Below are 121,071 nucleotides of genomic sequence, written 5' to 3' on the forward strand. Positions count from 1 at the left end.
TAGTGAGAGACTTTAACACCTCACTGTCAATATTAGACAGATCAATGAGACAGAAAATTAACAAGGATATTCAGAACTTGAACTCAGCTCTGGACCAAGCAGACCTAATAGACATCTACAGAACTCTCCACCCCAAATCAACAGAATATATATTCTTCTCAGCACCACATCACACTTATTCTAAAGTTGACCACATAATTGGAAGTAAAACACTCCTCAGCAAACGCAAAAGAATGGAAATCATAACAAACAGTCTCTCAGACCACAGTGCAATCAAATTAGAACTCAGGATTAAGAAACTCGCCCAAGACCACACAACTACCTGGAAATTGAAGAACCTCCTTCTGAATGACTACTGGGTAAATAATGAAATTAAGGCAGAAATAAATAAGTTCTTTGAAACTAATGAGAACAAAGACATAACATACCAGAATCTCTGGGACACAGCTAAAGCAGTGTTTAGAGGGAAATTTATAGCACTAAATGCCCCCAGGATGAATCAGGAAACATCTAAAATCAACACACTAACATCACAATTAAAAGAACTAGAGAAGCAAGAGCAAACAAATTCAAAAGCTGGCAGAAGACAAGAAATAACTAAGATCAGAGCAGAACTGAAGGAGATAGAGACAGGAAAAACCCTTCAAAAAATCAATGAATCCAGGAGCTGGTTTTTTGAAAAGATTAACAAAATAGACCGCTAGTCAGATTAATAAAGAAAAAAAGAGAGAATAATCAAATAGTCACAATAAGAAATGATAAAAGGGATATCACCACTGATCCCACAGAAATACAAACTACCATCAGAAAATCCTACAAACACCTCTACGTAAATAAACTAGAAAATCTAGAAGAAATGGATAAATTCCTAGACACATACACCCTCCCAAGACTAAACCAGGAATAAGTTGAATCCCTGAATAGATCAACAACAAGTTCTGAAATTGAGGCAGTAATTAATAGCCTACCAACCAAAAAAAGCCAAGGACCAGACGGATTCACAGCCGAAGTCTACCAGAGTTACAAAGAGGAGCTGGTACCATTCCTTCTGAAACTATTCCAAACAATAGAAAAAGAGGGACTCCTTCCTAACTCATTTTATGAGGCCAGCATCTTCCTGATACCAAAACCTGGCAGAGACACAACAAAAAAAGAAAATTTCAGGCCAGTATCCCTGATGAACATCGATGTGAAAATCCTCAATAAAATACTGGCAGACCGAATTCAGCAGGACATCAAAAAGCTTATCCACCACTATCAAGTTGGCTTCATCCCTGGGATGCAGGGCTGCTTCAAAATATGCAAATCAATAAACGTAATCCATCACATAAACAGAACCAGTGACAAAAACCATATGATTTTCTCAATAGATGCAGAAAAGGCCTTCGATAAAATTCAACACTCCTTCATGCTAAAAATTCTCAATAAACTAGGTATTGATGGAATGTATCTCAAAATAGTAAGAGCTATTTATGACAAATCCACAGTCAATATCAAACTGAATGGGCAAAAGCTGGAAGCATTCCCTTTGAAAACCAGCAAAAGACAAGGATGCCCTCTCTCACCACTCCTATTCAACATAGTATTGGAAGTTCTGGCTAGGGCAATCAGGCAAGAAAAAGAAATAAAGGTATTCAAATAGGAAGAGAGGAAGTAAAATTGTCTATGTTTTCAGATAACATGATTGTATATTTAGAAAACCCCATCGTCTCAGCCCCAAATCTCCTTAAGCTGATAAACAACTTCAGCAAAGTCTCAGGATACAAAATCAACATACAAAAATCACAAGCATTCCTATACACCAATAATAAACAGAGAGCCAAATCATGAGTGAACTCCCATTCACAATTGCTACAAAGAGAATAAAACACTGGAATATAACCTACAAGGGATGTGAAGGACCTCTTCAAGGAGAACTACAAACCACTGCTCAAGGAAATAAGAGAGGACACAAACAAAAGGAAAAACATTTCATGCTCATGGATAGGAAGAATCAATATCGTGAAAATGGCCATACTGCCCAAATTAATGTATAGATTCAATGCTATCCCCATCAAGCTACCAGTGGCTTTCTTCACAGAATTTTTTAAAAAAAAACTACTTTAAATTTCATATGGAACCAAAAGGAGCTCATATAGCCAAGACAATCCTAAGTAAAAAGTACAAAGCTGGAAGCATCACGCTACCTGACTTCATAATATAGTACAAGGCTACAGTACCCAAAACAGCATGGTACTGCTACCAAAACAGATATATAAACCAATGGAACAGAACAGAGGCCTCAGAAATAATGCCACATATCTACAACCATCTGATCTTTGACAAACCTGACAACAGGCAATGGGGAAAGAATTCCCTGTTTAATAAATGGTGATGGGAAAACTGGCTAGCCATATGCAGAAAACAAACTGGAACCCTTCCTTACACCTTATACAAAAATTAACTCAAAATGGATTAAAGACTTAAATGTAACTAAAACCATAAAAACCCTAGAAGAAAACCTAGGCAATACCGTTCAAGACATAGGCATGGGGAAAGACTTCATAACTAAAATACCAAAAGCAATTGCAACAAAAGCCAAAATTGACAAGTGGGATCTAATTAAACTGAAGAGTTTCTGCACAGCAAAAGAAACTATCATCAGAGTGAAAAGGCAACCTAGAGAATGGATAAAATGTTTGCAATCTATCCATCTGATGAAGGGCTAATATCCAGAATCTACAAGGAACTTAAACAAATTTACAAGAAAAACAACCAACCACAGAAAAAGGCGGCAGGGGGGGTGGGGAGTGGAGATATGCACAGACACTTCTCAAAAGAAGACACTTATGCAGCCAACAAACATGTGAATAAAAAGCTCATCATCACTGGTCGTTAGAGAAAATGCAAATCAAAACCACAATGAGATACCATCTCATGCTAGTTAGAACAGTGATCATTAAAAAGTCAAGAAACAACAGATGCTGGAGAGGATGTGGAGAAATAGGAACACTTTTACACTGTTGGTGGGAGTGTAAATTAGTTCAACCATTGTGGAAGACAGTGTGGTGATTCCTGAAGGATCTAGAACCAGAAATACCATTTCACCCAGCCATTCCATTATTGGGTATATATCCAAAGGATTACAAATCATTCTACTATAAAGACACATGCACACATATGTTTATTGCAGCACTATTCACAATAGCAAAGACTTGGAACCAATCCAAATGCCCATCAATGGTAGACTGGATTAAGAAAATGTGGCACATATACACCATGGAATATTATGCAGCCATAAAAAAGGATGAGTTCCTGTTCTTTGCAGGGACATGGATGAAGCTGGAAACCATCATTCTCAGCAAACTAACACAGGAACAGAAAACCAAACACCGCATGTTTTCACTCACAAGTGGGAGTTGAACAATGAGAACACATGGACACAGGGAGGGGAACATCACATACCCAGGCCTGTCGGGGGGTGGGGGGTTAGGGGAGGGATAGCATTAGGAGAAATACCTAATGTAGATGACGGGTTGATAGGTGAAGCATAGATAAATGGCACATGTATACCTATGTAACAAATCTGCATGTTCTGCACATGTATCCCAGAACCTAAAGTATAATAAAGAAAAGAATAAAAAAAAAAATAACACAAATAAAATAAAATAAAGATACAAAGAGAAAAACATGACTTCCAGAAATTCCAAGGTACAGCTGAGAATGAAAACCACTGCCTTCCATCATCGCACCCGCCTGCCCTTTTCTTGTCTCCCATCCATTACTGTTTCTTACATTCCTGTTGAATTTGACCAGAATTGTTTCTTAAGTACAAACATTGTCTTAAGTGGCACTTTCTCTTTCCAGCAGCTCAGAGAACCCAGTGTTTGTGTGCTGACTCCTGAGATCCTGACTTGATTAGGTTTCCAAGGTTTTGTGTACATTGAGGGCACACACAATGAAACTGCCTAAAGACCAGAATTAAGTGCTCAGCAGTGACCCATGCGGACAGATGGATGTTCTGACCCAGCGATATCCACTTGGAAAGGGTTTGCAGCATGGCAGACCAGTTGTGGGGAAACTTCCATCACCCAAATTCAGAGGGCCTTTTATTTCCCCTAGTTACCTCTAACTCTCTCAGAACTTTTTCTACAAACAAAAGATACAGGAGGGAAAAAAGTCAAGAATTTTAGTTCATGCTTCTGCCTTTACAGATATTTTTTATGCCCAGGAACAGTGGCAACTAATGTTCCAGGGTATAAATATGTAAAATATTTTAAGATAGACACTGTTCTAAGATTCATGACAACACGATGGTCTGGTCAAAATAGTGTCCCATTTTACACATGGAGAAACTGAAGCTCGGTGTGGTGGCTCTCACCTGTAATCCCAGCACTTTGGGAGGCTGAGGTGGGAGGATCACTTGAGGCCAGGAGTTCGAGACCAGCCTGGGCAACATAGTGAGACCCCAGGTGTGGTGGTACGCACTCATGGTCCCACCTACACAGGAGGCTGAGGCTGCGGTGAGTCATATTCACCCCACTGTTACTCTAGCTTGGACAACACAGGGAGACCCTGTCTCAAAAAAAAAAGAAAAGAGATAAAAGAAATTGAGGCACACAGAGGCTAAGTTGCCTGGAACAAATAGCTGGCCAGTGATAGTGAGCATTTGAATCCAAGCCACTTGACTCCAGACAGAGCCTCTGCTCTTAGCCACTGTGATCTAGTGCCACTTACAGGAACTGTAGTGGGGAATGAATTGGCTTAGAGGAGGGGTCCCCATTCCCTGGGCCACAGACCAATACCAGTCCCTGGCCTGTTGGGAACTGGGCCGCACAGCAGGAGGTGAGTGGCAAGTGAGCAAGCCAAGCTTCATTTGTATTTGTAGCTGCTCCCCATCAACCATATTACCCCCTGTCAGATCCCCAGTGGCACTAGATTCTCACAGGAGCGGGAACTCTATTGTGAACTGCCCGTGCGAGGGATCTAGGTTGCACACTCCTTATGAGAATCTAATGCCTGATGACCTGTCACATTCTCTCATCACCCCCAGATGGGACTGTCTAGTTTCAGGAAAACAAGCTCAGGGCTCCCATTGATTCTACATTATGGTGAGCTGTATAATTATTTCATTATATATTGCAACGTAGTAACAATAGAAATGCACAATAATAGAAGTGCACAATAAACGTAACGCACTTGAATCATCCTGAAACCATCTCCCTCATGTCCTGTGTGTGGTTTCTTCCATGAAACCGATCCCTGGTGCCAAAAATGTTGGGGACCACTAGTCTAGAGTAAAAATATTGGAAGAGCATATAGTTACCGGATGTTCTTAAACGTTGGAAGAGGAAGTGCAATGCAACACAGTGCACATGCGGGTGCTGGATGGATGAATGTGTAAATGTTATGGAGTGTACTGAAGACGATGAATGCTTTCCTGCAAGAAGGAATACCGCTAACGTCCAAAGGGGCCGACCTTGAGCCACTGCCTCCCAGGGAGGAAAGCTCTTTATGTATCACAAAGAGACTATCTGGAGGACTTAGGCAATGCTAAGTATAGCTGAGGAAGATTTGGCTGATATGGAAATAGAACCCCCTTCCCCCTGCTGAATGCTGCCATATTAACACCTACTATTTGGCCTCATGGTTGTCACCTTGCTGTGCCAGCCTGAGGGGGTAAAGCGACCTCAACGTCCCCTCTTGCCAGCCCCTGCTGCTTCCCTCCAGGGGATTTACAGGGTGCAGAGGGCATGACCAGTAATGCCATCTTCAAGATGGCAATGGCATGGGTGATAGTGTGCCTCCTCTAAAGGCCTGCCATCATCAGCTGGGACTACGTAGCCAGAAGAAGCATTCTGCCCTGAGGGGAAGAATGGTACAACTGGTGCTTCCTGATGACAGCCTCCAGCATTGAATCCTTCACCCTCTCATCAGTGTCATTTACTTCAACTTGAGCATCCACGTAAGATTCAGAAGCGCACCTCCCTGAGGAATGACAACATTGCCTCCAGCCAAGACTGCGCAGAGATGAACTTCAGGGGAGAAAAAAGAAACACATGTCACATTTTTTCTTAAACCGGGAGAGAGGAGGAGCAGGAGAAGAGACCAGAGCCCCTCTCCCAGGCACCGGGGCTTTCCTTGGATGTCCTGAGACTCAAGATTTCTCACCTCTGCAGGTGGACCTGATAATCCCACGCAGAAGAACCGCTACATGGCAGCGAGAACGCCTGCAATGGCAGCAGACAGCCGGGCCTCCCCAGCACGGCATCTCCCGGGACAAACGAGCGTCCGCGTCGCTGGACATCATGGTGTGTGCATTTGTCCTGTGCTGAGCTCCCTACACTGCTCGTGATCATCCAAGCTGCCTGCCACGGGTCACATGTCCAGCACTTTCTCTATGAGACACGCTGCTGGCTCCACTGGCTGAATTCGGCTATCAGCCCTCTTCCCTACTCATTCTGCCACGAGTTTCAGAAAAGCATTCCATCAAACCGCTGTGTCCTGGAAAGGCCGAGCGAGATCCACCCACTCCCATATGTACATGTGACAGAAACTACTCTTGTACTCTTAATGGTGGAGGCTGTCCAGGTTCTTAGCGTCTTGGACAAAGAATTGGACAAAACGCACAAACAAAGCAAGGAAGGAATGAAGCAATTTATTGAAAATGAAAGTACACTACACAGCGTGGGAGCGGGCCTGAGCATAGGGGCTCAAAGGCCCTGTTACAGAGTTTTTGTGAGTTTCAATACCCTTTACTTGGGGTACGCCCTATGTAAATGAAGAGTCTGAAGTAAAGTTACAAAGTCATTTACGGAGGACGGCCTATGGACATCATAGCTGAAGTGTGAATTGGCCTTATGTTCCCTGCCTCCATACCCTATTTTCCTGCCTCAGTACCAGATCACCTAAACCCTCATAAAGGAAAATTTTAAAAATCTCAGGACCCTCAAACTCCCTATGCCAAATGTAAAGTTAAGCCTCAGGCTGAGTCGTGCAACACCCTCTTCCAAATGAACAGCTGTTACCAGCATTACACATCAGCCAGATCCCCAGGGAAAGGTCGAAGGCCTCAGGCATCTCCAGATGCTTCCACAGATCATTCTTCAATAAATTTGTAACCGCCCAATGGGTTCACCTTGCCCGCTGTCTACACAGAGCTGGTTTATCAAGACAGGGGAATTGCAGTCGAGAAAGAGTAATTCACATGGAGCCAGCTGCGCGGGAGACTGGAGTTTTGTTTGTTTGGTTTTGTTTTGAGACGGAGTTTTGCTCTTGTCACCCAGGCTGGAGTGCAGTGGCACGATCTCAGGTCACTGCAACCTCCACCTCCCGGGTTCACGTGATTCTCCTGCCTCAGCCTCCTGAGTAGCTGGAATTACAGGCACCCACCACCACGCTTAGCTAATTTTTTGTATTTTTAGTAGAGACAGGGTTTCACTATGTTGACCAGGCTGGTCTTGAACTCCTGACCTCAGACATCCACCCGCCTTGGCCTCCCAAAGTGCTGGGATTACAGGCATGAGCCACTGTGCCCAGCCTGGAGTTTTATTATTACTCAAATCAGTCTCCCCGAGCATTTGGGGATCAGAGTTTTTAAAGATAATTTGGCAGGTAGGGGCTTGGAAAGTGGGGAGTGCTGATGGTTCAGGTTGGAGATGGAATCACAGGGGGTCAAAGTGAGGTTTTCTTGCTGTCTTCTGTTCCTGGGTGGGATGGCAGAACTGGGTGAGCCAGATTACGGGTCTGGGTGGTGCCAGCTGATCCATCGAGTGCAGGGTCTACAAAATATCTCAAACACTGATCTTAGGTTTTACAATAGTGATGTTATCCCCCAGGAGCCCTTTGGGGAGGTTCAGACTCTTGGAGTCAGAGGCTGCATGACCCCTAAACTGCAATGTCTAATCTTGTAGCTAATTGGTTAATCCTGCAAAAGCAGACTGGCCCCCAGGCAAGAAGGGGGTCTTTTTGGGAAAGGGCTGTTATCAATTTTGTTTCAGAGTCAAACCATGAACCGAATTCCTTCCCAAAGTTAGTTTGGCCTATGCCCAGGAATGAACAAGGACAGCTTATAGTTTAGAAGCAAGATGGAGTCAGTTAGGTCTGATCTCTTTCACTGTCATAATTTCCTCAGTTATAATTTTTGGAAATTCTTTACTAGCCTCCCATAAACAAGGACAAGTCAATCGTAACTTCAGGTCTGCAACCAAGTCTAGCTCCTAAAACTAAAGTCCGTTGGATTGCACACTGATTTTTAATTTCCATTACGAGTATATCTCCCCAGATGCAGAACAAAGATAAGATCAGCCATTCCTCCACCTACCCAGAGACATCTGCGTCATTGATTCTTCCTTTACTTCTCTTTTTCCTTCAAACACTCACCTTATCTATGTAAAATACAGAATTACTGGACACTAAAATCTCCCAGGACTGTAACCATTCGCTTTATTGCCTACCTGCCCTTCTTCCTACATGCCGTCCCTGTCCTCCTTTGAAGAAAATGTATAAATAAAAAACCTCCTGAAAACATCTTTGGAAAAACGGCCACAGATAGGCCTGTGGCTCAGTTTTCCCAGACACGCCCCAAAGCTGGCTGAATAACCCTCAATTGATTGAGCCCCTGGCCTCGGTCACTCATTTCAGCTGTCACTCGCTATGATCCACGGAGGAAAGGGTCACAAACACTTCCCTAGGCCCTGCCACCAACTTCATTTTAGTCTTTGCCACAAGGAAACATGGAACCCATATAAGAAACGGGTCCCTACAAGCTCCTTTAAAATGTGGTATATGCAATTGCCCTACAGGGCTTTGTACTCAGAACAGTCAACAGCATGGAGTTTACCCGGTGGCTTATTAGAAATGCGGGCTCTCTGACCTCACTCCAGACTTGAATTCCAGAATCTGCATTTTAACAAGATTCCCAGGTGATTTGTATGTTTAAAAAAGTTTAAAAAGCGGTGGGGCCGGGCAGGGTGGCTCACACCTGTAATCCCAGCACTTCAGGAGCCCGAGGTGGGTGGATTGTTTGAGGCCAGTTTGAGACCAGCCTGGGCAACATAGCAACCCCCCGCGACCCCGCACCCCTAAAAAGAAAAAGAAAAAGAAGCATTGGTCCCAGGGATCCATAGGAAGATAAAATGGCTGAGAAAAATCATTCTGTACTACCCCCATCTCCTGTGGAGACATCCTATTGAAGGCTTAAAATCACTGCAGCTCAAGTTTATGTTATTTTGCCAAATTTCCACACAATATCCTAATCAATCCATTTTATTCCTTGATAAGCCTCGCTGTTTAAATATATTCAACCCTTTTGTTTGTACTGTTGTGGGGTTTTTGTTTTGTTTGTTTGTTTTTGAGACAGAGTCTTGCTCTATTGCCCAGGCTGTAATGCAGTGGGGAGATCTCAGCTCACTGCAACCTCAGCCTCCTAGGCTCAAGCAATTCTTGTGCCTCAGCCTCTGGAGTAGCTGGGATTCAGGCCTGTGCCACCACACTCAGCTAATTTTTTGTATTTTTAGTAGAGATGGGGTTTCAAGTAGAGATGGGGTTTCACCATGTTGACCAGGCTAGTCTCAAACTCCTGGTTTCAAGTTGATCCACCTGCCTCGGCCTCCCAAAGTGCTGGGATTACAGGTGTGAGCCACCATGCCTGGCCTGTTTGTACTGTTAATGGGGGAAAAAAAAAAACTGTAAAATATTTGTTAAAGGTTTATTCTGAGCCAATATGAGTGACCATGGCCTGGGAAACAGTCTCAAGAGGCCCTGAGAAAGTGCGCCTGGGGCAGTTGAGTTACAATTTTTCTTGTTTTTTGTTTTGAGACAGGTTCTCACTCTGTAGCTCAGGCTGGAGTGCAGTGTCACAACACGGCTCACCGCAGCCTCGACTTCCCAGGCTCAGGTGATCCTCCCATCTCAGCCTCTCAAGTAGCTGGGACTGTAGGTGTGCACCACCATGCCCGGCTAGCTTTTGTATTTTTGTAGAGATGCAATTTCACCATGTTGCCCAGGCTGGTCTTGAACTCCTGGGCTCAAGTGATCCGCCCACCTTGGCCTCCCAAAGTGCTGGGATGAGCCACCATGCCTGGCCCACAGTTTGGTTTTTATATGTTTTAGGGAGGCAAGAATTGCAGATAAAATCACATCAATACATGGAAGGTGTACATTGGTTTGGCCTGAAAAGGCGGGACGTTTCAGAGCTGCGGCTTACAAGTCATAGGTGGGTTTTAGGGATGCTTTAGTTGGTAGTTGGTTGAAAGAGTTAAGCTTCGTCTAAAGACTTGAAGTCAGTAGAAAAGAATGCTTAAGTTCTGATAAGGTGGGAGGTAGTCTGCTGTCAGTCATGCGATGCCTTATGAAAGTCAGGTTGGAAAGTAAGCCACATTATCCCGAGTCAATAAAAAACCCATTTAAATGAAGATTTCATGGTTTGTAAGGTGTGACTTAACCCCTACCTTGCAATGGACTTAGGCCTTGTTTATAATTTAGTATCTTACTGCCACAGTGTTTTGTCAGTCTTTTATTTTTTTCTTTCCTTTCCCCCCAAATTCAAACAAGTGTCAGTAATGACTTTTTTTTTTAGATGGAGTCTCGCTGTTACCCAGGCTGGAGTACAGTGGCACAATCTCAGCTGAAATGACTGTCCTGCCTCAGCCTCCCGAGCTCAAACAATTGTCCTGTCTCCGCCTCATGAGTAGCTGGGATTACAGGCGTGCACCACCATGTCTGGCTAATTTTTGTATTTTTAGTAGAGACAGGGTTTCACCATGTTGGCCAGCCTGGTCTTGAACTCCTGGCTCAAGTGATCCACTTGCCTCGGCCTCCCAAAGCGCTGGGATTACAGGCATGAGCCACCACACCCGGCCAATGATCTGTATTTTAACCTTAATACTGGTCAGTTGTGCCTAAACTCCAAAAGCAAGGCGGTACAATAGGATGAGTCCAATCTCCCTTCTCATCATGGCCGAGAACTTGGTTTTTCAGGTTTCACTGGGGTCTCCTTGGCCAAAAGGGAGTCCATTCAGTCAGCTGGGGGGCTTAAGGTTTTATTTTTAATTGACGATACTAGTATATGAAAGTATTCCATCACCTTTGTGTATACAATTAAAGACAAGGCTTGAAAAAACAATGATAGAACCTGATTTCTAAAAATATATCAGGATGATTTCACATTTTACTTTTTTTCTTACCCTCCCTCTTTTATTTTTTTCTTTCTCCCTTCCTGTGAGTGTGCATAGATTTTACATTTTACATTTGCAAAACCATACCAGAAGAATCGGCTCCTTTCCAATGCAACGTCTCTGGGTAGGTGGAGGAATGTCTGATCTCCTCTTGTCTTTGCTCTGCACATGGGGAGATAAACTCGTAATGAACATTATCAATCAGTATGCAATTCAATGGACTTTAGTTTTGGGAGCTAGACTTGAATTGCAGAACTGAAGTTACAATTGGCACATCCTTGTTTACGGGAGGTCAGCAAAGCATTTGAAACCACCTTTACAAAAATTGTAATTGAGGAAATTATGACAGTGAAAGAGATCAGACCCAAATGACTCCATCTTGCTTCTAACCTTTAAGCTGTCCTTGTTCATTCCTGGGCATAGGTGGAACTAACCTTGGGAAGTAATTTATAGTTTGACTATGAAACACAATTGATAATAGCCCTTTCCCAATAGTTATGAAGCGTCCAAAGGTTTCCTTGTGTTTCTATTTCGCTAAGTGAAAATGGATTTAAGTCACAGCCTAAGATTTTACTTATTTGAAGACACTACTGACGCAAGGCTGAACACAGCAATGAGTGGTACAATATACAATCTGGCTGGGCAAGGTGGCTCATGCCTGTAATTCCAGCACTTTGGGAGGCTGAGCCAGGTGGATCACAAGGTCAGAAGTTTGTAACCAGCCTGGCCAACATGGTGAAACCTCCATCTCTACTAAAAACACAAAAATTAGCCAGGGATGGTGGTGCACGCCCGTAATCCCAGCTACTCGGGAGGCTGAGGCAGGAGAATTGCTTGAACCGGGGAGGCGGAGGTTGCAGTGAGCCAAGATCGCTCCACTGCACTCCTGCTTGGGTGACAGAGCAAGACTCCGTCTCAAAAAAATAAAATATATAGTCTATCTCCAGAGATTTTGGAAGCATGAACCATTTTGTTGGACAATGCAGGGTGCCCTACTGGAGTATTCAGCAATACAAGACCACAAGCCAGGAAACATTTGTCTTTAATCAAACCTAAGGCAAGTCACTACTCTTGGGAATTCAAGTGTACAGCAAATGTGTAGATACTGGCACCTGAATCAGTGTCTGTTGTCCATGTCTACAGCATCCCCATAGGACCAACCCCAGCAAACAGGAAGGTCTCCTGCACAGATTTCTCTACCTTTCATTTACAATATGCAGTCTGGAATTCCCATTGTCAAAGACAATTCTGTTGGGAAATCCTTTCTGCTTGAACTTATTACCTTGAGGTCTCTGAATCAGACAGCAAATGTTAACAGAAGACCCCTCTGGAACCTAGACTTTGTATTTAAATCCCCTCAGTGCCTCTGGTGGTGCATTTATTCCTTGAGGTCTGTCACATTTCTCAGTGGCTCTGAGAGTTGCACATGAACTGTACACTACAAGTGCTCATCATTCTCCTTCTAGGTGCTCTGGTGCCTGATCAACTCAAACGCCTCTCTCTTTGAGCTGTGTGTATCAGCAGGGGCTGTTTTCGCAGTTCATTAACCTGATGACCACCAATTTCAGGCTTGAGGATCAGTCAGAAACATGAATTTCTAGGCAAAGAAGGGATCATCTGGACTCTAAGAATCACTGGTTTCCTGGGTGGAGACAGGAAAGGGAGGGTAGGAAAGTCTAACATGGCAGGCATCTCTCATCCAGTCACAGCATCTTCCTAGATGTGTCCTCCTGAGCTATCCCCTAGTCTTGGAATTTAATGTCATTCAGCACCAAGCCTGCTCTGGTTCAGCGTTTCCATCCACCTGCAAGGGATTCCCCACCACACCCCAATTAAGGACAGGTACTTTTTTGTAAGATACAATAAAAATTACTAAAAAAGAACAGGGAATAGCAGACACACAAAACACAAAGCCAAATGTTTATTACATCCAATAGACATAAAATTACTCTGTCAGATTGCTATAAAAGGTTTTAAATGCTAAGTCAATTTCTAAATATCTACTTCACTACAGACAGCCAAGAGTATAACTTGCTTCAGCCCATGGGTCTATCTGAGTAGCCTGGGACTGCAGGCCAAAGCACTGGCCTCAGAAGGCTAAATAAACTATTGGACTTGACGTTCTGTGAGAATTCATACAACCCTCTACAGAACTTCCCCATCTCCAATCCCTCAAAGCTCTTCTTCACTGCTCTCCTGCGCATACCTTTACCATCTTCTGTAACTACGGGTCTGTCTTCACAGCAGACTAACGTTCTTGAAGCTATAGACTATGATCTTCTTCACCTTTAGATTCAGTGCCTAACTATATCTGGTACCCAGTTTTTGTTCAACAAAAAAAATCTGTAAGTTAAGGATACTAGCAGTGCTTTTGTTTCACTTTTATTTACTTTTGTTGGTTTATTATTTTTAAAATTGGGTTTACCTCAACCCAGAAAATAAGAGATAATTTACACACTGTACTGACATTACTTTACTTGCAAACCAACCTCTCCAATTCAAGTATTCTTGACTCATGTCTTTTCTACTATTCCAGTTGTATTTCACAAAACATGTAAATAATATGGACATGTCAAGCCATAATCAGGTTTATACGGGGTAAACTAACACCTGCAAAGAACAGAAAGGGTTTGCTGGACTATCACATACCACAGAATGGCTTAACATTTGATACATTTTAGTGGTACTAATTTTATAACTTTGGGAAACATCTGTTCATGCAAAGCCCAGCAAGGGCTAGTCATCAAGTGCTAGCAATGGGAGGGCAGATGGTGAGGGGTTAAGTGATGTAGTCTTTAGAAAATGTCTATAAATTCTCCCTTCAAGAGGTGGAGCTTAATTCTCCTTACCCTTGAATATAGGCTAGACTTAGTGACTCCCCACTTACAGAATAAGGCAAAAATGAGCATGTCACTTCCATGGGGAGGCCACTGAAAGGCACTGTGGTTTCCTTCTTGCTTTCATACTCAGGGGAAAGCCAGCCACCATGCTGTGAGTACACTCTACGGAAGGGCCATCAAGGAGAGGAACTGGGGCCTCTGCCCTCAAGGAAAGGAACTGAGGCCTCTGCCCTCAAGGAGAGGAACTGGGGCCTCTGCCCTCAAGGAGAGGAACTGGGGCCTCTGCCCTCAAGGAGAGGAACTGGGGCCTCTGCCTAACAGCCAGGTGAGTGAGCAGAAAAGTCAGCCCCAGTCAAAGCATCAGACGACTGCAGCCCCAACCAGTATCTTGCTTGCAACCTTATACCACACTCTTCGCCAGAACCACCAGCTAAGCTGCTCCCAAATTCCTGATCCAGAGACCTGTGAGATAAATGTTTGCTGTTTTAAGACACTAAGTTTTGGGATGGTTATATAATACTATATAAGTATTATATAGTAGGTAACTAGTATCGGTGGTGAGCCTTTGGGGGGTTTATGTGAATTCATCATGCCTTGGGAAAAGCAGGGTAAAGTTGAGGAAAGAAAAGGGGTATAAATGACTAAAAGAGTAGATGCTGCCTTGTTCAACAAGTGCTTAAAACTAGAGTTAAGTGAGCTCTGTGAATATATGAGAATGACTATTAAACTCTATAGCCATTCTACTAGTTCTTTTTATCAATTAAAGATAGTATGAAAGGGGAAAAAAAAAGCTCCAAAATTGTTAATAGCATCTTTATTGTTTCACTGGTGCAAAAAAAAAAAAAAAAAAATCATAATTGTGATGCATTTCCTGCTAAATTTACAATGAAGGTGATACATAAATTATATAGATCACAAATTTTCTTTTATACTATTTAAAACCCAATTATCTTGATAAATATGTCCAGAGGACAACATAGGTTCTTAATGGATGGCTGAGTCCAAATATGCAAAATATAGCTTCTGGTTTTGACCATGGTGCTTTAAAATTCTCAAACATGCATTAATATATTCTAGTTTTAGGGAAAATCTTACACATGGCCTTATCTTGCAATTTAGGGAAAAGCCCAAGATGAATTTCACATACAGTATTCCTTTTTTCTAAATTAATCTCAAATTGGACTAGAAAACAAAAGAGACAGACACTTTTGGGTTAGTACTCCCCAGGAATGAAGAAAATACACAATCAACAATGAAGCAAACAAACAAACAAACAAACAAAAGAAGGAGAGCTTCATTAGTAGCCAAGATAAGTGCTTGTGGGTTTTTTGTGGGTTTTTTTTTTTTTTTTTTTTTTTTTTTTTTTTACAGATCACACGAATTTTAAATAGCAGATCAGTCATGCTACTTGGGGTGATCAGAAAGACTTGAACACTTACCAAGTGAATAATTTTATTAAGGTCCTGAAGGTGAGTGTCCGGAGGTGCTGGGTAAAACACATCACAGGTAAGAAACGGGAAACCTACCTCAGCATTTCTGAAAGGCACAATCTATGGAAGGGAAACCTAGCGTAATAAAACCCTCACTGGATGTACATGGAAAGGAGTATGGTGAGCTGTTTCCTTTTTAAAGGATGAGACCTTCATAAATTGGCCCCTCGGATTCTGGTGATTCCCGCCGCAAGCGCAAATGCTCCAGTGTGTTATGAAAATGTTTGTTAATCTGCTCTGTTTCTTCACTGGATTCAAGATTTGGGAGGTCTTCTCGAATCTTTTGGATAAGCTGGTTTAAAACCTGAATTGTTACCTACAAAAGAATATGTACAAATTCATGATCAAGCACGTACCACAAAAAATGAAAGGCAATTTAATAAAACTGTTTTGAGAAGCTTGTTACACTCATCAATTACCTGAGTAATTATGAAAAAAGAAAGATGGGGATACAATTCATAGTTTGAACAACTACTATCAAAAAAAAACAACAACAACAACAACCCTTTAAAACAAGCAAAATTGGCCCAGCGCAGTGGCTCATCCCTGTACTCCCAGCACTTTGGGAGGCTGAGGCGGGCAGATCACTTGAAGTCAGGAGTTTTGAGACCAGCCTGGCCAACATGGTGGAAACCCATTTCTACTAAAAATACAAAAATTAGCTGGGCGTGGTGCCAGGCGCCTATAACACCAGCTATTCAGAAGGCTGAGGCATGACAATTGCTTGAACCTGGAAGGCAGAGGCAGCAATGAGCTGAGATTGCGCCACTGCACTCCAGCCTGGGTGACAGAGCCAGACTGTCAAAAAAAGAAAAACAAGCAAAATTTTATTTAACTTACAAATGTTGACCAAAACTGTATTGCTAAAAGGATACTGCGGTTAGGAATTATTATTATTATTATTTTTGAGACAGAGTTTCACTCTTGTTGCCCAGGCAGGAGTGCAATGGCACAGTCTTGGCTCACTGCAGCCTCCACCTCCTAGGTTCAAGCGATTCTCCTGCCTTAGGCTTCCAAGTAGCTGGGATTACAGGCGCCTGCCACCACGCCTGGCTAATTTTTGTATTTTTAGTAGAGATGGGGTTTCACAATGTTGGCCAGGCTGGTTTCAAACTCCTGACCTCAGGTGATCTGCCTGCCTCAGCCTCCCAAAGTGCTGGGATTACCGGCATGAGCCACCACGCCCAGCCTAGGAATTATCTTAAACTAGAACATTATGACAAATTAGCCTATTATTTGACATCTGTAAATTATTTTATATTTTTCAAATGAACAGTGATTAAAGTATCAGAATGATAAACTTTTGTACATATCAAATCTCCTAAGAGTAGGAAGGGAAAATATTAGTTTATTAACAACACTTTACTAATTCACTTACCGCATCATTTTCCTTTTCATAAAAATAGATATATCTGTTCAGAATTTCTATAAAAAGCTGCACTTGTAAAGAGGGGTCCATGCACTGATTTGCTATTTTTAGAGCTTTCTTTAGGCACTCCATTACCCTCTTGCCTCCGTGAAGCTAAAATGAAAGGGCAGGGGGACAGTGAAGAGATTAATGAAACATCCCGTTTTCATACAAAGAAACACAACACTACCGTGCTCTTTCGTGTTTTAAAGGGACACAACAAATTTAAATCCTTTTCATTCTCCTTCTTCTTGTTTTGAAGTACACAGCTGTATTTTTTTAAAAACAGGTAGTGGTTTGAACTTGCTATGTTACAATATCTCAAAGCAGAGGCTTCACTACAGGATGAGACTCTCTTTTTTAACAAAACAAAGCAATTTTGTTCATCAGATTTCCAAGCACCCCAAATGTTTCACCTCCAGAACACAAGGCCATGGCAACTGATCCCTGTTATGGATCCTGTCTGCTATCATGCAGTCAGGAATGACCTTACCTCCTCCCCATGTTTGTCTGTGTTTCTGCCAGACCAGAAGAGATGTGCACAGGTGCTCACAGCTCGGCCCTGATCAGGTTTCTTTAGAAGTTTGGATGCAGCAAGGGCACACTGAGTCCTCAGAGGTTCGTGATTCTCTTCACTGAAGCACTTCATCCTTTCAAAAGTGCCAATGATCAAGGTGATGGCAGCTAGCTGTGCTTTGGAGTCACTGATTTCATCTTCATACAGAGAAAATGCCTAGTGAACACAAAGCAGAAAGGACTTTCAAGGACCAACCATCCTCTAGTTGAGCATTTTCCAAAGTACTTGTCACCAAACCTCCATCCTGTGAGACTTCTGCAGCCTTCATATCAGAACATGCTGCACCCTCTCTTGAGAGCCACGGGACACAGGTGAGATGGTAAAAATGCTAACAAGTTGCAATAAAGAAACTTCTTTCAACTTTGTTTAACCCAGGGTTCCCAAACTGAATTTTGGGAATTGAGTGCATTTCCCAAATTTCATGTTCCATGAAACACTTTTACCATGACCCACTTGGAAATCTTAGATTTCATCAGCAAATGATCAACATCAGTCAATTATGACAATAATATTAACAGGTTCCATGATGGTGGGAAGGTGGTAGTTACATATTCAGTAAAAGAAGAGTAAATTCATGTGCATTACCACCATGCCGGCAAACAAGAAACTGAACCCAGCAGAGCTGACATGACAACGCAGAAAAAACAGAGCATCACCTGGGACATGAATTCATATGCGACTGTTTCATGATTTTCAAAACCAATTTCCCCAGCAGCTAGTGCTCCTTGAAGAAATAGTCTTAAGGGCAATTCTGCCAGCTCTGCTTTGATCAAAGCACTGATAGTCTGGTGGGCAAATGAAAAAATCTTCTGGCACTTCTTTTCCCATTTGTCATCCTAAAACAAGAAAAAACATTTTAAGTTACCTTAAGTTCAAAATTAACTTGTTCCAGGATATCCATTTTAATAGAACAAAATAGTGAACGCGGTAAGTTGAGTGCAGTTTTCCTGTCATTTTCCTTCTCTGTTTCAGTTATAGGGCAAACAAGTAAATCAAGCAGGATGTCTTCTCAAAACATCATTTGAGGTTAAATTGCCTTTGCAATGTTAATGTATTTGGTATTTGTTTTTTCTTTTTGAGACAGAGTTTTGCTCTTGTTGCCCAGACTGGAGTGCAGTGGTGCAATCTTGGCTCACTGCAACCTCCATCTCCTGGATTCAAGTGATTCTCCTGCCTCAGCCTCCCGAGTAGCTGGGATTACAGGTGCCCACCACCACACCCAGCTAATTTTGTATTTTTAGTAGGGGCGGGGTTTCACCAAGTTGGCCAGGCTGGTAACTCCTGACCTCAAGTGATCCGCCCGCCTCAGCCTCCCAAAGTGCTGGGATCACAGGCGTGAGCCACCACACCCAACCTGTTTTTCTTTCCTTTTTTTTTCTTTTAAAAAGCTCTGTTACCCAGCTGGAGTGCAGTGGTGTGATCACAGCTCATTGCAGCCTTAACTCCTGGGTTCAAGTGATGCTCCCACCTCAGACTCCCAAATAGCTAGGACTACAGGCTCGCATCACCACACCTGGCAAATTTTTATTTTTTATTTTTTGTAGAGATAGGGTCTCATTCTGTTGCCCAGGCTGATCTTGAACTACTGGCCCCGAGCAAACCTCCCACCTCAGCCTCCCAAAGTGTTGGGATTACAGGCATGAGCCATCACACCTGGCTGACAATTGTTTTTTCTGATTTGTAAGTTACATTCCCAAATTGGAGAAAATTAGAAAAATACACAAAATCATCCACACATCAACCCTAAATCTACCACCCAGGGATAATCATTGGTAACATTCAGATGCTAAATGTCTTCCTTTCTTTTTTTCTATGTAAATGTAATGTAACTGGCATTTTTGTGTTTGGTTTTCTTTTTTCTCTTTGGCGCGATCTCGGCTCACTGCCACCTCTGCCTCTTGGGTTCAAGCCATTCTTCTGCCTCAGCCTCCTGAGTAGCTGGGATTACAAGCGCGCCACCACACCCTGCTAATTTTTGTATCTTTAGTAGAGAAGGGGTTTCACCTTATCGGCCAGGCTAGTCTTGAACTGCTAACCTCAAGTGATCCACCCATCTCAGCCTTCCAAAGTGCTAGGATTACTGGCGTGAGCCACTGCATCTAGCCCTTATTTTCTTGAGAGTTAAACAAAATCAATTCACACTTCAAGTAATTTGTATCTAATTTTTCTTTTCTTTTTTTTTTTGAGAAGAAGTTTCCCTCTTGTTGCCCAGGCTGGAGTGCAATGGCATGATCTCAGCTTGCCACAACCTCCGCCTCCCAGGTTCAAGTGATTCTCCTGCCTCAGCCTACCGAATAGCTGGGATTACAGGCATGCGCCACCACACCCAGCTAATTTTGTATTTTTAGTAGAGATGGGGTTTCTCCATATTGGTCAGGCTGGTCTCAAACTCCCGACCTCAGGTGATCTGCCTGCCTCAGCCTCCCAAAGTGCTAGGATTACAGGCATGAGCCACTGCGCCCAGCTCTAATTTTTCTTTCACTTATTTTGTCCTAACAATTTTCCCGATACTAATTCGAAATCATTTTAATGACTAGAAAATATTATGGAGACTGACTATGGCATAATTTATTTAACTATTCCCTTTTAGAAATAATCTCTAATATTACAATGAATGTTCTATATACACTAAGCTTTATTGAGACCCTAATTATTCCCTTAGTATAAATTCCTGGAATTCCACTTGGAAGTAAAATTATTGGATATTTTAACACCCTACTTACATACTGCCAACTTCCTAGAAGTATTATATTAATTCACACTGCCAACATTAGATGAGAATGAATTTTCATCACACCATCGCCATTGCTGAACCTTATTTTTCATTTCTCTTTGCCAATTTGATTTCTTAAAAGGTTCGCTGTTGTAATTACAAGCAAGGTTAAATATTTTATCATGACTGACTATCCAAATTTCTTCTTGTTAAAGCAATCAGTTCTTTTCATTTTTAAAAGATGGCGACAGGCTGGGCACGGTGGCTCATGCCTGTAATCCCAACACTTAGGGAGGCTAAGGAGGCAGGAGGATCGCTTGAGCCCAAGAGTTTCAGACCAGCCTAGGCAACATGGTGAGACTCTCTCTCTACAAAAAATAAAAAATTAGCCAGTGTGGTGGCACATGCTTGTAGTCCCAGCTACTCAGGAGGCTAAAATGGAAGGATCGCTTGAGCCTAAGAGTTGGAAGCTGCAGTGAGCTGTAATCATACCACTGTATCCCAGTCTGGGCGACAAAGACCTTGACTCAAAAAAAAAAAAAAAAAGTGACAGTGGCAGTCATAGACCTTGGCACAGTGCATGACAACACAGTAAGAAATGCTAGTAAATAAGTAAAGCCTAGTTACTTTTATTTATTTGCCCTAAATCGTTTTGATCCCCAGAATTTTTTTATCTTATAACTGAAAGTTTGTATTCTTTGGCAACTACCGTTCTAGTCTTTGCTTACACAAGTTCAACCATTTTTTAGTGACTGGGTCTCCCTCTGTCACCCAGGCTGGAGAGCAAATGCATAATCATAACTCACTGCAGCCTCCAACTCCTGGGCTCAAGCTGTCCTCCTGCCCTAGCCTCTTTTTTTTGAGACAGAGTCTCGCTTTGTCACCCAGGCTGGAGTGCAGTGGCGTGATCTCGGCTTACTGCAACCTCTGCCTCCCGGGTTCAAGTGATTCTCCTGCCTCACCTTCCCGGGTAGCTGGGATTACAGGCATGTGCCCTCACACCTGGCTAATTTTTGTATTTTTAGTAGAGACAGGGTTTCACCATGTTGGCCAGGCTGGTCACAAACTCCTGATCTCAGATGATCCACCCACCTTGGCCTCCCACAGTGCTAGGATCACAGGTGTGAGCCACCACACCCGGCCCGGCCCTAGCCTCTTGAGTAGGTAGGACTATAGGCATGTACCACCAAGCCTGGCTAATTTTTTAATTTTTTTTTTTTTTTTTTTTTTAGACGGAGTTTCACTCTTGTTGCCCAGGCTGAAGCTCAATGGCGCAATCTAGGCTCACCGCAACCTCTGCATCCCGGGTTCAAGTGATTCTCCTGCCTCAGCCTCCCGAGTAGCTGGGACTACAGGCATGCGCCACCATGCCCAGCCAATTTTGTATTTTCAGTAGAGACGGGGTTTCTCCATGTTGGTCAGGCTGTTCTCGAACACCCGACCTCAGGTGATCTGCCTGCCTCAGCCTCCCAAAGTGCTGGGATTACAGGTGTGAGCCACCACACCTGGCCTTTTTATTTTTTGATAGAGATTGGGTCTTGCTATGTTACCCAGGCTGGATGAATTCAACTTAAAAAACAATTCTACATATAAATGAAGTCATACAGTACTTGCCTTTCTGTGTTTGGCTTATTTCATTTAGAATAATGTCCTCCAGATTAATCCCTGTTGTCATAAATGGCAAGATTTTCTTCATTTCTATAGCTGAGTATTATTCCACTATGTAGAGAATATGTGTGTACATACGTATATATACACACATATATACATATATACACACACATATATACACAACACAATTTCTTTACTCATCTATCGATGGACACTAAGGTTGTTCCCATATCTCAGCCATTGTGAATAATGCTGCAATAAACATGGGAGTGCAGATATCTCTTTGAGATACTGATTTCCTTTCCTTTGAATAGATAACTAGATGTGGGACTGCAGGGTCACATGGTAGTTCTAGTTTCAGTTTTTTGAGGAACCTCCATACTGTTTTCCATAATGGCTATACTAATTTATATTCCCACCAATAATAAACAGGGTTCCCATTTCTCTACATCCTTGCCAACACTTGATTTTCTGTTTTTTTGATAACAGTTATTCTGACAGATGTGAGGTGACATCTCATAGTGGTTTTGATTTACATTTTCCTGATAAATGATGTTGAACATCTGTTCACATACCAGTTGGCCACCTGTATGTCTTCTTTGGAAAAATGTCTATTCAGATCCTTTGCTCATTTTTAAATCAAGTTATTCATTTGCTTGCTATTGAGTTGCATTCCATATATATTTTAGATATTGACCACTTTTCAGATGTATAGTTTGCAAATATTCTCCCCCATTCCATTGCCTGTCTCTTCACTCTGCTGATTGTTTCCTTTGTTGTACAGAAGCTTTTTAGTTTATTAAACTTATTTTTGCTTACTTTTTGCTTATTTTAAGCTTATTTTAAACTTATTTTTTGCTTATTTTTAAACTTATTTTTGCTTTGGTTGTGTAGGTTTTTGGTTTCATATCCAAAAAATCATTGACCAATGACAAGGAGGTTTTTCCCTATGTTTTCTTCTAGGAGCTTTATGGTTTCAGGTCTTTAATCCATTTTGAGTTCATTATTATATATGGCATAAGATGAGAGTCCAATTCCATTCTTTTGCATGTGGATATCCAACTTTCCCAATACTATTTATTGAAGAGACCATTCTTTTCCCCTTTGTGTATTCTTGGTGTCCTTATCAAAGTTTAGTTTATTGCATATGTGTGGGTTTATTTCTAGACTCTCTATTCTGTTCCATTGGTCTATGTGTCTGTTTTTACACCAGTACCATATTACCACACTGTTTTAATTACTATGGCTTTGTAATGTAGGCTGGTTGCTATTTTTATTGTTATATTCACAAATTCCTATCCATAAATGCTGGTGAAGAGTGAATGATAAGCTGGCCTGATAAAAATTGGCCAAAAGCTGCTGTTTCATGCTGGTAGGTCTACTGCATACATCTTTTTTCTCTATTATGAGAAAATCAAGTCCATACTGAGGCCAGGTGCAGCGGTTCACACCTACAATCCTAGCACTTTGAGAGGCTGAGGCAGGAGGATCACTTGAGGCCACAAGTTCGAGACCAACTGGTCAACATGGCAAGACCCTGTCTCTACTAAAAATACAAAAATTAGCTGGGCATGGTGGTGCACACCTGTAATCCCAGCTACTTAGGAGGCTGACACACAAGAATCACTTGAACCCAGGAGTTGGAGGTTGCAGTGAGCCAAGACTGAGCCACTCTACTCCAGCCTGGGCGACAGAATGAGACCTTATCTCAAAACAAACAAACAAACAAAATTAAGTTACTGAGGTCGTTCCTTAACATTAACCTGAATGTCCAACTTTCAGGTACGTGAGCTTGCTTGAGGTATTTTCTTCAAAACTACACTGTGAAGACTCAAGCCATGGTTCCATTTTGAGGAAGAAAAAAGCTCATAAAAAGTTGCCCACAACTCATATTATTCAATGATATGCCTTTAGAGAGAAATGACTGCAATGCTAGGCCCTCTCCTTAGGTTTTAAAGCTAACCTGAATTAGAACTTAGGAAAGAGTTTCAGCATAAATTCACGCTGCTTTAATCTTGCATTTCTAAGTGCTTTTTATGTGATCCCTCAGTTAGTATGTGTCCACCAACATCACCGTTAGGAACACTTAGCACAGGATAAGTAACAGAGAGTTGGCGAAAATGGGATTTTATTATACCAGTCTATTTTTGTATGTTTGAAATTTTTTATAATATAAAACAAACACACACACACTCAGAGTGATGAAAGAGGAAAAAAACGTACCTAAATACTTAAAAGTAAACTCACCACTTTAGAATTATCTTTATATCGAAAAGCCAGCTGGTAAGCTGCAAATACCAAAGGTGGCAGTGTGAAGCGAATCCGCTGATTTCCACCAGCTCCAAAATGTTTTCGTGCTGTGTTCAAAATCTGACCCAAAAGCATTAAAGAAAAAAAAATTTCCAAACTCTGATTAATCATTTGTGAAATAAATGTGGGCTCTAATCATCATTGCTAATATTTTGTGAATATATACAATGTACCATACTTTATGGTAGGCAATTTACATATTTCTTATCTCCTCAAGTTGTCACAACAACCCAGAGACAGATACAGTTCCATTTCACAAATGGGGAAGCCTGAGTTTCAGAGAGGTTGTATAACCTGCCCAAGGTAGCGAGTTAGAAGCAAAGATATATTTAAATATATTTTCATACACACATGTGCAAAGTATGCTGCACTGATAGAGAATGTAGGCTCTGGCCAGGTGTGGTGACTCATGTCTGTAATCCCAGCACTTTGGGAGGCCGAAGGTGGACAGATCAGTTGAGGTCAGGAGTTCGAGACCAGCCTGGCCAACACAGGGAAACCCTGTCTCTACTAAAAATACAAAAATTAGCTGGGCGTGGTGGCACACACCTGTAATCTCAGCTACTGAGGAGGCTGAGGCAGGAGAATTGCTCGAACCCAGGAGATGGAGGTTGCAGTAAGCTGGGATCATGCCACTGCACTCCAGCCTGGGTGACAGAGCAAGATTCCATCTCAAAAAAAAAGAAAAAAGAAAAGAGAAAAAAAGAAGGCTGTGAAGATACTCAACAGACTCACATTTAAAAGCAGATGCTAATACTTATTACATGTGTGGCCTTGGGCAAATTATTTACCTTCTCTTAGCCACAAGTTTCTATAAACTCCTAGGGTTGTTGGGAAGATCAAGTGACACATGTGAAGTCTCACCACTACTTAGCACAAGGCATACGCTCAGTAATATTAACTATTACTATGATACAGAACAACTATATGCATATTTCTGGTACATCATACCTCCTCATTCAAAAAAATATTAAGACCATTTAAGTCAAGGAAAATGCTAATATACTTTAAAAGAGCTACTTGTGAAATATTCCATGAATTCTGTGTTGTTCTTGGATTTTTTTTTCTGAAATGGCACAACATATAGCGAATTCAGAAAAATTACAAGAAAAACACAGAGTTGATAAAATATTTTTAGTATATGTGACACAATGGCATTCAGGTTTTGTGAAATTCCTGATATGGTAGATGAATAAGAGAATGCATTTCCCCTAGGGGCAGTCAGAGCTAATGACCCTATCATTAAAGATCTCCATACATGGGAATAACCAATCAGCCACATGCAGAAGGCATACTGTTTTTTGAGACGAAGTTTCACTCTTGTTGCCCAGGCTGGAGTGCAATGGCGTGATATCCACTCACTGCAACCTCCACCTCCCAGGTTCAAGTGATTCTCCTGCCTCAGTCTCCCAAGCAGCTGGGATTACAGGCGCCCACCACCATGCCCAGCTAATTTTTTGCATTTTTAGTAGAGATGGGGTTTCACCGTGTTGGCCATGCCGGTCCTGAACTCCTGACCTCAGGTGATCCATCCACCTCAGCCTCTCAAAGTGCCGGGATTATAGGTGCGAGCCACCATGCCCCGCCGGAAGGCATAGTTTCTAACTACTATATTTGGTAGGCAACAGAAAATGAACACAGATACAAACAATCTCACACAGAAACATAAGGCAATCAGTTAAAATACTCAGACAGTCACTCTGTACAGATCACATAGCTCACAGAGCACAATACCATAGTCCTGGAATGTTTGTCACTAAACCAAGACAAAGACCATCACACTATCAACAGAAGTCAGCCTCTTATTTCACACTGATTATGAAGAAGTACAGGAGTGTCAACTACAATGAAGAAAGTCAACAGAAAGAGATGAGACAGTCAGGACATCCTCAAGCAAATGTCTTTTTCATCATAGCAGCCTAACAGCCTTATGCATCCAAGAATGGTTAAACTACTTTGCCCAAACAATAATTAAGCAGCCAACTGTGCTAACCCTTCACTAAAATAAACTATCTATCTAGTATCAGTCACTGATACCCCTACTCAGGCAACATGTTTTATCCATTTCACAAAGATTCCCTGTGGACTAATAATAAAGAGAGAACCTCATGTGATTGTTCTTTATCAGAAAAAAAAAAAGTTAAGAAAAAGGCAAAACGAATTTTTAAATCTTTCATCAAAAAACAAAAACTCACATTTTCAATATGACAAATATAATTTATACTTGCAAATTTGGAAAAGTAAAATTAAACATAAGAATTGTATTTCTTATAAAGTTTATTATAAGCTACACATAGTTCAGAAAAAAATGAACATGGAATAATTATGGGCACTCAAGTAAAAGAAGACAGACTTTTTTGTAATTCTCAGATAGTCTTCAAAAGAAATCAGAGCAACTGAATTGTTACTCACATGCTCCAGAAGTTTACAAACAATTATGTGTTTATACATAAAGTAAAAGCCCATGGATGCCATGAATCTTTTTTTTTTTTTTTTTGAGATGGAGTCTCGCTGTGTTGCCCAGGCTGGAGTGCAGTGGCACAATCTCGGCTCACCGCAACCTCCGCCTCCCAGGTTCAAGTGAATCTCTAATTCAGTTGTAATTCCTTCAAAACCATCTAAGACCAGAAAGTGAATTAAACCATTTTAAGCACTTGAACATGTGATTTCACTAGGAGCTGATACAAGGATATACTAAAGGTAAACTCATACCAAGTACTGCTGGTCAGGGTCCTCAGAGTGCAGCAGATGAATGAAGCGGCCCACAAGGCTCTGCTCATCAGCAAAATCTTCTGGATCAGGGTCTTCTACAGGTTGATCTGGCTGATCTTGAATCAATGTGGATACCAAATTCATTATGGAATCCACCTGTAACATGCGAGGCACAAGAAACCCACTGATATGAAACCACTGGCATATAAAGCCATTATCAAAAGTGTTTCCAGTTATAAAATTACAATACAGTATCAACAAGATATTCCTTTTTTTGGTGAGAAAGTCGATATACATGTATGTCATACACACATATACAGACAAAAGTCTGGAAAGATATTCACCAAATGTTAATTAACAGTGGTTATTCTCTATCTGGTGGAATTATAAATGTTTTATAATTCTTCATACATCTCCAATTTTTAATTTATATAATGAAAAAGTTACTTGTAAATTTTATTTAGTATTGAATTACCCTCCCCTCCCATCTCAGGTATCTAGGTCCAAAGTCTAAAATTGTAACACAGTTTCCCTAAAATAGCACGTAGGTATTATCTTACCTGGTCTTGAGAGACAATTTCTGTGTTATAATCCAGAACATTACTAAGCACATAACAACTCATGCTCTTTCTGGACTCGTAGTCAAAGTACTCAAAGAGTGGGTGAAAGTGTTTTAATTTCAAGACTGTTAAAATATTGTTGTAAGTGTCAACTGGTATTTTCAAAAGTCTGGTGAGTTCCTTTGAAACTGCACTACTGGTAGCAATACTACAAAAAGAAAAACAGAAGTCTTAATGAATAAAATTAACCTTCTATATACACAAATAGCACTTGTTCCATAAGAATTTGAAACTTTTCATTACACATTAAAGGAAATGGGTCAAGTGAATCATACCACCACAGAAGACTATAACAACCTCCTTTCAAGAGGATAAAAATGCTTATCTAAACACAAATATATATTCATCTATTATTTTTCTGTTGATACAAAACTAGATACAGTTTCCAACTCATGAACAGATGGTAGAGCTGGAGTTAAGATGACTGTCTAGAATTCGATGACATTTCTAAGGGAAGTATTTTAAGTGGTAGTTTGGTTCCCAGGGGGAACCATATTTCATCATATTCATGATGAAAATAAGTAGGAAAAAAACTCCATGCAAAACCAGCAATTTGACACAATAGAAAAATATATAAACTATTTCTTCTGCATCAGATGTTGGTGATTAAGGAAAAGCAGGCTGACTGACTTTTAGGTAGTCGTTAGTAAAATCATTCTGTAGATATTGAGGCATATTGGGGCATTTATTACAACCTCTTTAGAGGTTGTTATTTCTAATTATTTTGTCTATTTTTACTTTAAAATTCACTTGGGGAGAAAGACATAGATACATCATTTAGTTTTTTTAATTTAAATTTTTTTATTTTTAATTGTATTTTTTATTAGAGACAGGGTCTCGCTATGTTGCCCAGGCTGTTCTCAAACTCATGGACTCAAGTGATTCTCCCAACTCAGCCTCCTGAATAGCTGGGATTACAGGTGCAAGCCACCACACGTGGTACATCATTTAATTTTCTCTCACACTTATCATTCCATATCTGGACTTGTTTTCAGTTCACACACACACAAAACCAAAAATGACCAAAAGAAAAAGGGTAACACAAAGGGAGGAAAAAAAGAAGAAATTTTCTTGATGCAGGTAAACCACCGGAAGGGAGATAGAAAGGAGGAAGATTACATGAGGTAAAATTCTGAAGAATATGTTGGGGGGAGGCAGGCCTGGCTTGACCCAAACCCAGAGCAGTGGGGAATGGGGCAGGAAGGGAACTGCTGGGGAAGGTAACAGGATCAGAGCTGCCCATAGTGGCCACTAGAGGACGCCATAAGTCTAGGACAGAACAGCTGAGGAGGCTTCAAGTTGGAAATAGTACTGTTGATATTTCCTTTAAGGTATCAAAATCAAAGCTCAAAATAGAAAAGATATTTAAACCAATTTAATTCTGCACCTTAAATATACATAGCCCCTCATTTTTCACCACGTGCTCATTCGTAGGAAAACACCACTTATGGAAATAAATACTGCCTGACAAAGTTTCCTTACCAGTTTAAGAACAAACTCATTCACATGCAAGCTTGTCCAACCCGAAGCCCACAGGCCACATGCAGCCTAGGATGGCTTTGAATGCGGCCCAACACAAATTCGTAAACTTTCTTAAAACATTATGAGTTTTTTGGGATTTTTTTTTTAAAGCTCATCAGCTATAGTTAGTGTTAGTGTATTTTATGTGTGGCCCAAAGAAATGCTTCTTCCAATGCAGCCCAGGGAAGCCAAAAGATTGGATGCCCCTGACACACAGAAAGGGATCCAAATTGGAGACACTGGTCCCTGAAGACTGCCCATGGTCCGTAGGTACCACAATTTCATTAATATAAAAAAAACCAAGTAATTGGTCACTACTTTCTGCCCCTGGCAGTGCTAAGCATGACAATCTTAATGCATGATTAAAACAAGACTAATGCCAGCAGTTCAAAAAACAATTGAGAAAGATAAGCCAATGTAGGACAAAAATATCTTTGAGGATTTTTACAAAAATGTAACTGACTTACTGTTCAAGGTTGAGCTTATTGAATATCTCCACTGTTGTTTCTAGAACTTTATCAACATAGTCCACACGATCAGGGTAACATTTCATGGCAAGATTAATGAGAGAGACTTGTAAAGATACAACATCCTCTGAAGGCATGTCTTGTCTAGACTGGAATGTTTAGAAAACCACACAATTTATTTTAAACAATTGTAAAAGAAGGCAGAGAAGGTTCAAAGTTTTGAGAACTTAGGAGAAATGCTACACAAACCTGTATCACTGTAGCCACCTGCTGTGAAAATATATCAAAAAGTTTAATATCCGCTGGGATTCCAGGTCCATCTTCACGGTGAGCAAATAAAGCTAATCTTAAAAAAATAAAAAATAAAAAATAACCCTTTATTTTAAAAGATACAGGGTTTGGGTAGTGAGATCATGGATGACATCTTATTCTTTATTGCTTTTCTATATTTTGTATGAGCCCAAAAGGTTTTTGTTTGGTTTTTTTTGTTTTGTTTTGAGACAGAGTCTCGCTCTGTCGCCCGGGCTGGAGTGCAGTCACGCACTCTCCACTCAATGAAACCTCCACCTGCTGGACTCAGGCTATCCTCCTTCTACCTCAGCCTCCTGAGTAGCTGGGGCTAACAGCATGTGCCACCATACCCAGCTAATTTTTGTGTTTTCTGTAGTGATGGAGTTTCACCATGTTGCCCAGGGTGGTACTGACCTAGACTCAAGCAAGCCTCCCTCCTTGGCCTCCCAAAGTGCTGGGAATACAGATGTGAGCCACTGCACCCGGCCTCCTCAATTCATTTTTAACTAAACAGTTTTGCCAATGAAACCTTTTTCATCAGCATTCTTATTTCATACCATATTAAGTGGATTTTCAACAAGATAATTCTCTCAAACTGTTTGAAGCATAATTAAGTAGATATGGACAGAAATGCATTAAAGTGACAAATGTATTCAACAACCATGATTTAAATACATAACCTTTAAAAAATAAAAGTAGATAGACTATTTTAAGATACTGCATTTTTACTAAAGCTTGAAATACAAGTCTAAAATTCATAAAATTAACTTTTATTTCCCACATCTTAAATTACTCAAAATAATATGTTTCATTATCATTATCTGTTTGTCAGAGTCACAACTACATCCACATTTTGCTATGCCCAGAAGCATCACTACTGACAGAGATGTGTAAGTGACATTACAGGCAACTCAGGAAAATCCAGTTACTAGCTTCCTTTAAGAGTGGGCCCAATAAGTATGGAATTTTTGCTGCCCAGGATTGAGCTGATAATTTGGAAAAATTTGTTATCTAAATTCTCAGACTTTAAAGCTAATAACTTAGTTTTTTAAAAGACATACAAAAGGTATCTGCAGAAATTAATCTTCTCTTAGGTTTCTGGTTTCATGACAATGCTTACAAGTGTAGGACAGACATCATATACTACTACACAACATGGCTGCAAAAAAGTCACCCATTGGCCAAGCGCGGTGGCTCATGTCTGTAATCCCAGCACTTTGGGAAGCTGAGGCAGGCAGATCATTTGAGCTCAGGAGTTTGAGACCAGCCTAGCCAACCTGGCAAAACCCTGTCTCTACTAAAAATACAAAAATTAGCTGGGCATGTTGGTGCATGTCTGTAATCCCAGCTACTCCGGAGGCTGAGACGCTAGAATCACTTGAACCTAGGAGTCGGAGGTTGCAGTGAGCCGAGATAGCGCCACTGCACTCTAGCTTGGGTGACAAGAGTGAGGCTCTGTCTCAAAAAAAAAAAAATCTAAGAAAATAAAAAAGTGGATGTACTAAACATATTTGATACTTAAAATTTTTTCTTTAAGAAAATGTGATGATAGAGTGATTACTTGAACATTTTCAATCATCTGTATCTTACGGCTACTCTAAATCAAATGAGTTCCCACTGCAAGATACTTACATCATGGTAAAAAACAAATTTTGTTCTTCAATATGATCTTTGGATTTGTACGATTTAAAAAATAAGTCTGTACAACCTCTTTAAATGTCAATTAAGCACACAGAATAAAGATATTCATTATCTTCATGTCTCCTGCACATTTAAGTTAAGCCTCTTTCATGTCTAACCTAGGTAAGTACCTAGTACTCATACTCACAAAGCTAAATTATTTATAGTGTAATTAAATTAAGATCATTGGTATGATAAAGATGTAACAGAAACAAATAATTCAAAAAAATGTTTAAAATTCATTATTCCCAAGTGAGAGCATCTATCCTCCAGTGTTGGAAGGTCTTACCTATCAATTAAAGCAATGATTATGTTTTTCACGTTTACATTCTGGTGTAACTCAGCACAGGCCCGAAGAAAAGGATTCAAAGTCTGGAGGTGAAATTCATCAGGGAAAACCTGAAAATCAAATGATCAATACAAATAAAAGTATTTCACATAATATTCTGGACTCACATATGGTAAAGTTCACATGTGTGGGGGAAAAACACTCTATTCTTATACAACTAAATTCAAACACATTACTTTTGAACCTCTCTACTAAACATAAGCTCAGACAGAAATATTCCAATAAACAAAGTGCACCTACAATTAAACTAAAGCTACAGAGACCTAGAAAACTCAGATTACTCATTCCTACATTTTGGAGGAAAACAAACCACATTGATACAAAGACCAAGGTATAAGTTAGAAACAGAAAATTCCTATTTTAAAATTATTTTTAGAAGAAGCAAGATTACATGAAAAAAAAAAGAAACACTAAAAAAATTTTTTTAATTTTTTATAGAAATGGCATCTTGCTACGTTGTCCAGGCTGGTTTTGAACTCCTGGCCTCAAGAGATCCTCCCACCTTGAACTCCCAAACTGCTGAGATTACAGGTGTGAGTCACCACACCCCGCAAGGAAAATTCTTTATTCAGGAAAGCTTATTTCCTATTCCATTAAAATTTTTTCAAAACAATTAAATTTAATGAAAGATAAAATAGGTCATTTAAAAAAAATGAAATAAATGTTCCCACCTACCTGAATAATACACTCCATGAGATATTCTTGAGCCAAAGCATCCCTACAGTTTACAACTTGCTCCAATATGCCAGTCAAAACGATCTAAAACAGAAAAAAACACACATAAGGGTTAAAATCTGTTTTCAAAATCTTAAGCTATTCCTCTAGTAACACATTTGAACTACTAACTTGAAAATCGTATTTGAGATTTTTCTCACCAAGACTTCACTTCTAAACTTTAAAAGCTTTTTTCTTTTTGAGACAAGGTCTTGTTCGGTTGCCCAGGCTGGAGTGCAGTGGCACAATCTCCACTCAATGCAACATCCACCTCCTAGGCTCAAGTCATCCTCCCACCTCAAGCCTCCTGAGTGCTGGGACTACAGGTACGTTCCACCATGCCCAGCTAATTTGGGTAATTTTTGTAGAGATGGGGTCTCCCTATGTTGCCCAGGCCTGTCTCAAACTCCTGGACTCAAGTGATCCATCTGCCTTGGTCTCTCAAGAGTGAGCTTTTTTCTTCATGGCTTGTGCTTGTATATCCTCAGAAATCTTTGTCTAATCCTAGGTCATAAAGATTTCCTCTGTGTTTTCTTCTAACAGTTTTAGGTTCTATATTTAGGTCTCTGATTGATTTTTGTGTTTTTTCTATATGGTATGAGGGATGAGTCAAGGTTCAGGGTCTTTTGTTTGCATATAAACATCCAATTGTTCCAGAATCACTTGCTGAAAAGGTTGCCTTTGTACTTTTATCAAAAATAACTGATCATAAATATCTGGGTCTATTATGGATTGTCTAGTCAGAGACTGGTAAACTGAGCTGCTGCTTGTTTTTACAAATAAAGTTTTACTGGAACAGCCATGCCCATTCACTTCCATATTGTCTGTGGCTGCTTTTGCACCATATCTGCACTGTTATTAGCTGTAGACCAGGGTGTCCAATCTTTTGGCTTGAAGAAGAATTAGAATTGTCTTGGGCCAAACATAAAATACACTAATAATAGCTGATGAGCTTTAAAAAAAAAAAAAAAAGCAAAAAATCTCATGTTTTAAAGTTTACAAACTTATGGGCCACATTCAAGGCTGTCCTGGGCCGCAGGTTGGACAAGCTTGTTGTACAGCATATGCCTTACAAGGCCAAAAACCATTTATTATCTGGTCCCTCACAGGTAAAGTTTGCCATTCCCTGTTTTATTCCCCTCCATTGATTTGTGTGTCTATCCTTTTCACCAATACCACACAGGATCTCACTGTAGCTTTAGAGTAAATCATGAATTCAGGTTGTTTGGGTCTTTCAACTTGTTCTTCCTTTTCAAATTTGTTGTAGCTGTTCCAGGTTCTTTGTTTCTTCATATAAACTTTAGAATCAGCTTCTTAATTTCTACAAAAGTCTGCTGGGATTTTGACTGAGATTACATTGGATCTATAAATCAATTTTTTTAAAATGCTATTTTGACAATATTAAGTCTTCCAATCCACAAACACTGCATATATATCTTTCCATTTAAGTCTTCTTCAATAACAGCCATTTTAAGATGTTTTTCAATGTACTATTGTGTAACAAAAATATTCTGATTTTAAAAATCGGATTTCAGTTTATCTCAGAACATAAGAAGAGGTAACAAAAAGATATAAACCTGTTTGTAACGTTCCACATTTACACCTTCCAACTGACTGAGGCGCACCAAATTTGTTCCCACTAAAATTCTCAGTTCTTGTCTTTCTCGTTCTCTTTTTTCTCTGTCTCGGCTATGTCCCTGATGCTGCATTCGCACCCAGAGCTTGTTCATTTCTGCAAAGTTGAGCAGTACAAAATCCATGGAATCACTGATGTCACCAGTTGTTTCTTCACTGCAAAGAAACAGAAAAGTCTTTACACAGTATTTACAGGACCAACTTACTACTATCCTTCTCCTTTGTCTATTTCCTACTTATCTCTATAGTACACCAATGCTTTATAAAAAATCACTTTCAACTTCATTGGCTTAGTGTTGAATTTCAAAGGGAACAGACTCTAGGGTAAAAAGTACCATGGAGAGGACAGTATAAATTTAAAGGGCAAATTACTTTCCCCAACTCCTTAACCTGGGCCAACTGGACTTGCTCTTATGGCAACTTCCTTAATTCAAAAAGGCTAGAAGGATGGGCATGGTGGCTCATGTCTGTAATCCAGTGCTTTGGGAGGCCAAGGCAGGAAGATCGCTTTAGGCCAGGAGTTTAAAACTGGCCTGGGCAACATAATGAGACCCCATCCCTACAAACCAAAAACAAAAACAAAAGGCTAAAAAATGTAACACTTATGGTGTACTGCTAACTACATCATTTTACTGTTGAATATTTTGTTTTTAATTGGAATGTAAACTTTGTGAGGGAAGAGACCATGGATTTCCTGCTTTTTCTATGTCTCCTAGGAGGAGACCTCAGTACCTTTCAAAAATTGTTATTGATTGCCTAATTAAATGCTCAAAATGGACAGTCAAAACATAATAAAGCAAGTAACTTCATCGATTTCTCTACATTGTTAAATGTTTTATCTTTTCTGTACTGTTTTAAAAGAAATTGATGCAGATATATTAAAAAACATTAGAAATAAATGATATATTAAAAACCTTAGAAATAAATGAAAATATTAAAAAGAAAAAAACAAAATCTGTTGGGGCAAACTGAAAAAAGATTAAAAATTAAAAAAAGAAAGAAAATAAATGAATAAACTTTTTAAAACAGGAATGAAGTTCTTTAATCTGGGGACCTGTCATGTGAACAGCTCACCCCACTGAAGACCACAGTTGGCTGACCATCTGCCCCTGCTGTGGGATAAAAGTACAGTAGACTTTGATGCTAGAATACTGATAACACAAGAGACAGGAGTGTCTCTGAATGGCTTTTATTTTTCCTTCTCTGGAGTTAACAGCTAACTCGGAACAGATAATTCAAATCACTTATATTCCAAGGTAACTAGCAGTCTATAAATTATAAAAACTGGTAGACACTAAAGGAACAATTATGAAATCCAGCTGGCTCACACTTTATTATTTCATTACGAATTCAATTTCCAAATATAACTCTCTTAAAAAAGTTTTATTTTCAAAGAAGATTTAATGTAGTGGAAAAAATTACATTAAATGAAAAAAGCAGGTCCTAATAATCCAAAGATAAAATTTGCATAAGAGTACATTTTAGATCATACTACATATACTGAGGAGTTCTATATTACAAAGGAAATCTATATACAAATGCTACCTAAATGGCTGACTGGGTGGAAGAATTATTCATACTTACTTTGTTTCTGTACATATTTCCACACTTTTATACATTCTACAATGAAAGAAATATTGCAACAAAATCAAGAAAGAAAATCACTTACTCTGTTGGCTCTCCTTCATCAGGTAAGATATTTCTGGTACACTGAAGAAGGTAATTTCGAAGAAACAGACCCCTCAAGGGATGCTGCACACCACGGCACATTTCTACCAAATCTTTCAAAATGTCCTTCCTGGACTGAGGAAATGACTTGACATATACAACTCCAACTGTGATCAAAAGGTAACTAGGAGAATTATGAAGAAATGCTGATCAGAAATAAAATATTCAAATCAAGAATTTATTTCCAAACACATTGAACAAAACATTAAATAAACAAGACAGGAACCATGTTGTTTTCTCCCGCATGACAAGGAAAATATCTCATTTAAAATATAACCACTGACTGACCTCTAAAAAACTACACACACACACACACACACACACACACACACACACACACACACAGTATATGTACAACATAGATATTACCTTTAAACATATTAGGAAGAGAACAATTATATTAATTTTTCTAATAGTCAAGACATTAAACAAAATAGCAAGTATGTCCATTTTTTCTATTTCCAAAATTCCTCAAATATCTACATAAAACGTAAATCTAGTTATTCTAAAACAATTGAGAGTATCTACCAAAACGTTAATCTCAATTTGTTAAGAAATTACCCTTAAAACTTTTTCTTAAGCTGATAATCATAAAGGACATAACATAAAGTGGGAAATATAGACACAAAAGTTATCGGATTTGTAATTACTTACAGCCTTGGGATAATGTTTCCAGCATACTGTACAAGTTCATAGAGATCTGCCACTTTCCTTCCTTTAGCAAACTCATCTGTCAGGTAGACCTCCAAGTAGTGCAGTTCATCAGAAATGGCCATATCTTTTAATTATGATTAAGGACTAAAAATAAAAATAAGCCAACCTACACAAAACTTTGAAACTTGTTGGAGTCATTATTAACTACTGGGCAGATACCTTAAGTTTTAGTCCTTTAAGAAAGTGTTCAAGGGAAGGAAGAATTTTAGCTGGACTTTTCTTACTTTAAAAAAGGGTTTTAAAGCATGTGTGGTGGGGCAAAGCAGTAAATACAATGGTTACCTGTCAGACTGCTAATGGGTTTTGAAATGGCAAATGATTAAATTCCTGTCCATTTGAGACTGCTGCATAACAAAATCTAAGTATTAAAGAACCAACTGTGTCATAGCCTAAATATCCTCATGAAGGGTCTGAAAATTGAGATGCACCGACAACACATTTATGGACGTTTAAGCATAGGAAAGGAGTACTCTCAAAGTGTTTTTCTCACTTAGCACATCTGCATGGAGAAGGAGTGCCATGTGACTCAGATAACGAAGAATAAGATAACTCCAGAAAAACTTCATAAAGAACAAACAAAATTGGCCTTATCAAGAAGGTCTGGTCCAAATGTTTAGTCTTCAACATTCAAAAGATACAAAGTTCATAGTAGCTCTTTGGTGATAACATAGAAGTCCGGAGTTCACCAAGCATATTAGAAGCATGTTTTAGAGCATCCATAAGCTTGTTTTTGTCCTACAGAAATACCAAGAGAATAGATGAGAATGCTTAATTTAAATAAACATTTATCTTGATTGTTGTACAAAGTCTTTACATCAAGGACTTGTTACATAGTTTTAAAAGAATACCACACTTAAATGATTTTAACCACATAAAAAAATCAACTTAGATCGGTTCACCTTGCCGTCTCTACTGAAAAAGAAAAAGATACATGATTCTTAGTAAGACTTAACATAGCTAAGACTACAAGCTTCCTGACAGAATGCTAATCTTTTCGATCTATAGAGACTAGGAAACTAGCTCTATTCATCACATTTTACCTGCAATCAAGAGAACTGGCATACTGATTCAGGTGAAGCAAGATACTATCCTGACATGGCTTTATCATGGGTTAAAGACTCTTCAGAGCTGTCTGAAATGACTATCCATGTAAGTTTGCTTTCCCCTTGCATTCTTCAAGCCCTCACAATGCCCATATGTTCCACTTAACTCAGAAATGCAAGCAATTCCTTGAGATAGAGGAAACACTATCCATACGCAGGAAGAGAAAGAAGCAAGCAATAGCAAACCCATCTTCTCCATTCCAAGACATTTATTTTTCATTCCCAATTTGTTAGGAATGAAACCAATAAAAGACACAAGAGCATATTACTATGCTTTACAAAGCACAGTAAGACATTTTACAAAGGTAAAATAGCATCATCTTCATCATGGTAATTTACAGTTTAAAGTACTAACCAATTTGGCTCAATTCCTTACATTTTAATCCAGAGAATCAACAGTATCTACACAGATTATCTCTTACTTTATGTTTTAGAATATAAAAATACATAAATAAGTGTTAAGTATAATTTTTAAGCTAGCTTCTACAATAAATTATCTATTCAGCAAAGAAATTAAAGTTTTCAAGGTATTTAGAAAAAAAAGCTGAATAATTCAAATGCAAAGCATTTAAATCCATTCATTCAACAAATATTTACTGAGTACCTATTATATGTTAAGTGTTCCTCAGGTCTGAGGTATAGAACCAAGGAGGCTAGTAATTCTAGTCAGACACTGGTGTGGTAATAATACAGTAATATGTAAATAAAAGGAATGGTCTCTTATTCTTATGAGCTTGTATTCTAGTAGGGAAGACAGACAATCCCAAACCATAAATATACATGTGAGTAAACACGGCTCTTTGTTGAAATTGCTCCACAAAGTGCTTGAGGGAGATGAGATTGAAGATAGATGCTGGTAGACGGTGAAGATTAGATTTACCAGAAACACCTGACTCTAGAAGACACTGCACATGCTTCTTTAGGAACACACGAACTGCAACTGTGCCTCCCACATCTCCATTCTTACCAGGCATCTCTTCATTTGGAATGACTGGACCTTCACAGCCTGTATGGCTTCATCCAAGAGCTTTTCCTGCTCATCCTGAGGGGACTGCTGTGTTGTAGGCTGAAAAATAAAAAATTCCACTGATGTCTCAAGCACCTTCTTCTAGCAAGTATGTTATTTCTATAGTTCTAGCCATAGTCCTTCTCCAACAATGTCCAGCTCTATACCTCAAACCCATTTACCAAATTTTTTTTTTTTTGAGACGGAGTCTAGCTCTGTCGCCCAGGCTGGAGTGCAGTGGTGCCATCTCGGCTCACGGCAAGCTCCGCCTCCCGGGTTCAAGCCATTCTCCTGCCTCGGCCTCCTAAGTAGCTGGGACTACAGGCGCCCATCACCACGCCCAGCTGATTTTTTTTGTATTTTTAGTAGAGACGGGGTTTCACCGTGTTAGCCAGGATGGTCTCCATCTCCTGACCTCGTGATCCGCCTGCCTCGACCTCCCAAAGTGTTTGGATTATAGGCGTGAGCCACCGCACCCGGCCCATTTACCAATTATTAACAGCTGCTGCACACAGAGTCATGCCCCATCGCTGAAGTTAACAGAATAAGACTGACAAAGGAGAACAGTATGTGTACAAACAATTGCCTCTCTCTCAGAAAGTAGGCTGGCCTCAAAGAAACTTGCAGTGGTAGTTCATGGCTGTGTTCTGCTAACACACTCTGAATCCAACCCAGACATAGCCATCTGACCAATCGAAATCTTGTGATAGGTGTAGCCAAAACCAATCTCTAAAGCCTCTCTTTTCCTCTAGACTACTTATCATCTGCATTTCAGTCCATTCTTAGACAGACTAAGGAACTAGTTTACAAAAACAGTGACCAGCCCCTCCTTGGCAATATTTAACAAAAGACTAAACAGCCTAGAAATAAAACAGCCAAAATTGTTAGTGACTTACAGTAGAAAACAATAAAGAGCACTGTCCTCAAATAGCTTACACCATTTCAGATATACTGATCTACAGCTACAGTGGACAAAATATATCTAGACACTCTTCTCTTTGCCATCAACAAAAATCTGCTTGCAAAATGAATTCAATCTCTATGCCAAAAAGAATTAACCACTTCTTCAAGTCATATAAACACTGCTTAAATCTCCAACACAGCATGCATCACATTATTATTATAAATGATGGTCATTTTTACAACCTTGGGATCCAACACACTGCTTGATATATATTGTGCTCCACAAATGTTCACTGCATAAATGAATACACTGGTTTTAGAATGTTTAGATATTTAACAAAAAAAGACTGAATAATTAATGGATGAATAAACAAATTGTGGTTATATACATACAATTACAGAATACTATTCAACCATGAAAAGGAATGAAGTATTGCTACATAAACAAACCTAGAAAACATCATGCTAAATGAAAGAAGCTAGATATAAAAAGCCACATATTGTATGATTCCTCTAATATGAAATATTCTGTATAGGAACAGAAAGTAGACTGATGATTACCAGGAGGGAGGCTGAGGGGAATAATCACTTAATGGGCACTGGCTTTCTTTTAGGGGTAGGGAAAATGTTTTGAAACCAAAGGTGGTGATTGTACAGTATTGTGAGCATACTAAATGCCACTAAATTGTTCACTTTAAAATGGTTAACTTTTTGTTATGTCATTTCACTTTTATTTTTTAAAACAATGACTAAAGACAAAATGCCTCTCACACAATGAGTTGAAGAGGTGGAAGGCAAAGACTTACACATCAACCTGCAAGTAAAATCTGGTCTCTTTCATTATCTAAGAAAAGCAAAACAACATTTCATTTTGAGATTAACAAAGAAACCTGAATAACATAAAACCCACTTCTGAACTAGCATAGCTTATAAAAATTGAAAACTTTTTCTTGTTCTAACTTTGGAAAGAGAAAAATATTAACTGAATAATGAACAATGCCATGCACCTCCCTTTTTTTCCCCATGAAAAACTCTAGCAAACTGAGCTCTGCTGCAAGCACTCTTCCTCAGAAGCACAAACAAATTTCAAAGAAAAAGTTAGGTATCTTTTAAACTTCACTTAAAGGGAACATGAATTTATCCCAGTGGAACTATTACCATAAAATGCTGGTTTCAGAGGCAAGGATGACACCAGCATTTAAAGATTCTGACTTAATGAAATTTACTATTCATCATGGGCTAGTCTTCTCTGAACTTTAGTGAAACCAGGCCATCATTTGGAATTTTTTGGCTCCTTACCTCTGGACGCAATAGATTTAATAATAATTTGAATCAATAGATTTCATGAAGTTCAATTGATCCATTTAGAGATAAACAGTGATACATCTGAATTTTTTTTATTTTTCTTTATGATACATCTGGATTTTTTAATTAAAAATGACTTCTTGTTGTGGTAAAATGTACCTAAAATTTACCATTTTAACCACATTTAAATGCACAGTTCAGTGGCATTAAGTACATTCACATTAATACAGTTACCACCATCTATCTCTAAAACTTTTTATCTTTACAAATGCAAATAGAAACTGTAGCCATTAAACTCCCATTCCGACCCCCCAGGCAATTCTACCTTCTTTTCTCTGAGTTTGACTACTCTATATACTTCATTTAAGTGAAATCATACAATATTTTTACTTTTACGTCTCGCTTATTTCACTGACCATAATATCTTCAATGTTCATCCATGCTGCAGTATGTGTCAGAATTTCCCTCCTTTTAAAAACGAAGTATTTCATTATATATCTATATATACACACACACAATACATTTTGTTTATCCATGGACATATGGGTTGTTTCCACCTTTTGGCTGTTGTGTATGATAATTTTTATTATATAGCAAATGAAACTGGCTATAAAGAGGTTACAATCAGTTCCAAAAACATTTGTATAGAATGACTAGAAAGATTTAGAGATGTATAAACAAAAGAATGCAATTTTAGGAAAATTCTTCTATTTTGTCTCAACTGAGCTTAAAATAGGAATGTAAATACAAAATGTTGAAGATTACAGAATATGACTTATTACAAAGTAAGCTACAAGTGAAGACATAAAGCTATAGTAAAGCAATCTATTTTTATATATTACTCATAAAACAGTGTAGTTATGCTAGCAACAGCTATTCTGACGGCTATGCTTGATGCCTTCCTATGAAGTGTCACATACAGCCTTAACAGTTATAATATGAGCACGCTATCATTAAACACAAGCCAATTAACCAATGTTTCCTCAATCATGAAACTGGTTTTCCATTTGTAAATGACCGTACTTCACAGCTACATGAATCAGAAGAAAATGGAAACCCTACAGAATGGGAATCAAATTAACATTTGTGATTAGGCCCATTTTAGCTTGAGACCCACAAACAGCCCTCTCAAGTCTACAGTTCTAAAGTGCAGAGCAAAGCAAAGGTCATCATGAACTGATCACTTGGAAAACTACTCTCCACATTTCCAGGCTTACAGATTTACAGAAGCCTATCAACACAGAGTGAATAAGATAATTAAAGCGGACATACAGTATATACTCAAAAAAATTATTTACACAGTGCAGGCTATGTCAAACGCTAATAAAATGCAAGTGACAACTTGCCTTTGTTGGAACCAGACACAAAGAGTCACATTTTGAGGAAGTTCAAGTTTACCGGCCAACAGCCACGCCACGATTTGCTGCCGTCATAGAGGGGCCCTAAGGAGAAGTACTGCTTCCAGCAAGTCAAATACTTGGATTTCATCAATGGCGAGACAAAAGAGCCAAGGTGCGCCCAATGCACAAATGCTAAAGGAAACAATCAGTCTCCTTTGCGACCGTCAGGATTAGAAGACAGCCTGAGTCCTTCCAGGAAATTCATGTAAGCAGGTCCCCAGAACTCGCTGACAAACACTGCAGCCGAAGGCGGGTATGAGGCCAAGAAAGGCCAAGGAACCACTGCGACCCCTCCAGGAAGGCGTGGGGACGGCCGAGCACAACTAGGCACAAAGGTAGAAACGCAACATCTGGGCGGGTCCCGGCGCCACCTCCGAGTCTCAGGGCCTCCACGCGCCCTGGGGGCCAGACGCTCAGACCGAGGACTACAGGTCCCCTCGTGGTGGGCAGGTGACCGATTCCACTTAGAGGAGGCCGCAGGCCTTCATGGACCCCAGAGCCTACATGCCAAGTCAACCCACAGAGAGGCCGCCCCGTCTCTCAGCAACGGCCGCAGCCAGGAGCCGCCGCCCACCCCGGCCCGGATCAGCCTACCCGCGGCCTTCCTCCTCCTGTCCCCTATCCCGCAGGCCAAATCGGGCTGGTCTTAATCCCGAACGGTCTGTGGGGCCCCTTCTCCACTCGCTGGGGTGCGGGGCGGTGGGAGAGAGCAGGGGCTACAAGGAGGGTCGACCCGGGTGCCACTGCCCCCTCAGCACTCACCATGGCGACTCCCCAGAGCCTGCAGCAAGCAGCACCCACCCCGCGCGTAGCCTCCCGCGGTCATGTGACTCTGCGGCCCCCTCCAAGCCCCACCCTCTCTAGCCCCGCCCCCGGGCCCTACAGGCGGCTCATTGATTGGCCTACTTCTAGGAACCCAAGTCTCGCGTGCTTATTGGCCCTGGCCACTTAACGCTAGATGGACGGACCTGGACGCCAGCCAATCTCACCACAGCGTGCGAGAGTGGGCGGAGCGGTGCAGGGCAGTGGGGATCGCCCGGCGGCAGGCAGGAGACAACAGGAGGGAAAGGCAGTGTGTGATGAGTTTCTCAAGAAGGAATGGAAGGAAGGGGAGCCGACAAGTCCACATTCACCACATCTGCGTTGGCGAGTGCTAGTGATGCGCATGCGCAAAAGGAAGACCCTGATTGGCTTGTGGGACGGTCTCAATGTCCTGTCCTAACCAATCCAGATGCGCCGGGGGTGGGGCCTGGCTCTCACTGGCCGGTGCAGCCGCTGCGCGCGGGTTTCGTTGCCCCGCGGCGTTCGCCGGAGTTGTTCGCTTTAGTGCCGGCGCCATGGGGTCGGAGCTGATCGGGCGCCTGGCCCCGCGCCTGGGCCTCGCCGAGCCCAACATGCTGAGGTGAGTTCGGCCGCGCAAGACCAGGGCTGGGCTTCCGCCTCGCGGCCCTGGGCCCTCAGGTGAGGCCCGCGCCCTTCCCAGGCGACTGGCGGCGCGGGAGTGACGGGGAGCGCTGGGGCCGGGCGGGGTTTAGGGCCTACTTCAAGAAAAACTCCCGGCCGTGGGCTTGAATGAGATGGCAAGAAGGGCGATGGCAAACGGCGATGGTACACGTCCCGGGGAACAGCCAGCCCTGTCCGTGGGTGGCACGCGGTGGTAGAAAAATGAGCCAGGGAGAACTTTCCGCTCATTCCGCCAACGCCTGCTGCAGTCGGGTTTATAGCTGCGAACCCGACAACGAGGCGCAGAATCCGCTGTCTGTAAGGGCGAGGACTGTGTAGACCTTAACCGGGCCATGCGCCAGAGCCACTGGGCTTGGGGTGGAGCGCGGCCTAGTGGCTGCCTTTAACGCAAACAAACAAAACTCGGAAAAGCAGGCGCCGTTCCCGCTGAGGCCGGATTGATGGCAGGTGCTAGGCGAGGAAAGATATGGCAAGAGCAGCCCAGGCAGGGACGCTGTAAAAAGGCCTGTAAAAAGCCTTGAGATGGGAAGCGGGATCCGGGGTTCGAAATAAATCCATTGTAGCTAAAACGTGGAGCAGTCAGGCGAGGGAAGGCAAGGAAAACAGCACTTAAAAGATTTGAAGACACACCTGCAGGACTCGGTAGTCATTTAGAACAGTGGTTCTCAAAATGTGGTTCCTGGACTAGCAACAGCCATATCATCTTGTCACTTGTTAGAAATACAAATTCTTGGATCCCACCTCAAGCCTGCTGATCAGTAACTCGGCCTGGGACCCAGTAATTTGCAAGTCCCCAAGGTGATTTTCGCCTACAATCAAGTTTAAGAACTACTGATTTAAAGGAAATAGGAGGAAAGGAGGAACCCTGGTCTAACCTACCTGTCTCTGTGATAGTTCATGCTTGTTCCAGTAATGGAAGGAGGAAAGAAGGGTTATTTTTTTGACAAAATTTAACTTCCTTTTGCCTGAAAGCATTTGAGCACAGTGATGTTTGGAGTCAGTGCTGGTTCTGTCTTCCTCTCCCCAGAGGATATGACCTTCATTCCCAGCCCCAGATACACGTGCCACAGGAGTTAGGCTTAGTGTGAAGCTCACCAGGCTGTATTCATTGTTTACCAACGTGTTGAGCAAACTTCTGAATAAGTTGTAGCGAACACACTGCCCTTTTAACCAGGAAAGCAGAGGAGTACTTGCGCCTGTCCCGGGTGAAGTGTGTTGGCCTCTCTGCACGCACCACGGAGACCAGCAGTGCAGTCATGTGCCTGGACCTTGCAGCTTCCTGGATGAAGTGCCCCTTGGACAGGGTAAGTAGGTCCCACCGAATGTCTGAATAATCCAGTGCAACACTGAAGCTCTTTTAACTTTTGGTTGAACTAAACCCCAGTAAAAACTCTTGTTTTAGAATTGTCCTGGCTATTCTTGTGTGTTATTCTGGAAATATTGTAGAATCATTTTGCATTGGAAAAAATTTTTTTGCCATGTTTTCTTTACTCTTCACTGTTTTCCCTGACCACCTCTTTCTCGGCTAGAGGCCATCTTCCACATTGCTGCTAGCATTATCCTCCTTTTAAAGCACGTATTTCCAAACCCCTATGCTTTTCTTCCAGTGTCACAGTGTTTGAGAGAACAAGCTTTGGGGTCAGGAGGAGTTGCATGTTGAGATCAAATCTCCACACTAGCTACCTCTGTTAGCCTCCAGTGTCCTCATCCATAAAGTGAAGATAAAATATCCAATTTCACTGGATTATTATGAGGATTAAATGTACATAACACCATTAACACAGCACCTGTGTCATAACGATACACTCATTAAATGGTAATATTAAAAACAAAGCTTTGTTGATGACCATCAAACTCTCCTGGCCTCAAGCTGCAGTATTCACTTAACAAACTCTGCATGTCAATGATTTGTGGCTTTGAAAATGCAATACCTTGTTTTTTTCCTGCAGTGCTCTTCTGGTAAACTCCTATTTGTCTTACATGACCTTGCCTTATTGTTACATTGAAACTTTCCTCAAGTCTCCCAGACAGAGCTGGTTTCCCACAGTGGATCCTCCTGTTTCTTTTTCCTCTTTCTCTCCTACACACACACACACACACACACACACACACACACACTCTCTCTCTCTCTCTCTCTCTCTCTCTCTCTCTCTCACACCACCCCGCCCCTCCTCCACTCCTGCTACTTCTCTCCTTCCTTTTCCCAATAAATTACACGTTAGCACCTTTGTATAAACACAAGTAACCATCCATGTGTTTCCTGTGGTTTTTTACTGCCTGTTTTGACTATATTAATATTGTGTTATAATTTTAAATCATCTGTGCATATGCATGACTGCCTGCCTTTGTATAGTTTGAACTCTTTGAAAGCAGTACTTCCTCAGCCTGACATGATTACCGGTTTTTTGACTAAATGAAGCTAAACCTTTAGGTGGAGTGACTTGCCACAAAATTAATTTTGAAAAGTTATACTGCTTATTAAACAAGTGTTTAAGGGTACTAATATATAGAACTTAAGGTTTTTATGGTTTGTGTATGTGTTTTTCCTTTCACAGGCTTATTTAATTAAACTTTCTGGTTTGAACAAGGAGACGTATCAGAGCTGTCTTAAATCTTTTGAGTGTTTACTGGGCCTGAATTCAAATATTGGAATAAGAGACCTAGCTGTACAGTTTAGCTGTACAGAAGCAGTGAACATGGCTTCAAAGATACTAAAAAGGTATGGGGCATAAAGAACCTTAATTAAAATATATACCAATAGGCTGGGCGTGGTGGCTCACGCCTGTAATCCCAGCGCTTTGGGAGGCCAAGTCGGGTGGATCATGTGGTCAGGAGTTCAAGACCAGCCTGGCCAACATGGTGAAACCCCATTTCTACTAAAAATACAAAAATTAGCTGGGCGTGGTGTCATGCGCCTGTAATCCCAGCTACTCGGAAGGCTGTGGCAGGAGAACTGCTTGAACCCAGGAGGTGGAGGTTGCAGTAAGCCAAGATTGCACCACTGCACTCCAGCCTGGATGACAGAGCAAGACTCCGTCTTGGGGCAGGGCGGGGGTGGGGGGACCAGAAAATTTATACTGATAGATACAAATTATCCATTGTCCTATTCTGGTTAATTTTCAGTCTTAAAAAAAATGACTCATGTTAAGTGACAGCACACATATCCATTTTAAAAGCTTGTAAGTTCTGGTTTACACTTTCAGTCTCTTTTCAAATAATATTTTCTAACAGATAATTCTGCAATAACTTCTCCTTTAGCTATGAGTCCAGTCTTCCCCAGACACAGCAAGTAGATCTTGACTTATCCAGGCCACTTTTCACTTCTGCTGCACTGCTTTCAGCATGCAAGTAAGTATTTCATTAAACATTCAAAAAAGTTACCAATTTACAAGTGGGTTTTTCATCCCCAAGGAATACTTCTAATTTAGTTGATATCAATTCAGAGCATATTTTCCCCTAGAAATAATATTAGGAATATTGGCCAAGTGACCATATTCCCAGTTTATCCCATAATGTAGCTAACAACTTGGAACTAGTGTTGCCAGAATTCCACTAGCCAAATTGCAGCTGTATACATATGCTGGGAATTCTGATTTCAGTCTGCCTTTTATAAGAGATGATATCTGTCATTAAAACAATCTTCATGTGTGATTTTCTGCTCATATTTTTTAAAAAGTACTGGCTGGGCCAGGCATGGTGGCTCCCGCCTGTAATCCCAACACTGGGAGGCGGAGGCAGGAGGACTGCTTGAGGCAAGGAGTTCAAGATTAGCCTAGACAACATAGGGAGACCCCAATCTCTTAAGGAAAAAAAAAAAAAAAATTAGCTGGGTGTCAGTGCATGCCATCAATCCTGGCTTCTCAGCTACTCGGGAGGCTGAAGCTGAAGGCTCGCTGGAGCCTAGGAGTTCTTGGTTATAGTGAGCTATGGTCACGCTACTACACTGCAGCCTAGGCAACATAGCAACACTGTCTCTAAAAAAAAAAAAAGCACTGGCTACAACTGTTCTTCAAGGAATTTATAACATTTTAGTGATAAATTCTCACGTCTGAATCTTACAGATTCAGGTTATCTATGTGTATACTGAAATGTTACCTTGGAAATATTAGTAATTGTTGATATCTTTGTCTAGAGTTATCTTATTTTTATCTTGCCAGAAAACTCCTTAGAAAACAAAATGTAATTGGCCCTTAAAGAATGGATTTCTCACTACCTACCCACTAATTTTGGTATGCTTGGCTCTATTAGGTACATACCTAGGAGTATTAATTAGCATTTGTGGAAAACATCTCTTCAATTCAACAAAAGTATGTGCATATACGGAGGGAGTATAGCTGATATTGTAGAAAACAGTGAGAATAGTCAACCCTACTTTTGAAACCATATTACGCTGAGTAAGAAAAGGTCTTGACAGGTCTGTTATCCTGAAGAAAAAGTTTATTTTGTGTTTGTAATTAGTGGTTGCTATGGAGTCTTATTAGGAGAGTTTATTTTCAGGGTGGGGTGGGGTTGTTACATTCCTGTAATATAAATATCCTGTGAGTTAAAATGAATGGAACATAAAAAAGTCCTATGATTGTCATTCATTAAATTAATCTCAGATTTACTAAAGAGTTCTAAAAGTCATGATGCACTACAGCAAATGTCTTTTATGTGCCCCTTTTGTTATAAAACAGATCCCATGTGCATTTTAACTCTCAGTCCAATAAACAACTAAACAACTTAGCATAGATAATAACATGTTTGGAATGAAGGAAAAAAACTAGACAGAGGCTCTTAAAGCATGGTCAAAAAGAAAATAAGTTGATTATCTGGTTGCCCAGAGAAGAAAACTGTACAGATCTTGAGAAAAGCAACTTATGAAATTGTTTTGTAGGATTCTAAAGCTGAAAGTGGATAAAAACAAAATGGTAGCCACATCCGGTGTGAAAAAAGCTATATTTGATCGACTGTATAAACAACTAGAGAAGATTGGACAGCAGGTCGACAGTAAGTATTCTGTAGTCCAAGAATGCATCATTTGAAAATGTAGTACTTTTGCTTGTAAAAGTCAATATTTTCAAATATGTAAACTGGCTGCTTCCTAAATTCCGTATTACATGTGGACCAGGTATGTTTTTATTGATGTTTCTAACCTATGATTCCATGAATCTGTGCCTGGAAAATGATTCTCAAGTCTGACAAGAGGCCAAAAAGAGAGGTCTAAGATTATTTTTCTTCTCCTCATATTTGATCAGTTAAGCTGTCTAATTTTATTTGTGATCCAAAACATGCCCAAATACTGAAATTGAGGACAGGAGAAAAATTAACCTTGATAACACTTCTTAAAGGAGAACCTGGAGATGTAGCTACTCCACCACGGAAGAGAAAGAAGATAGTGGTTGAAACCCCAGCAAAGGGTAAGTTTTACTAATACGGTACTGACATGACATTTTATGCGGTGAATAGCCCAGTGCTGCTCTAGCAGCTTGCCTGACAGGAGTCCAGTTTTAAGTAAATTCTGACTGTGAATCATTTGATAAGACCAGTTTTCCAAGCAATCAGTAATGGAAGTAACATCGTTATTGGGTAATTAAGAATATGGCTGGTCTGGCACAGTGGCTTATTCCTGTAATCCGAGCACTTTGGGAGGCTGAGGCGGGAGGATTGCTTGAGCCCATGAGTGCAAGACCAGCCTGGGCAGCTACAGCTAGGTATTTGTCTTACCTGGGCATGGTCTGATGGGAAGTCCCTTGTTGTATAACCAGTCAGCTGGTTGGCTGTTTGTGATTGGCTGGGGATTATTTTTGTCTTTCGGAGGTTATTTTCCCCCCACAAAGAAATGTTTCCAAGTTAAGTTCCAGTTTGCTTATAAGAGCTTTAGCTACAAAGACAATCTCAGGCAAATGGCTGCATTATTGTTTTAATACCACCTACTGGCTATGTGATTTTTTGGTTTTTTTGTTTGTTTGTATGTTTCTTGTTTTTTGGTTTCTCTCTTTCTGAGACATGGCCTGGTTCTCTTACCCATGCTAGAGTGCAGTGGCATGGTCTTGGCTCACTGCAGCCTCCTCCTCCTGAGCTCAAACCATCCTCCCACCTCAGCCTCCCGAGTAGCTGGGACTACAGGCATGTGCTACCACACCTGGCTAATTTTTGTATTTTTGATAGAGATGGGATCTCACTATGTTACCCAGGCTGGTCGTGAACTCCTGGGCTCAAGTGACCCGCCCCCTTCACCTCCCAAAGTGCTGGGATTACAGGCATGAGCCGCTATGCCCAGCCACTGGCTATGGGATTCTAAGAAAGTCTATAATTTCTGTGAGCCTCAATTTCCTGACCTATAAAATGTGATTAATATTATCACCTATTACGGAGTGTAGTAGGGGTTAAATGAAATAATGCTGTTTAAAGTACTTGGTTCAGTGCCTATCAAGCACCAGTTAAGTGCTTGATAGAATTAGCTATTAGATGTCTTGGAATGCTTGGAGTGTAAGGGAGGGAAAAAAGTGATAGCTAAGCTAGGTGTGGTAGTGTGAGCCTATAGTCCCAGCCACGGTCCCAGCTACTCAGGAGGTGGAGGTGGGAGGATCATTTGAACCTAGGAATTTGAGTGCAGCCTGAGCAACATTACAAGACCCCATCTCAAAAAAAAAGTGATAACTGCTATTTCTCCATGTCATTTCAGTATCTTTTCTATTTTAGACAATTTAAACAAGTTTACCTTTTTTTAAATTTCATTTCTAAGCATAAGAATTTTGAAATTGCTTTTGATAATTTTCTGTCAGAAATGGAGAAGGTAGAGGAGATGCCACATAAGCCACAGAAAGATGAAGATCTGACACAGGATTATGAAGAATGGAAAAGAAAAATTTTGGAAAATGCTGCCAGTGCTCAAAAGGCTATAGCAGAGTGATTTCAGCTTCCAGACTGGTATACATTCCAAACTGATAGTACATTGCCACCTCCAGGAAGACTTGATGGCTTTGGGATTTTGTTTAAACTTTTATGATAAGGATCCTAAGACTGTTGCCTTTAAATAGCAAAGCAGCCTACCTGGAGGCTAAGTCTGGGCAGTGGGCTGGCCCCTGGTGTGAGCATTAGACCAGCCACAGTGCCTGATTGCTATAGCCTTATGTGCTCTCCTACAAAATGGAATTGGAGGCCGGGTGCAGTGGCTCACGCCTGTAATCCCAGCACTTTGGGAGGCCGAGGTGGGTGGATCACCTGAGGTCAGGAGCTCGAGACCAGCCTGGCCAACATGGTGAAACCCCATCTTTACTAAAAATACAAAAATTAGCCAGGTGTGGTGGTGCATGCCTGTAATCCCAGCTCCTCAGTAGGCTGAGACAGGAGCATCACTTGAACCTGGGAGGCAGAGGTTGCAGTGAACCGAGATTGCACCACCGCACTCCAGCCTGAGTGACAGAGCGAGACTTATCTCCTAAATAGATAGATACTCCAGCCTGGGTGACAGAGCGAGACTTATCTCATAAATAAATAGATAGATACTCCAGCCTGGGTGACAGAGTGAGACTTATAGATAGATAGACAGATAGATAGATAGATAGATAGATAGGTAGATAGATAGATAGAGAGATAGAGAGATAGATAAATGGAATTGGAGCCATTTTGCTTTAAGTGAATGGCAGTCCCTTGTCTTACTCAGAATATAAAATTCAGTCTGAATGGCATCTTACAGATTTTACTTCAGTTTTTGTGTAAGGTATTTTTTATTTGACTAAATCAATATATTGTACAGCCTAAGTTAATAAATGTTATTTGTATATGCATTCAAGTTGTACTTCTCATCAGTTTGGGGGAATCCTTCTTATGCTAAAAGCTATGTCTTCTCTAACAGGAAAAAGCCCAAGTTCCTGTCCACTGAGCCACACTGCCCACCAGACCACAAACTCAAATCAGACTTTAAAACCCTGCTCAGCCACTTATCACCTGTGAAATATTTCGCAAATTAATTAACTTTTTTATGCCTCATCTATAAAGTAGGAGTAGAAATGGTACCACCTCATAGATAATATGGAGGAGTTTCTGAGCCAATACATATAAAGCATTTAGGACAGTACCTGCTATGAGTAAGCATTTCGAAAATATTAGAAGAGAGAAAGAATCTCACATACGGAGGTCTCATAATGAATTAAACATTACCACCTTTTTATAAAATCAAGCTTTTTTTAAATATCTACATATTGAAAAATGTAAATTTAGTAAATACTACTTATTTTAAGACTATGGAAAAGGACCTTTTCATGGATGGTAAGAAGTTGCTAAAGGCATCATGCAGACATGATTTTAACTAAAATTAAGAATATATGATATAATTAAATATTTCCATGATAAAGGGATTGCATCCAAATGTTTAAAATCTACTTAGAATGACATCAGTAATAATAATGGTTGCCTTTTATCTGCTACAGGTAATGAATAATACCTGCTACATAGATCTAGAATGACTAAAGGTGATGTCTCTTTTTTCCCCCTATCTTTTTAGTTTTAGAACTTTAGCAGACTAAGGCTAAAGAAATACCACAATCAAATGGTCCCAACATAAGCATGTCTGGCAAGGCCTGTGGTATTGGGGAATGAACATGAGCTTTGGAACCACACACACTTGGGTTTAAATTCTGGCTCTGCCACTTCTCCCCTAACAAAAGCCCAAAATCTTACTGAGCCTAAGTTTTCCTATTTATAAAATAGAAAAGCTGGGCACAGTGGTGTGCACCTACAGTCACAGCTACTCAGGAGCCAAGGCAGGAGGACCACTTGAGCCAAAGAGTTTAAGTCTGTGGTATGCTATGATCACACCTGTGAATAGCCATTGCACTCCAGCCTGGGCAATACAGGGAGACCCCATCTCTTAAAAAAAAATAAATAAATAACAACAGCTAAAATAGAAATACCTGCCTTGTGAGGATTAAAGGTACTATTGTATTTGTGAAGTGCACGGCATTTAGAAGGCATTCACTAAATAGCTCTTGTTATGGCTTTGATCCAAAATTGATAAATCTTCCTCATTTATTAAGAAGGTATGTAATTTGAGACCCAGCACAATGGTTCAGGCCTGTAGTCCTAGCACTTTGGGAGGCTGAGGCAGGCAGGTTGCCTGAGCTTAGGAGTTCGAGACCAGCCTGGGCAATATGGCAAAACCCCGTCTCTACTAAAAATACAAAAAATTAGCCAGGCATGGTGGCAGGCACCTGTAGTCCTAGCTACGCAGGAGGCTGAGGCACGAGAATTGCTTGAACCCAGAAGGTAGAGGTTGCCGTGAGCCAAGATAGTGCCACAGCACTCCAGCCTGGGTGACAGACGAGACTATATAATTTATTATTTGGTGCCAAGATTTAGATTTCTAGCTTTGAGTCAAAAGCAATGTACTTATCACCCTGTAAAGTTAAGCACATTCACCTACTTTAAAATTGTAGTAAAATATATGTAACAAAATACGCTATCTTAATATTTTTGAAGTGTTTATGGTTAAGTATTATGTAGTCACTTTGTTTTGCAGCCAATCTCCAGAATTTTTTCATCTTGCAAAACTGACTTAACCATTAAACAACTCCCTATTCCTCCCCACATCCCCTGACAACCACCATTGTATTCACTCTCTGAATTTGACTAAGGATTCATATAAGTGGAATCACAGTATTTGTGACTGGCTTTTTTCACTTAGTATAATGTTCTCGAGATTATCCATGTTGTAACATGTCAAAAGTTCCTTTTTAAAGCTGAATATTCAGTTGTATATACCACATTTTGTTTATTCATCCATCATTGTGACACTTGGGTTGATTTGAGTAATGCTGCTATGAACATGTGTGTACAAATACCTCTTGAGGACCCTGCTTTCAATTCTTTTGGGTATACACCCAGAAATGGGATTGCTGGATCATATGGTAATCTATTGATTGACTGACTGAGATGGACTCTCACTCTGTCGCCCAGGCTGGAGTGCAGTGGCATGTTCTCAGCCCACTACAAACTCTGCCTCCCAGGTTCAAGCAATTCTTCTGCCTCAGCCTCCCAAGTAGATGGGATTACAGGCGCCCACCACCACGCCTGGCTAATTTTTGTAGTTTACTTAGTAGAGACAGGGTTTTGCCATGTTGGCCAGGCTGGTCTCGAACTCCTCACCTCAGGTGATCCACCCTCCTCAGCCTTCCAAAGTGTTGGGATTACAGGCGTGAGCCACCACACCCAGCCTCTACTTTTAAATTTTTGAGGAACTGCCATAGAGTGTATATCATATTACATTCCACCCACAGTTCATAAGGATTCCAATTTCTCTACATCTTTGCCAACACTTATTTTCTAGTTTTTCTTTTTTTTTTTTTTTAATAGTAGCCATCCTAATGGGTGTGAGGTGTTATCTCATTGTGGTTTTGATTTGCTTTTCCCTAATGATTAGGGGAAAGATGTTGGGCATCTCTTCATGGACTTGAATAGACATTTTTTAAAGAAAATATACAAACAGCAAATATGCCCCTTTTTGAATCAGGTTGTTTGGTTTTTGTTGTTGAGTTATAGGAGCTCTTTATATATTCTAGATATTCACCCTTATCAGATATGATAGGTAAATATTTTCTCCCATTCCTTAGGTTGCCTTTTCACTCTGTTGATTATGGCCCTTGATGCACGGAAGCTTTTAATTTTGATATAGTCCAATTTATTTTTACTTCTGTGGTCTGTACTCTTGCTATCATATCCAAGAAATCATTGCCAAATCCAATGTCATGAAGCTTTTCCCCTGTTTTCTTCTAAGAGTTAAATGGTTTCAGCTCTTACATTTAGGTCTTTAATCCATTTTCAGTTAATCAGGCACATTCACTTTTAAATTACCCTGTTGAGATGTGATTCTGATAAATCTAAAATTTCTGAGCCTTGTTTAAATAGCATATGAGAATAAATATAAGTAGTATTGTCTGTTTTTTCTTTATGCCATGAAAGCAAGTAATGGTAATTATTTTGATTATTTGCAATATAATATGTACTTAGTTATTTTTTAAATTAGTTGGGGAGTGGAGGAATTACCTTAAAGCAGTCTTGTCCAAATGCCCTCCTAGGAAGCCTTTCTACAGTTTTCTAACACAATTACAATCCCAGTGATGAATGCTGTGATGGTTAATACTGAGTGTCAACTTGATTGGATTGAAGGATACAAAGTTTGACCCTGGGTGTGTTTGTGAGGGTGCTGCCAAAAGAGATTAACATATGAGTCTGGGCTGGGAAAGATCCACCCTTATTCTGGTGGACACAATCTAATCAGCTGCCCGCAAATATAAAGCAGGCAGTAAAATGTGAAAAGGAGAGACTGGCCTAGCCTCCTAGCCTACATCTTTGTCCTGTGCTGGATGCTTCCTGCCTTCGAACGTCGGACTTCGGGTTCTTCAGTTTTGGAACTCGGACTGGCTCTCCTTGCTCCTCAGCTTGCAGACAGCTTATTGTGGGACCTTGTGATCATGTAAGTTAATACTTAATAAACTCCCCTTTATATACATATATATATACACATATTACATATATATATATATATATATATATATATATATCCTGTTCTGTCCATCTAGAGAACCCTGACTAATACAGATGCTTACTAGTTAGTGAATTCATGTGTTTCAGTACTGTTATTATAAACACTTTTTGGAAGCTCACTTCTTTAACAGTTCTTCATGGTTTATTTAACTGATTAAAAAGTTCTTTTTGTCATGAATGTTTTCAAATACATACAACAGTAAAGAGGACAGTATAATGAAACCCATACACATCACCTAGACCTAAGTTATTAGATGTTGTGCCATACTTGCTTAACTATACCTTCCTTTTTCTCTGAAGTCATCTAACCACACTGCCAATATCACACCTCACAAAATTTATAGTAACTCTATCATCAAATGTGAAATTCACAATCTAAATGTCTCAAAGATATCTTTTTATTGCTTGCTCAAATCAGGGGCAACACACGGTTCACACTTGACATTGAGTTGTGAATTTTTAATTATAAATGTAATACATGCGGGCCAGGTGCAGTGGCTCACACCTGTAATCCCAGCACTTTGGGAGGCCGAGGTGGGCAGATCACAAGGTCAAGAGATCGAGACCATCCTGGCCAGCATGGTGAAAGCCCATCTCTACTAAAAACACAAAAATTAGCTGGGCATGGTGGCGCATGCCTGTAGTCCCAGCTACTTGGGAGGCTGAGGCAGGAGAATCACTTGAACTCGGGAGGCAGATGTTGCAGTAAGCCGAGATTGCGCCACTGCACTCCAGCCTGGCAACAGAGTGAGACTCCATCTTGGAAAGAAAAAAAAAAAAAAAAAAGGAATACATGCTCATTGTCAAAAAAAAAAAAAAAGATTCAAAAGGTTCAGAAAGATAAATGAAAAGTGGAATTCCCCCTCTCACAATCACCCACTTTTCACACTCCACTGTTAAGTTTCTTGCATATCCTACATTTTTTAATGCACATAAAAGCATATGTCTCTTCACAAATGGGATGATACCATATATACATTCTATAATTTTTTTAAGAAAAAATGGCTTTCAATATATCTAGATCTATCTATAACAGCTGTGAGGTATTCCACTATATGGATGTGGCAAAATTCATTTAACTAAAACCAAACTAATAGGCATGTGTTGGTTGTTTTTACTGGGCCATTAGCAACAGTGCTATAGTAAACATCATTTTGCATAAATCTCTATACAATTGTTCAAGTACGGAGGGATAAATTTCTAGAAATAAAATTTCTGGAGGAAAGAAAGCATGGGCATGACTTTTATTTGGATACATATCCATCAAAAGTGGGAGAATGCCATTTTCCCCACAGCCTCACCAATTCTTCACCAATCTGACAGGTGGAAAAAGTGGGCCCCAACTACCTTTTAGAGTTTCTCTGCCCAGCAGTTTCCAGTGACTGTACATGCAAATGGAAAAGTCCCATTAGAAATAGTTGACCCAACACAGTTGCAATCAAATATTTGAGCTAAGTACACACCAGCAAAGTACTAAAAATATCCAGAAAAACTCAAGCTTCATAAAACCTCAAATTTCAAACCAAGGATGCTAAAATCTACATAGCTCACTGGTGTGGGCCTGGCCTAAACAGACCCCCTCAAAGGAACTTTGGAGGGAAATTGTTTCTCTAGGTAAGGAATAACAACATAAAGGGAAAAAAATTAAAATTGGTAGATACAGGATTCTCTGTAGATCTGCCCTATCCAATATAGATGCCACTAACCACATGTGGCTATTAAACACTTAAAATGTGGCTAGTGCAACTGCAGAACTGAATTTCTAATTTTATTTAATTTTAATACATGTAAAAGTGGATACTTCAGTTATTGGAAAACTGTGAGTTATGTTTCAAACAACTTGAGTATGTAAATACATTTTCCACAGTAAGTTTTAAGAAATCTAAATACAGATTAAGTACGTCTGATGAAAACCTAGCATCTGAATTGACAGGTTTTTTTTTGTTGTTTTTTTTTTGTCGGGGGTGGGGACAAAGTTTTGCTCTGCCACCCAGACTGGAGTGCAGTGGTGTGATCTCAGCTCACTGCAACCCCCGCCTCCTGTTTAAGTGATTCTTGTGCCTTAGCCTCCCAAGTAGCTGGGGTTACAGGTGTGCGCCACCACGCCCAGCTAATTTTTGTATTTTTAGAGATGGGGTTTTACTATGTTGGCCAGCAGTCTGCCCACCTTGGCCTCCCAAAGTGCTGGGATTACAGATGTGAGCCACCATGCCCAGCCTTGACATGTGTTTTTAAGTGTAAAATATACCAGATTTTGGAGACTTAGTATGAGAAAAAGAATATAAAATATCTCTTTTTTTTGAGATGGAGTTTTGCTCTTGTTGCCTAGGCTGGAGTTCCATGGTGTGATCTTGGCTCACTGCAACTTCCACTTCCTGGGTTCAAGCGATTCTCTGGCCTCAGCCTCCCTAGTAGCTGGTAAAGTATCTCAATTTTATATTGATTACATATTGAAATATTTTTGATACACTAAGTTATATAAATTATTAAAATTGATTTTCAATGGGTTTTGTTAGAGAAGCTACTAGAAATGTTTTAATTATGTGTATAGCCTGTACTATATTTTTGTTGGGCAGTGCTGCTCTAGATATGGTAATTAACTACCTTTTTCTGGGGAGATGTTTCATAGCATTCTCCAGAATCTTAAGTCCAAAACAGGGTATGAACACAATAGAACTATAAAATATACTCTCTAGCTCCTTCTGGAAGCTGCCCTCAAAAAACCTTTTAAAGAAAGATAACTGACATTTAAAAAATAAGACATTTTACCAAATCACTATCACTGTCTCATCAAAGGACAACTTCCAGCAGCTGTGTCTTCTGATGTTCATTCTTCAGCTGACCAACTTGGAGCAGGCCTAGACTTGCTGGTACTGAAACTGTTAGTTCCCAACAAGGGTTAGCCTTCCAGAGGAAACTTAACAACTTGAGAACTGCAGCAGCAGGATAACCTCTCCACCTGCCTACCTCTCTGTCAAAAAGCAAGAGCCTCTGTTACGGGACAAAAATCCTGAAAGGTGGTGAAACTGTTGCATGTCTAATTAAAATCTAAAATTCACAATATCGACTAAAGCTGCTCACCTGAGGCCGAGCACAATGGCTCACGCCTATATTCCCAGCTCTTTGGGAGGCCAAGACAGGTGGATCACCTGAGGTCAGGAGTTCGAGACCAGCCTGGCCAACATGGCAAAACCCCATCTCTACTAAAAATACAAAAATTAGCTGGGCGTGGCAGCACACGCCTGTAATCCCAGCTACCTGGGAGGCTGAGGCACAAGATCACTTGAACCCGGGAGGCAGAGGTTGCAGTGAGCCAAGAACACACCAGTGCACTCCAGCCTGGGTGACAGAGGAAGACTGTCTCAAAAAAAATAAAAAACTAAAGCTGCTCACCTGAGAAAAAAATGAGAATAGCACAAAAATCATGTAGAAGTAAGGAAATTTAAAAGATTGTATGTTTTTTCATAATAAAGTACTCCTTTTAACCATTTTACAAGTTGGTAAAGTATCTGAATATACATGTATACAAGTTCGTAAATGTGTTAGTTGAAGCTGGGTGTGGTGGCTCACACCTATAATCCCAGCACTTTGGGAGGCTGGGGCAGGTGGATCGCTTGAGCTCAAGACCAGGTTGGGCAACATGGCAAAACCCTGTCTCCACTAAAAATACAAAAATTAGCTGGGTGTAGTAGCGGGCACCTATAGTCCCAGCTACTCATGATCGCCTGAGCCCAGGAGGCAGAGGCTACAGTGAGCCAAGATCACACCACTGTACTCCAGCCTGGGCAACAGAGTGAGACCCTGTCAAAAAAAAAAAAAAAGTGTTAGTTGCTTGCCATGTTGAGAACAGTATGATTTCAGCGAAGGGATGACAGGGCTACTCTAATGCATATAGAAAAGTGTTTAAATGTACAGTGGACCCTTGAACAATGTGAGGGTTAGGAGTGCCTACCCCCTTGCAGTTGAAAATCTGAGTATAACTTTTGTCTCCCCAAAAACTTAACTACTAATAGCCTACTGTTGACTGGAAGCCCTATCAATAATATCAACAGTCAATCAACACCCATACACACATACGTGTTTGTGTGTGTGTGTGTTTGTGTGTGTGTATATATACATATACTGTATTCTCTTTTTTTTTTTTCGAGACGGAGTCTTGCTCTGTTGCCTAGGCTGGAGTGCAGTGGTGCAATCTTGGCTCACTGCAAACTCCACCTCCCGGGTTCAAGCAATTCTCCTGCCTCAGCCTCCAGAGTAGCTGACATTACAGGCATCCGCCACCATGCCCCACTAATTTTTGTATTTTTAGTAGAGATGGGGTTTCATAAAGGTGTTCATCTTCATCATCTTCCTGTTGAGTAGGCTGCAGAGTGGGATGAAGAGGAGAGCATGGTGTTGCTGTCTCAGGGGTGGCAAAGGTGGAAGAAAATCCACATTTAAGTTGACTGCAATTCAAACCCTGTTCAAGGGTCAACTGTACATGTATATAGGAAGTGTATGTGTAGAGTGACAACATTGAAAGTGCTACAGCCTGAGGCAGCAGAAGAGCAGCTTTCCTTTATGTCTCAGGATGTATCATTTCTGTGTTTCTCAGAAAGCTGAACCTCATTACATTCTTATGTCTTTCATAAATTGCCTATCAGCTTCCAGACTTACAAGACCAGAAATTTATAACTAAGACAGAGGGGTTAAGACAGGCAGAATTAGGAGAGAGGTGGAGGTGTGTGGAGATTTAAAAAGCGCACTCAAAATGATTACTTCTCTGATTTGGCTATGACAGTTGACATATTTTGACATTTCAAGTGATGCTGATTCTCAAAAGGGAGCATAAGTTAAAGCAAGTTTGAAGATCACTGTCCTAAATCCACATGGCTTGACTCAAGAATGGAGTAGTACAATAAAATGTCAGCTCACACCCGAGCAAATCAAAATTCTAGGAATTCTTTGTACTGGAGGAGATAATACTGAATAACATGGCCCCTGCAAAGTAGTCTACTGCGTTCTTCAATCAGTGTGAGTTTAGAATTTAAATTCAGCAGATGCAAAGTACCTACCTAAAGCATCCCTACACTTACCACCAAAAGTAGGTATATTTGAAAGGTACACAGAGCATTTCACACGTAGTGATCTTACAAGGCAGAAAAAAACGTTCTTAGGAAGCTTCTTTACAGCCACTTTTCATCCACGAGGAAGGCAGCAGCCATAACCATTTTTACAAAATAAGTGGAATCAATAATACAAAAAAGCCAAATTATTTAAATGTTTGAGTCATCTCTTCACTTCACCACTGGCCTCAGTAATTTCTGGACCCATTGGAGCAGCAGAGTTGAAGATTAGGGACAAGTTGGAAATTTCCTTAACCTGTTGGCAGCAGTCACCACATAGAAATGTTTCTTGAGGCAAGGAGAGAATAAAAGAAAAGAAAAAGCATATATTTTAGACCGGTTGCTTTATGAAGAAACAATAAAAGGATTTAAGTGAGTCCAGCCGCTGAGGTTGGTTTAAATCTGATAACCTAAAGGGAAACAAGTTTCTAAAATAATTATAGAATAGTCATATGACTTTCAGGGGCATGTTGGGAGTAAATATGAAGTGGGAAGATACATCATCCTGCCCCTTTTTTTTCTTTTTTTGGGGAGGGGGTGGGGGGTGGGGATGGGGTCTGGCTCTGTTGCCCAGGCTGGAGTGCAGTGGCGTGATCTTGGCTCACTGCAACCTCTACCTCCTGGGCTCAAGCAATCCTCCCATCTCAGCCTCCCAAGTAGCTGGGACTACAGGCAACTACCACCACGACCGGCTAATTTTTGTCTTGTTTGTAAAGACACAGTCTCACTATGTTACCCAGGTTTATCCTGCCCTTTTCACATGAAAAATGGAGTACTCTAGACCAGTGTCTTATTTTTATTTTTCATCAGCCTACATCATGCTTTGATAGAACAGTGTTTTTCAAATTGTGATTCACAACCAAGCAATGGGGTCATGAAATCAAATTGGTGGGTTGTGAACAGCATTTAAAAAATAAAACCAAGTGGCACAGAATAGAAAATATCAGAATACATCATACTCTGTTAGAGAAAATGTTGTGATTTTTTTTTTAAACAGAGATGGGAGTCTCCCTCTGTCACCCAGGCTGGAGTACACTGGCGTGATCACGGCTCACTGCAGCCTCAAACTCCTGAACTCAAGTGATCCTCCGCACTCAGCCTCCCAAATAGCTGGGACTATAGGTGCAGGCCACCACGCCTGAGTCAAATTTTTGTTGTGTGTTTCCCGGTAAGTGTGTACACGTATAGGTATTCTTGTGTACCGGCTCCATACATAAAGGGTTTTGATCATGCTTTTGGATCCCCAGTGAGGATCTAAGTCCATATTAAATTGTTAGAAGCCACTTCCCTGGATCACAATTGCTTTTAAGATAGGTTTTATGTCCATGGGACTAAAGAATTCTGTTGTAAACAAAATTATAAAGCTTTAAAAGTTTAACAGGTCTTTCTTATCTCCCATTTCTGAAATGTGGAAGAATCAGGCCTCAAGCTCTAAGCAGTTAGTTCAGGAGCTTCACTATGATTGCCACTGAGAACATATGCTTAAGCTTCATTCTGTCACTTCAAGTGTCCATATAAGCACAAACCAAATGTAAGTTTTATGCCAGTTATTTTTGCTCTGTGACATTTTTAAATCAAGCTAGCAGCTTTTGACATGAGAGAGATTTTTCCCCCTAAATAATCTTTCTGTTTAGAATCAAAATGTAAGTAAAAACTTGGCTACAGGCTAGGTGCAGTGGCTCATGCCTGTAATGCCATTGAGGCCAGGAGTTCAAGACCATCCTAGGCAACTTAACAAGACCCTGTCTGTGCAAAAAATAGAAAAGTTAGCAAGGCATGGTGGTACATGCCTGTAGTCCTAGGTACTTAGGAGGCTGAGGTGGGAGGATTGCTTGAACCCAGGAATGTAAGGTTACAGTGAGCCATGATCATGCCACTATACTCCAGCCTGAGCAACAGAGCAAGACCCTGTCTATAAAAACAAACCCAAAAAGAAGAAAAAAAAAAGAAAAGAAAATTTAGCTGCAGTTTTTTCCAAGGACAGATTAGGATGACAAATTCCACCTTTACTAAGAGAAAAACCAAATACCTTCCATTTTCTTTGAGCTATGTATTTCTGCAGCAGTAGTTGGGATTTGAGACGAGTTTTGGATCTTAAAGCTTTGGCAGGCAAATTATTCAGCCACTCATGTTTCAGGCACTGTGTGGCACTCATTCTGCAGCTGTGAAATCAAAGAGCAGTTAAGACTTTTAGTTGGAGTTGCCTTTTCTCATCCAAAAATCTGTTCAATTGGGTAGGAAACCTGAGTCAGTGGAACAGATTAATCATTTAGGCAGATTCATGCCATGTACCAAAAAGGGAACTCCTTGTGTCTAAAATTCCCTTCCTTCAAAGTGCCAGAAGGTCGTCAGCAAAATGTTCTCTGACCTCTATAGCAGGAACATATTCCAGTGATTCTGGGAGGAACCACTTCCCAGAGGGGGCTGAGAAGTTGAGGCAGGGCAGTAGGAAGGCTAGCTATGCCTGGAATTGCTCTTAAAGAAGCAAAAGAACAGGAAATTTGAAGGAAGCTCATTTCTCCTTCCAGAGTATAAAGGCAACTTGTTCATCTGACTTAGAATTTTTTTTCCTCTGACTTTTCATAGTCAGAAATAAACAAAATTGTAAAAGTCAGGGAAACACAAGCTGTCTTAGAGCCCAGACTCTTGGGCCTTAGCCTTGGGTTGTTAATACCTTTGGTTATGTCCAGTTATTACCTTATTCTGAGTATCAAAAAACTCAAATGGCTTGACCCATGACTTTGATATAGATGCTGAAGCCTAAATAGATCTTCTTCACCAAGAAACAAGGTATTCGGATCTTTATTCTGGAAATAACATCTGCATATCTCAGTTCTTTTCTTCAACCTTAGCCTATGACAGCTGATAACTTGCAGATAGGACCAATCTACATATGCTTCTTTCTAAAACTATATTTTATGCCCCTACTTGTTTGTTGTTTCATTGATTTCCTTTGTCCCTTTCTCTGTTCCCTTTATTTTTCCAAAGAAGTAGCAAACTAAGAAATCTTGAATGGAATTTGTCCACAGGAAGAAGGACCTTCACGATCAGCAGTCCTGCCCAGCTCCCAGACCTGGGGTCCCCATCAGAAGGGCCCATGAGTGACAAGCAATGAAAGGTACCTCTTCTCTTTGACCAGCAACCGGGAAACAAAGTCCTTGGCCTCCTCCGAGAGCCCTTCAAAGGTGTCAGCATCAAAATCCCAGCTACAGTTTACAATGAAATTCATGGTCTCCGCATCTGTTTCCCCTAGAAATGGGGACAAGCCACTGAGTCTATAGAAGAGAGAAAGGACCATCAGTAGGTGGAGGCCACATTTGCCAACATGCATCGGCAGAATAGAGAGGCTTACAGAGTTCAAGTGGACCTAGCCAGAACCAAGAGGGTTCAAAAGAAAAGCACCTCCACTACTTTTCCACAGGATGGAGTCCAGTGTGTTCATTAAAGGGAGGAAGCGGAAGGATTTAAAATTCGGAGGCAAGAAGAATTTTTGGAATAAGTCCCCTCTTGTGCTCATCTCTTTCCACCTCATTCCTGATTAAAGAGTAAAATTAGGGCCCAACTTGGTATGCCCAGTTATCAAGTACACATTGATTTAATTTTAGAAATAGAAATAGCCTTCCATGTCCTTGAGACAGCCAGGCTTATTTAGATGCTACCCAGGCCCCAGGCCAAAGGAAAATGGGCTTTATTATGTTCCCGCTTGAGGGAGGGTAGAGAATCAGGACACCCTGACGGCCAGCCTCAGGGATCTGAACTTCCCCAGCCTGGCGCAACTCCCATATCTGAGTGCAGGGACAGTGCGTAGCAGTTACACAATAATCAGGAGACCAGAAGTAAAACATGACTTTACCTCTGAGGAAGCAGCCACGGGAAGTCCACAGCCAGACAGAGAAGAAAACAGGGAGCACAGGGGTTCAATGATGCCACAAAGGGTATCCTGCCCTACCCCCCACCCCCTTACCCCTTCGGTGCACTCCAGCCTCATTTGGGTTTTTATTTTGTTTCGTCTTTAAACAGGGCCTCATTCTGTCACCCAGGCTGGAGTGCTGTGGTGCAATCATAGCTCACCGCAGCCTCAAACTCCTGGGCTCAGGCAATCCTCCCACCACAGCTTCCCAAAGTGCTGGGATTATAGGCATGATCCAGCTCCATTTGTACCAAAGCACCTGCATGTCTTTGCTGGAGGGCTTTCTCTCCAGCTGAAGCTCGCTTTACCCACCCAAAGGTATCAGGAAATCAATTCCACCCCATCTCCATTAGTCCACAAGGAATAACTGGTAAGAGTTAGTGTATAAATACCCCCTAGATGAAATAACTCTCAGGGGGTACTCCATGATGCATTCTGAAGTTCCCCAGCAGAATGAAACTCCAGTTGCCCACAGTCAGGCCTTACTCCGGGGTCATGAATACCTTTGTTATTTTCAGTTATTACTTTTATGTCTCAGTACCAAAAAATTCAATGGCTCAAGCCATAACCTTTTTTTTTTTTTTTTTTGAGACATGGTCTTGCTCTGTCACTCAGGCTGGAATGCAATGGCATGATCATGGCTCACTGCAGCCTCAACTTCCCAGCCTCAAGCAGTCCTCCCACCTCAGTCTCCCTGGTAACTGGGACGATAGGCACGCACCACAATGCCCAGCTAATTTTTTTTGGTTCTTGGCTTCCCAAAGTGCTGCGATTACAGGCATGAGCCACCATGCGCAGCTCAACCCATAACTTTGATACAGCTGCTGAAGCCCAAGTAGGCCTTCCTCACCGAGAAACAGGCCTTTAGACCTTTGTTCCAGGGAATAATATCGGCACATCTCAGTTTTTTCAATATTAACCTACTAAAATGATAACCTGGAAATATGACTGCCTTGTAAATATGGTAACTGGCTTGATAACATACCCTTCCCTGGCTCCTTTCCTTCCCCATCTCACTACCCTATTCCTCTATTGGGGTTTCCTGGGGTTACTTCCCAAATAGACTACTTGTGCTCGAAATTTTGCTTCTAAGATTACCCAAAGGAAGACAAATGACCCCCGTCCCCACTTCAGAGCCAGGGTGCTAAGCACTCACAGCATGTAGGTGATGACTCCCACACTCCACATGTCCGTGGGGAATGAGACAAACTCATAGTTGACAACTTCTGGGGCCAGGAACTCAGGAGTGCCGAAGTTCACCTTCAGCTTCTCTCGAGGCTTGTACCTGGGGAGAAGGGGAGGGTACAAAGAACCATGGGGTGAGGCCTGGGAGATGTGGTGCTGGGGCTCATTTCCGGTGGGATGTAGACATTCCCCACTTCCCATCAGCCATATGGCCTGGACCCCACACCCACATTACACCTGTGAATTACTGGGGAATAATCAGATCCCAGGCCCCAAAATTCTGGCTTTTCTAAGTCAGCGATAGAATCAGAAAACCACAGTCTTCCTCCTCCAGGCATTTGCTTCTTTCAGTAGTCAAATTTATGAAACAGAAATTAGGAAGGGGTTGGGGCAGGCGGAAAATGGGAAGTTATTATTTAATGGGTATAGAATTTCAGTTTTGCAAGATGAAAAAGTTCTGGAGATTGGTTGCACAACAATGTGAATGTACTAATTGTATATATTTATGGTATACATGGTGCCTTTTTTTTTTCTTTTTTTGAGACAGGGTCTCACTCTGTCACCCAGGCTGGAGTGCAGTGATAAGATCTCGGCTCACTGCAACCTCCGCCTCCCAGGCTCAAGCAATTCTCTCACCTCAGCCTCCTGAGTATCTGCGGCTATAGGCACACGCCACCACATCTGACTAATTTTTTGTATTTTTTGTAGAGATGAGGTTTCACCATGTTGCCCAGGCTGGTCTCAAACTCCTGAGCTCAAACAATCCGCCTGTCTCAGCCTCCCAAAGTGCTGGATTACACACGTGAGCCACTACACCCAGCCGGTATATATGATGCTTTGATACATGTGTACATTGTAGGATGGCTAAATCAAGCTAATTAGCCTAAGTATTACCTCACATACTTATTTTTTGTGGTGAGAACACTTAAAATCTATTCTCTTGAATAGATTCTGAAGTATGCAATTCTGAAGTATACAATACATTAACTATAATCACCATGTTCTACAATGGCTCTCTTGAATTTATTCCTCCTTTCTAAGTGAAATATTGTATCCTTTGGCCGACATCACCCCAGTGTCACCTGCCCTGCCTTCGGTAACCACCATCCAACTCTCTGCCTGTAAGAGTTTGTCTTTGTTAGATTCCACACCTAAGTGAGATCACGTGGTACTTGTCTTTCTGAGCCTGGCTTATTTCACCTAACATAATGCCCTACAGGGTCATCCATGTTGCTGCAAATGACAGGATTCCCTTATCTTTTGAAGCTGAACAGTATTCATCTGCATATATACACCCCAGATTTTTTATCCACTGATGGACACTAGGTGGTAACTTTTATGTTATGTATTTTTTTAACCACAATTCCAAAAATAAAAAATTAGAAAAAGTTCTGGACACGAAGTTTAAGGCTAGGAAGAGAGTCAATGGTTGAGTGGGAAAGGGGGGCAAACAGTGTGTTTTAGAATCACTCTTGAAGAAAAAGTCTCTAGCTAAAATTTCACGGGCACTTTATTTGCCAGATACTATGCTAAAAGTTTTATACATGCGTAGCATCTCTTTCCCTCCTCCCAATAGCCCTATGAAATAGGTAGGATTATTGTCCCCATTTTATAGATGAGGCAATTGAGAATAATAATAATAAAATAAATAAAATGAATATTCTGCCAATATGCCCTGCTTCCTTTAAATCAGCTTTCAGAGAGCAGTCTCCTCTCCTCCAAATTTGCCGAGAGCCAGGCAGACAAAGACTCAGCACCAACACAGCTGAGCCCATCCAGTGAAAGAGCAGCAAGGTGGCGGGGGTTGAAGGACTGGGCCTAGGGGGGCAAGCGCTCCTCTGGCACCTGCCCCTCCCCTGCCCAGCAGCTGACCCAGGACTCAAGGATCAGGAGCCAAACTCCAACTAACGGAACAGCCTTCCCCTCAAGGAGAAGCCCCCAAAGCCACTCTCCCAGGTTGCATTACTGTTCCCAGTGCCTCTTCGTGCCCCACAGCCACACCTCATGTCATGTGACTTTGTAGTTCCCTCCACAAGAGATGTAATATATCACCCCCACTGACAGTGGGCCCATGCCAACCTAGGCCATCAGAGCTTGTCCTCTTTCTCCTTCACCATCACCATGAGAACGAGGGCACATGGAGCGGACCCACCCTCACTGACCTGCACCCTGGATTCAAGCCCAACTGTGCCCAGTCTAGATCAGCGACTCCCAGTCAGGGGTATGTGGGTAAATGCTTCACAATCATCTATTTGTTTTTGTTGTTGTTTTAAAGCCCTGATTTGTAGCATTTGCAATTTCTGTGGTGTAGATACCAATTTCACCATGGTCAATGTCAAGGTATTATCATGACGTCACTGAAAGAAGGTGGGAAGAGCAGCACAGTGGCACCCCCTTCAAGTATTTCCACCATAGAGACACGATGGGCAGAAGCAACCTCAAGCACAGAGCACAGCAGCATAGTTAGGAAGCAATGGAGTCTGAATATTTAGTATCTTCTATTTTAATATAATTTCTTTATGTGTAAACTTACAGAATTTAATTCTTACTAATGGCTGTGTTTAACAACTGGATTACAAAACTCCTTATCATGAGCTAATACAGTAAGTACTAGTTAAAGTTGCATCCAGCATACCACTCCCCCAGCTAAATCACAAATGTGTGGATGGAATAAATTACTGTCATGTTAAGCCTCTGGTTTTGGGGTGGTTTGTTACACAGCAGTATTGCAGCAATAGCTAACTGAGACATTCACCCCAAAGCTGTCAAAATATCCGTCAAAACGCTCTCTTCATATTCTTAGCACAAGTCTATCTATGGCCATAAGGTCAAATAGGAGACCGTATCCTCATAGGGCTCGGGGAAGGCATCCTCTTACTCTGCCAAAGGATCTGATGAAATGGGATCTTTTGTGCTCTGACTCTAGTCTGAGCACCGGACTGGGAGTCAGGAGACTCCCAACATGTTTAAGATAATTTCCATTGTGTCTCCAGCCTTAACCCTGGACATGTCACTATTTAGATGCACTGATGGCTCTCACTGCCTGGCCTGGGATAATCCTGGTCCCTTTGCTGGAGGTCCTGATATCGGAGAATTGTACAAATATGTGCCTCCACTGCACCAGGAGCCATGTCCCTGCTGAAAACCAACTTTATTTTCTATAGTTTGTATTGGGGGGAAATTAGCATTCCCTTTGTCTTTACAAACATTTAGTTATTCCGCAGCATGGAATATGCTTCCTTAACCTGCAAAACCCCCACAGATCCTCTTGGAAAGACACAGTGCCCAGGAAGCAGGCCAGTTTGGCAAAAAACAATTTGCTAAATAAAACTGCTGAATGACCTGTGTGCCAGATGATGGAGGTTGTTTTTGACGTTTTCGGTCCACCTCACAGCCAGAACCTGTGTCTCTGTCAGCCTGGCCCCACGGAGTGCGGTTTCCTGCATTATCATGGGTTTTGGGTGCCTGCCCGTCACCAGAGCCCAGCTGTTTTCCATGAGTGGCCTGCTCTTACATGTGGCACCATGTTTATTTTCTGGAACTTGCCCTCTGCTTCTGGTCCCACCAGCAAATTCTTGCCTTTGACCAGGTTAAGGAATTTGTCTGACACTTTTGAATGGATTGGGCACTGTCGTGTTATGGGATGGATGGATAGATAGATAGATAGATAGATGTTATGAGAGAGATATATAGCCTGCATATTTATATATGTGTATATATATGTGTGTGTATATATATATATATATATATGTTTATTCCTGGCTTCTAACTTGCATAGTCCTTGTTATAATGTTGGGACACTTTAGGCCACAGGAGAGAATCTCTCTCTCTGTCCTTCTCCAGTCCTTTCACCTGCCCAAGGCAGGACTCTAATCTGACTGTGGATCAAAAGACTCTCATTCTAGAGAGGGTCCTGCCCCCTACCCTAAAGGAAGGAATGCAACACAGAGATGCTAAGAAAAAGACAGGCCTTGCTGGGTTTAGATCATGGGCTTTTTGTCCAATCACCTTTCTATGCCACTGTCAATCATGCCTATGTATTGATGCCTCCATAAAACCCCAAGAGGACAGGGTTGGAGAGCTTCCCGATGGCTGAACATGGGGAGATTCCTGGAGAGGAGGGGCACCCAGGGAAGGCATGGAAGCTCCATGCCCCTTCCCCCATACCTTGCCCTATGCCCCTCTTCGCCTGTATTCTTTGTAATATAAACAAGTAAATGTAAGTATTTCCTTGAGTTATTTGAGCCATTCCGGCAAATTAAGCAAACCCAAAGAGGGGGTCTTGGGAACCCCAACATGAAGACATTCCATCAGAAGCTCCAGAGGCCTGCACTTGTGACCAGTGTCTGGGGGAAGAGGGGGTATCCTTGAGGACTGAGCCCTCAACCTGTGGGATCTGACGCTATCTCCCAGTAGGAGATGTTGGAACTGAACTGCAGGACACCCAGCTGGCATCCACTGCTCGCTGGTAGGGAACCCACCTGCCCGCTTTTGATCACAGAAGTCTTCAGTGTTGTTTGCTGTGGAAACAGCAGAGGAAATACAATTTGAGAGTTTTTCCCCAAACAGCCACTCAGCATGGAGGCTTTTGGCTTGACTAATTTTTGGTAAATTGACCTATAGCCCTTTTCACCTCCCCACCAGGTAAGACTCTGTGGCCTATAGGATAATGTTCAGACGTGTGAGCCTCGCATTCAGGAGTCCCCATTAGTACCCTCATCTTCCACTGTATGTTCCCCCAACCGGCCGCACATACACGGCATGCACCCTGTTCTCAGCCCATAACTCACAGGGCCCCCCCACCTCCCATCCAGGCAGTGCTGCACTAGAGCCGGCTCTCAGGTGCACGGGAGTCCTGAGTGCCTCTCCTTCCAACTCCACCTTCAGTGATATCATCTTGGTAGTGTGTAATTAGCAAACACTGGCAAAGATTACAAATCAAACCCATCCCCTCTCACTCCCCACTCCCCCAGGCTGGTGCTGAAGCATTTGCCAGCATAGCAGCATTGCCTGCAGACAGCAAATCCTGTCCACCAGTCCCTGCCAACCGCTCAGAAAAGCCTTCCCAGATTTCAGGGGCGTCCAATGATTGCTTCTTTCTCGGTGTTCACAATGTGTCCCTGCAAATGCTCATTTGGCAGCGGGCCATCAGGTATTTGAGAGTGTACTGCATACACCAGCGTGTGCATTCTCAGTGAAGACAATATTGCCCCATGGGGGACAAACATTGGTTCTTGGGGAACAAAACAACCTTAGCTATTGCAATGGTTTGTGGCTCTCCAAAGGGCCACAGCACATAAACAGATACACAGTACATCAGTGGTATTAAATTTCATGGCATAGGGGGACTAGGCAATTGGGGAAATAAAGTCAAAAAGGGCTCACTACAGGGCAGGCAGCAATAATGAAATAGGTTGAGAAACACTGCCCTAGTGTATACAACGTGCAAGCATGTGGGAGGCATCTGAATTTTATAGCACATTATCAGGGAAAATACTAAGCAATTTGCTAACATGATAGATTGAATGATTTTTTTTCTGTTCATGAACTACAATACACTGTGTGATAGAGACCCTGAAGGCCTCGTGGGATAATGTGAAATTCCTCCTGCAGCACATGGGGCACTGAAAATGCATCATCACACTGCAAATGGGTAACGTTTACACTTCAACCAGTGGAGGAGTGACCAGGAAGACCAGCACTGAAGGTGTAGATGCTGCTTGGGAGGCAGGTGCTGGAAGGCAGAGCTGAGCTCAGGCGCACGGCTCTCCATCCAGGGGCGATGCTGTGTTTCCTTCCACTCGTGGACATGGTGGAGGGTACCGCGTGGCCAGGAAATAACAAAACTACCTCTGCATGGAAAACAGCCATCAGGGCCAGGCGTGGTGGCTCACGTCTGTAATCCCAGCACTTTGGGAGGCTGAGGCGGGCGGATCACTTGAAGTCAGGAGTTCAAGACCAGCCTGGCCAACATGGTGAAACCATGTCTCTACTAAAAATATAAAAATTAGCCAGGCGTGGTGGCGGGCGCCTGCAGTTCCAGCTACTCGGGAGGCTGAGGCAGGAAAATTGTTTGAACCCAGGAGGCAGAGGTTGCAGTGAGCTGAGGTCGCGCCACTGCACTCCAGCCTGGGTGACAGAGCAAGACTCTGTCTGAAAAAAGAAGGAGAAGGAGAAGAAGAAGAAAGAAGAAAGAAGAAAGAAGAAGAAAACAGCCAGCCATTAGGAGAGAGAAGGAGCTTCCAGAAGAGTTGAAAATTCAGCTGCAGCTGAAAGACCTACCTAGAAGATATGTGATTCGGCCTGCCGTGGTGGCTCATACCTATAATCCCAGCACTTTGGGAGGCCAGGCAGGTGGATCACGACGTCAAGAGATCAAGACCATCCTGGCCAACATGTTGAAACCCCATCTCTACTAAAAATACAAAAATTAGCTGGGCGTGGTGGCGGCCACCTGTAATCCCAGCTACTTGGGAAGCGGAGGCAGGAGAATTGCTTGAATCCAGGAGACGGAGGTTGCAGTGAGCCGAGATCGTGCCACTGCACTCCAGCCCAGGTGACAGCATGAGACTCGGTCTCAAAAAAAAAAAAAAAAAAAAGATATGTGATTTCCAGAGAAACGTCATTCTTGGAGGAAACAGAATCCTGGAGGAATCCTGGAAGCTGGGCATACAACTACTGCCATGTTTACGAACTGAGGATGCCTGAAGGTTTAGGGGAAGCCTTCCCAAATGCCAAGGGTCTGCTACTACCACTGCCAAGAACCCACACCACTGGGCATGCATGCCATGGGCAGGAGCTCTCCAGGCACACAATATTCAGCACGCATGTGACTGAACTTCACAGCACCTATCTGTGAAGAAAGTAGGGTGATGGTGAAGGGGGCCGCTGAGTGGGGTGCTGGGCTGCTCAGTTCTGTGGGTTCCGCAGGCCTCCTGGGGCCAGGACATGCTGGGCTATGTGATGCATCTGTCACCACGCCTGCCCTCCAGGAAATGACCTGTTTAAATACAAAAAGTGAGTATGTGACAGTGTTGGGTGGTGCCATGGGTAGTGTGGCACCCCTGGGCTACACAGCAACATTAGCCACACTGCACTACACTTCAGGCATTTTAAGAGACTATGAGATTTTTAACATCATATACAATGGGCCTGATGTGGTGGCTCACGCCTGTAATCCCAGCACTTTGGGAGTCTGAGGCAGGAGGATCACTTGAGGTCAGGAGTTTGAGACCAGTCTGACCCACTTAGTGAAACCCCATTTCTACTAAAAATACAAAAATTAGCCACGTGTGGTGGCGGGCGCCTGTAATCCCAGCTACTTGGGAGGCTAAGGCAGGTGAATTGCTAGAATCCGGGAGGCAGAGGTTGTAGTGAACAGAGATTGCACCACCGCACTCCAGTCTGGGCAACAGAGCAAGACTCCATCTCAAAATAATAATAATAATAATATTATTATATTATTATCTAATAATATAATAATATTATTATTATATTATTATCTAATAATAATAATAATATATAAATAATATATAAATAATATAAATAATAATAAGTAATATACAATGTTTATTATTTATTTATTTTTAGACAGGGTCTAGCTCTACTGCCCAGATGTAATGTAATGGTGTGATTTTGGCTCACTGCAGGCTCAAGTGATCCTCCCACCTCAGCCTCCCAAGCAGCTGAGACTACAGGTGCTCACCACCATGCTGGGCTAATTTTTGTGTTTTTTGTAGAGATGAGGTCTTGCTGTTGCCCAGGCTGGTCTTGAACTCCTGGGGTCAAGAGATCCTCCCTCCTTGGCCTTCCAAAAGTGTTGGGATTATAGGCATTAGCCACTGTGCTGGGCCTACAATGTTTACTTTATGCCCTGAAACTTGAGAACCTAACCTCCCGGATAGGATGGGTCCACACTGTCTGTGTATTTTCTCATTTAACCCTCATGACCACCCCCATGCCAGCAGGTAATGTATTATATCACCATTTCACCAAGATGTAAACCAGTCCTGAGTGGTTACACAAACACCTACCCATGGCACCACCCAACACTGTCACATACTCACTTTTTGTATTTAACCTGGTGATTTCCTGGAGGGCACGGATGGTGACAGATGCATCACATAGCCCAGCACCTCCTGGCCCCAGGATGCCTGGGGAACCCACAGAACTAAGCAGCCCAGCACCTCACTCAACAGCCCCCTTCACCATCACTCGCCTCTCTTCTCAGACAGGTGGAGTGAAGTTCAGTTAATTCCATAGCCTTTTAGGAAGAAGCAGAGCCCACAGCACAGAGCCAGCCCATGCAAGAGCAACAAGGCCTGTCTGCAAGTCAAAGGCCACCAGCTTCTGTGCACAAGAGCTTTCTTGCATCAGTTCCAAAACTCAAGCATTAGCTGGGTCAAGAGTAACCATACCCAGAGAGCCACAAAGAGTCCCAAGGAATTTTGTTAAGGTGTCTAAATAAAAACCCCCTTACCTTCTGGCCAGCCCAAAGTCAATGATCTTAATTTGATGTCCTGTCTGATTGACACACAATATGTTCTCCGGCTGGGAAAGAAAGAAGTCTGCTTAGCCCAAACAATAGCTGAGGAAGTCTGCAGCTGCCACACTTGTCTATAGGCCTCTGTTTTCCAGGCCTCAAAGGACACGAATGGCTCAGGGCAGCCCTGCAAGGGCTGGATAGATAATGGAAATACATGAAGGGGCTGGTGAGACAATAAGGATTGGTGTGGAGTGTGGGGAACTGGAGGCTCCCAGCCTGTGTAAAGGGACAGCACTACCCAGTCCCAGACACTGGTCACCACGTAGGAGTGCAGGCACAATGCCAGAGTTTCTCAGTCCTCAAGAGAAGCCGGGAATTCAGGGGTTTTTTGTTTGGTCAGTTTCGTTTTTAATTAAAAAAACAGAGATGGGGTCTCACCATGTTGCCCAGGCTTGTCTCGAATTCCTGGGCTCAAGAGATCCTCCAGCCTCAGCCTCCCAAAGTGCTGGGCTTACAGGTGTGAGCCACCATGCCCAGCTAGGAATTCAGGTTTTTATGTGAAAATTCCATGCTTTTAAATGTTAACAACTAAACGAAATCTAAACTCACGTCTCAGAGCCCAACAGAATACCTCTGTGACGTATAATTGGCCCATGAGCTGCTTGTATGGGACTACTGGTTTGGGGCTGGGTTCCCAACCCTGGCTGTACATTGGAATCATCAGGGGAGCTTTTAAAATCCCAATGTTATACTGGAATGCGAAGAGAATTTAAAAAAAAAAAAGAAAAAGAAAAAGTCCCAGTGCCCAGGCCTCAATCCTGACCAATTACATCAGAACCTCTGGGGTGAGACCAAAGCATCACTGGTTGGTTAAGGAGAGCAGAGCTGCTGAATGTCCACCTGCCATTCTGCTGTGACAGCTGTGGCCCATGCCATGAGGGTGGCAGCCTTGGCACGCCTCTCCTCTTACGGCATTTGGATCAGCTCTGAGGCCCTGAGGGAGTCTGGAAGGATGCTCGCTGCTCGTGCATGACAAATTTGGGGGTATGTGTGTTAGGGGCTTGGGGAGAGAAGCTGAGCGAAGATGTAGGGCTTATGATAGACAGGACTTGCAGACCCAGGGTCCAGTGCCTGAGGCCCAGGGGCTCATTACCTGGTTCTGTAGCCCAAGATGAGTCCCTCCCCATTCCTGAAGACTCAGTGTCTCCATACGTAAAACGGGAGTAATAACCTCTTCCTGTCTGTCCCCCCAGAGGGTGTGAGGATAAAATGACATAACATGCATGAAACACTTTACAGCTTCCAAAGCAAATGTCAGCTACTGTTTCTCCCAACAGAAGTTTTCATTGTTATTTATGTTACAATGGGGTTGTACAATTCCTCAGATAGGTGCAAGAGAATGGTGTTTAAAAATCTCTGTCTTCTATATAAGATCTAGAATAACACTGTCCAATAAAAATGTAATGTGAGCCACATATATAGTAATTTAAAGTTTTCTAGTATGCACATTTAAAAAGGTCAAAAGAAACAGGTGAACTTAAATTTTATAACATTATAAGTAATACAAATAATACTGATTTTTACCATAAAACTCACCTCTTTTGGGCTGGGGGTGGGGACAGCGTTTCACTCTTGTTGCCCAGGCTGGAGGGCAGTGACACGATCTCGGCTCACTGCAACCTCTGCCTCCCAGGTTCAAGTGATTCTCCTGCCTCAGCCTCCCGAGTAGCTGGGATTACAGGCATGGGCCACCACGCCCAGCAAATTTGTTTGTATTTTTAGTTGAGACGGGGCTTCACCATGTTGGCCAGGCTGGTCTCAAACTCCCAACCTCAGGTGATCTGCCTGCCTCAGCCTCCCAAAGTACTGGGATCACAGGCGTGAGCCACCTCGCCCATCCAGAACTCACCATTTTAAAGTGTGCAATTCAATGATTTTTAGTATATTCACAGAGTTGTGTAATGATATCACTATCTAATTTTGGAACATTTTCATCACCTCAAAAAAAAAAAAAACCATACCCATCATCAGTTCCTGTCCATTCTTTCCTCACTTCCCACCCCATGGCAATCATTAATGTGTTCTCTTTCTCTGTGGATTTGCCTATTCTGGACATTTCATATAAACGGAATCATAAAACATATGGCCTTTTGTGTCTGATTTCTTTCACTTACCAGAATGTTTTCAAGGTTTATCCATGTTGTGTAGCAGGTATCAGCACTTCATTCCTTTTCATGGCTAAATAATATTCCATTGTATGGATTAGACCATATTTTGTTTATCCATTAACTAATAAAATTAATGAGTATCTGGGTTGTTTACACTTTTGGCTATTATAAGTAATGCTGCTAAAAACATTTGTGTGCAAGTTTTTGTGTCAACTTATGTTTTAACTCTCTTAATAGCTAGGAGTAAAATTGCTGGGTTATATGGTAATTCTATGTTTAGCATTTTTAGGAATTGCCAAACTTTTTAAAAAGTGAATGCACATTTTACAACCCCACCAGCAATGTATGAGGGTTCCAATTTTCCCATATCCTAGCTAATGCTTTTTTCTTTTTTTTTTTTTTTTTTGAGATGGGGTTTCGCTCTTGTCGCCCAGGCTGGAGTGCAGTGCCCTGATTCCGCTCACCGCAACCTCCGCCTCCCAGGTTCAAGTGATTCTCCTGCCTCAGCCTCCCGAGTAGCTGGGATTACAGGCATGTGCCACAACACCCAGATAATTTTGTATTTTTAGTAGATATGGGGCTTATCCATGTTGGTCAGGCTGGTCTCAAACTCCAGACCTCAGGTGATCCACCGGCCTCGGCCTCCCAAAGTGCTGGGATTACAGGCATGAGCCATCATGCCCAGACTTTAACGCTTTTTATTGTCTGTCATTTTTACTTTTTATTGTAGTCAGTCTAGTGGATATGAAATAGTATCTCATTCTGATTTTGATTTACAGTTCCCTAGTGACTAATGATGCTGAGAATCACTTCATGTGCTTAGTGGCAATTGTATGTTTTCACTGGATAAATATCTATTCAAATCCTTTGACCATTTTTTAATTGGGTTATTTCTTTCTATTGTTGAGTTATAAGAGTTTGTTATATGTTATATGTTATATGTTGTAGATACAAATCCTTTATCTGATATATGATTTGGAAATATTTTCTCCCATTCTGTGAGCTATTATTTTACTTTTCTCATGGTATCCTTTGAAGTATGAGATTTTTTTCATTTTGATGAAGTCTAATTTATCTCTTTTTTAATTATGTTTTTAGTGTCATATCTAAGAAACCATTGCCTAATCCAAGGTCATAAGGATTTATTACTATGTTTTCTTCTAACAATTTTATAGTTTTAGCTCTTACATTTAAGTCTACAATCCATTTTGAATTAATGTTTGTATATGGTGTGAGGTAAGGGTCCAACTTCATTCTTTTACATGTAGCTCCCTAGCATGGGGTCCCAGCACAATGGTTGAAAAGACTATAATTTTCCCATTGAATTGTCATGGCACCATTGTCACAAATCAATTGACCATAAATGTAATGGTTTATTTCTAGACTGTCAAGTGTATTAATTTGATGCACATATCTAACCTTACATTAGTAATACATTGTTTTGGTTTCTGTAGCATTGTAGAAAGTTTCGAAATTGGGAAAAGTTGGTCCTCCAAATTCGTTCTTTTTCAAGATTGTTTTTGTTATTCTAGGTCCCTTGAATTCCCATCTGAATTTTAGGATTTCATTAATATCTGGAAAGAAGCCAGCTATGACTTTGATAAGGATTATGTTGAATCTGTAGATCAATGGGGGAGTATTGTCACCTTAACAATATTAAATTTTCCAATCCATGACCATGGCATGCCTTTCCATTTATTTAGGTCTTTGAATTATCTTAACATTTTGTTGTAGTTTTCAGAGAATGTCTTGCACTTATTTTGTTAATTTTTTCTAAGTATTTTACTCTTTTGATATTGTCACAAATGAAATTATTTTCTTGATTTTATTTACAGATTGTTCAGTCCCAGTATTTAGAAATACAATTGATTTTTGTATATTTGTCTTGTATACTGCAACCTTGATGAATTTATTAATCCTAATAGTTTCCTCTCTTTAAGATTTTTTATACACAAGAGCATGTCATTTGCAAATAGAGACAGTTTTACTTCCTTCCCAATCTGAATGCCTTTTATTTTCTTGCCTAATTGCCTTAGTGATAGCCTCCAGTAAAATGTTTAATACAAGTTGCAAGAACAGATATCCTTGTCTTATTCCTGATTTTAAGGAGAAAACATTCAGTCTCCTACTACAAACTATAGTGTTAGCTGTGGATTTTTCACAAATGGCCTTTATCAGGTTGAGGAAGTTCTGTTCCTCATTTGTTTATTATTTTCATCATGAAAAGTTTTTGAATTTTGTCAATTATTTTTTCTCATCTATTAAAATGATTACATGATTTCATCCTTTATTCTATTAATATGGCACATTACGTTGATTGATTTTCATATGTTAAACCAACCTTGCATTCTTGGGATAAATTCCACTTTGTCATGTATATAATCCTTTTTATATGTTTTATTCAGTTTCCTAATATTTTATTGAGAATTTTTGCATCTATATCCATAAGGGATTTTGGTCTGTAGCCCTCTTTCCTTGTGATGTCTTTGATTTTGGTATCAGGATAAGATTAGCCTCATAAAATGAGAAGCAAGTGCTCCCTCCTCTTCTATTTTTGGAAGAATTTGTAAAGGTGTTAATTCTTCTTTAAACATTTGGTTTTTATTGCATTTGCTTTTGGGTTCTTGCTCATGAAATCCTTGCCTAAGCCAATGTCTAGAAGGATTTTTCCAATGTTATCTTCTAGAATTTTTAGTTTCAGGCCTTAGATTTAAGTCCTTGATCCATCTTGAGTTGATTTTTCTATAAGGTAAGAGATGAGGATCCAGTTTCATTCTCCTACATGTGGCTTGCCAATTATCCCAGCACCATTTGTTGAATAGGGTGTCATTTCCTCACTTGTTTTTGTTTGCTTTGTCAGTCAGTTGGCTGTAAGTATTAGGGTTTATTTCTGGGTTATCGATTATGTTCCATTGGTCTATGTGCCTATTTTTATGCCAGTACCATATACTACTCAGTGCCTATTTTTATGCCAGTACCATATACTACTCAGCCATAAAAAGGAATGAATTAATGGCATTTGCAGCCATCTGGGCCAGATGTGGTGGCTCATGCCTGTAATCCCAGCACTTTGGGAGGCTGAGGCAGGATTGCTTGAGTCCAGGAGTTCAAGACCAGCCTGGGCAACATGGTGAATCCTTGTCTCTATACAAAATACAAAAATTAGCCGAGTGTGGTGGCACACGCCTGTAGTCCTAGCTACTTGGGAGACTGAGGATCACTTAAGCCTGGGAGGTCCAGGCTGCAGTGAGCTATGATGGCACCACTGCACTCCAGCCTGGGCAACAGAGAGAGGCCTTGTCTCCAAAAAAGAAAGAGAGGAGAGAGGAGAGAAGAGAGAAGAGAGAGAGAAAGAAATGAGAGAGAGAAAGAAAAAGAAAGTGAGAGAAAGAAAGAAAGAAAGAGAAAAAGAAAGGAGAAAGAAAGAAAGAAAAGAAAGAGAAAGAAAAGAAAGGGGGGGGAGGGAGGGAGGGAGGGAAGAATGCATCGTAGGATCTCCTTTTGCGTGTCTGTGGGTCATGCCAGCTTGCTCACAGAGAAGTCCCTTCAGCACAGAGGCCTGGTGGGAGGAACTTTCACTGTGTATTTTACACATTACTCTGTTGTCTATATTTGTTACCAAAAGCCTATGATCCCTTTTGAACTTTTAAAAAAAGTAATCTTAAAGATAATTTTAAAGAAGAAAAGCTCATTGTTTCACTTAACCTTCAAATAATACTTAAAGAGGTACAATTATCCAGATGGAAGAACTACAGCCCCAAGAGGCAGCAAGAGTGGTCTGTCCCAGACTCCAGAACTACAAAATGACAGAGAGCCAGGAATGGAAGCCGGGACTGTCTGTGGATAGAGCTCTCAATGGTGAGAGCACGCCAGGGGCTAGGGCACCAGGGGCCCCTACCGCATGCCCAGGGCAGAACCCACCTTGAGGTCCAGGTGCAGGATGTAGTGCTGGTGCAGGTAATGCACGCCCTCGCAGATCTGCCTGGTGAACAGGACCACATCCAGCTCAGTCAGGTGGTACTTCTCGTCTGTGATCCGGTCGAAGAGCTCACCCCCGTCCACACTGCCAGAGCAAAGGGAGAGGCAGGCACCAGCCTAAGCAAGGCTCTTCAGGGCTTGTCCACTGTCATCATAGGGCCAAAAGAGGCCAGCCCGGGTAGGCCCACCGTCACACCCCATGGGTCACAGGGCTGCTGCCGCTGCCCTTGGGTTTTTTGTGTGTTTTGTTTTTAGACAGAGTCTCACCCTGTCGCCCAGGCTGGAGTTCAGTGGTGCAATCTCTGCTCACTGCAACCGCCGTCTCCTGGGTTCAAGTGATTCTCCTGCCTCAGCTTTCCAAGTAGCTGGGATTATAGGTGCTCACCACCACACCCAGCTAATTTTTGTATTTTTAATAGAGACAGGGTTTCACCATGTTGGTCAGGCTTGTCTCGAACTCCTGACCTCACGTGATCCGCCCACCTCGGCCTCCCAAAGTGCTGAGATTATAGGCATGAGCCACCACGCCAGGCCTGCCATTGGGGTTTTATTGGGACCTTTGCTCCAGTCCACTTCCAGCAAAGATTAGGGGTGGTAAAAAGGAAGTGACAGGTCAAAGGGAAGAGGAGATGGCCATCAGTGTTGATGATCCAGGCACACTCTGGATGATCCTGACCAGGGCTGGGAACTCATTCACCTATGGAGGCCAACTTGGACCTTTGTGGCATAAGCCTAAATAGGCCAATAAGGCCATACGTGAAGTAAACATGTTCTGAAGACACACAGTCTTTCCCTTATCTTTTCTTTTTTCACTTTCAATAAGGACATGACATGACAAACGTTTTACTCTCTTCAGCTCTGCCCGTAAGGAAAACAGTAACATAAGCACAAATATGAACGGCCTCCGAGCCCTTGGCCCCAGCACTGAGGTGGTTGGGAGTGGTGGGGATTGTGGCAAAGGAAGCCTGGTCACCCTGTATACAAACAGCAACCCTTGGGAGCTCCCACACATCATTTCCACTTGGAAAGGCAGGCCCGGCATTTACTACATCTTTTACGTTTTCAAGAAAAGCCAGATATCTAGGTTTTAATGTGAAGCTTCCTAATTTCCAATGGTTAACAACAAATCCCACATTACTAAAAATAGGCAGAGTGTGGTGGCTCACACCTGTAATCCCAGCACTTTGGGAAGCTGAGGCAGCAGTATCGCTTGAGTTCAGGAGTTCAAGACCAGCCTGGGCGACATAGCAAGACCTCATCTCTACAAAAAAATTTAAAAATTAGCTGGGCATTGTGGCACACGCCTGTGGTCACAGCTTCATGGGAGGCTACAGTGGGAAGATCACTGGAGTCTGGGAGTTCAAGGCTGCAGTGAGCTGTGATCACACCACTGCACTCCAACCTGGGTGACAGAGTAAGACCTTGTCTCTAAAAAAAGTTTCAATTTAATTTAATTTTCAAAAAATTACTGAAAGTAGTATAGGTCAATTGACATACATACACCTGCAGGTCAAATCAGGCTCTCTGGCCACTGGTTTGTGACAAAGTTGCTTTGTCCTCCACATTCTGTATTGGAGGTCAAATAGCCAAGCCAGAGAAGACAGGATGACACGACCCTGGACGTGCCAGGAAGGGGAAAGGAGAGAGAGGACTTTGCCTCGAATGAAGGCTCTAAGCCCCAGCGCTGAGCCCTGGCTTGAGCCGAGGCAGCCGCCCCGCCTCTGATACTCACTACTCCATGACAAGGGTGCAGCTGTGCTTGCTCTCGAAGGCGTCATAGAGCTGGATCAGGTTCACGTGGCTGAGCTGGTTCATGATGTTGATCTCGTTCTTCACGTCCTCCTTGGGGGAACCAGAGGACAGAGGGATTTCCAAGCGAATGAGTCAGGAAGAGGAGCCAGCTGACCTCCCAAGACAGACACAGAACTCCTCATCCTTCCTTAGTTTCCTGTTCTCACACCAGGTCTCCCTGACTCAACACCCAAACCAGATTCTACAACACAAAGGGCCTGAGTGTGACCCACTCATCTCACAGACAGGAAACCTAAGGCCCAACAGGGACAGGACCTTCTTGCCCCAGGCCCCACAGGCAGCTCTACAGAGCTGTGCCTGGACACCTGCACATGGTGGGTGGGTCTGAACCCAGGGCTGTGAAGGGGACTGCCTGACTGGAGGGTGGGAATCCTGGAAAAGAGCAGGAATAAGTAGCATTTCCAGCTCAGCATGGGAGCCTGGGGGCCCTGAGGGAAGGAAAGGAATCCTGAGGCTGGCCACAGGGACCTGGCCCAGGCAGATGCCTCACCCGGTCCTTGGCGCTCTTCACTTTGATGATCTTGGCGGCCAGCGGGAGGCCTGTGGACTTCTCTGTGCACCTGTGGACCTGGCCAAACCGGCCCCTGCAGAGACACAGCCACACAGCAGGCTGAGAGCCCAGAGGCTCATCCCACACCCATCCCTGGACTTCTGGGTCGGACTCATCCACACACAGGCCATGTGGACCATCCTACATCCCAGAGTGCAGCCTGTCATCACCCCAAAACCCTGCTGGCTATCCTGAAACCTGCAAAGCAACTCTTCACCCCACACCACCCAGGCCATTCCGCATCCCAGGGAACATCCCCTCATCCCTCACCACTGAGGCCATCCTGCACCTGAAGGAACATCCCCTTCACCCCACACCACCCAGGCCATCCTGCATCCCAGGGAACATCCCTTCACCCCACACCACTGAGGCCATCCTGCACCTGAAGGAACATCCCCCTCACCGCACACCACCTGGGCCATCCTGCACCCCAGGGAACATCCCCTCACCCCACACCACCTGGGCTATCCACCCTAAAGAAGCTTCTCCTCACCCCACCTCATGTCAGCTTTCCGGCCACCTCCAGGCTGTGCCTCCCATACCCACAGGGTGCCCGCCCTCCTGAGCGTCCCCTCCCCGATGCCATGTGGGCTCTCGTGTCCTCTCAAGCTATTCTCTTTCCCCTACTCTGTGGGCCACCATGCACCCCATGCTGTACGGGATGTCCCACCCCAGCCTTGGCTCCATCAGCTCGAGAGAGAGTCATCCTGCAGCACCCACCCCAGTTCTCCAGGTGGTCCCGACCCTGCCCCATGACTCCTGCTCTAAGCCCCCCAACCAAGGCAGATGCCCACCTACCCTCCCAAGACTTCGTGCTGGCACACCTCGTAACCCGCAGAGATGGAGGTCTCCTTGACGCTCACTAACCGGTGTTCAAAAGGAGCTGGCGGGGCCGGACTGTCATCTGCTCAGGAGGCAATAAGGACCCGTGAGCCTCCTCTGTGCAGCCCACACCTCTCGGTCACCTGTGCCAGACCCACTTAGCTTTTCTTGGTCCACCAGGCCCTACGTACAGCCCTGGTATTTGAAACCTCTTCTCCAAACCATCTCAGTAGAGCCATCCATTCGGCAGAGAAGGGAGCCCGTGACAGACAGCACTCAAACCCAGGTCTCCCAGCACCCAGGACAGTGCCCTTGGCAAGGCCGAGAAGTTCTATCCAGTCTGTTCATGACGTCTACAAGGCGATCCTAGTGGATCTGTGTGGCCCACAGGAAACAGAGGGGCCACGTGGACAAGGTGATGGGGCAGTTAGTGACGCCACTATTTTTAAAGGGACTGTAAAGTCAGGGCTGTGGAAACTCGTGAGGGTGTTATGAGAAGGAGGCAGCTGGAGAAATAAACATCCACCCTCTCTCCTCTCATCCTCCATCTCCTGCCAGCTGAGCCCAACCAGAAGCTCAGCATGACAGCCCGTGATGCAGCCAGAGGGGCAGGCCCCGGGGCACAGGATTGGGGAGGGGGTGGACGGGGGATCTGTCTGCAAGGGAAATAGAGGACGGCCAGCACTTGGAAAGGTTTGCTTGTTTGTTTGTTTTTTAATGGTTTAGGGTTGTTTTATTTTAATCTTGTCCTTCAGAGGTGATATGAATACTAGAAATGTTACAGGAAATAGACTAAATGAATAAAACAGAATCTAGAACACACAGCAAGTGCAGCGGCATGAACCGGTTGTGCACCAAGGGCTGGAAGGAAGCCGGCTCGGGCTGGCGTTTGTTCAATGCTCGCCATGGGAGCACTCTGCCTGCTCTCCAACTACTGGGAACACTGACAGCGGTTCGTGGACAATTCTCAGACCAAGGAGGGTGTGACCCTAGGGCTGGAGGGGTTGAGGGCTTTTGGATCATAAGAACACACCCTGGGTCACTAGACCGGGTGGGTGGGAATGGCTGACAGTGGTCACAGACACCAATTCATGTCTTCGCTTTTTAACAGAAGCCTTCTCTCTCTCAATCCAAAATGAGACTCATGGTGGCAAGCTCAGGCGGGCAGGTGGCGGTAAGAAATCTCCCCAGTGGCCAGGAACAGCGGCTCATGCCTGCAATCCTAAAGCTCTAGGAGGCCGAGGCTGGAGGATCACTTGAACCCGGGTCAAGCCTGCAGGGGACTATGATCATGCCACTGGACTCCAGCCTGGGCAACAGAGCAAGACCCTGTCTCCAAAAAAGGAAATGTACCCAGGTGGGCCACACGTGTCCCCTCTCCCTTACCCCGCAGCCAGCCCAAGTTCAGGCCCCGCATCTCTGCGCCTTGGTCTCCAGCCCCAGGATGTACCTGGAGATGTTCCCGACTCTTGGACGCCCCCAGACTCATATGATCTACCCCTGGAAGCTACAGGAAGGCTCCCCAGGAGTAGGGGCTCCAAACTCCCTCCCCTCAGGGCTCGTGTCTAGCCAGGGAACAGCCCCACTTACCCAGAACCATGCTGCCAGCCTGGGCGCCTGGGGGCGTCCTCCTTACTGCTTCGGCTCTCACCGGAGCCCTGGCTGCACAGTCCTGCTCAGGCTCAGGGTTTCCCACCCCTGGGCTTTTGCCCTGCTGCAGGCCCAGGGCCCCAACCTTGTGGTCATTGTCATCGCTCCTGGCCAAACTTGGTCTCGTGCCAGGCTCGGCCCCAGCCCTTTGCTCCTCCTCTGCCTTCACTCCCCCGGGGCTGCTGCTCTCCTGCAGCAGGGAGAGCTCTCTGGCTCCTTCAGGGGTCTGTTCTCCGGGCTCAGTCCCAGGGGCTTGGAGGCAGCGCCCGGTCCCAGGTGGGCCCTGCTTGCCTGGCTGGGCAGCTGCTGGAGCGTCTGTGGTGAGGGTGGGTCCAAGGCTGCCCCTGCCTGTCACCAGCATCTCCCCAGGAGTACCCATCTCTTGTATGTGGATGGAGATCCTGGGGTGGGGAGAAACATGGCGCTGAGGTTAGAGGCAAGGACTCTGGAGTCAGAACAGACGTGGGTTCCAATGCCCACTGCTGCCATCATTGACAATGGCCCTGGGGCCCTGCTAGACAGGACACCAGGGCAGCAGCTGGCTTCAGTGGCAGTTGGTGCCATCAGCTCCCAGGATCCCACCGGATGAAGGTCCTGGGAAGCTTGAGAATGGACAGGGGTGAGGACAATACACCCCTGAGAACCTGCTTCTGTCCCAGGAGAACTGAGGCCTGTAGGCGGGAGGCCCGGGTCCCTCTACCTTCCCCTCGGCCCAGTTTCCCTTTCACTTAAATGATGAGAAGGAGAAACCAACTCAAACATCACACTGGAAGCCCCAGATCAGAAGTATTTGTTTAAAATCAGTCAATTCCAGCTGGGCACAGTGGCTCACACCTGTAATCCCAGTGCTTTGGGAGGCCAAGGTGGGAGGATCCCTTGAGGCCAGGAGTTTGGGACCAGCCTCGGCAATATAGCAAGACCCCATCTCTACAAAAAATAATTTTAAAAAACTTAGCCAGGAGTGGTGGTCCCAGATACTCGGGAGGCTGAGGCAAGAGGACTGCTTAAACCCAGGAGATGGAGGCTACAGTGAGCTATGATCATACCACTGCACTCCGGCCTGGGCGACACAGTGAGAGACCCTGTCTCAAAAACTAAAATAAAATAAAATCAGGCAATTCTCATAAAAGACTAGACTTTCTGTTCATCTTGAACAAACAGAAGAGCTGGCTGTGCTGGGCCCACATGCCCACGTGGTTGAGGAACAGCTCTCCACCTCAGCACAGGCCCTGCGCACCCTGGCAATGCCCCAGCTCACTTCACTCATTTTCACTGCCCAGACTCTGCAATACTAGGGTTTGTGAGCCCAGATGGAGGTGGGAAAGGCCCTCTGAGCCCCGACCTCTAGAAGGAAGGACCTTGATCCTGGCAGTCAAGTCACCCGGGAATCCAAACCCTCCCTCTCCGAGTCTCCCCAACTCTGGCTGCCTCTTAGTGGGGCTTCTTTTTGCTGGGCCACAATCCCACAGCATGGGGTCTATGTGTGTTAGGGGGTGAGGGTGACAGTGTCTGATGGGGACTGAGTCTCAGCAGGGAGGCAGGTGGCCTTGATTCTGGGCTTAGCTCTGCCAGCAGGTTGCTGGACAGCTTTGGATAAGTCTGGCCTCAGTTCTCTCCTTTGTCTTCAGGGACGGTGATACCTTACAGATGCACCAAGAGTCAACCAAGAGAGGAAGGCACAAATGCAGGGGTTCAAAAGGGCTAAAATGGCGCAACTGCTGTGGAAAACTGGAGGCTCTTCAGAAATTAAAAGTAGGATTACCGCATGTTTCAGCAACTCCACTTCTGGGTATATATCCCAGAGAATCCAAAGCAGGGTCTCCAAGAAACATCTGTGCACTCATAACTGCAGCAGCATTACTCACAACAGCCAAAAGGTGGAAGCAACCCAAATGCCCAGTGACGGATAATACATAGACAGAAGGTGGTGTCTACGCATTATATAGCACAGAATACTATTTAGCCTTAAAGAGAAGGGACGTTCTGACACATACTACAGCATCGATGGACCCTGAGGACACCGTGCTCCCCATCTCTACTAAAAATACAAAAATTAGCCCAGTGTGGTGGCACGTGCCTGTAGTCCCAGCTACTTGGGAGGCTGAGGCAGGAGAATTGCTAATCGCTTGAACCCAGGAGGTGGAGTTTGCAGTGAGTTGAGATCATGCCACTGCACTCCAGCCTGGGTGACACAGTGAGACTCCATCTCAAAAAAAAAAAAAAAAGACAAATCCTGTATGATGCCACTGATATGAGGACCCTCAAATACTCAGATTCACAGAGACAGAAAGTACAATGGTGGCTGTCAAGGGCTGAGGGGCAGGAGGTGTTAATTTAGTGGATGATGAATCTCAGTTTTGCTAGATGGAAACGTCCTGGAGATCCGTCTCACAACAACGTGAATATACTTAACATTACTGAGTGTACACTTCTAAAAGGTTAAGATGGGGCTGGGCACTGTGGCTCACACTTGTAATCCCAGCACTTTGGGAGGCTGAGGCAGGAGGATCACTTGAGGTCAGGAGTTTGAGACCAGCCTGAGCAACATAGTGGGACCTGTCTCTACAAAAAAATAAAAAATTAACCAGGCATGGTGGCACATGCCTGTAATCCCAGCTACACTGCAGGCTGAGGCGGGAGGATCACTTGAGCCCGAGAAGTGGAGGCTGAAGTGAGCTGAGATGGCACCACTGCACTCCAGCCTCGGTGACAGAGTGAGACCCTGTCTCAAAAAAAAAAAAAAAAAAAAAGGAGGGGGGGCGCTAAGATGTTAAATTTTACATTATGTGGTTTTTATCCCTATTTATTTATTTATTTATTTGCGACAAAGTCTCGGTCTTGTCCCCTAGGCTGAAGTGCAATGGCACGATCTTGGCTCACTGCAACCTCCGCCTCCCAGGTTCAAGCGATACTCCTGTCTCAGTCTCCCGAGTAGGTGGGATTACAGGCGCCCGCCACCACGCCCAGCTAATTTTTGTATTCTTAGTAGAGACGGGGTTTCACCATGTTGGCCAGGCTGGTCTTGAACTCTTGACCTCAGGTGATCCGCCCACCTCGGCCTCCCAAAGTGCTGGGATTACAAGTGTGAGCCACTGTGCCTGGACAGTTTTTATCCCAATTTTTTAAAAGAAAACAGTGAAGCCTTTCTCCAGCAGCTGAAGGCCCCGTCCCCGTGTCTGAGCTGCTGGACCTCTCTGACACACCTGTCCCTAGGTGCGTGTGACTCACTGGGTGGGAGGTAGAAATCCTTCCAACACTGTGCCTTGGGACTGGGCATGGCTCGGTAATGACAGGTAGGAAGGGAAGTGTGGCATCCACGGCAAGCCACTCCAAATCTAACTCAGGCCTCCTGCCAGACCAAGGGACACAGGAAACTGCTGCCAGTCAATGGTCAGCTGAGAAGGCCAGCAGTCATGACTTCCCTTTGGGTCTTCACTTCCAGTGGCATGGAGTGAAGCCCCTAAAGGCACTTACAAGCAGCTACTGCCACCTTCAGTACCCAAAGCTGTCTACCCGCCATGTGGCAGACTCATGGCAGGCAGTGCTGACTGGTTCCAGTTCAGTGCCTCAGTAGTCATGGCCTCAGGATCCTCTGGGTTTGTTTGTTGTTGTTGTTGTTTGTTTGAAATAGGGTCTCACTTTGTCTCCCAGGCGGGAGGGCAATGGTGTGATCATAACTCACTACAGCCTCAACCTCCTGGGCTCAAGTGATCCTCCCACCTCAGCCTCCCCAGTAGCGTGCATGGATTACAGGTGCATGCCACCATGCCCACGGTAGCCCAGCTAATTTTTGTAGAGATAAGGTCTTGCTTTGTTGCCCAGGCTGGCCTCAAGCTCCTGGGCTCAAGCGATCCTCCCGCCTCAGCCTCTCACAGTGCTGGGATCAAGGCATGAGCCACAGTGCCCAGCAGGAAACTCTGCACAGGCAGCCATGGCCCATCAGAGCTGATACTTGACTTCCAACCTATTTTCCTCAAAATACACCCATGTCTGAGGTGAGGAAGGGCAGGTAGTGATCTCCTCTCTTCCTGAGGCCACTGCAGGTCTGCTGGGCCTGAATTCAGCCAAGGGTTGAACCTGAGATAGAGAACTTTTCTTCTCTCTCAGAATCTTTTGAGGCCCCTAACAACTTCATAGACAGTTCACCCCCAGCCCCAGATTCCACATTTAGTGTCCTGGTTCCGATCCCAGGATGCCTGCCAGGAACCCCTTCCTCCAGCCTGTGAGGCCTCCTGGGAGGCTCCCATTTCCTCCTAGAACCAAGTCTGACAAATGATCTGGGCTTCTCTGCCTGTCACCACAGCAAACACAGACACCAGATCCACTCCCTGAGCCAGGCCTGGGTTCTCCATGACAGGTCAGGGCCACCCCGGGCAGGCGCAGAAGATGCTAGGAAACACCAGGTCCCTCCGAGAGAAGCCCGGGGCCACAGCACTGTTCAGCGGGGCTGCCCTGGGGACCAGGACATGCTGGGGAGGGCACGAGAGTCTGCAGATTCTTTACTCTGCTACAGACGTCTGCCGAGAGCAGGTCTTCAGGCTGCATTCTAGGGGCAGGGCAGCTGCCACGACTCCACCTCCAGGACTTCTGCGTGAGCCTCCCGAAAGCTCCTGGGGCTGACTCAGCCTGCACCCCTCTCACATTCCTGAGGGCCCTGTCCTTCTCTCCCCACCATATTATTTAGAACTTAATTAAATGCCTACTTGAGGAAGCAGGATGGTGCAGTGATTGGGGCACAGGTTCCGGAATCCGGTAACCCAGATTCAGATCCCAACTCTATGAATTCCTAGCTGTGGGGCCCTGGGCACTGGGAGCCTAAGTATTCTCATCAATGAAATGGGGATGACAACCACATTCACCTCCTGCAGATGGCTTGAGAATAAAAGGTGAACCCGGTGAAATGCCCAGCCAATGGCCAGACCGGGAGCAGGTGCTCCGTGAGCCCCATCTTTTAGCTACTGTTAGTACTGATCTAAGAGCTAGTGATTCTCAACACTGTTCCCCATTAGAACCACCTGGGGAGCATGTAAAAAACAAAAAATCTAATTCCTGAGACTCACTCCAGACCAATTCAATCAACATCTCCAGGCATCTTTATTTTCCAAACTCCCCCCAGTTATTTCTAGTGGGCAGCCGGTGGGCAGTGGTACTCTAAGCTCCCAGAGGTAGGGCCCGGGCCTCCTCCCTATTCCCCTCGCAAGAACAGCCCAGGAACATGTATGCAGTGGATGCTGCCCACGGCCGAGCTCCAGCGAGGGGCCGCAGTCCATCCCCTCCCTCACCCAGCCTGGAAGAGCTCCCCTTACCTTGGAGGTGTTTCTCCACCACTGTGGGCTGCCCTGGCCTGGGCTGGCAGCCCTGGAGGCCCTGGGCACTGGGGGCCAGGCCCTGGAGTCAGCCTCGTGCCTTCCTCTAAGGGCTCAGGGTCAGGCCTGCTGGACGATGCTCCTTGTCCTGCACCTGGTGCAACCTCCAGGCTCGGGGAGACCACATTGACCCTGCCGGGTGCTGGAGCCAATTCCAGGCCAGTCCTGAGGTTCTCGCTGGGTGTCTCAGGAGCCTTGGCTTCCCCCTTTGTGGGCAGGGGCAGGTGGCCGGGGAATGCCTGAGCTGGGCCAGGAACACCATCTCCCTGGCCTGGTGAGACCACTGCCTGGGCGGGGTCAGCTCCCAGCCCTGACGCTCTGATGGGGGGCAGCCTCTCCACTGTCCCCTCCAGCACGTCCGCCTTCTGGCTCTCTACAGGAAAACAGGCAGGACAAAAATGCACTCCCATTGGAGGAGTCTGCCACAAAGATACTGCAAGGAATCTGCACAAGGCCATTCAGTGCTCAGTTTATAATAGCCAAAGACTGGAAGCAACCCAAATGAAAGGGGCTGGTCGACTAAACCATGATGCATCCAACAAGGAGTGTGGCACAGCCATGAAAAAGGAGAAATTAATATCTCTATGGAAGCCTGGGCAACACAATGAAAGCTTGCCTCTACTAAAAATAAAAATTTTTAAATGAGTTGGGCATGGTCACGTGTGCCTGCAGTCCCAGCTACTTGGGAGGCTGAGGCAGGAGGATTGAGCACAGTAGATAGAGGCTGCAGTGAGCCATATTCACGCCACTTGCACTCCAGCCTGGGCAACAGAGTGAGACCCTGTCTCAAAAAAACAATCTCTAAGCACAGCTATGGAGTGATCTCTGGATATACTGTAAGTGAACGAAAGCAAGGTGGAGAATGGTGTGTCTGGCATCCTGTTTCTCTAAGAAGGGAGCATGTGTGAGTGTGCATGTGTGCACATGTGCACATAACCACTGATCATGTTGTCTAGTTAGACTGGACCTCAAGGGAAAGAAAAGACAAAAGTTTTTTAAATGGTTACTTACATATCAGGGGAGGACGCAGGGTGCAGAGAACAAAAGTAGAAGACAGACTTCTCTTTTATTTATTTTTTATTTTTGAGACAGAGTCTTGCTCTTGTCACCCAGGCTGGAGTGCAGTGGTGTGATCTTGGCTCACTGCAACCTCCACCTCCCTGGTTCAAGCGATTCTCCTGCCTCAGCCTCCTGAGTAGCTGGGATTACAGGCACATGCCACCATGCCCAGTTAATTTTTGTATTTTTAGTAGAGACAGTATTTCACCATGTTGGCCAGGCTGGTCTCGAACTCCTAACCTCTGGTGATCCGCCCACCTCAGCCTCCCAAAGTGCTGGGATTACAGGTGTGAGCCACCATGCCCAGCCTCTTATTTTTAAGTAAAAAAAATTTTCATAGTGATGGAGTCTCACTATGTTGCCCAGGCTGGTCTCAAACTCCTGGGCTCAAATGACTCCTGCCTTGGCCTCCCAAATTGCTGGGATTACAGGAATGGACCATTGCACCTGGCCTCTAGACTTCTCTTAATACACATTGTTTTGTCTATTTGACTTTGGAATCACGTAAATATCATGCAAAATTATACAAGAAAATTAAAGGTTAAGAAAGTAATCCATAAATATTTAAAGCATTTGAGTAACAAGTTGGTGGCATAGCCTGCACAGAAAGGTACTACAGTTGGCCCTTGAGCAACACAGGTTTGAACTGCACGGGTTCACTTAGATGTAGATTTTCTTCCTCCTCTGCCACTAAGACAGCAAGACCAACCCCTCACCTTCTTCGTCCTCCTCAGCCTACTCAATGTGAAAATGACAAGAATGAAGACCCACTTCCACTGAATGAATAGGGAATACATTTTATCTTCCTTGTGATCATCGTAATAACATTTTCTTTTCTTTAGCTTACTCTAAGAATACCATATTTAACAAGCATATGTTAATTGCTTATTTACGTTATCAGCAAGACTTCCAGTCAACAGTAGGCTATTAGTAGTTAAATTTTGGAAGATTCAAAAATTATACTTGAATTTTCAACTGTGCAGAAAGTCAGTTCCCCAACCCCGAGTTGTGCAAGGGTCAACTGTATTCCAGGTGGTTTTGAAACGCAGCAATTGACTATGTGTCTCTGGTGGGATATATATGACAAAAAACCCTGCAAAAAAAAAAGAAGCTTTGACAGTTGCCCAGGAATCATACTGTGGGCCATGTTGTTGGGGCCTTTATTCTGAAGCTGTTGTGTCTGCAATGTCAGATAAAGCAAATGGGATCCCACTCACCTTCCCCAGGCTCCCTGGCATCAGACTGCACCCCACTGGCGCTCAGCACATGCTTTGGTTTTGCTCCCTCTTCTTCTACTCGCTCTTTGTTCTAAAATAACAACCATAAAAAATGTCATCATTATCATCAACATTGCCATTCAGGCCACAGACATTTGCTTAGCACCTCCCCCTTGTTTAAGATAAGGGCATTTAGGTTATTTCACACAGTCTCACAGTAACATTGGAGAGTAGATACTGCAATTATCACTTTAGAGAGAAGGACACTGAGGCCTTCCCAACGTCATAAAATTTAAAAGAGGAGGCACCCAGCTTCACACCCAGAACCACCTCCTTTTCCAGGGCTTCACCATATTCCGCATAAGGGATGAACCCAGCCCCTGATACAGGGTTCAAAATAGGCTGGACCCCAAAAGACTTAGACTAGAGATGGAAAATAATCATTTAAAAATATATACATATATATTTGTGTGTGTGTGTGTGTGTGTGTGTGTGTTTGTGTGTGTGTGTGAGACACGGTCTTGCTCTGTCATCCAGGCTGCAGTGCAATGGCACAATCTCAGCTCACTGCAACCGCTGCCTCCCAGGTTCAAACGATCCTCCCAGCTCAGCCTCCCGAGTAGCTGGAACTACAGGCATGGGCCACCATGCCCGGCTAATTTTTGTATTTTTAGTAGAGACAGGGTTTCACCATGTTGGCCAGGCTGGTCTCAAGCTCCTGGACTCAAGCTACCCTCCCTCCTCAGCCTCCCAAAGTGCTGGGATTACAGGTGTGAGCTACCACGCCCGGCCAGAGATGGAAAATAATCTTAATATGCCAACCCAGATCAATTGGTTATGGCTACTACAGCATTGGTTTCAGTTGAATTCTGAAGTCAAATCCATGCTTAGGGGAAAACAGTGCCAAGGTCAATTAGTAATGTGTGCCTGGGAGCTGGGTTGAGGGATCCCATGGTCACCTCTTTACAGTGTAGCAGTGTAGCCAGGGGCATGGACTCTGGAGCCAGCCATGCTGGGTTTGAACCCCACCTTCAACACTTGGCCAAGATCCTTAAATTCCCTGCATCTCACTTTCCTCATCTGTAAATGGGGATAATCATGTTATCAGCCTTGTAGAGTCAGTGGGAGGATTTGGGAGTAATGTGCAAATGTCCTAGAAGTGTGCCCGGCACATAGTGGGTGCTCAATAGCTCTGCTGATTTTGTCCTGCCAGGAACCAAGAGCTATCAGTGTTAAATGAGCCCAGTGTAAGGAACTGGCCCAGAGAAGCTCTCAGAAGCTTTTCCTTAAATCCAAAGGGTCCACACCAGACCAGTGCCTGGCCTGCCCATGCTTTCACCCATAAAACAGCCCAAAGCCCTCAGTATGCTTAGCTAGTCCACACTCAAGCAAATATTTCCAGATGGTCTGACCTCTTGCTGGGTCCTCATGCAAGAGCATGGTGCTTCTGGGGGTTTGGACCCTTCGGTGAAGTCCCTAAGATGAATCCTGGCACATGTTACAGCAGCAGTGCCAGCCACAGCCCAGAGCCTTCCTGGGCCCCCAGGCATAAGGCACTCACCAGTCTCCGGGCTTCTGTGGCCAAGGCAAGAGAGGCCCCTGTATCAGTGAGTGCCTTATGCCTGGGGGCCCAGCCAGGGCCTTCCCCTGCCTTGCCACAGAAGCCCTTAATTAGAAGCCCAGAGGCCAAAAACAGCTCAGGACATATTTTGTTGGGCTTGCACTTTTTTTTTTTTTTTTTTTTTTGAGACAGGGTCTCGCTCTGTTGTCCAGACTGGAGTGCAGTGGTTGGATCCCAGCTCACTGCAGCCTCGACCTTCCAGGATTAAGTGACCCTCTCACCTCAGCCTCACGAGTAGCTGGGACTACAGGCACGTGCCACCACCTCCAGCTAATTGTTGGTTGATGTTGTTTTATAGAGACAAGGTACTCACTTTGTTACCCAGGTTTAAATTTTTCAATTTGTTCCCAACTTTTAAAATCTATGAGATTTTTACAGTTAGGATCCCTTTTGGGGTGACAGAATTGTTTCCCATTTTTACTGTGGTGATGATGACACGGATGGAAACATTTGTGGAGCTATATATTTGAAATGTGCATAGTTTGTGTGTATGTGCAGTTTCTTATATGTAAATTATACCATCATAATTATTATGTAATTACTATACCTTAATAAACTCACTAGAAAAAAAAATCTAAGTTCCCAGCTTTTCTTAAAAAATCTGAGGATGGCGGGGCGTGGTAGCTCACGCCTGTAATCCCAGCACTTTGGGAGGCCGAGGAGGGTGTATCACATGAGGTCAGGAGTTCAAGACCAGCCTGGCCAACAGGGTGAAACCCTGTCTCTACAAAAATACAAAAATTAGCCAAGCGTGGTGACAGGCACCTGTAATCCCAGCAAAAAAACAAAACAAAAAAAACACACACACACAGAAAAAAACCTGAAGATCTGGCAACTCTAGGCCAAGATGGCAAAACTCGGCTAGGGCAGTCCCCCTCTAAGCAAGGCACCACAGCTGTCCCAAATGTCTCCCCAAACCTAAGGTGGTGGTTCCACAGTTTGTCTACATCGTGCCCACTCCTCTCAATTACTACCTGCTCATTACTTTGCGATTCCAGGACACCAAGCTTTGACCTCTGAACAGTAAGGACATAGCACATGGAGAACACACAGCCCAGCACCTGGCGTGGGGGAGGCACTTCATCAAAACTGCTCACTGCCGCTGTCACCATGATCACCAGAGTCATCAATGTGGCCCAGATCTCCTGCTCAGCAGACAGCTCCCCCTTATCCTTCTTCAGGCTCTGTCCTGCCGCCCCCGGAGCTGGGGGAACTGGAGGCATGAAACAGACCTCCTCCTCTTTCACCCACTGGCAGAAAGGGACTTGGACAGACTGTCCTTTAGCAGACCTTGTTGGGCTCAAACTGTCCTCTCCTTCCCTCATCTTTAGGGTAGGCAGGCGCGTGTGTACGCACCCCCCACCCCCAGCTGGGTGCTGTCTTCAGGGCTCAGCCTTCTAGTCCCTGCCGTTTCTGTGCTTCCTCACACACCATTCTAGAGGACTGGTGCCTCTGAACACATATGCCTGGGGCTGTTTTCCAGGAGACCGCACCTGGCTTCCAGGGATCAACGAATTCACTGCTGGAACCAAATGAAGTGCCGCTGGGGACTTCTGAAGATCTCAGGAGGACCTTCACAAAGTCCTGGCACAATTTTCAAATTTAACCGCCAGTGCTAGGATTTAATTCCATTCCACAGATGGTCGCCATGCCCCACTCTCCCAGGAAACACAGTCCCCAAGAAGCCTCCATAATGCACGGCGTTCAGCACTGACGATGTGTTTAGCAGCTGTGGCTGTTTCTCAGTTCACCGCTCATTCTCTGAGCCCTTCCTGCAAGACCTGCCCTGGCCTCAGAACACGGAGGGAAGCAGAGGCTTCCTGTCATGGGCCAATCAGCAGCCGACAGCCTGATGGGGAGACTGGACCAAACCTAAAGACATTCCTAACATGTTTATTAAACGCCAGGGCCAGGGGAGAGATCTAGCAAGTTCCAGTGGGGCAGGACAGACGGGAAATGGCACAAGAACTCAGAAAAGAGGAAGTTCTATGACTTCCCTGACCCAGAAATGCCTTCATGCAACATGTATAACAGCTAATTTCATTAATACATGAAGTGCTCTTACAAATCAATAAGAAAAAGGCAAAAAAACAAAATAGGAAAGAGGGGGAAAAGATACAAGCAGGCAGTTCACAGAAAATACAAAAGGTTTCAAACCTGAACATCAAATACAAGTGATGTTCAGTCTTCTAGTAAAATAAATATAAATCAAAACTATGAGACATATTAGTCTAGCTTTGGTTATATTTGAAATTTTCCATAATAAAAACCTAATTTTTTTTCATAAGTTCAAAAGGTTAGCTTTAAGAGACATATAAATAATTGTCTTATCTGGGTCTGATACAAATACTGTAAATTTTATTTTATTTTATTTTATGTTTGTGAGACAGGGTCTCACTCTGTCACCCAGGCTGGAGTGCAGTGGTGCAATCTTGGCTCACTGCAACCTCCACCTCCCGGGTTCAAGCGATTCTTCTGCCCCCTCCCGTGTAGCAGGGACTACAGGCACACACCTCCATGCCCGGCTAATTTTTGTATTTTTAGTAGAGACCGCGATTTCACCATATTGGCCAGACTAGTCTCGAACTCCTGACCTCGTGATCTGCCCACCGTGGCCTCCCAAAGTGCTGGAATTACAGGCGTGAGCCACCACACCCAGCTTTTTTTTTTTTCTTTTAAGATGGAGTTTTTGCTCTTGTTGCCCAGGCTGGAGTATGGTGGTGCAGTCTTGGCTCACTGCAACCTCCAACCTCCTGGGTTCAAGCAATTCTCCTGCCTCAGCCTCCCGAGTAGCTGGCATTACAGTCATGTGCCACCATGCCCAGCTAATTTTTGTATTTCTATTAAAGACAGGGTTTCAGCATGTTGGCCAGGCTGGTCTCGAACTCCTGACCTCACGTGATTCCCCCCGCCTCAGCCTCCCAAAGTGCTGGGATTACAGGCTTGAGCCACCTCGCCCGGCCTAAAATATTTTTAAAATATAAGATAATCAGGGAAATTTGAACACCGAACTTCAGTAATACTAAAAAGTTATCATTCGGCCCAGTGCAGTGGCTCGTGCCTATAATCCCAACACTTCAGGAGGCTGAGGCAGGAGGATTGCTTGAGCCCAGGAGTTCCAGACCAGCCTGGGCAATGTAGTGAGACCCTGTCTCTAAATAAAAATAAATAAACAAAGTTATTCACTTTTTTAGGTGTGATGATAGTATCAAGATTATGTTTTTTAAAAGAGCCCTTATCTTTTTGCTACAAATGCTAAAACATTTATGAAAGAAATGATCCAAAATCTCAGATTTCGTTAAAATAATCTGAAGGGGGAAGTGGGTGGGGAAAAGAGAAAAAAAAAAAAAAAGCACAATAATTTCCCATTTTCATTTACCAGAAAGGCAAAGAATCAAAAGCATTCCCACACCTTGATGGTAGGAGACTGATTTGGAGTAACTTCTTTGAAGGCTGACTTGCCTTTATGTGTACAAATTTACCATTTGGCTTGGCATTTCCACTGCCGGGAGTGTATCATGCAGATAAACTCACACTTGTGTTCAGTGACATACATCTATGGATATTCACTGCATCATTATTTATAGTTGCTAAAAATGAGAAACAATAGAAACAAATGAGGATCTGGGCTGGTTAACAACTGAAGACACAGCCCCCAAAGGGAGTACGCGGATATATTCATAACGATATGAACATCAATCAATGCCCAAAATATATTAAGTAAAAAATTAGAAATCAGGGCCAGGACAATGTGAATAACATTTGAATTAAAATAAAACAATTCTGCCAGGAGCGGTGACTCACACCTGTAATCCCAGCACTTTGGGAGGCCGAAGCAGGCAGATCACTTGAGGTCAGGAGTTCAAGACCAGCCTGGCTAACATGGTGAAACCCCATCTCTACTAAAAATACAAAAAAAATTAGCTGGGCATGGTGGTGGGCGTCTGTAATCCCAGCTACTCAGGAGGCTGAGACAGGAGAATCGCTTGAACCCGGGAGATGGAGGTTGCAGTCAGTCGAGATCGTGCCATTGAACTCCAGGGGTGACAGAGCGAAGCTCCGTCTCAAAAACAAAACAAAAACAACAAAGCAATTCTGGTGCTACAGATTGTGGGAAAAACAAAACAAAACAAAAGGGTGCTGTGGATACCAAGGTGCTTGTAGACACAGCCTCTATCTGGAAGGATTCAAAGGAAATCAGAACCCACGCTTGTCTATGGGGCAGGGTATTGGTGTTCTGGGGCCTGGGGGATGGAATAGGAAGGAGATGTATGCTCTTTACTCTACATGATATTTTTTACTATGTGCATATTAATTTTGTTAAAGCTATTGATTAGATCTATTTTATTATTTACAGTCATGACTCTGTATCTGCTGGGGATTGGTTCCTGGGACCCCTCCACACCAAAATCTATGGCTGCTCAAGTCCCTGATATAAAATGTCATGGTATTTGCATGTAACCTACACACATCCTCCCATACACTTTAAATCACCTCTAGATTGCTTATAATACCTAATACAATGTAGACGCTATATGACTAGTTGTTATACTATTGTATAACAACTGTATTATTATTTGGAGAATAATGACAAGAAAGAAAAACCTGTACATGCTCAGTACGGACACACCATCATAGGACTAACTACATTTTGATCCAAGATTTGATTGAATCTGCAGATGTAGAACCCACAAATATGGAGGGCTGACTATAATTAGATTAAATTTCTTTATTTTTTTAAGAGACAGGGCCTCACTCTGTGGCCCAGGCTGGAGTACACTGGCACAAACATAGCTCCATTGAAGGCCTCCATTTCCAGGACTCAAACAATTCTCCCACCTTAGCCTCCCGAGTAGCTGGGACTACAGGTATGTGTCACAATGCCTGGCAAATTTTTTTTTTTTTTTTGTAGAGATGGCGTCTTACTATGTTGCCTAGGCTGGTCTCAAACTCCTGGCCTCAAGCAATCCTCCCACCTCGGCCTCCCAAAGCACTAGGATTACAGGTGTGAGCCACTGCACCCAGCATAATTTTATTTTTTAAAGCCGGGCTTGGTTAGGGTCACACTGCCCTGCAGGGCAAGCCCTCAGAAAAGGCACCGTGCAGACAGCGGGGGCTAGGGAGAGGGGCAGCTCTGAGAGGAGCTGCAGGGCAGGGAGGGGAAGGGGCAGCAGGGGAGCTCTGGCCTGGTGCGGGGACGGGAGGCATGCTCCTGTCCTCGGCAGCTGACACAGAATCAAGCACAGACCCCTTTGACCCCAGCTCATCTCTTGCCAGAGGCTGGTGAGTCACTGCAGGGGTCTGAAATGGTGGCTCCAGGTTGTCTGAGTGTTGCTAAGTGGCTGACCCCTAGCTGTCCCCAAACAGGGTGTTCCCTCTACAGACCTCACCCCCCATATCCTTCTCCCAGCGGCCAAGCTTCCATTAGCCTGCAGGATTGATTATGCAACTCAGGAACAGCCGCTCCCAGGAATGCCACCCTCCACCCCCAGGCTCCAGCTCCTGCCTGCTGTCCCCCTGGGTCACTGTCAACACTCGTCTCCCCACAGGCAGCTGCACTCTCCACCCCCTCTGGAGCTAAGCTCAAGGTTGGGGACAGGAGGTGGCGGGTGGGTTTCTGAGCAGGGCTCCATCAGGACAGACTGGCCACTCCTGCCTGTCCCACCCCATGTGTGAAGAAGCGGAAGGGCAGTCACGGGGGTGTCAGAGAAGTGTGTGGTCCTCTGTCCCGAACTGCCAGCGTGTGCCCCACAGCTAGGTTCCCTGGAGCTGCCAAGACCCTGCAGTCCTGGCCAGAGCCCCGCTTCTTCCCTTCCCTGGGGAGAATGGCAGGCAGTGTCCTGACTGGAAATCCACCTATGACCTGTAAGTTTCCAGCTCTCCTTTTCCCCATCAACAGGTCACACAGGAAGGGGACACCATGCCTCCAGCTCTCCAAACACTGGCTGCCTGGCCAGTCTCCCACCAGGGCCGGGGCCTCCCATCCAGCCAGGGCAGGGAAGCAGGAACCAACCTCCTCAGGGCTGTCACCTGGGCTGCCTCTCCTCCAGGGGACACGCCCCTGCATGAGGAAATCCGCCACCTTCGATTTCTGGAACGTGGCCCCCACCAAAGCGATGGCCCTGTCCACCGCAGCCACCATCCTGAAGAGGGCCTCCAGCCTGGCACCATGCTGGGCCGCATCCTGCTGCATGGCCCTCACCAGCTCCAGGACCTCGGGCCACCCGGCCTGGGTGTCAACGCGGAGAACCCCGTCAGTCCCGCCCGGGCCCGGTGCCCGGGAGGCCTCCAGCCTGTGCAGGCCCCGCTCCAGGTGGCCCATGTCTCGGCACATGCTCTGCAACTTCTCTGTGACATCTTCTTGGAAGTGCAGGAGCTGGTCCACCTTCTCATTCAGCATGTTCAGCTTTTTGTCCATGGTGGTTAAGCAGGCCTTGCCCAACCCTGGCAGCCCCCCGTGCCCCAGACTCTCCTTGGAGGTTCCTGACATGCTGGTGCAGGCTTGACCAGGGCAAGAGCGGGTAATGAGGAGAGGCACAGACCCCTGGTTCTCACTCAGGCGGTGGTGTCTGCAAGGTCATTGTCCTCCGTAGCTGACAGCCTCCTGGCAGCACCAACCTCCACGATGGCCTGGGCTGTGTGAGGAGCGCAGAGGCCCGGGTTCTTCCTGTGCCTTTGCTTTGCTTATCTCCCACCCTATACGGGCCTGTGAGTGACAGGCCGAGGTCGGCCCAGGCCCTTCTCCTTGGGGCCCCTTTGACATCACGGCAGCATTTAACATTCCTCTCTGAGAGGCTGCTGATGGGCAAATATGTTAAGAATCTGCCCAGAGCCGGCAGGGTTCGTTCAACTAATGGTTCGGAGGAAAGGAAAGGGTCCTTTGGAGAATGGCACCTGCCAGCTGGGCTCCAGGAGGGATCCCAGGGCAGAGGAAGGTCCTTAGAGACCCAGAGCCCTGAGGCCACACACATCAGAGTCACAATAAAAAGCAAGACCAAGACAGAAAGGAATGTGAGACCACTCAGCAAAGTTGTGACTTTTGCCATGATGAAAATTTTGATGCTTCTGCAAATTTAAAACAAACTTCAGGTGCCCCTACTACACCAGCGTTCAGAACATGTGTTTAGACTGTCTGTGGGGTGGCCGGCAGGTCCCTCCCCACCAGAGCCCTCAGTCACTAGTCCCTTGTACCTAAAAATAGAACTGAGGGCAATGGCCCTGGCCACCTGCCAAGTGCTGTCCCAAGGGCCATGTTCTTCACAGGGCCCTCAGGGGGACACTCACCAGAGACACCTGCTCCCCCAATAACAACTATGCAGGTATCAGACATGCAATTTCCATACTGAAACAGACTCAGCAGGGACCCAGAGCACAACAGGCCTGTGTTTCCTGTGGTTTACAAACGTTTTTACCTTAGAAGCCCTTGGTTCAAATAAAACGTTTTACAGACGTATCAGTCAATAAAGCAGACACAAGCAGAGACACTAAGGTTACCCCCGAGGTGGGGCACAGGGAGTCCCTCAAAGTCCCAAGGACGCCACGGAGCAGTCTGACCTACACCATTTCCATCCAGCTCCCCGCTGGCAGAGGGCAAAGCCCAGAGAGGGGCATTTGCCCAAGGTGGCCCAGGCAGGCACACGGCCTCCTGAGGATGGTCCAGCCATGGGCAGGGCTGCCCCCAAGGGAGGCGGCTTTAGTGTCCCCTCAAGCTTCCCCCTTCTGAATAAAAGCAATTATGATAAAATCTGACCTGGACATTTGGAATCTAAAAGCACTATTAGGGCCGGGTGCAGTGGCTCACATCTGTAATCCCAGCACTTTGGCAGGCGGATTGCTTGTGTCCAGGTGTTCGAAACCAGCCTGGGCAACATGGCGAGACCTGGTCTCTACAAAAAATAAGCCAGGTGTGGTGGCACCCACCTGTGGTCCTAGCTACTCAGGAGGCTAAGGCGGGAGGATTGCTTGAGGCTGCAGTGAGCTCTGATCCTGCCACTACACTCCAGCCTGGCCAACAGAACGAGACCCTGTCTTCAAAATAAATAAATACATGAAAGCACCATTAGAGGTTTTGCTATGTTAAACCATTAACCTATCAATGCAATGAGCTTGCTATGCAAATGCAGCTTGACCACAACCTTCTCTACCTACCCTTCTATCCCGATAGTTGCCCCTGGGCAGCCCACAGAGAAATCCAAACCCATTCCTGAGAGCACAGCCCTGGGTGTCGTTGGTGGAATGACCCAGAACATGCTAGAAAGAGCAGGGTCTGTTATATTCACCGCCACTGAAAACAAACACACAAATAAACAAAGTCTCCCTGGAAAAGGAAATTTGAGGGGTAACTCTGTGTTCCAGTCCGTCTGGGGATTCACCGTGCGCCTCAGGAGGACCTCATCTACCACGGAAGTCTCCCCCACCCGACCAGGGCAGCGGGCTCTCCCGACACTTCACGCTTAGCACTTCCCTGCAGATCTGGGCTCCCTGGGCCAACCTTTGGGAAATGGCTGCTTAGAGAAGTCTCCAGAAGTCTAACACACGCAGCCCCTGTGCCTCTCCCCAGTTGGTGCCCATAATTTCTGTGGAATAAAATTCCCACCAGACAAGAGAGGCAGACCCTGGTCTCTGGAGGAGAGACTTCATTATTACCACTGCTGTGGAGATCTCTGGAGAACTAGCATCCAGGTAAGTCCTGGGTTAATAAAGCCAGAAAGGGCCGGGTGCAGTGGCTCACACCTGTAATCCCAGCACTTTGGAAGGCCAAAGCAAATGGATCACGAGGTCAAGAGATTGAGACCATCCTGGCCAACATGGTGAAACACCGTCTCTACTAAAAATACAAAAATTAGCTGGGCATGGTGGCGCACACCTATAATCCCAGCTACTTGGGAGGCTGAGGCAGGAGAATTGCTTGAACCGGTGAGGCAGAGGTTGCAGTGAGCCGAGATTGCGCCACTGCCCTCCAGCCCGGCGACAGAGCAAGACTGTGTCTCAAAAATAAATATATAGGCCGGTTGTGGTGGCTCATGCCTGTAATCCCAGCACTTTGGGAGGCTGAGGCAGGTGGATCACCTGAGGTCAGGATTTCAAGACCAGCCTGGCTAACATGGTGAAACCCCATCTCTACTAAAAAAATACAAAAAATTAGCCAGGTGTGGTGGTGCATGCCTGTAATCCCAGCTACTCGGGAGTCTGAGGCAGAAGAATCTCTTGAACCCAGGAGACGGAGGTTGCGATGAGCTGAGATCACGCCACTGCACTCCAGCCTGGGTGACAAGAGTGAAACTCTGTCTCAAAAATAATAATAATAATAATGATAATAATAATAATAATAAATAAAACAAATAAATACATAAAGCCAGAAAGATAACTTCAAAGTCTAAATGAATCCAGAGGAAAACACCAAATACCCCAGCCACGTATCTATATCAAACATGAATTATCTGAGGCCGGGCATGGTGGCTCATGCCTGTAATCCCAGCACTTTGGGAGGCCAAGGCAGGCGAATCACTTGAGGCCAGGAGTTTGAGACCAGCCTGGCCAACATGGTGAAACCCCATCTCTACTAAAAATACAAAAATTAGCAGGACATGGTGGTGAGCGCCTGTGATCCTAGTTACTCAGGAGGCTGAGGAGAATCGCTTGAACCCGGGAGGTGGAGGTTGCAGTGAACTGAGATGGTGCCACTGCACTCCAGCCTGGGTGAGAGAGCAAGACTCTGTCTCAAAAAAGAAAAAAACAAAAGGAATTAAATTACAAAACGATTTGTCATGTCTTCATTAAGCAACAAGTTTACAAGGTAGCTCATTTGCTAAGAAGGTGGCTGCAGCTGGAAGCTCCCTGAGGGCAGACCAAGCCTCTTGGGCTTGGCCTGGATTCCTGGAGGCACCAGCCGCCTGGCACATGGCAGGTGTTCAACATGGAGGAATGAGCTAAGGAGGAGGCAGCAGGAGGCTGAGCAGACCGTCCTGAGACTTCTGTGGAAGGAGGAGGCATCAAAGTGAGCACAGGGCAGGAAACCCTGACAATCCGGGAAGGGAGCTCCAGGAAGCTCCGGGGCCCTCTGGGAGAAAGCCTAGAACATATTGCCGGCGGTTCCTGGGGCCTCTTTGGTGGAAAGGAGTAGCCAGAAGGACCAGCTTTAACCTCTTTCATTCTCACTTTAGGAGAAATGAGTTTGGAGCACATGGATTTCCTGCAGGGATGCTTCTCTCTAACTCTCCCTGATGCACAGGACACAGCAGGGGGCTTGGCCAGTTTTTGGGTGATGGTGCTTGCCCAGAGGATGGGGAGGCATTGACCCCCCAAGCCAAGAGAAGGAAGACCAGAGAAGAGGTAGCTGAACTGGATTGACAGAGCAGCAAATACAATAACCCCTTGTCTTTCCTGGGTAAGGACAGGGCAGCAGATCCTCTCCCGGAAAAAGACAGGCTGACCTCTATCCACCCTAGGGTGGGGCCAGCATGCACTAAATCCCAAGACTCTTTCCTGGCCTTCTGGTGACCTAACAGTCTTGGGGATCATGGGGTGAGAGAGATTTCAACACCCTCATTCTATTTTACTTTGTTTCCTCTAAGATAGGGTCTCGATCTGTTGCCCAGGCTGGAGTGCAGTGGCACAACCACAGCTCACTGCAACTGGAACTCCTAGGCTCAAGCGATCCTCCAGCCTCAGCCTTCTGCATAACTGGAATTACAGGTGCATACCCCCACACCCAGCTAATTTTTAATTGTTTTAAATGTCATCACCCAGGTATTAAGTCTAGTACCCATTAGTTAATCTATGCAACAAGCCCCCATGACACAAGTTTACTTATGTAACAAACTTGCACATGTATCCCTGAACTTAAAATAAAAGTTAAAAAAAAAAACTTTCTTGTAGAGATGGGGTCTTTCAATATCTTTCCAGGCTTTATTAACCCAGGACAGTGGTGGTCCACACCTGTAACCCCGCACTTTGGGAGGCTGAGGCAGGAGGATTGCTTGAGCCCAGGAGTTCAAGACCAGCCTGGGCAACATAGCAAGACCCTGTCTCTACAAAAGAACATATACGTATATATTAGCCAGGCATGGTGGCATGTGCCTGTCATCCCAGTTATCAGGAGGCTGAGGCAGAAGGATCTCTTGAGCCTGGGAGGTTGAGGCAGCAGTGAGCAGCAATGGAGACACTGTACTCCAACCTGGACAACAGAACAAGACCCTGCCTCAAAAAATAAAATAAAATAAAATGATATCAAGACTCTGACTCAAGTTGAAAGAATGACCTCTCATATTTCTCTCCTTCCCCTCCAGAGACTTCATGGTAAAGGAAGAAAATAAATACCCACCCGCAACGATGAACAGAATGGAAGGGGCCACTGGTGAATGAGTGTTATCAATGAATTTCTGGAAGATGGAAAACTGGTGGAGGAGAGGTAACTGGAGAAACAAGAAAGAGAAAACTGCAGCCTCACTGGCCACAAAGGCAAATACAGATAAGCATGGAGCCAGCTTTCCCTATAGGACCCCAGAGAGGCTTCAGACCCCGAGACCCCTGGTGGGGTAAATGGGGAGCAGGAATGCAAGACTGAAAAGTCCATCCCTCCTCCTGCCCCACACCTCAGCACAGAAGGGCCTGGCCAGGCCCACCCTCCCTAGAGATCAGAGCCTGCTTCTGGAGAAATGTAATGGTCCACACCACAATAGTTCTAGGGGCTGGCTTTTGGGGTTCCTCAGGAGCGCCCCACCTGATCATCCTCAACAAAACCACGCAGGTAACAAGCCTCAAACACCCACCCAGCTGTTAGTACCTTATTCAGAAATATGCACAGACAAAAAGGATCACTGGATGTTCAAAGAAAGCCTTCAAGATGAAAAGGAAAGACTAAAGCAAATAAACAGAAACATGATAATAGAAGAAACAGAGAAAATGAGAAACAGAAAGTTTCAAGAAGTCTGTCATTTTGCGGGGTGAGGTGGCTCACGCCTGTAATCCTAGCACTTTGGGAGGCCAGGGCGTGGGGCTCGATTGAGCACAAGAATTCGAGACCAGCCTGGGCAATATAGGGAGACCCTGTCTCTACAAAAAAAAAATTTTAATTAGCTGGGTGTAGTGGCATGCGCCTGTAGTCCCAGATATTTGGGAAGCTGAGGTGGCAGGATTGTTTAAGCCCAAGAGGCGGAAGTTGCAGCGAACCGTGTTCGTGCCACCGCACTCCAACCAGGGTGACAGGGCGAGACCCTGTCTCAAAAAATAAACAGACAAGGCTGTCATTTGTAGCCACAGAAGAGCGTGAAAGGCTATTCCATTCTTTAAAAAAGGAGAGGATGCTATGGAAAAAGAACGACTGTAGTAAAAGAGAGTTCTTGGAATTTAAAAATATGAATAGTAAAATTTAAAAATTCAATATAGGGATTAGAAGATGAAACTAAGATAATATCCCAGAAAATAGAACTAAAAGATGAAGACATGTGCAGGAGAGAAAGCTGTTCAACAGTGAGTCCAGCTAGCCTTACATCTAATTAACTGGAGTTTCAGAAAGAGAAATGAAAGAAGGAAATAATTTATAAAAGAAATACTACAATCATTATGCAATTTTAGAACACAGGGATAAAGAGAAAATTTAAAAACTCACTGAAATTTAAAAGAAAAAAAAAACACATACTTGTGAGAATTTGTCCCCTTCAAAATTCATGTCAAAATTTAATCCCAGTGTGGCAGTATTGAGAGGTAAGGCCTTTAAGAAGCAACTGGATCACGAGGTCCCTGCCCTTACGGGTTAATGGATGAATGGGTTATCATGGGAGTGGGCCTGGTGGTTTCATAAGAGGAGGTACAGAGACCTGAGGGAGCACACTCAGCCCCTTCGCCATGGGATACCCTGGGCCACCTCTGGACTCTACAGAGAGGGCCCACCAGCAAGAAGGTCCTCACCAGATGCAGCCCCTCAACCTTGGACTTCTCAGCCTCCATAACTAAAGAAATACATTCCTTTTCTTTATAAATTATCCAGTTTCAGGTATTTCTGAAAATAGACTACTACCCATACCAAAGAACTAGAATCAGAATGACATGAAACTTCTCATCCTAAAACAACTGGATGCTAGAAGAGAGGCTGGCTGTCAAAGTCTAGATAGGAAAGCACTTCCCCTTAGAATTTTGAAGACACTGCACCACCATCGAGAACAAAATGAAGGGTTTTATGATTTGCAAAAATGCAAACAATTCGTGCTTTTTTTTTTTTGAGACATGGTCTCACTTTGTCACCCAGGCTGGAGTGCTGTGGCATGATCTCAGCTCACTGCTGCCTCAACCTCCTGGACTCAAGCAGTCCTCCACCTCAGCCTCCCAAGTAGCCAGGACTACTGGCGTGTGCCACCACGCTTGGCTAATTTTTGTGGGGTTTTTTTTTAGAGATAGGGTTTTGCCATGTTGCCCAGGCTGCTTTTGAACTCCTGGTCTCAAACAATCCACCTGCCTCAGCCTACCAAAGTGCTGGGATTATAGGCTTGAGCCACCGCACCTGACCCACGCACGCTTTCTAAGGAAGCTGCTTTGACGATATACTCCAACAAAATGAGGGGGTAAGCAGCCTGGCCAACATGGTGAAACCCCGTCTCTACTAAAAATACAAAAAAATTAACCAGGCATGGTGGTGGGTGCCTGTAATCCCAGATACTCAGGAGGCTGAGGCAGGAGAATTGCTTGAACTTGGGAGGTGGAGGTTGGAGTGAGCCGAGATCGCGCCATTGCACTCCAGCCTGGGTGACAAGAGTGAAACTCTGTCTCAAAAAAAAAAAGAGCTCCAGGAAACAATAGCTTCAACCTAGGCCCAAAGTTGAAGCAAGAAAATGAAGAGTGTTCAACAGGAACCCTCCCCGGGGAAAAAGAGTGTACAATAGAATGCAATTAAACACATGCAGCAAAATGTGGAGAGCATGGGGCCTGGAGTCAGACTGCCTGGATTTAACTTCTGCCTCTGCCAGTTATTAGCCAGAGCTGTGGGCCAGTGTTCACTTAACCTCTCTGAGTCTATACTTCCCTGTTTGTAACAGGAGAATAGTAATAACACATACCCTCATGGAGTGGTCGAGCGGTGCCATGAGAATGCCTGGGAGGCACCCAGCAAGTGCTCAAACATTAGCCATCAGCATGATGATGGCACATATGGCAAAAGGGGGAACAAAAGGAATTAGAGACGCTAGGACAACTAGAGTTCTTTTTTCTTTCTTTTTTTTTTTTTTTTTTTTTTTTGAGACGGAGTCTTGCTCTGTCGCCCAGGCTGGAGTGCAGTGGCGCGATCTCTGCTCACTGCAACCTCCGCCTACAGGGTTCAAGCAATTCTCCTGCCTCAGCCTCCTGAGAGTAGCTGGGACTACAGGTACATGCCGCCACACCCGGCTAATTTTTTGTATTTCAGTAGAGATGGGCTTTCACTGTGTTGCCCAGGCTGGTCTCGAACTCTTGAGCTCAGGCAATCCACCCACCTTGGCCTCCCAAAGTGCTAGGATTACAGGGTGTGAGCCACCGCACCCAGCCCAGAGTTCTTACAAGAAAGAATGAGATTAAAATACAATCATTGATTTTGCATTGAAGAATATTTAGTCATAGCAAAGTAAACCCTTTATTAAGTAAAAGCAGCGACACTTGTCTTGTGAGGGTGAGGGAGGGAAAGTGGGGAGTGTGAGAGAGCTAAGTCCTCATTTATCTTACCAGCAACTCCATAGATCATGCACAAAACAGAGAATGAAGAAATATGGAGGTAAATATCAAAAGAAACAAAGAAACAGCTTCAGTGTGTTTGCTTCTGGGGACCAGGACAGGAGACAGTTTACCCAGAACCTAAGGACAGCCTCTAAGGGGAGAAACACACAGTGCCCTTTGTTGATTTGTGTATTTATTTATAACAGTCGTGTTGCAGCATGTAGCAGTGAAAGGTCTTGTCCTAACAAAATCAAATATGATGACGATTTTCCGAGGGAAGGAAGCCACGTGTTGAGAGGAAAGTTTTCTAATTCACACAAAATGCCATAGGGGCTCACGGTGCACCTGGCACTTAGCCTCTGTGAACACAGGTTTCCTCATCTGCACTGGGGGCCCATTAACTGCAATAACCACAGGGCTGTTGGACATTAACGTAAGCAAAATGTCTAGCACAGCACCTGGCTCGTGGTAAGTCCAGGAAAATGGCAGTGATTGGAATGGCCATCCTTAAGACCAGCCACACCTTCTCCCCGTCTGACCACAGACGGTCAGCCCAGCAAGGCAGCAGTGTGCTCGCTCGGTCACTTCATTGTGGGGTGAGGGGCAGGAGGAAGAAGGGGGACAGCTTCCCAGTCCTAAGCCAGCTGACCTCCTCCCAGCCCAGGCCACCTCCCCGCCCACACCGCACCATTGCTGGAATGCACTGAGGAAGTACACACATCCCCTCCATGGCACCAAGCTCACTTAAGAAAAGAAAGCAGAGATGAAGAAGAACTCCAGAAAGCCATGCAGAGTTCAAGGCGGACAACTTCAGGGGTAGCTGCCATCCACATTGTCTGTCCACCACACGATGCATTTGTTGCAGAAGGCCCAAGCTGACCATCCCCAAACTGTCCTCCTAAACCAAAGCTTTCTGCTGACTTTCTTGGCGCAAGAGAACCCAGGTCTGGGGAACAACTGTCACCAGGTCTCCCTTAGTCCCGTGACCCTACCAATTGTTCCTCGGGCTCTTACTTCAAAGCACACTTGCCCGGAGCTGCCCTTACCGCAAATATCTGGGTGTAACCCGACGCCCGCTGCTGGCCTCTGGTGCTGGGACCGCGCAGTGCTGGAGTGGGGCACAGAGTCCCCATCCATCAGCCACTGTGACTGTGCCAACTCCGTGTTTACTCTGCCTAGAGATGGATGCTGCCCAACCGCCCGGAGCGCTGGGAATGAGGTGGGCTGGCTGGCCAGGATGATTTCTCTGGAAGAACTCAGGCAGGAGCGATAAGCCTGGCATTTCCGCTTATCTCTGACCCTGTCCAGGCCCCAGCGGCATCCAGAGGCTTCACTTGGTTATCTGCCTTGCTGGGCTCTATCTGCCTCCCCGGGGGCCTACTTCCTGCATCACTTAGCAAAGTGTCCAGCTGTGAAACAAACACTGTGTGGTCCAAGGAGGGAGGAATGAAGGGAGGGAGTCCTCGGGCAGAACTGACCTGAGTTCAAAACCCTGCATCTGGGTGCAGGGGCCCTGGGGATGTGCAGGGACTCCTTGCCTTCAGGGAGCCCTCAGGACAGAGGAGAGGTCGGGTCTGCAGCAGAGAGGTGGCGGCCCTGCAGGTCTTCAGTGGGGCTGCTTGTACCCTGGCCAGGCCTGGTCAGTCACCTCTGTGATGGGAGGGTCCTGCTATTGGCCCTCCAAATAAAACTACTCAGGAGGCAGCAAAGAGGCACAGAGTCCCCAAAGCCCGGGGCTGCAGTGCAGAAGACAAGGAGACAAGGACACGTGGCTCTGTCAGGGACATGCCAGGGAGGGCTCCCTAGCCAGATCTTCCCAGAGCGCCTGGGAGAGACCAAGCTATATACACACACACTGCCATGCATACACACACACACACACACACATTCTCTCTCTCCACACACACACACGCACACACACTCCCTCTCTCTCTCCACACACACACACGCACACACACTCCCTCTCTCTCTCCACACACACACACACACACACACACTCTCTCTCTCTCTCTCTCTCTCTCTCTCAACTTTGGGACCACAAATTAACTAGCTTGGCTGACGGGAATGAGAGACGGGGCTGCCGGCTTCTGTACGCACTCACAGCCCCTGCGCTGAGCGCTTTGGCTGCCTCTCCTTATTTGAGATACACTGTAGCCCTGTGGGGTGGGTCATTGTTTGTCATCCCCATTTCACAGAGGAGGAGCAACCTGGGGAACTTTAACAGCTGCCCAGGGCCAGTCCACCAGAAAGGCATGGGGACAGCGTTCCAACCCCATGCTCATCACTCACACCCTCTGCCACTTTCACAGACAGGAGGGATCTCAGACACTGGAAGGGTCATCTCCCTTATTTTGTAGATGGAGATTCTGAGGCCCAGAGGTGGGAAGGGGCTTTCTGAAGGTCACACAGCACGTAGGAAGCAAAGACAGGGCCAGATGGTAAAACCATTGCCCTGGGAATGACGTGGAATGACCTGGAACTCCCCGGCTCTGTGGGTTGAGAGGTGTGTGCGGGATGCGGGGTGAGACTGGCCTACGACCCCAGGCTCGGCTCTGACAGTTGTCTGAGAAGATGGGGAGAGGGTCGAGGGGCAGGGACTCCGAGATATTCAATATTGGTTGCTTATTCTTTCATAGTAAAATGTCTATGACCTGTCTCATCCTGGCCATACAGAAAGATGATAAAGCAACATCCACAGCCCTGCCAGGATGAATCAAGGAGCTGAGTTTGGGAGTAAAACCAAAGTGCAAGTCTGACTCTACAGAAGTGGAGAGGGAAACGGCAGCCACAGGGAAACCTGGCCTGGTGGGGGGGTGTCCCCACTGGCTCTCCGGTGCCACTGGGTTTGCTCCCAGGATCTCACTGCCTTCTGTGTGTGGTCCTGCACCCCTGGGCGAAGACTTCTCATTTCCTCTCTTCCTTCTCCACATGCGAGTCAAACTGTTCCCTGCCTAAGCAAAGTCAGATGGAATCAGCCTGAAAATGCTAGAGAATAACAAAAAAGCACCCTCTGGAGCTAAATCCAGACCAACGGCCATTCATCCGTCCATCCATTCATTCACTGAGCAACAACAAACACTTATTAGGAAATAATAACACTAGTGTTGATTGAGCCAGGCACTGGGCTACATCCTTACATCAATTACTGTACTTGCCCCTCACAACAATTCTAGGAGGAAAAAACTGTTATCTCCATTTCACAGACAAGTAAACTGAGGCACAGGGTGATGAAGGCATGTTCCAAAGTCAGACTCGAGTTTGCCTGCAACTGAGGGTGGTGTCACTGCAGCTTTCTTTTCTTTCCTATTTTTTTCTCCCCTTTTCTCCATTGTTTTTATTTTTATTTTTATTTTTTATTTTTGCTCTGTCACCCAGGCTGGAGTGAAGAGGCACGATCTCTGCTCACTGCAACCTCTGCCTCCCGGGCTCAAGCGATTCTCCTGCCTCAGCCTCCCTAGTAGCTGGGATGACAGGCAGGCGGGCACCACCACACTCGGCTAATTTTTTGTATTTTTAGTAGAGATGGGGTTTCATCATGTTGGCCAGGCTGGTCTCGAATCCCTGACCTCAGGTGATCCACCCTCGTTGGCCTCCCAAAGTGCGGGATTACAGGCGTTAGCCACCATGCCCAGCCCCTTTTCCACATGCTCTAATCTCACTGAAACTTTCTGCTTTCTGTCTAGAACCCAACTTTTTCTATGAGGGACTACATCTTCCAGCTGCCAATTCAGAAAACTCAATTATGCTTAAGTTGGAACCAGGCCAACCCACCTCATGCAGGGTTCCATCTGCAAAGTCATTGAACACCAGTGCTCACAATCTCTGCTCATCCAAGGGGGAGGGACCACCGCCCCATTTCACTCGTAGAGAGACTGAGGTCACAGGGAGAGTTCGCCCAAAGCTGGGCCTCAGACCTGGCTCTGCTGCTCTGGGGCCTGTGTTCACTGTGGACGAGAGGGTTTCTGGAAGTCCCCTCGACTCCTACAAACACACACGCAGCTTTGGGACCCCACCTCACCTCCCCTGGCTGACAAGAATCAGAGAAGGGACTGCAGGGTCTTGAAGTTAACTCGCTTCTCTCAGCCCGACCGTGGGCACGCCCAGTGCTCAGCACCTTAGCTGCACTGTCTTATTTAATCCCCTTCACTGTGCCCATTCTTATGGGCTCCAAGCTCTGCTTGTGCCATGGGAAACCCCAAAAGTCTGGACAGGAGTGAGGTTAACACATAGGAACAACAGAGAAAGTGGGACAGTCACTAACTGCAAGGTGCAGGGGACATGAGTGAGATGGGGTGACTGAGTAACTCACCAGTGCTCCCAGCCCCACCCCACATCCCATCAAAAGAACTTTCTCTCCACCTGTGAACTCTCTCCCCTCAGTCTACCCCTACCCTCTGAGCTGAGCCCAGTCCCAAGATGTCTTGGTATCAAATCTGAAGAACTGGTAGCAGAGGCGGGACCTGAGGGTCCATAGGAGAGGACTTGGTTGATCTGGGTAGCAAAGTCCCAACATTGGGGCAGGAAAAAGGTGACACAGACACCGAGCAGGATCTGAGGTCTGGGGAGGGACAGATCCTCAGGCAGCCGCAGGATGTAAGAGAGAATGGGTGAGGACAGAGGAGGGTTTGGAAAAATGTCTGCTCCAAGATATAAATGGTTGTTGGGGATCAAAAGTTGGAATGACACAGTGGCCAGGGCAGGCTTCTGGGGCCCCACATCTACAGAAACTCAGCCACATGGTGCCAGTGAACTCAGCGTGTAAGAGGGAGGCAAAGAAATTAGGGAGGACTTCTTGGAGGAAATGGGACTTGAGCTGAAACTTGAAGGATGGGCAAGACTTGGAAGACTAAGAAAAGAGGGTTCTAGTGAGATCCCAGAGGGAACAAAGCCCAGGTAGAACCTGGCAGGTGGGGGTGAGGATGCAAGGACCACCCTCCAGCCACACGACATCAATGGAGGCCCAGCAGGTGGGACCCTTAAGAGGGTGGACCAGGAAAATTAGTCCGAGACATACAGACCTGAAGCAGCAAGACAGAGGGACAGTGATGCTGTGGAACATAGCAGTGGGCAGTAACATGATAAAGTTAGTATTTAGGAATGAATGGAAGTGATTACCTAGGGCGGGGGGATTGGTGCAGAGAGGACACAAAGTGACTTCTGGGATGCTGGAGGTAGGTGTTTTATGTCTTGGGTAGTGTCACAAGAGTGTATGTGTATGTTCAAATTCCATAGGCTGAGCAGGGCACAGTGGCTCATGCCTGTAATCCCAGCATTTTGGGAGGCTGAGGCGGGTGGATCACCTGAGGTCAGGAGTTCGAGACCAGCCTGGCCAACATGGTGAAACCCTGTCTCTACTAAAAAATACAAAAAATAGCTGGGTGTGGTAGCACATGCCTGTAATCCCAGCTACTCGGGAGGCTGAGGCAGGAGAATCACTTGAACCTGGGGGGTGGGGGTTGCAGTGATCTGAGATTGCACCACTACACTCCAGCCTAGGCAACAGAGCGACACTCCATTTCAAAACAAAACAAAACAAAAAACAAATTCCACAGGCTGTAATGTGTGTGTATTGCACTGCATGTAAGTCATGCCTTAATCAGTTCTGCTAGCATGAAAAAAAAAGGGAAGGAGGATAGAGGGGAGTGGTAGGGACAAGCATCCACATAGAAGCTCAAATCAGCAAGTGTTTACCACTTCTGGGAAGTATGTTGTTGCCAAAACACAGGGGCGCTAAGTGGAGCAACATCTCAAGGAACGAGTCTTTGGAAGTTCTTCCAAGGCCTCTCATTCTGCCACCCCGCGGGCCGGCAACAGAAACAGGAGCCCTCCCTGCTGCAGGCAAAAATCTCTAAGGATATGCAATGCTGTTCCAGGTTTACTAGGTAAAGACTTCACCTCAAGCATATACATAGAATCCCATTTTTGTTGAAAATATACATGTATGTATGCCAGTATAGTTCATTCCGCCTGTGAGAATTACAGATAATCTCTATTTTCTATATTTCATTTATATTTTTCTAATAAAAAATTAAGTGTGTAGTTTATTACTCAACAATTATTTTCTATAACAGTCATCATTCACCTAGAGCCAGAGGAATTATTCTAGACAGATGATATGCCTAAGAGACAGGTTTAACTAACCAAGAACACGGAGCAATAGACTCCCGCAGGACCCCAGCTGACGGAAAACATTTACGAACATTATTGAGAGGTCTGAGGTCAATTGCTTAGACTTAAATGAACAGAAACATGTCTATTTAGCAGCTGCAGGAAGACTCCTCAGAAATCACACGTCACGGGGAAAGAACAATTATCCTCCTGTGTGCTTTGTTTTTAAATAGATTCCCCACCCACCTTGGGAAGAAATGTTCCAGACTCCATGTACAACTCATAAACCACACAGTAGAATTGGGGAGTTTTGTAAAGCAAAGTTGGCAAATATTTGGGAACAATCACTACAGCATTCTCAGATGATCTGAGCATCTGTATTACTCATCACAGCGACAGGTGGAAAACAATTCTGAAGTCTGAGTTACACATGCAATTCTCCCAGACCTGTACAAAACCAAAGCAAACCCATGCACTTACAACCAAGAGCTGTTCATTTTTCTTGTCGTTTTTGATCAGATTCCAAAAGTGTTTTCTGGTGGGTCTACATAGGTCCCTAATGCACTGCTGAAAACACCCACACACATACACACAGAAGGTTTATCACTGCACTTACATACCACCTTCCATCCATGGGTCCCAAGGGTCTGTCCAAAATCTTGTTTTCATAAGTCTCCAATGAGATGTATAAATATTGTTACCTCCATCTTATACACAGATAAACGTAAACCTGGAGGCAGTTAAGTGGCTTGTCAACAGTTATAACCCAAGACAAGATCTGTGCAAGCTGCCCTCTGGTCTCCCTTCCTCTGCTGGCTGGCCCTCTGAGCGATCTCTTTGGCTCCAGTTTAAATCATGTCCGCAGACCATTGTTTCCCTGGCAATGGAGGTGGTATTCTATTTCCTTCCCTGAATCTGGCCCGGGGCCCTGACCGCACCGCATTTAGCCACAAGTGCATCAGCCGTGCGTGAGTGGGGACAGCTTGGCTCCCTGGAAACCTAAGTGGCGTGTGTCAGCTGGCCCAGGCCTGCTCAGAGCCGCTCCAGGCCATGCTGCTAATTCCTCCATCATTTGCCCAGAACAACCCACAATGAAGGCGATGACTTCTCTTGGAGCTGGGAGAACAAATGGGAACATCTCAAAGGCAAACTCATTGGCTCTGCTGCAGTCTGGCCCTTGGGGAGAAATAGCTCTCAGGCATCTGGGACCCGGGTGCCTAGATCAAAACAGCCCTCCCTCTGCTCATTTCCGTGGATAATATAGCAAAGCGTGCAGGTCACTTGTTACATTCCTGATGGGTAACTGAATTTGCACTTATAATTCCCAGCTGCCATGTTTACTTTTATGTTTATTAATTAAGTGTCCTGGAATGACCACTCAGAATTAGATCCAGAAAATAAGAAATTACTGGGGCATCCACCAGGTAACAAAAATTACTACCTGAAAAGTGTTTCTCTGATGGCTACAGTCACGCTAGAAATTGGAAGGGGAGGCTGGGCCTGGTTGCTCACACCTGTAATCCCAGCCTTTTGAAAGGCCAAGGTGAAAATACTGCTTAAGGCCAGGAGTTTGAAACCAGCCTGGGTAACACAGTGGCCCCTGTCTCTACATAGAGACCCCTGTCTCTGCAAAAAATAAAGATAAAAAACATTAGCCAGGCATGGTGGCAGGCACCCATAGTCCCACCTACTTGAGAGGTCGTGATGGGAGAATCACTTGAGGCCAGGAGTTGGATTCCAAGCTAGGGCAACATGGCAAGATCCTGTCTCTAAAAAACAAACAAACAAACAAACAAAATACAATAATTAGCCCGGTGTGGTGGTGGGTGCCTGTAGTTCCAGCTACTTGAAAGGGTGAGGCAAGAGGATCATTTGAGTCCAGGAGTTGGGGCTGCAGTGCTCTATGATCATGCCACTGCACTCCAGCCTGGGTGATAGCGTGAGACCCTGTCTCAAAAAAAAAAAAAAAAAAGAGGAAATTGGAGGTGGAGATTTTTGGGTGAATTTCCTGCCAGTTGGTCAGTAAATACCATGTGTTGTCACTTTTAAATAATTTCAACTTCTTTGCCTCTAAAGTGCCCTGTAGACCTTACTGGATAACCAAGCACATCACATGAACTAAAGTTGGGTTTGTTGAGTGGCCCATGTGCTCCCCAAAAACCCATGTGTGCTCCTATCAGAGCCAATTAGTGATCACAATACCTCATCTCGGTTGAGCATATATTCACGCCAGGCCTCCTGCCAAGCATTTTAAATTCCTTAGTTTTAAAAAATACTAGGCTGGATGTGGTGGCTCATGCCTGTAATCCCAGCACTTTGGGAGGCCGCAGTGGGTGGATCACTTAAAGTCAGGAGTTCGAGACCAGCCTGGCCAACATGGCAAAACCCTGTCTCTACTAAAAATACAAAAATTGGCCAGGCGTGGTGGCTCATGCCTGTAATCCTAGCTAGTCAGGAGGCTGAGGCAGGAGAATCGCTTGAACCCGGGAGGTAGAGGAAGCAGTGAACCAAGATCGTACCATTGTACTCCAGCCTGGGTGACAGAGTGAGACCCTGAAAAAAATAAAATAAAAACTAGGTATGTATCATTAATATCCTTGTTTTACAGATAAGGAAACTGAGGCCTAGAGAGACCACACAGTCACTGTATTAGTTTCCTATGCCTGCTCTAATTACCACAAACTTAGTGGCTCAAAAGAAATTTATTCCTTCATAGTTCAGGAACTATGCTGACTAATGCGTGCTCTAGAAGGCTCAGAGGAGAGCCCATTCCTTGTATCTTCCAGTTGCTGGCAGCCGCTGTCTTTCGTGGTTTGTGGCTGCATCGTTCCGGTCTCTGCCTCCAGGACCACACGTCCTTCTCTGTGTATGTCACACCTCCCTGTGCCTCCCTTTCATATTAATACACATGATTGCATCAAGGCCCCCCTGGCTAATCCAGGACAGTCCCCCAATCTCAAGATCCTGAACTTAATCACATCTGCAAGGTCCTTTTTTTGATTTGTAAAGTGACATTCACAGGTTCCAGGGATTAACATAGGAACATCTTTTTTTGGGGGGGCCATTATCTAGTCTACCACAGTCACCCATCCTGTTACTATCAGGTGGTGGCTGCAGGTCTCCCTTCTCACGTGCTTAAGAGGGCTCATTAAGCCAGATGGGGTGGCTCACGCCTGTAATCCCAGCACTCTGGGAGGCTGAGGCAGGAGGATCGTTTGAGGCCAGGAGTTCAGGGCCAGTCTGGGCACCATAGGGAGACCCTGTCTCTACACAAAATTTAAAAGTTAGCTGGGTATAGTGGTACATGCCCGGAGTCCTAGTTACTCTGGAGGCTGAAGCAGGAGGATCACTTGGGCCCACGAGTTTGAGGATGAAATGAGCTATGATTGCACCACTGCACTCCAGCCTGGGCAACAGAGTGAGACTCTGTCGAAAGAAAGAAAGAATGAAAGAACGAAAGGAAGGAAGGAAGGAAGGATGAAGGAAGGAAGGAAAGAAAGAAAGAAAGAGAAAGAAAGAAAGAAGGAAGGAAGGAAGGAAGGAAAGAAAAAGAAAGAGAAAGAAAGAAACAAACAAACAAAGGAAGAAAAAGAAAAAGGAAGGAAGAAAGAAAGAGAGAAAGAGAGAGAGAGCTGGTTAGTGGTGAACGTGTAGCACAGAGGCTAAAAGCCCAGGCTTTGGCACCAGGCAGACTGGGTTTGAAGCCCAGCTCTCTCAGGAATCTGAAGCACGGTGTGACTTAAGCAAGTGACCCAACTGCTCTGGGCCTCAGTTTCCCCATCAAGGCCTACTGCATGGGAATATTTTGAGGATTAAGTGAGAAAATGAATGTGAAACTCATACAACAGTGCCTGCACATAGTCAGGTGCCCCCTGAGTGGTAGCTGCTCTTGTTAAGAGCAGGATATAAGCTGGAGTTCTGACCCAGCCTCGCAAAGGGACACTTGGTGAGTACCAAGTTTCTGGAAGATTAAAAAAATGTGAAAATGGGAAGTAAAGTCATTCTGCCACACAGCCAGTGAAATTCAGCGCTAATCTCAGCATAGCAGAACTCTGAAAATCTTTTGGTGTGGAATGGTAGAAAAGACCTGCCAGAACCAGCCATGTAAAGGATTTGTGCTCTTTCAAAAGTGGAGACCTCAGCCGGGCACAGTGGCTCATGCCTGTAAGCCCAAGCACTTTGGAAGGCTGAGGCAGGAGAATTACTTCAGCCCAGGATTTCAAGACCAGTCTGGGAGACATAGTGAGACCCCATTGCTACAAAAAATAAAAAAAAGTTAGGCAGGCATGGTGGCATGTCCCGTGCCTATGGTCCCAACTACTCAGGAGGCTGAGGTGACAGGATCACTTGAGCCCAGGAGGTCGAGGCTGCAATGACTTGTGATCACACCACTACACTCCAGCCTGGGCAACAGAGCAAGAACCTGCCTCAAAAAAAATAAATAAATAAATAAAAAGAGAGAGGAGACTTCTCCCTTTCTCCAGGGAAGGTGTGGATCTAGATCCTGAAAATGTGTGTTTTTGTCTATAGATGTTCTCTTTGGTTTGTTTTTTTGTTTTTGTTTTTGTTGTTTTTTGTTGTTGTTGTTGTTGTTGTTGGTTTTTTTGAGACAGGGTCTCACTCTGTTACCCAGGCTGGAATGCGATGGCACAACCACAGCTTATTGCAGCCTCAACCGCCCAAGCTCAAGGAATCCTCCCACCTTAGCCTCCTGAGTAGCTAGAACTACAGGTGTGCACCACCGTGCCCAGCTAATATTTTTACTTTTAAAATTTTTGTAGAGATGGGATCTCGCTTTGTTACCAGGGCTGGACTCAAACTCCTGGGCTCAAAGAATCCTCCCACCTCAGCCTCCCAAAATGCTGGCATTACAGGAATGAGCCATTGTGCCAGGCCCATGTTCTCATTGCTTTAAATGGGATTTGACTGGAAATTTACATTGTGATAGTCTCTTTGAGGTTAAACTGATTCCAGTTTCAAGACCTATAACAAAAAGAACAACTGATAAATCAAGAACTTAGAGTGTGGAGAATAAGAAAAATAGGCAGAAAATAGTAGGAAACAAACAGTAGGGGAGAAACAAGGACATTTTAAACTTGGGCACTTGTTATAAATATATTTGACAGAAGAAATGCAAACTGGCTTGTCTCCTTAACTCGGAGCAAAATAAATTTGATTTGATTCTGCTTCATTCACGAACTAGGATAGAATAACATGTTTTATTAAAGAAGTTTTAGTATTTTATTTGGCTGATGTTGAAACTGCACTTCTAAGTTTTACCATATTTATGTATGATCTGCTCAACTTGTTGTATTTCATCCAATTAGGTTTTTCCATTCAACACACCGGGCTTCTTTACAGATATGACCAGGATTTCTTAATTTCAGTGAGAAACATGCTAAGAGTCAATGAAACAAGAAAGCAACAGAGTCTGCCTTTCTAGAAAAACTGTAAACTACTTAAATGTCAACCAGTAGGGGAAAGAATGATAGCTCTACATCTACCAACATGGAAAGCCACCCAAGGCATATGACCGAGTTAAAAAAAAAACATCACAAAATAACACATACAATTTAATCCTGTCTAAATTGAGAAGAGACTGATAATCAGACAGATGAACATGGATACATAAATCCATTAATAATGGTTGGCAAAGATATGCACCCAATTATTAACAGCAGCCACTTCCCGGGAAAAGAGCAGAACTGGGGTGGGGAAATAAAGGGAAAGCCATCTTGTATTTGCATTTTTACAAGAAGCATGTGTTTTTTAGTTTTCTTTCTTTCTTTCTTTTTAAGACAGTGTCTCACTCTGTTGCCAGACTGGAGTGCAGTGGCGCGATCTCACCTCACTGCAACCTCCACCTCCCAGGTTGAAGCGATTCTCCTGCCTCAGCCTCCCAAATAGCTGGGACCACAGGAACGCGCCACCATGCCCAGTTAATTTTTGTAATTTTAGTAGAGATGGGGTTTCACCATGATGGCCAGGATGGTCTCGATCTCTTGACCTCATGATCCACCTGCCTCAGCCTCCCAAAGTGGGATTACAGGCGTGAGCCACAGTGCTCCGCCTAAGAAGCATGTTTTTGTATATTACATATATATCTTTTAAAG

General features: G+C 44.2%; 3 protein-coding genes across 5 annotated transcripts; 1 reads left to right on the forward strand and 2 right to left on the reverse strand.

Moving 5' to 3' along the window:
- Positions 1-15,364: 15,364 nt before the first annotated feature.
- VPS35 (VPS35 retromer complex component) lies at positions 15,365-43,093 on the reverse strand. 3 transcript variants are annotated; one of them, NM_001135292.2, is given in 17 exon segments: positions 15,365-15,802; positions 16,865-17,008; positions 17,388-17,627; positions 18,128-18,307; positions 24,043-24,165; positions 26,818-26,973; positions 27,378-27,585; positions 29,426-29,574; positions 29,675-29,771; positions 31,686-31,795; positions 32,421-32,504; positions 34,037-34,250; positions 35,764-35,946; positions 36,477-36,600; positions 37,175-37,271; positions 38,607-38,705; positions 43,016-43,063. In NM_001135292.2, coding segments are annotated over 17 exon segments (2,391 nt in total). In that variant the 5' UTR covers positions 43,019-43,063; the 3' UTR covers positions 15,365-15,622.
- On the forward strand, positions 42,238-51,489 carry ORC6 (origin recognition complex subunit 6). Its single transcript, XM_002834047.5, has 8 exons — positions 42,238-42,588; positions 43,166-43,655; positions 44,892-45,021; positions 46,273-46,436; positions 46,976-47,065; positions 48,594-48,706; positions 49,048-49,116; positions 50,485-51,489. The coding sequence occupies exons 2-8, from the start codon at positions 43,462-43,464 to the stop codon at positions 50,610-50,612; spliced, it is 888 nt and encodes a 295-aa protein (XP_002834093.2). The 5' UTR covers positions 42,238-42,588; positions 43,166-43,461; the 3' UTR covers positions 50,613-51,489.
- An 8,879-nt stretch (positions 51,490-60,368) lies between these two features.
- Positions 60,369-100,813, reverse strand: MYLK3 (myosin light chain kinase 3). Its single transcript, NM_001131598.2, is given in 13 exon segments — positions 60,369-60,636; positions 62,378-62,510; positions 63,471-63,623; positions 65,415-65,543; positions 73,923-73,993; positions 80,018-80,159; positions 81,807-81,916; positions 82,377-82,470; positions 83,235-83,340; positions 84,849-85,309; positions 90,215-90,647; positions 92,551-92,641; positions 100,185-100,813. Coding segments are annotated over 13 exon segments (2,460 nt in total). The 5' UTR covers positions 100,662-100,813; the 3' UTR covers positions 60,369-60,576.
- Positions 100,814-121,071: the final 20,258 nt, after the last annotated feature.

Source organism: Pongo abelii, chromosome 18 (genome assembly GCF_028885655.2).
Source record: "Pongo abelii isolate AG06213 chromosome 18, NHGRI_mPonAbe1-v2.0_pri, whole genome shotgun sequence".
Lineage (NCBI taxonomy): Eukaryota > Metazoa > Chordata > Mammalia > Primates > Hominidae > Pongo > Pongo abelii.

Excerpts from the sequence above, each read along its gene's own strand:
- VPS35 (XM_054533207.2), bottom strand. Across the intron at positions 29,575-29,674 it reads AGGTGGCTACAGTGATACAG|TCTAGACAAGACATGCCTTC; the intron begins GTTTGTGTAGCA and ends TAAACATTCCAG. Across the intron at positions 27,586-29,425 it reads AATAAGCTCAACCTTGAACA|TATTGCTACCAGTAGTGCAG; the intron begins GTAAGTCAGTTA and ends TTCTTTTTGTAG.
- ORC6 (XM_002834047.5), top strand. The coding sequence starts at position 43,462 with ATGTCCTGTCCTAACCAATCCAGATGCGCCGGGGGTGGGGCCTGGCTC. Across the intron at positions 43,656-44,891 it reads GCCGAGCCCAACATGCTGAG|GAAAGCAGAGGAGTACTTGC; the intron begins GTGAGTTCGGCC and ends CCTTTTAACCAG. Across the intron at positions 46,437-46,975 it reads GCTTCAAAGATACTAAAAAG|CTATGAGTCCAGTCTTCCCC; the intron begins GTATGGGGCATA and ends CTTCTCCTTTAG.